The 113,377-nt window shown below is 39.3% G+C and overlaps 4 protein-coding genes across 6 annotated transcripts in view; all 4 read left to right on the forward strand.

Moving 5' to 3' along the window:
* The window catches only part of LOC308702269 (uncharacterized protein), a 10,112-nt gene extending 6,192 nt beyond the window's left edge, over positions 1 to 3,920 (forward strand). Inside the window, exons 3-4 of one of the 2 annotated variants that reach the window (XR_014031567.1) lie at positions 685 to 2,945; positions 3,263 to 3,920. Coding sequence is in view for 1 of the 2 variants with exons in the window: in XM_081384977.1 (XP_081241103.1) it covers positions 685 to 1,721 (1,037 nt within the window). In the remaining variant the exon portion in view is untranslated. Of the gene's footprint in view, positions 1 to 684 lie in introns of both variants that reach the window. The other variant, XM_081384977.1, reaches the window with a different exon arrangement.
* A 36,019-nt stretch (positions 3,921 to 39,939) lies between these two features.
* On the forward strand, positions 39,940 to 64,888 carry LOC308701886 (uncharacterized protein). The gene is made up of 3 exons (XM_081384358.1): positions 39,940 to 39,999; positions 40,783 to 41,023; positions 61,488 to 64,888. The coding sequence occupies exons 2-3, from the start codon at positions 40,975 to 40,977 to the stop codon at positions 62,357 to 62,359; spliced, it is 921 nt and encodes a 306-aa protein (XP_081240484.1). The 5' UTR covers positions 39,940 to 39,999; positions 40,783 to 40,974; the 3' UTR covers positions 62,360 to 64,888.
* Positions 64,889 to 71,180: 6,292 nt separating this feature from the next.
* On the forward strand, positions 71,181 to 80,008 carry LOC308701618 (uncharacterized protein). Its single transcript, XM_081383979.1, has 2 exons — positions 71,181 to 71,249; positions 77,614 to 80,008. Exon 2 carries the CDS (start codon positions 77,619 to 77,621, stop codon positions 78,540 to 78,542), a length of 924 nt encoding a protein of 307 aa, XP_081240105.1. The 5' UTR covers positions 71,181 to 71,249; positions 77,614 to 77,618; the 3' UTR covers positions 78,543 to 80,008.
* Positions 80,009 to 82,843: 2,835 nt separating this feature from the next.
* Positions 82,844 to 89,184, forward strand: LOC308701489 (uncharacterized protein). Of its 2 annotated transcripts, none has more exons than XM_081383809.1 (4): positions 82,844 to 82,988; positions 83,965 to 84,012; positions 84,281 to 84,525; positions 88,008 to 89,184. In XM_081383809.1, exons 3-4 carry the CDS (start codon positions 84,477 to 84,479, stop codon positions 88,904 to 88,906), a joined length of 948 nt encoding a protein of 315 aa, XP_081239935.1. In that variant the 5' UTR covers positions 82,844 to 82,988; positions 83,965 to 84,012; positions 84,281 to 84,476; the 3' UTR covers positions 88,907 to 89,184. The 2 variants fall into 2 exon arrangements, with proteins under 2 accessions (XP_081239935.1, XP_081239934.1); XM_081383808.1 differs by having other exon boundaries at positions 82,899 to 82,988; positions 84,259 to 84,525.
* The last annotated feature ends 24,193 nt before the right edge of the window (positions 89,185 to 113,377 follow it).

Genomic DNA, 113,377 nt, shown 5'->3' on the forward strand with positions numbered 1-113,377 from the left:
CTAAGAGTTCTCTAGCGCACACACATAATCGCACTTTTCTGCTCCTCTTAACATGAGTTGGCACAGTCACATATACATGCATAACCAATTACTGTACATCTATGTCAAAACAATATAAGCCATATTTTACAACCAAAATAAATAACAACATTGAATGGCTAAACACGTGTATCAAAAAGGAATCTACAATAAACAAGGAGGCAGGTAATTGCATTTTCTTGATATTATACAACTATATATATATATGCATTCATATAGCCCGCGCACAAATGACTTTGGCTAGAGTTTAAACTTTCAAATTCCCTATGAATGTCAAGGCCAAAGTTAGTCTAGTTGTATTTCATAATAAAAATGTATTTATCTTGTAACTTTGGTAACAGGGTTGATGAATGTAGTCAACACTACAAATGATTGAGATTATTTTCCCATCATACTCGAGAAAGAGTTCAAATGATGTCACTTCCTGGTTGTCGCCATTTGTTTGCCAAAAATGTACAATGGCTAATTACTTGTTCATAACATTTTTATTAAAATAAATGTAATATTTCTCTGAGAGACTGTCAGAACTGTATTACTGTTGTATAGTTTTAAAATGTTAATATTATGTTAGATAATTGTGCAGTTGGTCTAATATATGTAATAGTCCTTGCTACAGAAACATGATGCTTTTAACTATCATTTCAGACGTGATGCTGGAGAATGAGGAGAGTGAAGAGGAGGAGAAACATCATGTCAAAACTGGAGCTAAAACTCGCTCACAGACTGAAAGTATTTCTTTACTGAAAAGAAGAGACAAGAAATGTTTCACTTGCCGTCAGTGTGGAAAGAGTTTCACACACAAACAGAGTCTCGAGATTCACATGAGGATCCACACTGGAGAGAAACCGTTCACATGTGATCAGTGTGGAAAAGATTTTAACCAAAATGGTCACCTTAAGATTCACATGAGGATCCACACTGGAGAGAAACCGTTCTCATGTGATCAGTGTGGGAAGAGTTTTAGACGTCAAGGAACCCTTGAGACTCACATGAGAATCCACACTGGAGAGAAACCGTTCACATGTGATCAGTGTGGAAAGAGTTTTAGACAACATGGAAACCTTCAGGAACACATGAGGATTCACACTGGAGAGAAACCGTTCACATGTGACCAGTGTGGGAAGAGTTTTTCACAACAAGGAACCCTTAAGTCTCACATGATCATCCACACTGGAGAGAAACTGCATGAATGTGATCAATGTGGTAAAACATTCTTGAGGGCTTCAAACCTGAAGAAACACCTGACAGTTCATTCACAGGAGAAACCACATTCATGTTCTTTGTGTGGAAAGAGATTTTCACATCTGCAGAGTTTAAAATTTCATCAGAAAATACACACTGGTGTAAGAAATTATATGTGCTTTGAATGTGAGAAGACTTTTATTAGAGCTGAAGAGTTGAAAAAGCACCAGAGAATTCACACTGGAGAGAAACCTTACAAGTGTTCACACTGCGACAAGAGATTCAGTCATTCAGGATCCCTGAAAACACACGAAAGGATCCACACTGGAGAGAAACCTTACAAGTGTTCACACTGCGAAAAGAGATTCAGTCATTCAGGACATCTGAAAAAACATGAGAGGATCCACACTGGAGAGAAACCGTATCACTGCACTGCATGTGGAAAGAGCTTCACTCAATCATCTGCTCTACACAGACATACAAAAACTCACATTAAGTAGCTTATCTTCAGTTCCAGCACTTACAAGTGCGATGCCACCTCTCTTTCCTATTAGTTTGTCTAAACCAGCCACAACCACGGCTGTAGCCAGTTATGAAGTCACTGAGGTCCAGACTTAAAGGGGGGGTACAATGGTGTTTCATGTATTCAGAGTTGTTTACAGTGTTAAAGAGATGGATTATCATGCTAAACATGGCCAAAGTTTAAAAAATATATTTTTGACGAATAACGGAGAATTTCTGTGCCGAAAATCTTACTTCCAGGTTGGTACAAGTTTTGGGCTGTTTTTTTTTTGATCGTGGATCTAATGACGTAGACGAGAGTGGAACTCCTTATATGAGCATTTCTCTCGGGAAAGCACGCCCGCGCACACGTCGACCGCACACATCAACGCGCTTCAACAGGAAATCATCGGCAGCCAGCGCTGCATAGGATTTGTTCAAGAATGTCTCCAAAAAAGTGTGCTTTTGGATGTGAGGGAAAGCTTACCGTGTTCAGCTTTCCAAAGAACCCAGCGTTACAGGAACAGTGGATGCTGTTTGTTTTTCCGGGGCAGCAACGGAGTGTAGCAAGTGCGGTTGTGTTCTGGTCATTTCAGTGACGAACGTTTTATTAACAAGGCACAGGTCGACGCTGGATTTGCAAATCGTTTGCTATTAAAACGTGGAGTGGTCCCAGTGATAAAAGACCCCATTCATTAAGTACAACTGGATCAGATTTCTGTCTTTTGCTGGAAAAAGACATGCTCTATAGCTCCGCCCACGGCACGCCTCCAGGAGCTCGGCTTTTTTCGGAGAGAATCGGGAAGCTGTATTTTTCTTTTAGAAATATGATAAAACTAAAGACTTTTTGGAGATATGAAGGACGCACTACTACTCTATAGGTACTCAAGATTAACATGAGATTAGGTGAAACTGTGTATGTTATGTACCCTTTAAGTATATTTCCGAGGTGTATATAACAAAGGTTGTGAAATAATTCGCTAATATAGTATTAACTCTACTTTAGTGCTGCAAGGATATTGCACAGCTCCAAGATCTTCTCGGCTGAGCTCTGCGGTCTGTCGCCGTTCATCAACATCAGAATATTGAGATGACCAATCAAATTAAAGTAGACAGGCTTTATGTTCACAGAAGCTGCTGAGCGCATGATCTAGCGCTTCAGTTAACGGTCATGAAGTGTGAGATAAAATATAGCTAAACTAAACATTTCATATTTGACAGCTGTTTTAGGATAGAAATGTTAAAGGTTGTACCAGAGATCCTCTAATCTTTTCTAACGATCCGCTAGCTGCCCGCCCCATAAGCATGCCGTCAAAAAAACGCGTCTCTGTAGGCAGCCTAGGCTCTGAGATCTGCACACAAAAACAATGGGTTTCACCAACCACTCAAAACCAAAATAAATAGTGTTCCAACCAATCACCGACAGGGGTGGGTGTTGTGAGGTTTTGCGCTCGTGCACGGCTGCCTATGACGACTGCACGCGAAAACCTCACAACAGAGACGCGTTTTTTGACGACATGCTTATGGGGCGGGCAGCTAGCGGATCGCTAGGAAAGATTAGATGAATGTGATCATTTATGTTTGGGCCTGAAATCACTGATACAACCTTCAAACAACAGACAAAAATAATCAGGAAAACTGATGTATATAAATATCAGTTGAGCCTATGTTTACTTTCTTCACTGACACAGACAAAAATCAAAAGAATATCAGAGAAAGCTCCGCTTCAGGAGGGGAAGAGACAGACCATAGTAGAGAGACTGAGAGAAAAAGAAAGAGTGATGGAGATTTTAGCCTTCAAATGACTTGAAATGCACATATGTAAATCAGAGAAATCTAAATTTTCTCGGGGGAGCGACTCTAGAACTCTACAGCCCTGGCCACAACGATCGAAAGTATAAAATAAACATTGTCAAAATTTGTCACACTAAATAGTTTATCTTTAAGAACAGCAGTTTTAACTGTGAGATTCACATCAACTCAAAGATGAAGTTCCTTCCCAAAGAGCAATATCGCATATATAATGTTGCTTAATATAATCTATATGTTTAAAAGTACAAGTGTTTTTTTTAAACATTTTTTACTAACTGTTCTTGCTCAGGAAGCTGATTGATAGTCAATAAAGAGAAAAATCTGTCCAGTTTTACTTTCTTTTTGTATTCTCTGCACCAAGTATTAAACTTTTATTGTCCATTTTTATTGTCTGCTTCTTCTTCTTGCATCAAGAATAAATAATTTGATAATTTTACTTTAGTTACATCTAAAAGTCACGCTGAGTAGAAATACATAATCATGTTTCTCTTGGTCCCTTCAAAGTTGCATTGGATTTTCTCCTCAGCGTAAAGGTTAAGAGATTCCTCTGGTGCGAAATCCTCTAATGTCACACCTAAAGTATGATGTGGGAAGCTGTAATCTGCTGATTGGTCAGTTTAAATGTCTCACATTTGGTTTCAGACACATGGTCAGGAAGGGATGAAATAAGATTGTAAAGATTTGTTAAGCAGGTGTTAAGATGCATTTTGGTCAATTGGATCACAAGTATAAAAGGGCCCATTCACGTTTACTCCCGGTGTTTTAATCGGTCACCCACTTCACACCCACCCAATTCAACCACTTCTGTCCAGATTTGTTTGAGGGGAGAAAATGAATTATTTTATACAGCCATTTGTCTATAAATGCATTCAGCTATAACAGGAATGTCTAACAGTAATGCACAAAGCTTGAACGTTCGTGCCATGAGGCACACAGACAAGGTCCTCTCAGCACCGGCCCCTTATGGTCCCTCCTGTAGGTGGTGAGCCCACGGGAAGGTGGCCCCATGTCGCTCCTTCGGGCTGAGCCTGGACCCCATGGGGGGCGCTCGCATACGAGCCAAAACCCCGGGCCTGGCTCCAGGGTGCGCCATACCGGGCGACGTCATGGTCCTCGATTTAGTGTTACTCATAAAGGTTTTTTTTTAACCACTCTTGGTCAGATAAATCCTATCACATAGAGCTTCTTTCACCTAGATATCATCATATAGAGACTGTGTCTGTTCCCCGAATTTGGAAATCCAAAAAACGTTTAAACCCATCTAAGGTTAAAAATTTAATTGATGTTCAACAAATAAAAAACAGCTATAATACAGATGAGCAAATGCTAAAGCTTGGGTTGCTGAATATTCGATCGCTTACTTCAAAAGCACTCGTTGTTAACGATATGATTTCAGATAATAACCTAGATGTGCTGTGTTTGACAGAAACCTGGCTAAAACCAAACGATTACATTACTTTAAATGAATCAACCCCGCAAGATTACAGTTATAAACATGAGCCTCGTCTGAAACGCAAAGGGGGTGGTGTTGCTGTAATCTATAGTAATAGTTTCAAAACCACTAAGAAATCAAGTTTTAAATATAATTCTTTTGAAGCATTGGTGCTTAATGTAAAAATATATAGTGTAAACGATGAATCACGTTTGAGATTTGTGCTGGCTACTGTATACAGGCCACCAGGGCACCATACAGACTTTATCAAAGAATTTGCGGACTTTCTATCAGAATTAATATTGACTGCAGATAAAGTACTAATTGTTGGTGATTTTAATATACACATCGATAATGAAAAAGATGCATTGGGATTGGCATTTAAAGACATTGTAAATTCAATTGGAGTTAGACAACACGTGTCAGGACCTACTCATCGTCGTAATCATACTCTAGATCTAATATTATCACATGGAATAGATGTTGATGCCGTTGAAATTCTGCAGCAGAGCGATGACATCTCAGATCATTATCTAGTCTCGTGTAATTTGCATTTAGCCAAGGCTGCAAAGCCGACTCCATGTTACAAATATGTGAGACCTATCACTTCTGCTACTAAAGATTGCTTTATTAATAATCTTCCTAATCAATTTCATCATCTCAGCATCTCAGATAGCTTAGAAGAACTAGACATTACAACAGAAACGTTTAACTCTCTCTTTTCCAGCACTTTAGACACAGTTGCTCCGTTGCGCTTAAAGAAGATTAAAGAAAATAGTCCAACGCCGTGGTACAACGAGCACACTCGGGCCCTTAAGAGAGCAGCCAGAAAAATGGAGCGCAACTGGAAGAAAACAAAACTAGAGGTATTTCGCATTTCATGGAAGGAGAGCTCGATTACTTACAGAGAGGCTTTAAAAGCTGCTAGATCTGCTTATTTTTCAACCCTATTAGAAGAAAATAAACATAATCCTAGGTATTTATTTGAAACGGTGGCTAAACTAACGAAAAATAAAGCTTCAAGCACCGAAGTTTCCAAGCAACACAGCAGTAATGACTTTATGAACTTCTTCACTTATAAGATTGATAATATCAGGGACAAAATTATAACTATGCAACCGTCTACTACAGTATCACATCAGGCAGTGCATTGTAGTCTCCCTGAGGAAAAATTTGATTCATTCGTTGCTATAGGAGAGGAAGAATTTACTAAACTCATTAAATCATCTAAATCTACAACATGTATGTTAGACCCTATACCGACTAAGCTACTGAAAGAAATACTTCCAGAGGTCATAGATCCTCTTCTTAATATCATTAATTCGTCTTTGTCATTAGGATACGTACCAAAAAACTTTAAGCTGGCTATGATTAAACCGCTTGTTAAAAAAACGCAACTTGATCCTTCAGAATTAGTCAATTACAGGCCGATCTCGAATCTGCCCTTTCTGTCAAAGATATTAGAAAAGGCAGTATCCTCACAACTGTGTTCCTTTCTTGAAAGAACTGATATCTGCGAGGATTTCCAGTCAGGATTTAGACTGTACCATAGTACCGAAACAGCTCTCGTTAGAGTCACAAATGATTTGCTCTTATCATCCGATCGTGGTTGTATCTCGCTATTAGTGTTACTCGATCTTAGTGCTGCATTTGACACCATCGACCACAACGTTCTTTTAAATAGATTAGAACATTATGTTGGCATTACGGGAAATGCACTAGCATGGTTTAAATCATACTTATCTGACGGTTATCAATTTGTAGCAGTAAATGATGAGATGTCTCATCGATCACAAGTTCAGTATGGCGTACCACAAGGCTCAGTACTAGGACCGCTGCTGTTCACTCTGTACATGCTACCCTTAGGAGATATCATTAGGAAACATGGCATTAGCTTTCACTGTTATGCCGATGATACTCAGCTCTATATTTCTTCAAAACCTAACGAAACTTATCAATTCACAAAATTAACGGAATGCATAGCGGATATAAAAAATTGGATGACTTGTAATTTCCTACTTCTAAATTCTGAAAAAACAGAGTTTCTAATTATTGGACAAAAAACTTCCTCACGTAATAATCTAGAATACTGTCTAACACTTGATGGCTGCTCTGTTAAGTCTTCGTCGTCGGTTAGGAACCTGGGTGTGCTCTTTGATACCAATCTTTCATTTGAAAGTCACGTGTCTAGTATCTGTAAAACCGCATTTTTTCATCTTAAAAATATATCTAAATTACGCCATATGCTCTCAGTGACAAATGCGGAACAATTAGTTCATGCGTTCATGACCTCAAGGCTAGATTAATGTAATGCTCTACTGCAGGGGTCGGCAAGTAACTTTGGCCGCGGGCCAATATTTTTTTTAGCCAGTAGATGGCGGGCCAGCTACACAGAGTAGGCCTATGGATACAAATTAAATACTCTTATATAGGCCTATAATTGCGGAATATGATGGGTCCGTCACCGTCCGTGGATCATTCATTCAATCGTTTTTTTTTTTTTTCAAATTAAAACCAAAAATAAAAAGATGAAAAACGACTTGTTTTTCCATTATTTATTTCCTAAACTGAAATGAAAAAAAAAAAAAAAATAAGGACGGGTTTTCTGATTTTCTGATTGTGCTCAGATCAAAAATAGAAAAAATGAATTACTGGATTAGACAAATTTAAATTTTGATTTTTAAGTTTTAATTTAACACCTTATGCATATATCAAGGAAACCATTTTAAACAGATCAAGTAGGCTACTATTGTGGTAACATATTACAGCCATTTTAATAAAGGTGTGAATAGCAATCATGCCTCATTCCGTACAGTCCGACTTTTGAACTTTATTCCTTTTTTATTATTATTATTTATTCGGGGACACACACATACACACCTAAGGTTTAAGGAGGTCTGCGTGGGACTGTTTTTTTTCGTCCCGCTCCCACAAGGTTCTATTCAGCAACCGCTTAAAATACACTCGGTGTTCACCCGCTTTATTTCCCGACCTGACGGGTCCACAAAATTTAGATCTCGTTTCCATAATCTCACATTCAAATGTCTCTAATGGAAAGAAGGAGATTGCACTCAAAAAAATAAGCTGTTGAACGAACTTAATTAAATTAAGGAAAGGTTTTCCACGAAATTGAATTACATTTTTCCAACAAAATCGAAATAGTTTGAAATAATTTGTTGTAATCTTGTTGTATGAATTTAAATTAATTTAGTCATTCCTGCTAGATAAAGTTTTGTCAGGTTAACTACATTTAGTTTTTGTCCCGCCTTAAATAACCAACATTATAATTTTAGTTAATTTGACTCTATGTCACTTCTAATGATAGACACTACTAGTGCTCAATTTAATTATTACTTGTGCAGGTCTGTGAGCGGGGTTTACACAGTGTATACTGAGTGCCCACAGCCTGGACACGAGGTTTAATGCACATATAGTGTATTACTGAGCCCACAGCCTAAACACAGTCGCCACTCTTCTGCAAAATGGTAACCACAAAATTCAAAAACATTACAGAAAGTCCTCTAAGTTTATAACATAACTGAACATTAAACACTAACATTAACTAACAACATCTTTCCATTTACTGAAAAACACATAAAATAACACTTTTTCCCTAAATTGACCCTCTTAATGCAGTCCCTTGCAAAGCATGCTGGGAACTACAGATCCACTGCTCAGTTAGATGTCAACAACAATGATTCATGTAGTTTTCACACAAATGAATTAGGTTGATTGAACACAATTAAATTAAGTTGTGACAATATTAAACAATCGTGTTACTTTTGCTTATTGTAATTAATTATTTTAACAAGAGGCCAAAATTCTTTTTTTGAGTGACATCCGGTTAAGACGAACGAAAAATATTCATGTTGACTCAAGTAAAAAAAATTTGGTAAACCAAATTTTTTACAAATTACATTGATTGCATTTAATGAAATTAAGCTGGACTCATTTCTATGAAGGGTTGTGTTGTATATGCTCATTTTAATTAATGAAATTGAACAAAGAGCTAAAATCATTTTTTTGAGTGTGGAGTAGCCTATAATAATTATAAATGCTATACAAAAATTGTGTTCGTGTCAGTATAAATATTAGGCTATTTTAACATTGTACTGTCAGCAGAGAAAAAAAATGTCACAGAAAAAAAATATGAAATATAAATAACATGAATTAAATAGGACAAAGCCTATCACTCAAGTTTCTAAGCAACATAAACGAAAATCATATTGCCCTACTGACGAAATGAAGTAGGCTATTTTCTGTCGAACTATTTCAAACATCCTTGCAAAAAAAGAATGTTGTTGACTGACAATGGTTTCAGTACCAAACAGCTCCTCAGAGATAGGTGTACAGGCGGTCAGAATTAAGTGCGGATACGCTGTCAAAAGATGTTGGGAGTGGGCTATTGTCAGTCAGACCGCACGCTCCGTCCAAAGTACACCAGAGTTCTGACCGCTACCGTCTTTTGACGCGCGAATGGACACAAAGTGGTCAAGCGTATAACTAGACGCGGCAGGCGCGAATTTGACGCGCTATTCACGTCCGTTGTGAACGCACAGTTATACTTTAAAATGTAATCCTGCACCGCATGATTCCCTATGGGCGTTTCACACAGTATGCGGCGGTGAAATCGCCGCGCGACTACGGCTTTCTCAAGTAGTGGAAGAGTTTTGTACAGCATTTAGGACTGCCAAAATAATCCGGCGGGCCAGAAAATATTGCTGACGGGCCAGTTTTGGCCCGCGGGCCGCCAGTTGCCGTTCCCTGCTCTACTGGGTGGTTGCCCTGCACGCTTAATAAACAAACTACAGCTGGTTCAAAACGCAGCAGCTCGAGTTCTTACCAGAACCAGGAAGTATGACCATATTAGCCCAGTTCTGTCAAAACTGCATTGGCTCCCTATTAAACATCGCATCAATTTTAAAATATTGCTGATTACTTACAAAGCACTGAATGGTTTAGCTCCGCAGTACTTGAGCGAGCTCTTAACGCATTATAGTCCTTCGCGTCTATTACGATCTCAAAATTCCGGCCAGTTGATAATACCTAGAATATCAAAATCGACTGCTGGCGGTAGATCCTTTTCCTATTTAGCACCAAAACTCTGGAACAGTCTTCCTACCATTGTCCGGGAAGCAGACACACTCTGTCAGTTCAAAGCCAGATTAAAGACACATCTCTTTGACCTAGCTTTCACATAATACATTATAGACTTCTATAATTTAATGTTAGGGTGCATATAGTAGGTCAGCCGGAACCGGGAACACTTCCCAAAAATCCTGATGTACTCGTTACATCATGAGAAGAATGGCATCTACGCTAATTTTAGTGTCTGTGTTTATCCCGAGGTTTTCCTGCAGCCTGCCGGATCCAGGCCGTATCCAGATCTGACGAAGGGCCTTCGCCTGGACCGATGACAACGCAGTGCTGAAGTGCCAACTAGTCTCTCCCTATGGAGGATCCCACTACCACTCTACAGATAAGGCGTTGTCGGGGAAATTTCGTCTCGCGGTCCTACCCCAAAGCAACAAATAAAATAAAATTCCTTATCAAAATTTATAAGGAAAGACAAGTATTTTGTTTAGGCTTGGCTTGTAGGGAATTCCAAACCTGCGTATATTCAAACACACATAACTATAGAACCCATTCTAAATGCGCATGTGAACGCCATCAGCGTTTCTCACAGGTTCGCGTTTAAAGTCTGTGTAGAGAGAATGGTGTCGTCTTAGCGGCCCCTAATTTAATAACAAATGATCATTGCGACGGAACCAAATCAATTAAAACTAACTTTAGATGGAAATAACTTAACTCTGCTGTACAGCCGAAACAATCTCTGTTACCTTAAATTATACGCTTATCTCTGTGAAGCTGCTTTGAGACAATCTACATTGTTAAAAGCGCTATATAAATGAAGATGACTTGACTTGACTTGACCTGTCTGATCCATCACCTAGGACCTGTTTGCCTTGGAAGACCCTACCAGGGGCATATAGCCCCGGACAACACAGCTCCTAGGGTCATTCGGGTACTCAAACCCCTCCACCACGTTAAGGTGGCAGTTCAAGGAGGAGTAAGCAAACATCTCACTCGTTATTTGAGTAAAGTGTAGGACTAAATCTTCAGTGTCAGTCTTAGAGATGATTCACGACACTTTGCTGTGCCACAAACGGGACCAATTCACATTGAATGGTGAAATTCCTAAGAGGAGTTTACACACATTTGACAATAGATCATTTTCAAGAGAATACATTATGATATAGCAACCCAATCTCATGAAATGCTTCTCTATAGCACGCATTGTTTATCATGCAATTTATACGCATTATATTCATATGATACGTACTGTAAACCCCTTGGGTAGGATTAGTGGTGTGGGGTATGTGCGTATTACACGCCATAAAGTACGTGTCACATTTTCGCGTATAAATTGCATGATATATAAACGATATAGTTTGATTAACTGCTCGTCGTCAAACATTTAAAACATTCTTCCTCGCCTGAAAGATTGGCGCACGTCTCTGTCTCTGTCGCATCACAAGGCCGACCGGCAACTCTTAACCACTTGAGAGACTTCTCAAACTGTCTTAACTGGGAGAGTAAGAGTTATTCTTAGCTTTAAGAAATTTGATAACTTCCTTTTATACTTAAATTTGAAAGTAGGAGTAAATTTAATGAATTCTCAGCACTTAAGACTAAAATGTCACTTTGAGAAGCTTGATAAATACGGGCCCTGTTGGCCAAGATGTGTGTGTGTGTACATCTGAGGTTTGCTAAATGTCACACCTTTAGTATGATTCGGGAAGCTGTAATCTGCTGATTGGTCAGTTTAAATGTCTCACATTTGGATTCAGTCACATGGTCGAGGAAGGGATTAAAGAAGATTGTAAGGCTCTGTTTACACCTGGTATTAAGGTGTGTTCTGGTCGATTGGATATACAAGTATACAAGGTTATCATTCACGATATTTCATTTGTTTAAGCAACATTTTTAGTTTCTGAATAGTTTCCATCATGTTCGGCGCGATTCGTGTGTCTGCTAACTAAAATACAGTCTTCATGATTTGGTTTCTCTTCACATACAGAACAGTAAGATGTTAGCGAACTACTATGTTGTTATTAGGAAATCAAACTATATTTAGATTCATATAGACAAATTACAATGGTTGATAAAGATGGGCGTCATAGTGTCTGTCTTTATATTATGACTATGTTTTCTGTGTCATTTGAGAAATAATAGTAATTTTAAAGCATTTTAATAGTCTTTCATCAGATATTCTGACTCAAACAATCTGTTTCTAGCAGCAAATACTTATAATAAAGTGAGATGATCTGCTGATCCTGAATGGCTTGTGGAATGAGTATTGATAGTCTATGGCTCATCACTATTATCAGAGCAGCTGAAAAGCCTCTTTATTTCATGTCAATAGATCCTGTTTCTCATTCATTATGCTGATGTCTTCAGATCTGTAAATTCACACATTAAGCTCATTTTATTGTCCACAGATTTGAGCAAACGACACGATCAGCTATTGTGACATCTGCAGGATATAGGTAAGTTTCATAACACTGTTTATTTCAATAATCTGGATTTAAACACGTTTCATATAAAATATGATAAACAAAAAATCAACAAAAAACTCACTTGGTGCTTTATTTGTTTCTTGCAAATCTGTAAATGTATTTTTCTAAGTTTGATTCTTTCATCTTTATTCTTACATATATTTGGTGTCTGTTGTACTTCTTTTTTTAATTCTTTATAAAATTCTTTGCCAATATGTTAATGAGAGGTGAGATAAATCTAGGAATAAAGTATGTGGTTGGCACTTTTCCATTAATTTACTTAAAAGTTACTTCTCTAGATAGATAGATATCGTCCTCCCTGCCAATCCGTCTCTACAGCACGACTTCACTATCCAGCTAGATTCAGGAGGTCACCCCATCAAGGTCGGTCAGAAATCTGAGTAACATTTGATGACCAGCTGACCTTCACAGACCACATTACAAGGACAGCTCGATCATGCAGGTTTGCACTGCACAACATCAGGAAGATCAGGCCTTTCCTAACTGAGCATGCAACACAACTTCTCGTCCAGGCCCTGGTCATCTCTAGGCTTGACTACTGCAATGCTCTTCTGGCCGGACTTCCATCATGTGCAACTAAACCCCTACAGATGATCCAGAACGCTGCAGCTCGTCTTGTCTTCAACGAGCCCTAGAGGGCCCACGTCACTCCTCTGTTCAAGGGTTAGTTCACCTAAAAATGAAAATTATGTCATTAATGACTCACCCTCATGTCGTTCCAAGCCCGTAACCTCCGTTCATCTTCGGAACACAGTTTAAGATATTTTAGATTTAGTCCGAGAGCTTTCTGTTCCTCCATTGAAAGTCAATGGACGGCATACTGTCCATGTCCAGAAAGGCAATACAGACATCATCAAAGTAGTCCATGTGACATCAGTGGCTCAATCTTAAGTTTATCAAGCGACGAGAATACTTTGTGTGCGCAAAAAGTAAACAAAAATAACGACTTTATTCCACTATTCATGTCCTTCTCTCTGGGCCTCGAGTGAGTTCACGTAGTGTTTCAGCGTAGCGTGTCTGTGTTGCACGTCACCACGTAGGCTCACTATTGGCCGACGCTGGTCATGTGTGATGCGTGACGTACAACACAGACGCGCTACGCAAAAACACTATTATCCTTACAATTACAATAGGGTTTCAGCATTTCATGCGTGAACCCCTAAAAAACAGCTTTACAAACTCATACATTTCTTACAAATAAACAAAAAATGAGATAAAAAAAAAACAGTTAGCCAAAAACCAAACTAAAACTGACCTCCTCAAATGAACAAAGCAACAGCTTATAAAGGAAAGGATGGACCCATTACAAATTAAGAGGGAAAACAATTCACCCTTCTTCTTCTTTTCGTTTTATGGCAGATTGCAACCATGACTATAAAGGTGCATACCGCCACCTACTGTATAGGAGTATGTAACATGAGAAAATATTATCATGACTATATCATCAAATAAAAAATAAATAAAAAAAGAATTATATACTACGTAAATCCTATTATATATTCCTATATTTTTCAAATATTGTACAACTGCTTTCTGTGCATCCTTTACCCCATCTCCTGTTGTGCCTAACAAACCTTCAATATTCCACTTTCTTCCTACATGACTTATCTTTTGATTTAGTCTCATCCTCTCATCCCTATATTTCTTAAAATGCAATAATACGTGTTCAACATCTTCCTTGGATCTACATTCTATACATTCATCAGATTGACTTTTGCCCATTAAAAACAATGTTTTATTTAATCCTGTGTGATCAAACCTTAGCCTGGTTAAAACACTCTCATCTCTTCTGTTACTTCTATTCACCCCCTGTGCATTAATAGATTTTTGCAATCTGTAATATTTCCTTCCACTTTTATCCACATCCCACCTGTCCTGCCATTTTTTCATCATTTCTTTTTTGATTATTGCCTTAGCCTCTCCTTTTCCAATGGGTATATTTATTGTATCATTTGACAATTCAGCCTTACATTCAAAATCGTATCAACCCGATATATATATTAAATAAAGATAAGAGAAATCAAAATGTAATTAAATACCATAAATGCACAACTAAAGGAATCAATTAATAAAGACATCAACTTTTTTTCCTCCCCCGGGCAACTCGCAGCGAACGGTATGCATACTGTCTATGATGGTCCAGCCAGGCGGAACCAATAATGCTTCAGTTCTCTGTTTCTGCCCGGCCGCTAATCCTCGTCACGCCAGGTTGCGGCTGCAGCGGACCATCGCCGAACATCACCGGTAAACTTTAAACTCAAAATAGAAACAACTATAAGTAACAGATACAAACTAACTAATTTGTGTGCACTTCAAATCAGTAAAAATGTATATAAAAATGCGTTGTAAATGTAAACATATGCAAATCTAACAATAAAGAATTGATGAATATTGTTTGTTTCGTGTGGCTATTATGATTTATCATTATACTGAAACAAATGAATGTGAATGACAAAAGAGAAAAGTTTAAATAAAGATTATTCTTAAATGAATGCATGTCCTTCGTATATTTGTATAGTGTGCGTGTGGAAGCATGTGTGAGATGATGCACGTTACCACTCGGGCCACTGCGTGTGTATGTGTGCGTGCGTGCGTGTGTGTGTGTGTGTGTGTGAATTGTTCAAAAGTTTGCGGTCAGTATTTTCTCTTGAAGGGAAGTGAATAGTGATATTAAAATGGTTTCTTAAAGTCCCTGTAAAGGCAATTAAAAAAAAAAGTTCAGGGACTTTAATGATTTCTGAAGGATCATGTGACACTGAAGACTGGAGTAATGATGCTGATAATTCAGCTTTGATCACAGGAATAAATTACATTTTGCAATGTAAAACAGAAGACTGTAATAACTTTTTTCAGTATTATTGTTTTTGATTGAATCCTTGAACAAAATAATATTCTTTCACTACAATAAAAACTCTGATCCCAATAGTGCAGATTCATTTTTTTTATAACCATTTATCTATAATCATGCAGCTATAATATACACACAACAGTAATGCTTGAATTAGTATTGAAATATATAAATTCATTAACTAATCTTTTAAATGTGTTTTTATCAGATCTGCTCCTCCTCCTTCAGTGAAGCTCCTCCTCCTTCAGTGAAGCTCCTCCTCCTCCAGTGAAGCTCCTCCTCCTTCAGTTAAGCTCCTCCCACTGCAATTCACCAATAAATGCTGGAATATTCCCATCAGCTACAAGTGAAGACGAGCATCAAACCATCAGGAAGAGCTGAAATCTGCAAAGACAGAGTTTATTGAAGGACGGTGAGAACAAGCGAGATCCAGAACACTGCAGAATGAAACACACTGAAGAACAAAGAGGTTGGTGTTTATTCCTGATTCTTCATTAGTGAGGCTGAAGAACATTAAGGTTATGAAGCAGTTCATCAGATTTAGTGTTTGTAGTAGAGAAAAAGTAATTAGTATTAATTAGTAATAAATATTAAACATACAAAAATCAAACAATTTTCATAATGGTGTAAATGAAACAAAACCTGTTTATAATTTCTGATAAAGTTGTATGTAGGCATGTGACGGTATAAAATTTTCATGTTGCGACAATTGCTGAAACTTTTATCACGATATACAGTAATTTCTCGATACTGAAATAAGTAAAAATATATAATATTTTCTGTTATTTGTGAAGCGGTTTTCTGAATCTTATCCATGGCATAATTGGCTTATTTTGACTGTTGGGGTAATGTAAGTTGCAAGATAATGAGGTCGCATGATACGCATCTTTAATGGTTGTAAGAATTGATAAATTAGTAAATTCTGGACAGTCTGTTTCGGGGGTGACCAGACCCTGAGAGGACAAGAGGACCTCTCTGGAGATTACCACTTGAACTGGCTCTCGTGCACCATCGAGACGAAAGTCTCACCTCCGAATCAACTTCATCTACATCTCTTTCCCTCTCCCCTCACCCCCTCTCTCTCATGCTCAGATGATCACCTGAAGATCACCCAAGAAAATGTATAGTTTAATGTGAATGATTATCACAGAGTATTTTCATGTTTGGTATCGTTTAAAATGTCACAGTGCGACTGGAACAAATGTCTCATTTCAGAATAAGTAAAACAAAAGGTAAAAAGGGTTTAAGACTTTATGGATAACTGACTTACAAAGGAAGGTGGTCTCTCAAGACAAATGGTCACTCACCCCCAAGGGGTGCTACCTCTGAATGCAAATTTCTTTTGTTAGCACATGTTTCCATGTGAAAGAGGTCTGGCTATTTAATGAAATGCAGCAGGGAGACCCAGGGTCCCCGCGGATCCTTAAAAAGTCTTAAAAGGCCTTAAATTAGATTTTTCAAATTTAAGGCCATAAAAAGTCTTAAAAATCAAGAAAATAAATAAAATGTCTTATTTTTACTTATGATAGGTCTTAAATTTTAGATGACACTTTGACTTAGACTTATCTGAATGCTTCCGAAATTAAAACGATCTAATTAGCGTAGGCCTACGTATTATTTTTTTTAAATATATCTTTGTGGATTTGCTTGTTTACGTGACAATTCGCGTCACTTACGGCAGCATATTCGCCTACGTCTGTCTCCTGCACGCGAGAGGAGAGAAGAAAACGAGTAAATGTCAGTTCAGTTGTAAGTTTATTCTTTATGTGCTTAGGAGTGTTCGATGTTGTCTATGAACTATGATGCTATTGTAATCATTGTTTTAACTCTGTACGAGGCACTGCGAGTGCGAGCTGACATCGCGTTTCTCTCATGCTCGCTTTCACTGCGTGATGTGTCAGTTTATAGATGTCCCCAAATGGGTTTTTGTCTTATATTTATATTATATGTTGTTATATTAGAATATCACATGAGCAAGAGTGCCGTTTTCCTGTGCACAATTGCAAATGTGCTATTTATTTTATACAACAGTTAAATTAACAATAAAGTTAACATTGTGAGTTACTTTTTGGACACAATATTGTCAATTTTCACTTTATATCGCCAACGAGAATTTTATAATGAAGCCGCGTAGTCCAACAGACAGCGAGGATTTATTTATTTATTTTTATTTTTTTACTGAAATCCGCGTTTTGAACGAATCATTTTAACGATTCAATGAACAATCACTTGTTTTTCTGAATGAATCAGCCGTTTGAACAACTCGCTTATTAAGACAGTGACTTGCCGCCACCTACTGGTGGTTTCAGTTTCATATTTAAAGTATCCTTTAATTAAAATGTTAAAATTATAAATCATTTCATATTTAAATATTGAATAGCTTTATTTATGCAATTGTAAAAGAAGTGTAAATATAGTAGCTAACGCCAGTTTTGATGCCGCTTCTGTGTCACCTCTGCACTGCAAAGATGGATTTTAATTTAATGATTTATTTTGACATTGGTACTGTGTTATTCTAATATAATTTAATTTGAATGTTAGAATATGACATAAAAGCCTTACGGTTTGTGTAGCGGTGTGATTTAGCGCTTAAAAAACATTTGCCGATATCTTCGGAACCGCTAGTACGATCGAGACGAAACCACCGTCAGAAGTTTGGAAACATAGGTCGCTAGCTATAAGCCAATGCCCAAATGCTTAAAGGAGAACTCCGGTCAATTTTAACATTGAGCTCATTTTTTTGTACATTTCGAGTACTGTAAATAACGAGAACAACGACAAAAATCAGTGTTGCCTACACAGAGTTATTCTATTTTTAAAATTTGCACCCTGTTGACTTCAATGGGGCAAGTACTAAACCTGCTTTTAGCCTCTTAACATCCTTGATGTGTCATTACAAGTGCACAGAAAATGTGAGTGATTCCTTCAGAGTGAACACGAGTGAATCTGACTGCAGTAGATGTGAAAGAAATGTATAAAAATTATGTTATTTAAGCCAGCGCAAATACCTGTTTACATCCTGTTTTTCGGTTGAAGTCCAAAGTAGTCGATTGCCGAGTTCACGCGCATAGGTTTAGTTACCTATGATAACGCGCGTGAACTCTGCAATGCTCTGGCATTGTATATATTTAAAGTTGGCCATCTTTAAGCATGACTGTTTGGATTTATATGAAATGATAATACTTACAATAAAATTCCATATCTAACATTAACTACGGTAAATACCTGCTGTATAAGGATTGTTCATTGTTTGTTTGTTAATTAACGTATGTCACAGTGTCTGGTTTGTGTTCCCTGGTTACCACTAGATGTCCTTATTTCCCCACTATCCTTGTCTGTACTAATCACTGTCATTGCACTCAGCTGTTCCCAGTCATCATTGTTCCCTCCCTGTTTCATTGTTAGTTCTGTGTGTATATATATCCTGGTTGTTTCAGTGTTTGTCACGGAGTCCTTGTTTGTTTCACACCACTTCCAAGTTCTGTTCTTGCCGGTTGTCTTGTTCCTGTTTATGTTGGATTGCTCTATTGGATATTGACCTATGCCTGGACTTGACCACTGATTTTGGATTTACCCTTAATAAATAATATACTTACTGCATATTGGATCTCTCTGTTTCCCTGTGTGGATCGTGACAATGTACTAATACATTTTTAAATTAAGGTTTTTATTTGTTAACCATAGTTAACCATCAAACTAACATGTTTGTTTACCATTTGTTAACCATCAAACTAACATGAATGATCAAGGTGCAATTTGTTTTTATCCAGTATCAATTTTAAAAACTATCGGTTGATTAATCGGTTATCGGCAAGTATGGCCCAACCTAGCTATCGTTATCGGTAAAATCCACTATCGGTCGACCTCTAAAGGAGTCATTAGTTCGCGAATCGGATGTATCATTAGCAGACTTGTACGCGTTGTGTGCTTATCCCGGCAGTTTTAGGACATCGCACAAGATTTGTCAACACAGAAAACATTTAATCACTGGATAGGTTTTGTTTAGTTTATTGTAAGTGTTTTTTATGTCTGCTGAATGGGCGTTCCGTTCTTTTCAGAGAAGAAGGAAAGGTAAAAAAAGGTTTTTTTTTTGCACACCCAGCGGTAGCCTAATTCAGGAAAAAAAATATCCGAATGCTCCACGTGAAACCTCGTTCTTCTGATCTTTTACCATTGTGTCAATTCTCAATTGATTTAGATTAATAAGCGCGAGGGAGTGAGAGAGAGCAAGACAGTTTGAAGACGCGCGCGCGACCGGGCCTCTCTCTCTGCTCGTTCTTTCAGTAATATGCGATTTTCCTCAGACATACGTTTTTCTCCCACACAAAAACTGAATTTTATTCCAAATATGTAAAATTCCGCGTTGACACTAGGTTCCGCATTAATTTGCCAATTCCGCGATTCCGTCCACGATTCCGTGATTGCGGAAATTATAGGGCCCTATAAATACCTCTCACGCAGAGCAGTCTCTTCACTCACGGCCTGATACCCTCCCCCCTGTATACCGGTCCCTGTTCAGTCGGATGGAAGCTGTAACTAGTGGAAATAAGGTGTGTCCCCTTTAAGAGCTGCGCGCGCCCTGTTTAACTTTCGCCAATCTGTATTGTATGTGCGCCTCGAACATTCCGTAAGCGGATTGTTTCTGTTTGATGCTCATTATTGTCCTGTTTTTGTCTATCAAGTAATGCTGTGGACGGTAAAACGTGTGACAGACAGTTACACGAGTTCGATTAAGTAATAAACACAACGCGCTTCAAATCGTCAGACATCGAGCTAGCCTCCAAAGATGTCTAAGTTACTAATCCATCAACAAGAACGCCAGGTGCTTTTTTAGCTCACACCAACAAGTGAAAGCTTGTCCGAGTGATATACAATATAAGCAATATATTTACAAGTCCAACAGCATGTGAGGACGTGTTGGGGGAAGTGAGGTAGCCTATGCCGTAAAGCAGTCGAATTTTGTAGTTCTTTTTGTGCGCGGGGGTTACTACCCGAACCCCGGAGTTTAAAAGTATGATTAAAAACGATACAGACCCCGTCAGGCTATGGCAGACGTGTCATTCAACCTATTGTAAGTCGATTTACCATCAAAAGAGTCTTGGAAATATATTATGAAGGTTGAAAAGTTACCTAGTGCTGCTTTAATATTATGTTAGATAATTGTGCAGTTGATCTAATATATGTAATAGTCCTTGCTACAGAAACATGATACTTTTAACTATCATTTCAGACGTGATGCTGGAGAATGAGGAGAGTGAAGAGGAGGAGAAACATCATCATGTCCAAACTGGAGCTAAAACTCGCTCACAGACTGAAAGTATTTCTTTACTGAAAAGAAGAAACAAGAAATGTTTCACTTGCCGTCAGTGTGGAAAGAGTTTCACAGGCAAACAGAGTCTCAGGATTCACATGAGGATCCACACTGGAGAGAAACCGTTCTCATGTGATCAGTGCGGAAAAGATTTTAAACGACAAGGACACCTTCAGAAACACATGAGGATCCACACTGGAGAGAAACCGTTCACATGTGATCAGTGTGGGAAGAGTTTTAGACAACAAGGACACCTTCAGAAACACATGAGGATCCACACTGGAGAGAAACCGTTCACATGTGATCAGTGTGGAAAGAGTTTTAGACAACAAGGACACCTTCAGAAACACATGAGGATCCACACTGGAGAGAAACCGTTCACATGTGATCAGTGTGGAAAGAGTTTTAGACAACAAGGACACCTTCAGAAACACATGATCATCCACACTGGAGAGAAACTGCACGAATGTGATCAATGTGGTAAAACATTTTTGTGGGCTTCAGTCCTGAGGAGACACATGACAGTTCATTCTCAGGAGAAACCACATTCATGTTCTTTGTGTGGAAAGAGTTTTTCACGTCTGCAGGATTTAAAAGAACATCAGAAAATACACACTGGTGTAAGAAATCATATGTGCTTTGAGTGTGAGAAGACTTTTATCACAGCTGCAGATTTGAAACGGCACCAGAGAATTCACACTGGAGAGAAACCTTACAAGTGTTCACACTGCGACAAGAGATTCAGTCTGTCAGGAACCCTGAAAAAACATGAGAGGATCCACACTGGAGAGAAACCTTACAAGTGTTCACACTGTGACAAGGGATTCAGTGAGTCAGGACATCTGAAAAGACACATGAGGATCCACACTGGAGAGAAACCGTTCACATGTGATCAGTGTGGAAAGAGTTTTAGACAACAAGGACACCTTCAGAAACACATGATCATCCACACTGGAGAGAAACTGCACGAATGTGATCAATGTGGTAAAACATTTTTGTGGGCTTCAGGCCTGAAGAGCCACATGACAGTTCATTCACAGGAGAAACCACATTCATGTTCTTTGTGTGGAAAGAGTTTTTCACGTCTGCAGGATTTAAAAGAACATCAGAAAATACACACTGGTGTAAGAAATCATATGTGCTTTGAGTGTGAGAAGACTTTTATCACAGCTGTAGATTTGAAACGGCACCAGAGAATTCACACTGGAGAGAAACCTTACATGTGTTCACACTGCGACAAGAGATTCAGTCTGTCAGGAACCCTGAAAAGACACGAGAGGATCCACACTGGAGAGAAACTGTATCACTGCACTGCATGTGGGAAGAGCTTCACTCATTCATCTAATCTACACAGTCACACAAAAACTCACATTAAGTCTTCAGTTCAGTAGTCGATTGCCAAGTTCACGCGTGTGAACCAATGCGCGTGAACTCGGCAATCGACTACTTTGGACTTCAACCGAAAAACAGGATGTAAACAGGTATTTGCGCTGGCTTAACATAATTTTTATACATTTCTTTCACATCTACTGCAGTCAGATTCACTCGTGTTCACTCTGAAGGAATCACTCACATGACCTGTGCACTTGTAATGACACATCAAGGATGTTAAGAGGCTAAAAGCAGGTTTAGTACTTGCCCCATTGAAGTCAACAGGGTGCAAATTTTAAAAATAGAATAACTCTGTGTAGGCAACACCGATTTTTGTCGTTGTTCTCTGTATTGATAGCACTCCAAATGTACAAAAAATGAGCTCAATGTTAAAATTGACCGGAGTTCTCCTTTAATGACTCACCCTCATGTTGTTCCTAGCCCGTAAGACCTCCGTTCATCTTCGGAACACAGTTTAAGATATTTTAGATTTAGTCCGAGAGCTTTCTGTTCCTCCATTGAAAGTCAATGGACGGCATACTGTCCATGTCCAGAAAGGCAATTAAGACATCATCAAAGTAGTCCATGTGACATCAGTGGCTCAATCTTAAGTTTATCAAGCGACGAGAATACTTTGTGTGCGCAAAAAGTAAACAAAAATAACGACTTTATTCCACTATTCATTTCCTTCTCTCTGGGCCTCGAGTGAGTTCACGTAGTGTAATAGCGTAGCGCGTCTGTGTTGCAAGTCACCACGTAGGCTCACTATTGGCCGACGCTGGTCATGTGTGATGCGTGACGTACAACACAGACGCGCTACGCAAAAACACTACTATCCTTACAATTACGATAGGTTTTCAACATTTCATGCTTGAATCCCTAAAAAACAGCTTTACAAACTAATACATTTCTTACAAACAAAAAACAGTTAGCCAAAAACCAAACAAACTAAAACTGACCTCCTCAAATGAGAAAAGCAACGGCTTATAAAGGAAAGGATGGACCCATTACAAATTAAGAGGGAAAACAATTCAGCCTTACATTCAAAATCGAATCAACCAGATATATATATTAAATGCCTAAAATCTATATTGTGATATACAGTGCAGCCTCTTGCGATAACGATTATAATAAAACCATTTCAGACAAGGTTACACAGACCCTGTTAAACAACTGCTAAATGTATTTCTTTTTTTTTTTTAAGGGTGTATGTAGTTTTGAGATTGAGAACATATATTGTGCAAAACTGTAAGTATACAACATAATTTTGCAGATAAATAAAATGTAAGTATGAATGAATGAAGGTTTATTCGGTTACTAAAACATAGGACAAAATATATGTACCGAAAATTCATTACAAAAAAGGATGGTAACCGAAAAGGTGTAGGCTGAAGCCATGGCTTATTACGCCAACCCTATTTACAAAACAACATCTACCCATCAAAATTTAAGCATAAACAATATACATGTATAATACATACATACACACATAAACATATATACATATATACATACATATATACATATTTATTGCTTGTGTCATTGTTTGAATTTATGCACAACAATTATACATAAACTTTTATACATAAAATATATTTATCAAGAATTAAGGTTTTAAACTGTTTTTTAAAATAATGAATGGAATTGCTCCTCTTAAGATCATCGGTGAGACCATTCCACAAGTCGACCCCTTTTAACGAAATGGTGTTCATTTTAAAGTTTGTTCTGATCATTTGTTTTTTAAACATGTTCTCTCCTCTTAAGTTATATTTCTGTTCCCTATTTTCAAACAAACATAATATATTTTCAGGCAATATTTTCCTATTAACTTTGAACATAAAGACAAGAGTATTCAGACTGACTAGATCAGGAAATTTTATTGCTTTAAATTTGGAGAATATTGAGTTTGTCGGTTCATTATACGGTGAATGAATGACTATCCTTATGGCTTTTTTTTTGTAAAATAAAAATAGGTTTTGTGTTTGTGGTGTAAGCATGCCCCCATATTTCAACACAGTAAGAAAAGTATGGAACAATAAGAGAACAATACAGAATATACAGAGAGGGCGTATTTAGAAAATACTTGGTTTTATGTAATATAGCTATTGTTTTGGACAGTTTTGATTGAACATGAGCGATGTGTGGTTTCCAGGATAATTTATGGTCTAATATTATTCCAAGAAATGTGTTTTCATTCACCCTTTCTAGTACCACATCATCAATCTTTAAGCTCATGCTGGTTTTAATTTGTTGATTACTGAATATAATATATTTGGTTTTACTTAAATTAAAGGATAATTTATTTAGGTCAAACCATTGCTTAATTCTGGATAGTTCTCCAGTCACATCAGTAATTAGTTGGTGAAGATTATCCCCAGATACATACAGTGTTGTGGCATCTGCAAATAGAACACATTTTAACAAATCGGAAACCTTACAGATGTCATTAATATATAAAATAAACAACTTAGGACCAATTAAAGAACCCTGGGGCACCCCACAAGTTACTTTATGCATTTCTGATTGATGATCATTAAAATGTACATACTGGTATCTATTGTCAAGATAGCTTTCTAACCATGAGTAAGCACAGCCTCTAAAACCATACTGCTCTAATTTATTCATTAACAATTTATGATCTATGGTATCGAAGGCTTTTTTGAGGTCGACAAAAACACCCAAAGTAAAATACTTTTTGTCTAATGCAGATGCTATATAATCAACTAATTTAATAACTGCCATTGAAGTCGATCGACCGCTCCTGAATTCATATTGATCGTCACTTAATATCATGCATTTTTCTATAAAACTATCAAGCCTCTTCAGAAAAAGTTTTTCCAGTATTTTTGAAAATTGGGATAATAATGAAATTGGTCTATAATTTGAGTAAACATGACTATCACCACTCTTATAAATTGGAATAATTTTCATCTGATCTGGAAACACGCCAGAATTAAAGGACAAATTGAAGATATAAGTCAAGGGTTCTAATATTAAATGGATTATACTTTTAACTAGTTTCATATCAATATCTGTCCAATCGGTTGACCTTTAATTTTTAAAACCATTCACAATCTCCAGTATTTCATTTTTGGTAATGTCAGACACATACATGGAGGAAGAGTTCCTACTGATATATTCACAACTCTTTATGTTTTTACTTTTTGAATCAGTAATTCCTTTTGCCTGATTGAAACCAACATTAACAAAATAATCATTGAATTCGTTTACTATCTCCTTTGGATTTCTAATAGGGACTTCATTGTCATTTATGAAATAACTTGGACACTCTCGTTTGTTATTTGTTTTTTTAATAATTTTGTTTAGTACTTTCCAAGTTCCTTGCATATTTTGCTTTTGTTGTTCTAAGAGGGTGTAAAAATATTGTTTTTTACTATTTCGGATAATACTTACCAATTTATTTTTATATTTTTTGTATTTTTCTTCTGACTCAATAGTCCTGTTTTTTACAAATTTCGCATATAGTGTATTCTTCTTTTTGCATGCATTTTCAATGCCTTTAGTTATCCATGGCTTTTTTGCTGATTTATTTTCTTGGTTTTGAATCATCTTCATGGGGCAATTGATATTATACAGCTCAATACAGGAAAGTATCATATGCCACATTTGCATCACTTTCTGCGTAAACATCACACCAGTTTTGATTACTAAGTTCCTTTTGGAATTCTTCAATATTTTTTGCCGTACAGCTTCTTATGAATTTATTAATGGTCTGGGCTTTGTTTTTTTGTGTAAATTTTTTTTGGAAATATTGCAAACACTGGCAAATGATCACTAACATCCCTAATAAATAAGCCCCCAACAACTTTTTCCTCAAATCTGTTAGTAAAAATATGGTCTATTAGTGTTGCTGTTTCTGTTGTAATTCTGCTTGGCTTGTCTATGAGTGGACATAAATGATTGCTGTACATTATATTTACTCAGAAGTACCTTTGAAGACACGTTGATTAAGTATATCAATGTTAAAGTCACCACACAAAATTTGTACTTTGTCAGTGGTCATGTTGTTAAGCAAATCTGCAATTTTTTCATTAAATGTTGACAAACTTGTTCCTGGCGGTCTATACACACAGCTAATAATTATGTTTCTGAAGTATTCTACTTCAATTTCCACTGTTACACAGTCCAGTATGAAACATTTTGTACAATTTTACTTCTTAATGATTGATCTATATACAAAGCAACTCCTCCGCCCTTTTTGTTGTTCCTATTGGTGGTATACAACTCATATCCCTCAAGACCCACGTCACCCACTTTGCCATCATCAAGCCAAGTCTCTGATATAGCTATTATAGTAAATTTTTTAAAGGACTTAAGAAATTCTTTGATAGCGGAGTAATTTTTGCATAGGCTTCTGCTATTGAAATGTATGACGGACAGAGAGCACCATACATTTCCACACTCGTGAGTCGTGATAAATTCTTGTTCTGTGTAATAATTACAATTTATGTCAAGATTGCTTTAATAATACATATCCGAATCAATTTCATTATCAAAATCATACCTCTTAAGTTCATCCCGGTCCGACATATCATCTATGGTTAAATTCCCCAATTTCTTCACATGTTCATCCATAACAATACAAGGTCCTTTTTCCTTTGTATAAGGAGTAACAGTGTTCACATCAGATCCTTGTGCCGCCATGTACACATCTTTTGTTGCAATTTCCAATGACATAGCACACATTTATCTGTCTCTCTCCAATTTAGCCCAAGCATTTCAGCTTTGGTTTCCACATACCTGCTGAAGTGGACCATCACTTGTAGCTGTCCAATTCTTGCAGTTTTCTTATTATAGTTGGCCTGTTTTGATCTTCTCCATTTGGTCGGATGTACACCTTCCCATTCCTTGTCCATGTTGCTTGTATTTTGTCTTGCTTCCTGGGTATACGGCTCCATTTTGCTATTTCAGCGTTTTTCTTTGTTAAATGCTCGTTTATGTAGACTCCAGTGCCTTTTAATTTTCTGGTCTGTCGCAGTAGCGCAATCTTGTGCTTTTGTGAAACGAACTGTACAACTATGGATGGCTTCTCTTTACGATTCTTGTTTGGGATTGCATAGCAGCTAGAGATATTACTATCATCCAGAGAGATATGTTTGGTGCTTAGGTACAGCAAATCCTGTTGTTCCAATGTCTGCAATTCTTCTGGGGGAGCATCCTCACCTTCATTTGCTCCAGCTGCCGCTCTAGCATAGCTGCGATGCTTTGTCTCTAGTCCAGTAATGATGACATCTTTACTCCAAGTTTGTTGTTCCAATACATCAATCCTTTGTTCAAGTTCGTCAATCTTTTTGTCTCTCAGATTTACTATTTCTCTTAGGTTACGTATCTCCTCCATGAGGGCCAGGATACTTTGTTGTTGAGTAGCTACTTTGCTGATCTCATCTGCCATAAACTTTAAGGATGCCTTTATTTCTTCCATCTCGGCTGCTTTTCTTGTTGCCATTGACTTTTTGTGCACATATGTTCTCAAAGATACAAATGTCTGGGTAGATTAGTTATACTGCTGACATCACAGTCACAGTGTGCTTAATAGGCCTGTGGGCCTATATGGGCCTTTGCTTCACTTACAATATAGGTCCCAATATCCAACTGTTTTTCAAAAATAATCCACAATACCGATCACCATGTGTTGCTTCATTTACTCTGATGCATTATTTCCAGTGGATTATGTCAAATCCTGGTGATTTAGGGTGGATTTAGGTTGGATTGTGGAGAGCCTCAAAGCAGTCACCACTCTCACGAGTGTGTTTCAGGAGTCTGTATCAGGAGTGTGTTAAGTACACTAGCTGCAGAGACTTAAGTAGGTCTAATGTTTATTATGGCTTGGAGCTTATGAAACCCCAAATTTAAAATTAGAATATTGTCTAACTGATGTATTTTCAGTTAAAAAGAAACACAACAACGATTCTTAAAATCGGGCGCAGACAGGGATTATGTGCTACACCACTACATTCAGTGATATGTTTCGTTTTGAATTTGAGGTGGTAGAACGGATTAGTCAGGTTTTAACTTACCGAACTGTTACCTCACACACTCTGTCTATATAGTTTGCTGCTGCTCGTTGCACCGATCTTTTTCACCAGCTTTCACTTTCAGCCGTGTTTACTTAAGATGACGACGAATATGATGCGTTGCAGGCGGGTGTTCCTCGCGGCCTCGGGTAGATTGCATCATCATAGCTTGTGTAGTATTAGCCAGCTCCCAACCCAACTTGGAGAATAGATTAACGGCGATATTTTTTTTATCGCGCGATAAGAGTGTCACGTTAACGCCGATAACGGCCCACCACTAATATATATATATATATATATATATATATATATATACATATTGTTTTATGGTGTGTACTTTACTCTTACCACCTTTTACCTATTTATTTATTTATTAGTCTCAGGTAAGGTAAAGAAAGTCAAATCTGACCTAAACCATAAGCATTCAAAAGGTACTTACAATTTGGTCAGAAGACTCCCTTGTGGTATGTTCTCATAAGTATTCCAGCATCATGAATCTAAGTCTCAGTAGGCAGATTTTGTAATCTTGTAAATTTCTTTTAATTGGTTACTTTTCTTTTTATAATAAACAAAAATATAAAGGCAAATACAACATCATCGTGTAAGTATACAATACAATAATCACGTTTTGAATCAAAGGTAAGCTCTGGGCTTCTTATCTTCTGCTTGGGGTTTCTTGTCCTCAGCTCTGGGCTTCTAGGCGTCGGGGGCGCTGGCGTATCAGTATCCCAAGAGGCAGTCAGTTCATCAGTCTTTTATACTTCTGTTGTTTACAACAGGCGTTAGGTTGATACTCCTCCAAAGTTTCCCAGATCCTTCTCCAGGCAGATGCAAGCGGTCCACCTCTTCATGTCCTTGAACTACAGTAAACTCAACTAAGATGGCTGAGTTCATTTAAAGTTCTAGGAGTCCTCTAGCGCACACACATAATCGCACTTTTCTGCTCCTCTTAACATGAGTTGGCACAGTCACATATACATGCATAACCAATTACTGTACATCTATGTCAAAACAATATAAGCCATCTTTTACAACCAAAATAAATAACAACATTGAATGCAATGCATTATATCCAATACATTGGCTAAACTTGTGTATCAAAAAGGAATCTATAATAAACAAGGAGGCAGGTAATTGCATTTTCTTGATATTATACAACTATATATATATATACAGGGTGCGATTTGCCGGGGGGGATCCGTGGGATTTCCCCCTTTCTGGTCAATGTATCCCTGCCTCTGCTTAATTATTTTTATCCCCGGTGGGGATAAATTTATCCCCCCCTCAAAGTGATCAGTGCTACTACACTAGTGGCGAGGCGGATCACAAAACTTATCACGGATCCGTGGTTTGATTAAAATCCTTTTTATTTTAAAATGCGCTACTTTGACTGGCTCCGCAGCCTCTCTGTAACCACCACTCTGCAGACTTGCTCAATGTCCCGCCCACGGCGCTATATGATTGGTTACACCTCAAAAGTAATAGCCTATCAACACTTGCGAGACGGTTGCAGGTCTTTTTTTACGCCGCATATGCAGCACATTACTGAAGCGGGAATAAACATCACAATCTGATTATCTGTTTCTATGATGACAATAGTTAGTGCTGAAGTTGCACATACGTTTTACTCAATTGAGGCTAAACGCAAAGGTTTTTTGATTACTCACTCACTCTTGAGTGTCTGACGCGAGTGATTTCAATGTTAAGTCAATGTAAAGACGCGTTTACGCGCGTCTAGAGGTCCTGTGGCGCGATGCGTTTCACGCGGCGCGGTAGACGCGAAGCCCGAATGAGGCGAATTGACTTTGTCGGCCCGGCCCGACACATTAACTGTATGTTATGAGCCCGAGCCCGATTTAAACCCAGGGGTGGCGCCAGGGAAGTTGAGATGAAGCAAAGATGAAGTTGACGATCGCCATCTCCATAGTGAATGTGCATATATGGAGAAATGCATAGATTATATCAGAGTGTTGCCTATTTCTTTTCGTTTTGAATTGTTTCGTTTAAAGACATTTCAAGCGTTCTTTAGATATATTTCTTAATATTCTCTTTGAGGCATACACTTAGTTTCGGTTAATTTATGATGAGATCCGCTCCAGTTTTCGTGCAGTGCAAGTGACCGCGGCGGCGCCTCTGATTATAGCCTATATGTCTGCTATATTTGCTTCTTATTTATTTGCTTATTCTTATTCGTTGATGAAAAATGTATTAAAATTAAGATACAATTTATACAAAACGAAATTCACTTTAAAGAAAGGCTTTCTACAAAACAAAACTTAATGAAATGGTCAAAATCATGTCTAACCCACTCCAAGTCTCCCGATATACTGCACATCCTATCTTACTTGTGCTGTTCACTTTTCATAAATCAACATTGATGGAAAAAAATAACAATAATATTTTAACAAATATAAAACTAAATGAGCTTATTTAATGGCTACAACACATATAGTAGGCCTACAGACACTCTATTTGTACAGATTTCTGCACATTCATTTACTGCTTCTGAATTTTGCACACATAAGTTGAAAGGCATGTGTTTGTGCATAGTAAAACATATCTGCAACATTTATCAAGTTTATTAATTATTATCATAATGAATAATGCAACAAGGACAAATCATGTAAACTGCCTTGTTTGTTTATTCAGAATGAAATGGATCGCAAATGGATCTGAAAGAAGAAACGTAAAAAAATAAATAAAATAAAATAAAAATAAAACGTGAAAAATGATGAACACAGAAAATGAACAAGAATGAACTTTGGATGGCCTAAAAGGAGTAGGCCTAGTAGGCTACAACTCTAATTTAATTCAACAAGGTTTTAGAATATAGAATATTTTTTAAACAAAATAAATATTTTTAAAGATTATTATCCCGGGTCGGTGTGATGCGTGCGAGTGGAGGAGACGCTGAGCATGACACGTGACGTGTTGCATTTTGTAACACAAGTGCTGGATCAAGGGCCCGGCCCGGGTCGGGTCAAGTTCGGCTCGGGCAGAGAATCTAAGCTCTGATTTATCTGATCCTGTCCATTAGCTTTGATCCATGTACGGCTTTTCAGAATGTCACCAAGTACAAATATTTGTAATAATTTTTCAGCACGAAAACTCTTGCTAGCTAGCTGGGAATAATGAAAAGGGTCCAGAGCAGCAAATGCAGTGAATGAAGTTCATGTTCTCATGATTTATTTTTATGAATAAAATTGTTTCCAAACATCCCCCCCCCCCTCTGTTTTTTTTTTCACAAATCGCACCCTGTATATATATATATATATATATATATATATATATATATATATATATATATATATATATATATATATATATGCATGCATATAGCCCACACACAAATGACTATGGCTAGAGTTTAAACTTTCAAATTCCCTATGAATGTCAAGGCCAAAGTTAGTCTAGTTGTATTTCATAATAAAAATGTATTTATCTTGTAACTTTGGTAACAGGGTTGATGAATGTAGTCAACACTACAAATGATTGAGATTATTTTCCCATCATACTCAAGAAAGAGTTCAAATGATGTCACTTCCTGGTTGTCGCCATGTGTTTGCCAAAAATGTACAATGGCTAATTACTTGTTCATAACATTTTTATTAAAATAAATGTAATATTTCTCTGAGAGACTGTCAGAACTGTATTACTGTTGTATAGTTTTAAAATGTTAATATTATGTTAGATAATTGTGCAGTTGATCTAATAGATGTAATAGTCCTTGCTACAGAAACATGACGTGACATATCATTTCAGACGTGATGCTGGAGAATGAGGAGAGTGAAGAGGAGGAGAAACATCATGTCAAAACTGGAGCTAAAACTCACTCACAGACTGAAAGTATTTCTTTACTGAAAAGAAGAGACAAGAAATGTTTCACTTGCACTCAGTGTGGAAAGAGTTTCACATGCAAACAGAGTCTCAAGGTTCACATGAGGATCCACACTGGAGAGAAACCGTTCACATGTGATCAGTGCGGAAAAGATTTTAACCAAAATGGTCACCTTAAGATACACATGAGGATCCACACTGGAGAGAAACCGTTCACATGTGATCAGTGCGGAAAAGATTTAACCAAAATGGTCACCTTAAGATACACATGAGGATCCACACTGGAGAGAAACCGTTCTCATGTGATCAGTGTGGGAAGAGTTTTAGACGTCAAGGAACCCTTGAGACTCACATGAGAATCCACACTGGAGAGAAACCGTTCACATGTGAGCAGTGTGGAAAGAGTTTTAGACAACATGGAAACCTTCAGGAACACATGAGGATCCACACTGGAGAGAAACCGTTCACATGTGATCAGTGTGAGAAGAGTTTTACACATAAAGGAACCCTTAAGTCTCACATGATCATCCACACTGGAGAGAAACTGCATGAATGTGATCAATGTGGCCAAACGTTTTTGAGGGCTTCAGACCTGAAGAGCCACATGACAGTTCATTCACAGGAGAAACCACATTCATGTTCTTTGTGTGGAAAGAGTTTTTCACATCTGCAGAGTTTAAAATTTCATGAGAAAATACACACTGGTGTAAGAAATCATATGTGCTTTGAGTGTGAGAAGACTTTTATTAGAGCTGAGGATTTGAAACGGCACCAGAGAATGCACACTGGAGAGAAACCTTACAAGTGTTCACACTGCGACAAGAGATTCAACCGGCCAGAATCCCTGAAAAAACACGAGAGGATCCACACTGGAGAGAAACCGTATCACTGCACTGCATGTGGGAAGAGCTTCACTCAATCATCTTCTCTACACAGTCACACAAAAACTCACATTAAGTAGCTTATCTTCAGTTCCAGCACTTTCAAGTGCGATGCCACCTCTCTTTCCTATTAGTTTGTCTAAACCAGTCTAAACCAGCCTCAACCACGGCTGTAGCCAGTTATGAACTCACCGAGGTCCAGACTTAAAGGGGGGGTACAATGGTGTTTCATGTATTCAGAGTTGTTTATAGTGTTAAAGAGATGGATTATCATGCTAAACATGGCCAAAGTTTAAAAAAAATATTTTGGACGAATAACGGAGCATTTCTGTGCAGAAAATCTTACATAAAACTGACGTATATAAATATCAGTTGAACCTATGTTTACTTTCTTCATTGACACAGACAAAAATCAAAAGAATATCAGAGAAAGCTCAGCTTTAGGAGGGGAAGAGACAGACCTTAGTAGAGAGACTGAGAGAAAAAGAAAGAGTGATGGAGATTTTAGCATTCATATGTCTTGAAATGCACAAATGTAAATCAGAGAAATCTAAATTTTCTCGGGGGAGCGACTCTAGAACTCTACAGCCCTGGCCACAACGATCGAAAGTATAAAATAAACATTGTCAAAATTTGTCACATTAAATAGTTTATCTTTAAGAACAGCAGTTTCTACTGTTAGATTCACATCAACTCAAAGATAAAGTTCCTTCCCAAAGAGCAAGTGAAAGTGTTTTTTGAGAAAGTGTTTTTTTTTTTTTTTTTTTTTTTTTTACTAGCTGTTCTTGCTCAGGAAGCTGAAGAAGAGGCTGATTGATATCTTTTAAAAAAAGAGAGATCTGTCTTATTTGTTTACAGTTTTACTTTCTTTTTGTATTCTCTGCACCAAGTATTAAACTTTTATTGTCCATTTTTATTGTCTGCTTCTTCTTGCATCAAGAATATATAATTTTATAATTTTACTTTAGTTACATCTAAAAGTCATGCTGAGTAGAAATACATACTCATGTTTCTCTTGGTCCCTTCAAAGTTGCATTGGATTTTCTCCCTTGAATTCTCTTCTTTTAAATTAAGTAATTTTTATAAAAAACAAATATTCTCTGTTTATGTAATCTGTATGAAAAGAGAGAGATGTCAGTCGTTCTCATCTCAGCTCATTATTTTTAATGTGACCCCGCCCACGGAGAGCGCGCACTATTCAAACGCAAATGACTGAGGCAATCCATGCAAACTGTGAACGCCCCCATATCAGCTCGAGAAAACACATCAAGTTTATTCAGATCATTGTACTTGTTTACACCGTCTCACAGCGCTGTGAGGAATAATACTGTCGTAATAATAATAATGGAAAATGTACCTCAGAAGTGCTGGTATTTCGAGAAGCAACGGATGGAATACTGTAGTACGTTTTTTTCATTCTCAAGTGAATCGTTTCTGTGTGTGAATGAATGAACGGCAGAGATGCGCTGTTTACCACAGCTCGCAAAAAGACGGTTTAAATTCGAATCGCGTTTCTGTGCGTGAATGAATGATCCGCTTTTAGCAAACTGTATTGCTGTACTGAGATGAGTAAAAATCAACTGAAATATGTCGAAATAAAATGTATTTGTATAAGCAACGTATTAAACTGCAAATTAACATTTATATTCCTTATAATAAAAACGAAAGACCTATGTTACAGACATGAAAGACAACATTTCGATGACTAGTTTTTGATCGATTATACATTTTTACTGTAAAATATCTGCCATCTCAAATAAGCTTTTGTTTGCCAATTTTTGCTCATATGTTAAATATAGGATGTTTTATCAAAAATAAAGTATAAAGATATTGAGTCCGAATGGACCATGTTCTCCACCTCCATTGTCGTACATCACTATAATCAGAGCAGCTGAAAAGCCTCTTTATTTCATGTCAATAGATCCTGTTTTCTCCTCATTCATTATGCTGATGTCTTCAGATCTGTAAATTGACACATTAAGCTCATTTTATTGTCAACAGATTTGAGCAAACGACACAATCAAAACAAACAAATAGGCAAGTTTCATAACATTGTTTATTTCAATAATCTAGATTTAAACACGTTTCATATCAAATATGATAAACAAAAAATCAAGAAAAAACTCACTTGTTGCTTTTTCTTGCAAATCTGTAAATGTATTTTTCTAAGTTTTTGATTCTTTCATCTTTATTCTTACATATATTTGGTGTCTGTTAATTGTTGTACTTCTTTTTAAAAAAAAATCTATACAATTCTTTGCCAATATGTTAATGAGATGTGAGATAAATGTAGGAATAAAGTATGTGGTTGACACTTTTCCATTTTTTTACTTAAGTTAATTCTCTAGATAGATAGATATCGTCCTGCCTGCCAATCCGTCTCTACAGCACGACTTCACTATCCAGCTAGATTCATCAATCACCCCATCAAGGTCGGTCAGAAATCTTGGAGTAGGGATGGGACGGTGTGAAAATTTAAAGGAGCTGTATGTAAGAAATCTATTTCAATTAATCATAAAATGGCCCTGATGTGTCACTAGACATTAAGAAAGCATGTTCATTTCAAATACTTATATCACAATTGTACATCTCAGAACGGAGGCTCACTATTGGCTAGCATCACACGCATCATCACACACATGACCAGCATCAGCCAATAGTGAGCCTCCGTTCTGACGTACGACCCAGAAGCGCTGCGCTGTTCCTCTACAAGAACTCACTCAGAAACACACAGAAGAACATAAAGAGTTGAACAAAGTTGTTATTTTTGTTTTTTTCTGCACACAAAAAGTATTCTCGTCACTTGATAAACTTAAGGTTGAGCCACTGTAGATACTTGGACTATTTTAACAATGTCTTTACTCACTTTCTGGGCCGGTGTGGTGAACAAATGAGTCCCACTGAAGAGATGAGTCCGAGCTTAGGACCCAAGCAATCCGATTGGTTCAAAGCACGTTTTATGGGTAATCGCTTTAGTGCCTGGTTACAAATCATACAAAATCACTTTATTATAGAAGACGTTTGACCTACGTTATAACAAGTCATTAATGTATTTTAACTTACACGTTTCATAAACTAGTATTTAACCAAAGCTATAGATTGTGACATTAAACATTTCTCGTTGTTAGTGTGTTTTTTAGTTAGCTAAGATAGTAGCATAGCATACAGCTAACATTATCTGATGATCGTGCTAGCTGAGCTTATACTGCCTTACCGTATTCACAGCAATTCGTAATGCAATTATAATTATGCCATGTGAGTGATTCCTTCAGAGTTAACACGGGTGAATCTGACTGCAGTAGATGTGAAAGATATGAATAAAAATGATGTTTATTCAGCCAGCGCTCATACCTGTATTTACATCCTGTTTTCGAATGAAGTCCATAGTAATCAGGCGGGAAGGAAGTCGACCGGAAGTTGAAGCCGACCGCGTGCCACCATCTTGTAGCAGAACTTCACCTGCAGTTAGCATCCCATTGACTCCCATTCATTTTGGCGTCACTTTGACAGCGAATAACTTTACATCTGAGGCGTTTGAAGACTCCATTTGTCCATTATTTATTTCTAAAGAAACACGACAATGTATAAAATGCTCCATTACCTTGTAGCTTATATTATGGCCCCGTAGAAGCAGTTTTTGTAAAAATAGGCTAACGATTGCGTCATAACCACGCGACTCTCTGTCGCACAGTAGAGAGATTACCGTATGGACGGGAGGAGAAGCTCGCGGGCAATCGGGGGGACGTGGAGGCAAAATGCCAATATAATTAATCAGAATACCTAGCAAAAGTTGCTCCTGCTCCAAGCTCATGGACACCTCCTACTCACACTCTCCGTCTCTGCAAGATTCGGAAGGGAATGATTCAGATTTCTCTTGGCACAGCTACTAGAAGACAGACGGGTTGCTCACGTGGTCCGTGTAACACTTTGTTCGGTTTGAGTCTGCGCGTCAGGAAAGGAAGTGCTAAGAAATCGCTAAAAATGGGCTTCACTTGTCTCAATTGAGTTCCAATGGGGTCGCTGTGTCCATTTCTTTTACTGTCTATGATAGTAATCGAGTTCATGCGCATGATCAAAGGTAACTAAACCTATGCGCGTGAACTCAACAATCGACTACTGTGGACTTCGACCGAAAACAGGAAGTAAATACAGGTATGAGCGCTGGCTGAAATAACATCATTTTTATTCATATCTTTCACATCTACTGCAGTCAGATTCACTCGTGTTCACTCTGAAGGAATCACTCACATTGGCTGTGCACTTGTAATGACACATCAAGGATGTTAAGAGGCTAAAAGCAGCTTTAAAACTTGCCCCATTGAAGTCAACGGTGTAAATTTGAAAAAGAGGATAACTCGGTGTAGGCAACATAGAGCTTAGATTCTCTGCCCGAGCCCGAGCCCGGACTCGACCCGACCCGCGGGCCGGGCCGGGCCGAGCCGATATTTCCCGCCACTGTCCTCGGGCCGGGTCGGGTCGGGTCGGGCCCTTGATAAAGCACGTCACGTGTCATGCGCAGCGTCTCGTCCACTCGCACTCGCAGTCTTGCATGCGTGACGCATCACACCTGCTGTGCGTGCTGTAGCCTACTATTCTGTAGCTTAAAGGTCCCGTTATATGCCCCTTTTCACAAGATGTAAAATAAGTCTCTGATGTCCCCAGAGTGTGTATGTGAAGTTTGAGCTCAAAATACCCAACAGATCATTTTTTACAGCATGTTTAAATTGACATTTTTTGGTGCTCAGAAAAACGAGCTGTTTCAGTGTGTGCCCTTTAAATGCAAATGAGCTGCTGCTGGACGACACAGGGGGCGGAGCTTCATGAGTTCGCGCTCAGTCTGTCAGGAAAAATTCATCTCACGGAATGATGATAATATCAGAAACTCTCAGTAACGGTGTTCATTTCGAGTCGGACAATAATGTCTACAGAGTCAGAGTGCTGTATAGAGATGAAACAGGTATGGTTTAGTAGTTTAATTACGGTTATTATAACGTATTTGTCATCTGCTTGTAGGCTATGTATCCATTATTTATTAATAGCCTACAAGTCTGCTGTCTGAATGATGATCAAACATATACTGATGAGTTTAATAAAGTTCATCATTGTACATCACACAAAAGATGAAGCGTCAGTTTTACTTCAGAAAATCACCGTAAGAGCTGAGTAAACACAGTAGCCTAAGTTATAAGAAGTGCGCAAGTAGCCAGTAGAGTTGAGGGAGCATTCCTGTGGGCGGAGGTTAGTCAAGAAACGGTTCTGGTGATGTCACTAAAGAAGGAAGTAGAGGGGTGTAGTCCAATCGAGCCGTTTTTTGTAGTCAACTTCTGTTAAATAAAATATCTCGCTTGGCATTGAACTTTGAGCTTGATAATTTCACAGATATTATTTATGCTCTAACAGCAACATTACACACTAACTAAAGTTTGAAACATGGAATCGCATGCAACGGGACCTTTAAGTGCTTGAAGAAGCAAAGAAAAAAAATGAAAACAGGAGAATTAACTTTGAGCAAGTTTGGAGGAAAATCGGAGGTATGGAAACATTAGTCGTGAGGAGTGACAACATATGTGTTGGCTTTGTCTCGTGCAGTAAATGCGGCACGCTGCTCGCCCATGACAGAAAAAAAAAACAAAAAAAAACAAAAAAAACGGGGACTTCGACGATGAACAGACACATGAAGTGTGTCTTGCCTTGACAGAAATGATGATAGTCAGCCTCAGCCCTCGATGTCCTCTTTTGTTACTTTTCCGATCCATTCAATTATTTCTGAATAAACAAACAACGCAATTTACATGCTTCTTCCTTGTCGCATTATTCATTAAGATAATAATTAATAAATGCACGCACAGTTATGAATGTGATAAATGTTACAGATATGTTTTACTATGCACAAACAAATGCCTTTCAATATGTGCAAAATTCAGAATTAAAGGGTACATAACATGCACAGTTTCACCTAATCTCATGTTAATCTTGAGTACCTATAGAGTAGTAGAGCATCCTTATATTAATATCTCCAAAAAGTGTTTAGTTTTATTATATTTATAATAGAAAAATACAGCTTTCCGATTCTCTCCGGAAAAAGCCGAGCTCCTGGAGGCGGAGCTATAGAGTCAAGCGGTAGTGCTTGATTTCCAGCAAAAGACAGAAATCTGATCCAGTTGTACTTACATGAATGGGGTCTTTTATCACTGGGACCGCTCCACGTTTTAATAGCAAACGATTTGCAAATCCAGCGTCGACCTGTGCCTTGTTAATAAAACATTCGTCACTGAAATGACCAGAACACAACCGCACTTGCTACACTCCGTTGCTGCCCCGGAAAAACAAACGGCATCCACTGTTCCTGTAACACTGGGTTCTTTAGAAAACTGAACACGGTAAGCTTTCCCTCACATCCAAAAGCACACTTTGTTGGAGACATTCTTGAACAAATCCTATGCAGCGCTGCCGATGATTTCCTGTTGAAGCGCGTTGATGTGCGCGGTCTCGCTCTCCTCTGGTCGACGTGTGCGCGGGCAAGCTTTTCCGGGAGAAATGCTCATATAAGGAGTTCCACTCTTATCTACGTCATTAGATCCACGATAAAAAAAAAAACAGCCGAAACTTGTACCAACCCGGAAGTAAGATTTTCGGCACAGAAATTCTCCGTTATTCGTCCAAAATATATATTTTTAACTTTGCCCATGTTTAGCATGAGAATCCATCTCTTTAACAGTTGAAAACAACGCTGAATACATGAAACACCATTGTACCCCCCCTTTAAATTAATGTGCTGCAATTTGTTCAAAAAGAGAGTCTGTAGTAGCCTACGTGTTTTAGCCATTGAATAAGCATATTTAGTTTTAAGTTTAAGTTTTGTTTTGAGGAAAGCTAATATATATATATATATATATATATATATATATATATATATATATATATATATATATATATATATATATATATTAAATACAGATAAGGGAAATCAAATTGTAATTAAAAAACATAAATGTACAACTAAAGGAATCAATTAATAAAGACATAAACTTTTCTTCCTCCCCCGGGCAACTCCCAGCGAATGGTATGTCCGGGCGGAACCAATAATGCTTCAGTTCTCTGTTCCTGCCCGGACTCTAATCCTCGTCACGCCAGGATGCGGCTGCAGCGGACCATCGCCGAAAATCACCGGTAAACTTTTTAAACTCAAAATAGAAACAAATATAAGAAACAGATACAAACTAACTAATTTGTGTGCACTTCAAATCAGTAAAGATGTATATAAAAATATGTTGTAAATGTAAACATATGCGAATGTAACAATAATGATTTAATGAATATTGTTTCGTGTGGCTATTATGATCTATCATTATACTGAAACAAATGAATGTGAATGACAAAAGAGAAAAGTTGAAATAAACGTTATTCTTAAATGAATACATGTCCTTCGTATAAATGTATAGTGTTCGTGTGGAAGCATGTGTGAGATGATGCATACACATTACCACTCGGGCCACTGTGTGTGTGTGTGTGTGTGTGTGTGTGTGTGTGTGTGTGTGTGTAAGTGTGTGTGCATTGTTCAAAAGTTTGAGGTCAGTATTTTTTTCTTGAAGGGAAGTGATATTAAAATGGTTTCTTAATGATTTCTGAAGGATCATGTGACACTGAAGACTGGAGTAATGATGCTGAAAATTCAGCTTTGATCACAGGAATAAATTACACTTTACAATGTAAAACAGAAGACTGTAATCACTTTTTTCAGTATTACTGTTTTTGATTGAATCCTTGAACTAAAGTAAAGTCACTACAATAAAAACTCTTACTCCTCCCAATAGTGCAGATTCATTTACATGTTTTTTTTTTTAAATAACCATTTATCTAGAATCATGCAGCTCTAATATACACACAACAGTAATGCTTGAATTAGTATTGAAATAAAGTCATTAACTAATCTTTTAAATGTATTTTTGTCAGATCTGTTCCTCCTCCTTCAATGAAGCTCCTCCTCCTTCAGTAAAGCCCCTCCTCCTTCAGTGAAGCTCCTCCCTCTGCAATTCACCAATAAATGCTGGAATATTCCCATCAGCTACAAGTGCAGACGAGCATCAAACCATCAGGAAGAGCTGAAATCTGCAAAGACAGAGTTTATTGAAGGACAGTGAGAACATGAGAGATCCAGAACACTGCAGAATGAAACACACTGAAGAACAAAGAGGTTGGTGTTTATTCCTGATTCTTCATTAGTGAGGCTGAAGAACATTAAGGTTATAAAGCAGTTCATCAGATTTAGTGTTTGTAGTAGAGAAAAAGAATTAGTATTAATTAGTAATAAATATTAAACATACAAAAATCAAACAATTTTCATAATGGTGTAAATTAAACAAAACCTGTTTATAATTTCTGATAAAGTTGTATGTAGGCATGTGACGGTATAAAATTTTCATGTTGCGACAATTGCTGAAACTTTTATCACGATATACAGTATTTTCTCGATACTGAAATGTTACAATTTTTTTATACTATAACAGGTTTAATAACTTTTTTTCTTATAACAAAAAGAACCCTGAACATATAAATATAATAAAGCAGTACACCAAAAATATAAAGTAAACAAATGCTTCAAACAGATTAAAGTACAAAAGAAATAGAAAGAACAATAGGTATCACTTTACAATAAGATCTTATTAATGTTAGTTAGTGCCTTAACATGAACAATGATCAATAGCTACATTTGTTACAGAAGTTATTATTCTTTATTAATGTTAGTTATAAAAATACAACTGATCGTAGTTAAATAGTAAGTTCATGTTAGTATTATTAAATGTTGAAATTAACATTAACTAAGGTTATTAAATGCTTTAGAAGTATTTAATTGCCAGTTTGTTAACTAATGAATTATTGTAAAGTGTTACTGAACAATAATAAAAAAATCATTTTTTTTGCAACATTTTCAATCAATATCTAGGACATGTTGTAGTCCAGATTAAAATATAAAAATATTTAAGTTTGATTAAGTCTTTAAGTATTAAAAGGGTTAGTTCATCCAAAAATTGTAATCCTGTAACGCGAGAATGAACCTCATTGGTTCTTGCAGAAGCTCAAACGTGCTGCGTAACACAGGAATGAACCTCATTGGTTCTTGCCGAAGCTCAAACGTGCTGCGTAACACGAGAATGAATCTCATTGGTTCTTGCTGAAGCTCAAACGTGCTGAGTAACACGAGAATGAACCTCATTGGTTCTTGCTGAAGCTCAAACGTGCTGCGTAACACGAGAATGAACCTCATTGGTTCTTGCTGAAACTCAAACGTGCTGCGTAACACGAGAATGAACCTCATTGGTTCTTGCTGAAGCTCAAACGTGATGCGTAACACGAGAATGAACCTCATTGGTTCTTGCAGAAGCTCAAACGTGCTGCGTAACACGAGAATGAACCTCATTGGTTCTTGCTGAAACTCAAACGTGCTGCGTAACACGAGAATGAACCTCATTGGTTCTTGCTGAAACTCAAACGTGCTGCGTAACACGAGAATGAACCTCATTGGTTCTTGCTGAAACTCAAACGTGCTGCGTAACACGAGAATGAACCTCATTGGTTCTTGCAGAAGCTCAAACGTGCTGCGTAACACGAGAATGAACCTCATTGGTTCTTGCTGAAGCTCAAACGTGCTGCGTAACACGAGAATGAACCTCATTGGTTCTTGCAGAAGCTCAAACGTGATGCGTAACACGAGAATGAACCTCATTGGTTCTTGCTGAAGCTCAAACGTGCTGCGTAACACGAGAATGAACCTCATTGGTTCTTGCTGAAACTCAAACGTGCTGCGTAACACGAGAATGAACCTCATTGGTTCTTGCTGAAACTCAAACGTGCTGCGTAACACGAGAATGAACCTCATTGGTTCTTGCTGAAACTCAAACGTGCTGCGTAACACGAGAATGAACCTCATTGGTTCTTGCAGAAGCTCAAACGTGCTGCGTAACACGAGAATGAACCTCATTGGTTCTTGCTGAAGCTCAAACGTGCTGCGTAACACGAGAATGAACCTCATTGGTTCTTGCAGAAGCTCAAACGTGATGCGTAACACGAGAATGAACCTCATTGGTTCTTGCAGAAGCTCAAACGTGCTGCGTAACACGAGAATGAATCTCATTGGTTCTTGCTGAAGCTCAAACGTGCTGAGTAACACGAGAATGAACCTCATTGGTTCTTGCTGAAGCTCAAACGTGCTGCGTAACACGAGAATGAATCTCATTGGTTCTTGCTGAAGCTCAAACGTGCTGCGTAACACGAGAATGAACCTCATTGGTTCTTGCTGAAGCTCAAACGTGCTGCGTAACACGAGAATGAATCTCATTGGTTCTTGCTGAAGCTCAAACGTGCTGCGTAACACGAGAATGAATCTCATTGGTTCTTGCTGAAGCTCAAACGTGCTGCGTAACACGAGAATGAATCTCATTGGTTCTTGCTGAAGCTCAAACGTGCTGCGTAACACGAGAATGAATCTCATTGGTTCTTGCTGAAGCTCAAACGTGCTGAGTAACACGAGAATGAACCTCATTGGTTCTTGCTGAAGCTCAAACGTGCTGCGTAACACGAGAATGAATCTCATTGGTTCTTGCTGAAGCTCAAACGTGCTGCGTAACACGAGAATGAACCTCATTGGTTCTTGCTGAAGCTCAAACGTGCTGCGTAACACGAGAATGAATCTCATTGGTTCTTGCTGAAGCTCAAACGTGCTGCGTAACACGAGAATGAACCTCACTGGTTCTTGCTGAAACTCAAACGTGCTGCGTAACACGAGAATGAACCTCATTGGTTCTTGCTGAAGCTCAAACGTGCTGCGTAACACGAGAATGAACCTCATTGGTTCTTGCTGAAGCTCAAACGTGCTGCGTAACACGAGAATGAACCTCATTGGTTCTTGCAGAAGCTCAAACGTGATGCGTAACACGAGAATGAACCTCATTGGTTCTTGCAGAAGCTCAAACGTGATGCGTAACACGAGAATGAACCTCATTGGTTCTTGCCGAAGCTCAAACGTGCTGCGTAACACGAGAATGAACCTCATTGGTTCTTGCAGAAGCTCAAACGTGATGCGTAACACGAGAATGAACCTCATTGGTTCTTGCAGAAGCTCAAACGTGATGCGTAACACGAGAATGAACCTCATTGGTTCTTGCAGAAGCTCAAACGTGATGCGTAACACAGGAATGAACCTCATTGGTTCTTGCTGAAGCTCAAACGTGCTGTGAAACACGAGAATGAACCTCATTGGTTCTTGCAGAAGCTCAAACGTGATGCGTAACACGAGAATGAACCTCATTGGTTCTTGCAGAAGCTCAAACGTGCTGCGAAACACAGGAATGAACCTCATTGGTTCTTGCAGAAGCTCAAACGTGCTGCGTAACACAGGAATGAACCTCATTGGTTCTTGCAGAAGCTCAAACGTGATGCGTAACACGAGAATGAACCTCATTGGTTCTTGCAGAAGCTCAAACGTGATGCGTAACACGAGAATGAACCTCATTGGTTCTTGCAGAAGCTCAAACGTGCTGCGTAACACGAGAATGAACCTCATTGGTTCTTGCAGAAGCTCAAACGTGCTGCGTAACACAGGAATGAACCTCATTGGTTCTTGCAGAAGCTCAAACGTGCTGCGTAACATGAGAATGAACCTCATTGGTTCTTGCAGAAGCTCAAACGTGATGCGTAACACGAGAATGAACCTCATTGGTTCTTGCAGAAGCTCAAACGTGATGCGTAACACGAGAATGAACCTCATTGGTTCTTGCAGAAGCTCAAACGTGATGCGTAACACAGGAATGAACCTCATTGGTTCTTGCTGAAGCTCAAACGTGCTGTGAAACACGAGAATGAACCTCATTGGTTCTTGCAGAAGCTCAAACGTGATGCGTAACACGAGAATGAACCTCATTGGTTCTTGCAGAAGCTCAAACGTGCTGCGAAACACAGGAATGAACCTCATTGGTTCTTGCAGAAGCTCAAACGTGATGCGTAACACGAGAATGAACCTCATTGGTTCTTGCTGAAGCTCAAACGTGATGCGTAACACGAGAATGAACCTCATTGGTTCTTGCAGAAGCTCAAACGTGATGCGTAACACGAGAATGAACCTCATTGGTTCTTGCAGAAGCTCAAACGTGATGCGTAACACGAGAATGAACCTCATTGGTTCTTGCAGAAGCTCAAACGTGCTGTGAAACACGAGAATGAACCTCATTGGTTCTTGCAGAAGCTCAAACGTGATGCGTAACACGAGAATGAACCTCATTGGTTCTTGCTGAAGCTCAAACGTGATGCGTAACACGAGAATGAACCTCATTGGTTCTTGCAGAAGCTCAAACGTGATGCGTAACACGAGAATGAACCTCATTGGTTCTTGCAGAAGCTCAAACGTGCTGCGTAACACGAGAATGAACCTCATTGGTTCTTGCTGAAGCTCAAACGTGCTGCGAAACACGAGAATGAACCTCATTGGTTCTTGCAGAAGCTCAAACGTGATGCGTAACACGAGAATGAACCTCATTGGTTCTTGCAGAAGCTCAAACGTGATGCGTAACACGAGAATGAACCTCATTGGTTCTTGCCGAAGCTCAAACGTGCTGCGTAACACGAGAATGAACCTCATTGGTTCTTGCAGAAGCTCAAACGTGATGCGTAACACGAGAATGAACCTCATTGGTTCTTGCAGAAGCTCAAACGTGATGCGTAACACGAGAATGAACCTCATTGGTTCTTGCAGAAGCTCAAACGTGATGCGTAACACAGGAATGAACCTCATTGGTTCTTGCTGAAGCTCAAACGTGCTGTGAAACACGAGAATGAACCTCATTGGTTCTTGCAGAAGCTCAAACGTGATGCGTAACACGAGAATGAACCTCATTGGTTCTTGCAGAAGCTCAAACGTGCTGCGAAACACAGGAATGAACCTCATTGGTTCTTGCAGAAGCTCAAACGTGCTGCGTAACACAGGAATGAACCTCATTGGTTCTTGCAGAAGCTCAAACGTGATGCGTAACACGAGAATGAACCTCATTGGTTCTTGCAGAAGCTCAAACGTGATGCGTAACACGAGAATGAACCTCATTGGTTCTTGCAGAAGCTCAAACGTGCTGCGTAACACGAGAATGAACCTCATTGGTTCTTGCAGAAGCTCAAACGTGCTGCGTAACACAGGAATGAACCTCATTGGTTCTTGCAGAAGCTCAAACGTGCTGCGTAACATGAGAATGAACCTCATTGGTTCTTGCAGAAGCTCAAACGTGATGCGTAACACGAGAATGAACCTCATTGGTTCTTGCAGAAGCTCAAACGTGATGCGTAACACGAGAATGAACCTCATTGGTTCTTGCAGAAGCTCAAACGTGATGCGTAACACAGGAATGAACCTCATTGGTTCTTGCTGAAGCTCAAACGTGCTGTGAAACACGAGAATGAACCTCATTGGTTCTTGCAGAAGCTCAAACGTGATGCGTAACACGAGAATGAACCTCATTGGTTCTTGCAGAAGCTCAAACGTGCTGCGAAACACAGGAATGAACCTCATTGGTTCTTGCAGAAGCTCAAACGTGATGCGTAACACGAGAATGAACCTCATTGGTTCTTGCAGAAGCTCAAACGTGATGCGTAACACGAGAATGAACCTCATTGGTTCTTGCAGAAGCTCAAACGTGCTGCGTAACACGAGAATGAACCTCATTGGTTCTTGCAGAAGCTCAAACGTGCTGCGTAACACAGGAATGAACCTCATTGGTTCTTGCAGAAGCTCAAACGTGCTGCGTAACATGAGAATGAACCTCATTGGTTCTTGCAGAAGCTCAAACGTGATGCGTAACACGAGAATGAACCTCATTGGTTCTTGCAGAAGCTCAAACGTGATGCGTAACACGAGAATGAACCTCATTGGTTCTTGCAGAAGCTCAAACGTGATGCGTAACACAGGAATGAACCTCATTGGTTCTTGCTGAAGCTCAAACGTGCTGTGAAACACGAGAATGAACCTCATTGGTTCTTGCAGAAGCTCAAACGTGATGCGTAACACGAGAATGAACCTCATTGGTTCTTGCAGAAGCTCAAACGTGCTGCGAAACACAGGAATGAACCTCATTGGTTCTTGCAGAAGCTCAAACGTGCTGCGTAACACAGGAATGAACCTCATTGGTTCTTGCAGAAGCTCAAACGTGATGCGTAACACGAGAATGAACCTCATTGGTTCTTGCAGAAGCTCAAACGTGATGCGTAACACGAGAATGAACCTCATTGGTTCTTGCAGAAGCTCAAACGTGCTGCGTAACACGAGAATGAACCTCATTGGTTCTTGCAGAAGCTCAAACGTGCTGCGTAACACAGGAATGAACCTCATTGGTTCTTGCAGAAGCTCAAACGTGCTGCGTAACATGAGAATGAACCTCATTGGTTCTTGCAGAAGCTCAAACGTGATGCGTAACACGAGAATGAACCTCATTGGTTCTTGCAGAAGCTCAAACGTGATGCGTAACACGAGAATGAACCTCATTGGTTCTTGCAGAAGCTCAAACGTGATGCGTAACACAGGAATGAACCTCATTGGTTCTTGCTGAAGCTCAAACGTGCTGTGAAACACGAGAATGAACCTCATTGGTTCTTGCAGAAGCTCAAACGTGATGCGTAACACGAGAATGAACCTCATTGGTTCTTGCAGAAGCTCAAACGTGCTGCGAAACACAGGAATGAACCTCATTGGTTCTTGCAGAAGCTCAAACGTGATGCGTAACACGAGAATGAACCTCATTGGTTCTTGCAGAAGCTCAAACGTGATGCGTAACACGAGAATGAACCTCATTGGTTCTTGCAGAAGCTCAAACGTGCTGCGTAACACGAGAATGAACCTCATTGGTTCTTGCAGAAGCTCAAACGTGATGCGTAACACGAGAATGAACCTCATTGGTTCTTGCAGAAGCTCAAACGTGCTGTGAAACACGAGAATGAACCTCATTGGTTCTTGCAGAAGCTCAAACGTGATGCGTAACACGAGAATGAACCTCATTGGTTCTTGCTGAAGCTCAAACGTGATGCGTAACACGAGAATGAACCTCATTGGTTCTTGCAGAAGCTCAAACGTGATGCGTAACACGAGAATGAACCTCATTGGTTCTTGCAGAAGCTCAAACGTGCTGCGTAACACGAGAATGAACCTCATTGGTTCTTGCTGAAGCTCAAACGTGCTGCGAAACACGAGAATGAACCTCATTGGTTCTTGCAGAAGCTCAAACGTGATGCGTAACACGAGAATGAACCTCATTGGTTCTTGCTGAAGCTCAAACGTGCTGCGTAACACGAGAATGAACCTCATTGGTTCTTGCTGAAACTCAAACGTGCTGCATAACACGAGAATGAACCTCATTGGTTCTTGCAGAAGCTCAAACGTGCTGCGAAACACAGGAATGAACCTCATTGGTTCTTGCAGAAGCTCAAACGTGCTGCGTAACACGAGAATGAACCTCATTGGTTCTTGCTGAAGCTCAAACGTGCTGCGTAACACGAGAATGAACCTCATTGGTTCTTGCTGAAACTCAAACGTGCTGCATAACACGAGAATGAACCTCATTGGTTCTTGCAGAAGCTCAAACGTGCTGCGTAACACGAGAATGAACCTCATTGGTTCTTGCTGAAGCTCAAACGTGCTGCGTAACACGAGAATGAACCTCATTGGTTCTTGCAGAAGCTCAAACGTGATGCGTAACACAGGAATGAACCTCATTGGTTCTTGCTGAAGCTCAAACGTGCTGTGAAACACGAGAATGAACCTCATTGGTTCTTGCAGAAGCTCAAACGTGATGCGTAACACGAGAATGAACCTCATTGGTTCTTGCAGAAGCTCAAACGTGCTGCGAAACACAGGAATGAACCTCATTGGTTCTTGCAGAAGCTCAAACGTGCTGCGTAACACGAGAATGAACCTCATTGGTTCTTGCTGAAGCTCAAACGTGCTGCGTAACACGAGAATGAACCTCATTGGTTCTTGCAGAAGCTCAAACGTGCTGCGAAACACAGGAATGAACCTCATTGGTTCTTGCAGAAGCTCAAACGTGCTGCGTAACACGAGAATGAACCTCATTGGTTCTTGCTGAAGCTCAAACGTGCTGCGTAACACGAGAATGAACCTCATTGGTTCTTGCTGAAACTCAAAACGTGCTGCATAACACGAGAATGAACCTCATTGGTTCTTGCAGAAGCTCAAACGTGCTGCGAAACACAGGAATGAACCTCATTGGTTCTTGCAGAAGCTCAAACGTGCTGCGTAACACGAGAATGAACCTCATTGGTTCTTGCTGAAGCTCAAACGTGATGCGTAACACGAGAATGAACCTCATTGGTTCTTGCAGAAGCTCAAACGTGCTGCGAAACACAGGAATGAACCTCATTGGTTCTTGCAGAAGCTCAAACGTGCTGCGTAACACGAGAATGAACCTCATTGGTTCTTGCTGAAGCTCAAACGTGCTGCGTAACACGAGAATGAACCTCATTGGTTCTTGCTGAAACTCAAACGTGCTGCATAACACGAGAATGAACCTCATTGGTTCTTGCAGAAGCTCAAACGTGCTGCGTAACACGAGAATGAACCTCATTGGTTCTTGCTGAAGCTCAAACGTGCTGCGTAACACGAGAATGAACCTCATTGGTTCTTGCAGAAGCTCAAACGTGATGCGTAACACAGGAATGAACCTCATTGGTTCTTGCTGAAGCTCAAACGTGCTGTGAAACACGAGAATGAACCTCATTGGTTCTTGCAGAAGCTCAAACGTGATGCGTAACACGAGAATGAACCTCATTGGTTCTTGCAGAAGCTCAAACGTGCTGCGTAACACGAGAATGAACCTCATTGGTTCTTGCCGAAGCTCAAACGTGCTGCGTAACACGAGAATGAACCTCATTGGTTCTTGCTGAAGCTCAAACGTGCTGCGTAACACGAGAATGAACCTCATTGGTTCTTGCAGAAGCTCAAACGTGATGCGTAACACAGGAATGAACCTCATTGGTTCTTGCTGAAGCTCAAACGTGCTGTGAAACACGAGAATGAACCTCATTGGTTCTTGCAGAAGCTCAAACGTGATGCGTAACACGAGAATGAACCTCATTGGTTCTTGCAGAAGCTCAAACGTGCTGCGTAACACGAGAATGAACCTCATTGGTTCTTGCTGAAGCTCAAACGTGCTGCGTAACACGAGAATGAACCTCATTGGTTCTTGCTGAAACTCAAACGTGCTGCATAACACGAGAATGAACCTCATTGGTTCTTGCAGAAGCTCAAACGTGCTGCGAAACACGAGAATGAACCTCATTGGTTCTTGCTGAATCTCAAACGTGCTGCGTAACACGAGAATGAACCTCATTGGTTCTTGCAGAAGCTCAAACGTGATGCGTAACACGAGAATGAACCTCATTGGTTCTTGCAGAAGCTCAGACGTGCTGCGTAACACGAGAATGAACCTCATTGGTTCTTGCTGAAACTCAAACGTGCTGCATAACACGAGAATGAACCTCATTGGTTCTTGCAGAAGCTCAAACGTGCTGCGTAACACAAGAATGAACCTCATTGGTTCTTGCAGAAGCTCAAACGTGATGCGTAACACAGGAATGAACCTCATTGGTTCTTGCAGAAGCTCAAACGTGCTGCGTAACACGAGAATGAACCTCATTGGTTCTTGCTGAATCTCAAACGTGCTGCGTAACACGAGAATGAACCTCATTGGTTCTTGCAGAAGCTCAAACGTGCTGCGTAACACGAGAATGAACCTCATTGGTTCTTGCAGAAGCTCAAACGTGATGCGTAACACGAGAATGAACCTCATTGGTTCTTGCAGAAGCTCAAACGTGATGCGTAACACGAGAATGAACCTCATTGGTTCTTGCAGAAGCTCAAACGTGATGCGTAACACAGGAATGAACCTCATTGGTTCTTGCTGAAGCTCAAACGTGCTGTGAAACACGAGAATGAACCTCATTGGTTCTTGCAGAAGCTCAAACGTGATGCGTAACACGAGAATGAACCTCATTGGTTCTTGCAGAAGCTCAAACGTGCTGCGAAACACAGGAATGAACCTCATTGGTTCTTGCAGAAGCTCAAACGTGATGTGTAACACGAGAATGAACCTCATTGGTTCTTGCAGAAGCTCAAACGTGATGCGTAACACGAGAATGAACCTCATTGGTTCTTGCAGAAGCTCAAACGTGATGCGTAACACGAGAATGAACCTCATTGGTTCTTGCAGAATCTCAAACGTGATGCGTAACACAGGAATGAACCTCATTGGTTCTTGCTGAAGCTCAAACGTGCTGTGAAACACGAGAATGAACCTCATTGGTTCTTGCAGAAGCTCAAACGTGATGCGTAACACGAGAATGAACCTCATTGGTTCTTGCAGAAGCTCAAACGTGATGCAAAACACGAGAATGAACCTCATTGGTTCTTGCAGAAGCTCAAACGTGATGCGTAACACGAGAATGAACCTCATTGGTTCTTGCTGAAGCTCAAACGTGCTGTGAAACACGAGAATGAACCTCATTGGTTCTTGCAGAAGCTCAAACGTGATGCGTAACACGAGAATGAACCTCATTGGTTCTTGCTGAAGCTCAAACGTGCTGCGTAACACGAGACTGAACCTCATTGGTTCTTGCAGAAGCTCAAACGTGATGCAAAACACAAGAATGAACCTCATTGGTTCTTGCAGAAGCTCAAACGTGATGCAAAACACGAGAATGAACCTCATTGGTTCTTGCTGAAGCTCAAACGTGCTGCGTAACACGAGAATGAACCTCATTGGTTCTTGCTGAAGCTCAAACGTGCTGAGTAACACGAGAATGAACCTCATTGGTTCTTGCAGAAGCTCAAACGTGATGCGTAACACGAGAATGAACCTCATTGGTTCTTGCTGAAGCTCAAACGTGCTGAGTAACACGAGAATGAACCTCATTGGTTCTTGCAGAAGCTCAAACGTGATGCGTAACACGAGAATGAACCTCATTGGTTCTTGCGGAAGCTCAAACGTGCTGCGTAACACGAGAATGAACCTCATTGGTTCTTGCTGAAGCTCAAACGTGCTGCGAAACACGAGAATGCACCTCATTGGTTCTTGCAGAAGCTCAAACGTGCTGCGTAACACGAGAATGAACCTCATTGGTTCTTGCTGAAGCTCAAACGTGCTGCGTAACACGAGAATGAACCTCATTGGTTCTTGCGGAAGCTCAAACGTGCTGCGTAACACGAGAATGAACCTCATTGGTTCTTGCTGAAGCTCAAACGTGCTGCGTAACACGAGAATGAACCTCATTGGTTCTTGCAGAAGCTCAAACGTGATGCGTAACACGAGAATGAACCTCATTGGTTCTTGCGGAAGCTCAAACGTGCTGCGTAACACGAGAATGAACCTCATTGGTTCTTGCGGAAGCTCAAACGTGCTGCGTAACACGAGAATGAACCTCATTGGTTCTTGCAGAAGCTCAAACGTGCTGCGTAACACGAGAATGAACCTCATTGGTTCTTGCGGAAGCTCAAACGTGCTGCGTAACACGAGAATGAACCTCATTGGTTCTTGCTGAAGCTCAAACGTGCTGAGTAACACGAGAATGAACCTCATTGGTTCTTGCAGAAGCTCAAACGTGATGCGTAACACGAGAATGAACCTCATTGGTTCTTGCGGAAGCTCAAACGTGCTGCGTAACACGAGAATGAACCTCATTGGTTCTTGCTGAAGCTCAAACGTGCTGCGTAACACGAGAATGAACCTCATTGGTTCTTGCTGAAGCTCAAACGTGATGCGTAACACGAGAATGAACCTCATTGGTTCTTGCAGAAGCTCAAACGTGATGCGTAACACGAGAATGAACCTCATTGGTTCTTGCGGAAGCTCAAACGTGCTGCGTAACACGAGAATGAATCTCATTGGTTCTTGCAGAAGCTCAAACGTGCTGCGTAACACGAGAATGAACCTCATTGGTTCTTGCTGAAGCTCAAACGTGCTGCGTAACACGAGAATGAACCTCATTGGTTCTTGCTGAAGCTCAAACGTGATGCGTAACACGAGAATGAACCTCATTGGTTCTTGCAGAAGCTCAAACGTGATGCGTAACACGAGAATGAACCTCATTGGTTCTTGCGGAAGCTCAAACGTGCTGCGTAACACGAGAATGAATCTCATTGGTTCTTGCGGAAGCTCAAACGTGCTGCGTAACACGAGAATGAACCTCATTGGTTCTTGCAGAAGCTCAAACGTGCTGCGTAACACGAGAATGAACCTCATTGGTTCTTGCTGAAGCTCAAACGTGCTGCGTAACACGAGAATGAACCTCATTGGTTCTTGCGGAAGCTCAAACGTGCTGCGTAACACGAGAATGAACCTCATTGGTTCTTGCTGAAGCTCAAACGTGCTGAGTAACACGAGAATGAACCTCATTGGTTCTTGCAGAAGCTCAAACGTGATGCGTAACACGAGAATGAACCTCATTGGTTCTTGCGGAAGCTCAAACGTGCTGCGAAACACGAGAATGAACCTCATTGGTTCTTGCTGAAGCTCAAACGTGCTGCGTAACACGAGAATGAACCTCATTGGTTCTTGCTGAAGCTCAAACGTGCTGCGAAACACGAGAATGAACCTCATTGGTTCTTGCAGAAGCTCAAACGTGCTGCGTAACACGAGAATGAACCTCATTGGTTCTTGAGAATGAACCTCATTGGTTCTTGCCGAAGCTCAAACGTGCTGCGTAACACGAGAATGAACCTCATTGGTTCTTGCAGAAGCTCAAACGTGCTGCGTAACACGAGAATGAACCTCATTGGTTCCTACAGAAGCTCAAACGTGCTGCGTAACACGAGAATGAACCTCATTGGTTCTTGCTGAAGCTCAAACGTGCTGCGTAACACGAGAATGAACCTCATTGGTTCTTGCAGCTGCGTAACACGAGAATGAACCTCATTGGTTCTTGCTGAAGCTCAAACGTGCTGCGTAACACGAGAATGAACCTCATTGGTTCTTGCTGAAGCTCAAACGTGCTGCGAAACACGAGAATGAACCTCATTGGTTCTTGCAGAAGCTCAAACGTGCTGCGTAACACGAGAATGAACCTCATTGGTTCTTGCTGAAGCTCAAACGTGCTGAGTAACACGAGAATGAACCTCATTGGTTCTTGCTGAAGCTCAAACGTGCTGCGTAACACAAGAATGAACCTCATTGGTTCTTGCTGAAGCTCAAACGTGCTGAGTAACACAAGAATGAACCTCATTGGTTCTTGCTGAAGCTCAAACGTGCTGCGTAACACGAGAATGAACCTCATTGGTTCTTGCTGAAGCTCAAACGTGCTGCGTAACACGAGAATGAACCTCATTGGTTCTTGCTGAAGCTCAAACGTGCTGCGTAACACGAGAATGAACCTCATTGGTTCTTGCTGAAGCTCAAACGTGCTGCGTAACACGAGAATGAACCTCATTGGTTCTTGCAGAAGCTCAAACGTGCTGAGTAACACGAGAATGAACCTCATTGGTTCTTGCAGAAGCTCAAACGTGCTGCGTAACACGAGAATGAACCTCATTGGTTCTTGCTGAAGCTCAAACGTGCTGCGTAACACGAGAATGAACCTCATTGGTTCTTGCTGAAGCTCAAACGTGCTGCGTAACACGAGAATGAACCTCATTGGTTCTTGCTGAAGCTCAAACGTGCTGCGTAACACGAGAATGAACCTCATTGGTTCTTGCTGAAGCTCAAACGTGCTGCGTAACACGAGAATGAACCTCATTGGTTCTTGCTGAAGCTCAAACGTGCTGCGTAACACGAGAATGAACCTCATTGGTTCTTGCTGAAGCTCAAACGTGCTGAGTAACACGAGAATGAACCGCATTGGTTCTTGCAGAAGCTGAAACTCAAATCCGATCCGGCACCTCATTTGGGGGATCCACCTGTCACCTGGGTGGAAGTAATAGTGAAGCGAGGATTTAAGTGCAGGAATGGAGGGTCTTTAATAATAAAAATGAAACAAAAACTCCTCGTTGGGGAAAACAGGACAGGCATCAAGATACAACCGAACTATGTCAGGAAACAGGAACACAAGGATACATAGATGACGAACCAGCACAGGACTGCAAACAGGGAGAATAAATAGGGAAGCAAATAAAAGAGGGCAACGAGGGAAGGCAGGTGGGGTAAATTAATCAGTAATCAGTAACAAGATGGGAGGGGCTAGACAATCGACAGGAGAGCACATGGCACAAAGAAACACATGACAAGCCATGTGCTCACAACATACAGGACTATACCACAAGCACATGACAAACCGGAGGGTTGTTCCATAAAACAAGATTAGAATACAAGCCAGGCTTATTTTGGTTATTCAGACTTATTGTTGGTGGATTCTGTTTCATAAAGAAAACTTAAAATAGTTCAAACTCAGTTACCCTGGCAACTTATGCTGGGAAACTTGCCTGGTCCAGGGCAGGCTAACTGTCAGGCTAAGCCTCAGCTGTTACACAGATCCTCTAACACGGACCAATAGGAACACGATGACTGACACTCTCTCATACCATTATTGGACTTTATTAACCACTATTAGTAGGGGTGCAACGGATCAAAAAACTCACGGTTCGGATCGTTTCTCGGATCAGAGTCACGGATCGGATCATTTTTCGGATCAGCAAAAAAAAAAAAAAATTTTTTATTAACACTTTTAAATTATTAAATTAAAATATATAAAATCAACTTAAAGTGCGCAAGGCATAATATCTTATTTTTAACATAATTAATGAAAAACAGCTTAAAGTGCAACATAAAAAGGCATATGGACTTCCTTTAAACATGGACCAATGCTTGATGTGTTTCCACTGTCATATAGGGCTGTCAAAATTGCTCAAAAATGACGTTCGAATATTCCCTCTAAAAAACACACATATTCGAACATCTGGTTGCGCATTTTGTCAATGACGCGCATTACGTCAATAACAGGACAAATTAATACAAAGAGACATATCTACTTGTATAGGTAGTTTATTTAAGTTTAAACATATTTGACAACGTATTACCTACACAAAAACAAATAAATCAACTAATGGCCAAGAAAGACAGCAGACCTCACTCTTGCTCGCTCACTCACTCGCACTCGTAGGCACTCTTTCTCTCTCTCGCCCTCGTGCTGCGTTCACACCAATCGCGAATAGAGCGTATGGCGCGAGTAATTTCAATGTTAAGTCAATGTAAAGATGCGTTTATGTGCATCTGGAGATCTTGGGGCGCGAATAAGACGTCACGTTCTCTGCGGTTCATAACGGTTTAAATGAACAACAAATATAAGCAAATGGAGTGCTTTTATTTTCATAAATCAATCCACGGATCACGTGTGTGCCGAACCGAAGATATTGATCCGAACGGATCACAGATCAATGATGATCCTTTGCAACACTAACTATTAGTCCAAAAATAAATACACAGTATACAGAAAATCAACTTAAACAAGGCTACAATGAGATTAGATAGACAGACAGACAGACAGACAGACAGACAGACTACAGGTTTTCTTTTTTTACTGGCTGAATGTTTTGTGCCCAAGATTGAATTAGATTGTTTTAAAGATTTATGAATACATTTCTCTCTGGTTTTGTTTGGCAGCTGTAGTACATGTTTATGATTATTAGAAGAACATTAGAACACATCTAATAAAAAGCTTTTTAAAGCAGAAGTTAAAATCACAAAATTAAAAATAAATGATTACAAAAGCACAGAGATGAATCTGAGCTTAGTAATTGGCAGTATATTAGCCTACATTTGATTTACCCCATTACAATAGTCCCTTTACAGTTATTGCTATCATAAAAATACACTTGTAGGTTTAAAATTCTAAATAAGGCACATCTAATGTCCAAATAACAAATATTTTAGCATATATATATATATATTGTACTTTATTGAGTCTTTCAATTCAAACACATTTAACACAATTATACAAATGGACAGTTCCTTTAAAGACATCATATTTTCCCCCAATAAATATTCCTTATTTTTCCTTCTACTTTTTTTCTTTTGTGATAATACCCACCAACACATAGCCTAAAAAACACATAATTAGAACAATAACCAAAAAGTACATAGTTAGACACTTTTACATATGATTTAAGGGGAAAAAGACAAAAAACAATAAATAAATATTAATAAAAATGTAACATTCACACATTTATATCAAACTCTTATAATGACACATAATTCCTAATAGTTATTCAAGTAATATTATTTAAATATTAAATATTCAATATTAAATAAGTAAATAAATAAAATAAATAACTATAAATAAAAGGGAGGGTTATATAAAAATGTAGTTAATGTAGGCTAATATAGATTTATTTATTTTATGGAATATTCTTTGATTTTAGAGTTGCACATATCTTTTCAAAATGTATACATGTGCTCTTAATTTCATGTTATCCTCTCCATAGTGTACTTTAGAAACTAAATCTACTCATTTAAAACTGGGGATTCTTGCTTTCTCCAAAAAAGTATTGCATTAAAAGCTGTAATTCTCAGCATTCTAAATAAGTATACGTCATCTTTATTAAGTAGCATAGGTCCTATACCCAAAACTATATTTTGTATCTTTATATATTTAATTTCTTTAAAAAAAATCTTCCCTGAATTAGGCTACTTCTGTTCAATTTTTTTGATTAGAAGTATAAAATATATGAGTGTAATGAGCTAGAAGTTCACTGAAACTTATCCAACATCCTAAAGATAAATTATTATAATTAGAAGATATTTCTGGTGTTATAAAATATCGCATATAAATTTTCCAAGCAAAATGTATATTTTAGTCAGAATTATTGCGCTCCTATTTGGCGCGCATGCGTGCAGCAGCGCTTGTTCAATATGAAGATTAGCAGCAAAATGGATATATTTGCATGACTTTCTAACATTTACAGATGGAGAATATAACTGTAAAATGTAAGTTTTGCACTGAGGGGGAAAAAAAACACATCACAAATGCATAAAACAGCACAAAATATACGCTGTTTGATGGTGGATCGATTTGATCCATGATCGACCTCTAGGGCTGCTTAAGAAACGCGTGCACACGCAATTATCTAGACTAGATAAACCTGGATCAAATTAGTGAGATTGCGTGAACTTCAATTACCTTTTATGGAACCACTTTAGCCCCAACTTATTTGTTAGGCTCATTCAAGTCCGGTTTTGGAGTTTAATCCCCGCTTTTCTAAGCGTCTTTTATGGAACAGCCCTCGGGAGTGTCAGAGCTCTGTCACCAAACCAAGATATAAACTAGATAGAAGTGACAGAACCCTGACACCACCATCTCAAACACTGAAAGATGTTTTTGTTATGACCTATGTTCAGGAAAATTAAGTATAATGATAATTATATAAATAACTTGCTATTTTCATGTTAAATGTATAAAAAAAAATCTATTAAGTGGAAGAAATGTCTCTACAAAGTGCACTATATGTCATGTTTTGGAGTTCATCCATTGGATATTAGACTGCTATTCGTGTTTCGTGTTTCTTATATAATAGGCTATATAAACTTAGATGCACTTCTGTTATTTGTGAAGCGGTTTTCTGCACCTTATCCGTGGCATAATTGGCTTATTTTGACTGTTGGGGTAATGTAAGTTGCAAGATAATGAGGTCGCATAATACGCATCTTTAATGGTTCTCTGAAAAACTTTACGATATGTTTTGGTTATTGCCAGAAGACGTGAACAAAATCATTTGATCATTTAGCCTATTATACAACATAAACTGTGATGTAAACATATTTACAGAAGAAACTCCTAGTGATATTTTTAGGAATGTAAGATGTGCATTTATAAAGTGTGTCTGAATAATTAATTCATAATTGGAATAATCGGACAAATTCTGAAACATTGATAAAATCATAAAATGTAAAATCATTCTGAAATTTGGTGTTCTAAAATTCCAAAGCCAGATAGTTGAGTCGAATCTGTCGAATACAAACTTAAACTGTTGAAGAGTAATCTTTTTGACACTTTATAAATCTTAGATTTGCCCTGCAAATTCATAATGATGGATGAACGCATATAGTGCTCCAGGTGACATGCTATGCTGTCATTCCCAGAAATTAGGGGTCAAGCACCGAATGTGCGTAGGCACCTATTGTATCTGTTGGCGTACCAAAAATAATTCTTCTTTTTCTTCTGACTGGGCTTCTATGGCAGCCCACAGAACCGCTTGCGGGAAAGTTGTGCAATTTGGCACAGTGATAGAGGACAGTCTGAACAGTCACCATAGCAAATTTGGAGTCTCCAAACCAATTCCTCTAGTGCCACCAACTGTCCAAAGTTGCACACGTTTATGCTAATAACTTTTGGACCATAACTTTTGTCATATTGTCATAAAGTTGGTCTTGTTAGATTCAGGGTAACATGCCGAGTCGACTGATATCCAAAAATCCAGCCATTTTGGCTGTTGGCCATTTTGAATTTTGTGCTAAAATGCTGTATTTTAAGAACGCATGAATGGATTGTTACAAAACTTGGTATGGGTCATCAGCACGATGTCCTGAAGGAGCCTGAGAAGTTTCGAAACAGCGCCACCTAGTGGTGATTTTCCCCCCCTAATGCTTATAACTTTGGGTGTGGTCGACTTGTATTCACGAGAGTCATCTCATTAGACTCCTAAATCCTTGCCGAGTTCAACGATACCAAACATGCTAGGTTTCGTCTTACGATTTATGTAGCATTGTGATTTATCGCTTAAAAAACATTTGCCGATATCTTCGAAACCGCTAGTCCGATTGAGACGAATCCACCGTCAGAAGTTTGGAAACATAGGTCGATAGTTAAATGCCAATGCCCAAATGCTTAAAGCTACACTGTGTAGGATTTACTCCCATCTAGCGGTGAAATTGTATATGACTACCAACTAAATATGTGGTCTCAAACTCAATTCCTGGAGGGCCACAGCTCTGCACAGTTTAGCTCCAACCAGCTCCAACTCACACCTTCAAGGAAGTTTCTAGTAATCCTGAAGACCTTGATTAGCTGGATCAGGTGTGTTTGATTAGGGTTGGAGCAAAACTGTGCAGAGCTGTGGCCCTCCAGGAATTTAGTTTGAGATCACTAGCCCCTCCCAGTCCGAAGGTGTCATGTGTCAGTCATTTTTTACATGTTTTTTCATATAAATGTCTATAACTCCGAAGCGAATTGAGATATTTTCACCAAAATTTACACACATATGAATGAGCTCACGCTGAGGACACATAAAAAAATGGTGGGACTGAGCCTCTTAGTGGCGCTATAATAGAACAAAACATGAAATTCCCATTGACTTCAATACAGTTTTGTGAAATAAAATGCTATACTAAACAAATGCATTGGTGTAATATTACAAAACTCAGAATGTGCCATCAACACCATCCCCTGAAGGTACTCAAAATATTAGAGACAGCACCACCTAGTGGTCAAAAGTTATAACAAAATTTCCAAAAGGGCTAATAACTTTTGAATAAATCTGGCTATTGTCTACTTTATTTGGCCGATATTCCTGTCCGCCATCTTGATTTTCCTTCAAAACCTACTTTTTCTAACTCCTCCTAGACCGTTTGTCCGATTTTCTCGATCGAATCGAATCGTATCATCTCCAGACTATGCCGACTAAAAGTTATGGATTTCGTGTCGATAAACTAAACCGTTTTCGTATAGCGCAGCAGCAAAGTTGAGGCATGATGCCGAAAGGACTATTCAGGCTTTATCCCAAACTTTGTATGTGTCATTTTCACTTCACTCTGACCACATCACATCAGTTTTGTAACTGCGCCACCTTTTGGTCGAAAGTGATAATCAATTAAATCATATTTTTAATTACTGTTTATATGATTTTTCAGCCATTTCGCCTCAAATCCTCTATAAATGTCTTTAATTGCTCATTGTTGTTGGTCTGAAACTTTCAGCCATGTCTTGTCATATTATTCTGCTTGGCCCTGATAATTGCTGCTTGCAACTATATTTGGACATGTTTTTATCATGTTTTGACTGTTAATATCTTATTAATATTAAAGTCATTGGTAGAAATCCCGGGAAGTGATGATTTTGTTCTTTTACATAGAACGAGAAGAGATGGAAATGATATATATATCGTATATATAAATACATATAGCCCGTGCACAAATGACTATGGCTAGAGTTTAAACTTTCAAATTCCCTATGAATGTCAAGGCCAAAGTTAGTCTAGTTGTATTTCATAATAAAAAGTTATTTATCTTGTAACTTTGGTAACAGGGTTGATGAATGTAGTCAACACTACAAATGATTGAGATTATTTTCCCATCATACTCTAGAAAGAGTTCAAATGATGTCACTTCCTGTTTGTCACCATTTGTTCGCCAAAAATGTACAATGGCTAATTACTTGTTCATATTACAACGTTTTTATTAACGTTGTAATATGAACAAGTAATTAGCCATTGTACATTTTTAATTAGAATTTTAATTTTTAATTAGTAATTAGCCATTGTACAAAATAAATGTAATATTTCTCTGAGAGACTGTCAGAACTGTATTACTGTTGTATAGTTTTAAAATGTTAATATTATGTTAGATAATTGTGCAGTTGATCTAATATATGTAATAGTCCTTGCTACAGAAACATGATACTTTTAACTATCATTTCAGACGTGATGCTGGAGAATGAGGAGAGTGAAGAGGAGGAGAAACATCATCATGTCAAAACTGGAGCTAAAACTCGCTCACAGACTGAAAGTATTTCTTTACTGAAAAGAAGAGACAAGAAATGTTTCACTTGCCGTCAGTGCGGAAAGAGTTTCACACACAAACAGAGTCTCAAGGTTCACATGAGGATCCACACTGGAGAGAAACCGTGCACATGTGATCAGTGTGGGAATAGTTTTAGAGATAAAGGACACCTTCAGAAACACATGAGGATTCACACTGGAGAGAAACCGTTCACATGTGATCAGTGTGAGAAGAGTTTTACACAAGAAGGAACCCTTAAGTCTCACATGATCATTCACACTGGAGAGAAACTGCATGAATGTGATCAATGTGGCCAAACGTTTTTGTGGGCTTCAAACCTGAAGAGACACATGACAGTTCATTCACAGGAGAAACCACATTCATGTTCTTTGTGTGGAAAGAGTTTTTCACGTCTGCAGAATTTACAAGTTCATCAGAAAATACACACTGGTGTAAGAAATCATATGTGCTTTGAGTGTGAGAAGACTTTTAGTAAAGCTGAACATTTAAAACTGCACCAGAGGATCCACACTGGAGAGAAACCTTACAAGTGTTCACACTGCGACAAGAGATTCAGTAACTCAGGATCCCGGAAAAAGCACCAGAGGATCCACACTGGAGAGAAACCTTACAAGTGTTCACACTGCGACAAGGGATTCAGTGAGTCAGGATCCCTGAAGACACACGAGAGGATCCACACTGGAGAGAAGCCGTATCACTGCACTGCATGTGGGAAGAGCTTCACTCATTCATCTAATCTACACAGACATACAAAAACTCACATTAAGTAGCTTATCTTCAGTTCCAGCACTTTCAAGTGCGATGCCACCTCTCTTTCCTATTAGTTTGACTTAAAGAGCATCATGCAGGTTAGAAGACCCAACAAGTCAATGTATAGAAAAATAATGTAGGAACTAGATTTTCTTTTAAAAAAACTTATAAATGCGCTACAGTGGCTTCTGGAGTCGTTTTTGTGAGAAAATTTTACTTCCGCATCTGAAAATGGGCGTGACGTAGCACGAGGGAGAGCGGTCGATTTAAACAACAGGGAAAAATGGATCGCAATGACATTTCGGACGCTGAGGAAATTGTTGACAGACCACAGCCATACATTTATGAGTCTGCTAGGCTGCCAAGAGAGCAGGGACAGGCCAGGATCAATGTTAGACAGAACATATTGGAACTTACAATAACAGAAACTAAGCTTTGATCAGGCGTTTGTCATGCTCATTAATATCCGCCCAGACTAACGTTACGTGATATAACTTAGTGGTTTCTCATCGAGAGACAGAGATATTTATTCATGATACATGTTTTGTTCCATAGGTGCTTGTGTGGGAAATGCGAGGCAATGTTTACAGCTGAGGAAAGTCAGTGTTGCAGGGAGGTGGATGCATACTGGGCCTTAGTGGAAAATGCCAAACTTCCATGGTTGCAGTTAGTGTTACTACAGTAAAGCCATGGTGAATGTTGCTGATCTGTGGACACTGGATAGTTCGTTCATTCATTGCACAATGTTTATTCCAGGTTTCCACGTCAGCGCTGTTTGATCCGTTAATAACGGAGAAATGTGGATATTTCTCACTAGATCTCGCAGCGATGTTATTACTTCAGTGGCGAATTCAAATGCTTTATTTACTGGATCTCGCAGTTACAGTGTTGCTTGATCAGGCTCGCGCTGCACTGGTCCAAACTGATAAACGGTCCACACAAACACTATAACGAGTAGCTCAGTTTCGTTCCGCTTACATTGCGTTTGCCAGTTGATGTTGGTGCACGAAAGATAGTACCGGCCTTTTTCTTGTTAGGAAACCGGTGGACTCGATGTCCTGACAGGCTGGAGTTTTTGCAAGCTCCACAAACACAAAAATGTACCATGACGATGATAAATTGAAATACAAAAACTACTGAAAACACACTGACTCACGACCGCTCTTACTGAATACCAGCCTACACTGCACTGAGCTGCGGCAGAGCACAGCACACATATCTCCCTCTTGTGACGTAAAATTACGCGATGTTGAAAAAAAGCGGTTTGTACGAGCAGTCAAAGAAACGCTCACTTTATCTACTAAATTGGTGTCATTATGTCGTTTTAAAACATTTTAAATCCTGCATTATCTTTTCATATGGTATTTTCATACACGGTTATATATTCATTCAGATTTTTTTTTTACCTGCAAGATGCTCTTTAACCAGCCACAACCACGGCTGTATCCAGTTATGAATTCACCGAGGTCCAGACTTCAGTATATTTCTGAGGTGTATATAATAAAGGTTGTGAAATAATTCTGTAATATAGTATTAACTCTACTTTAGTGCTGCAAGGATATTGCATATTCATATCAACTCGAAGATGCAGTTCCTTCCCAAAGAGCAATATCGCATATATCAGTTTGCTTAATATAATTTATGTTTAAAGTGTTTTTTCTTTATATTTTTTACTAACTGTTCTTGCTCAGGAAGCTGAAGAAGAGGCTGATTGAGATGCTTTATTATCTAGATTAAGAGGTTCCTCTGGTGCGAAAGCCTCTAATGTCACACCTAAAGTATGATGTGGGAAGCTGTAATCTGCTGATTGGTCAGTTTAAATGTCTCGCATTTGGTTTCAATCACATGTTCAAAAGGATTAAAGAAGATTGTGAGGCTTTGTCTACAGCTGGTGTTAAGATGCGTTTTGGTCAATTGGATCACAAGTATACAAGGGCCCATTCCTGTTTACTCCTGGTTTTTCTCTTTTGTCCACTTTCAACCACTTCTGTCCAGATTTGTTTGAGGGGAGAAAATGAATTATTTTATGCAGCCATTTGTCGATAAATGCATTCAGCTGGAGCAGGAATGTCTAACAGTAATGCACAAAGCTTGAATGTTCGTGTGTTTAATCTTGTCTGTGTGTTGCTCACTGCAGTGTCCAAATTATAAAACAATTTAATGGGGAGCATGGATGTCACTGGTGTTATAAGAAGGGAGAACTTGTTGCCAAGGGGAATGGTTCCACTAAGTGACTTAATTTTAACTGTTTATTGAACTGTTGTATGAAATCAATGTCACATTTTCAATCTTGATGGTATTCGGGAAACAGCACTCGGCGTGTGAGGTTGCTTAACTGTATCATATGTTAAATATATAAAAACTCCACATTTTGAATTTTTATAGGCAGTGTGTTGTTCACTGAGTTTCTTTGTGCGAGCTGCGCTCATTTGTTCAGATTTCTCCTCGAGAGGCTGCGAACCTCAACAGCACAACATTGTTACCGTCAGTAATACATTTATTATCCGACCACTATCGATCACAACTTACAATAAATGTAACAAAATCAGAACTCTCTCGTTTAGTGATTCCTTAGTTAGTTAGTTTTGGTGTTGTCATTGACGTTTTAATCAGGCTACTTGTCAGGTCGGGCAAGTAAAATTCTCTTTTACTTGTTCCTTCAAAAGATCCACTTGTCCCGGACAAGCGTTAATGTCGAGCCCTGGGTAAAGGTATAAGTGCTGATAGTGATAAAGGTCTGGGCCCATATTTATCAAGCCTCTGAGAATTACTCACAAGAACACTGCTAAGAATTAACTGAAGAGTAAAACATTGTGCAATTCGTGTGTCTGCTAACTAAAATACAGTCTTCATGAATTGGTTTCTCTTCACATACAAAACGGTAAGATGTTAGCGAACTACTTTGTTGTTATTAGGAAATCAAACTATATTTAGATTCATATAGACAAAATACCCCTCCTTGAACTGCTACCTTACCGTGGTGGAGGGGTTTAAGGACCCTAGGAGCTATGTTGTCTGGGGGTATATGGGTCGTGTCATTTGCTCAAATCTCCCAAGGCAAACAGGTCCTAGGTGACGGGTCAGACTAAGAGCGGTTCAGAAACCCCTTATGAAGAAGTTAGATCAAAGGACCGTGACGTCGCCCGGCATGGCACAGCCTGGAGCCAGGCCCGGGGTTGGGGCTTGTATGCGAACACCTGGTTGCCGGGCCTCCCCCCACGGGGTCCGGCCGGGCTCAGCCCGAAAGAGCGACGTGGGGCCGCCCTTCCGCAGGCTCACCACCTACACGAGGGACCGTAAGGGGTCGGTGCGTAGTGGATCGGGCGGTGGTCGAAGGCGGGGGCCTCGACAACCTGATCCCTGGACGCGGAATCTAGATCTAGGGACGTGGAACGTTACCTCTCTGGCAGGGAAGGAGCCTGAGATTGTGCGGGAGGATGAGAGGTACCGACTAGAGATAGTCGGGATCACCTCCATGCACGGCTTGGGCTCTGAAACTACACTCCTCGAGAGAGGATGGACTCTTCACCACTCTGGAGTTGCCCATGGTGAGAGGCAGCGGGCTGGTGTGGGTTTGCTTATAGCCCCCAGCTCAGCCGCCATGTGTTGGAGTTCACCCCGGTAAACGAGAGGGTCGTTTCCCTGCGTCTTTGGGTCGGGGATAGGTCTCTCACTGTCGTGTGTGCCTATGGGCCAAACAGCAGTGTAGAGTACCCGGCCTTCTTGGGGTCTCTGGGAGGGGTGCTGGAAAGTGCTCCGACTGGGGACTCCGTCGTTATACTGGGGGACTTCAACGCCCACATGGGCAGCGACAGTGACACCTGGAGGGGCGTGATTGGGAGGAACGGCCTCCCTGATCTGAACCCGAGTGGTGTTCTGTTTAGGGCTGTGTTGAAAAAATCGATTCACCGATTCTGAATCGATTTTCATATTAATTTCTAAAGATCGATCCGTAACTCAGAGGGTCGATTTTCCCCGTGAACTTTAACTTTCCGCGTCATTGAATTCACGCATGCGCGCGAGGTGGAAGGACATTAAAACAACGTCAGTTACGTTAAGCAAGCGGTTGCTTTGAAAACTCCAGAAACGCTCAAAGCTGCGATCTGGCACCATTTCGGGTTCAGAAGCAATGCAGAGAACGAGCTAAAGGTTTTGTAAGTTCAAATTTTATTTACATTCTGATAGAGATGCGCGGTTGGCGGTTACAGCCGCGGACTCCGCGGATAAACCGTGGATCGGGCGGATGACGTGACGAAACTGTTTTGGTTTTCGTGACGAAACTGGTGCTGTTTTGAAAATTGGTCAAAAACGTTGGTGCGGACGGATGAGTTTTGTGATGCGGTTGAAATAATAGCCTATCCGCGCATCTCGTTGTCTGTTTACTGTGAAGCCAGTAACCAACAATCTGTTTACATTTGCACTGGCTTTGAACAAATATGTGTTCTAAATGTTGATCATTAAAATAAAAAATAAAGGTGCATTTGCATCTGAACTGTAGCAGCTTTTTGGAAAATTCTTAATGTCATTTTTAATAATAGGCCTACATCAGGTCCGCGTCTAAATAATCGGTCTACTGCTGCTGATATACCTCTGCGTCCTCTGTCGTCTACACCAGTGCAAGTTTTTGAAAGCAGTTGTATCAACACTCTGGAAGGGGGATTGTTCTTTACAACCACCAATACTCCATTAATTTGCAGTTGAATGTCTATAATAATAGTATCAATATGTTGCATAACTACAGTCCTGTAATTCAGGTAACAGCTGGAAAAAAATGCTTTTTTCAAAAACCATTATCTAAATCTCGAAGATCGGATCGAATCATATCGAATAATGATAATCGATTCAAGATCTTGAGAATCGGAATCGAATCGATTCTTGAAATTTGAATCGAAACCCAGCCCCAGTTCTGTTATTGGACTTCTGTGCTAGTTACAGCTTGTCCATAACGAACACCATGTTCAGGCATAAGGGTGTCTATCAGTGCACGTGGCACCAGGACACCCTAGGCCGTAGGTTGATGATCAACTTTGTGGTCATTTCATCTGACCTCCGGCCGTATGTCTTGGACACTCGGGTGAAGACAGGGGCGGAGCTGATCACCACCTGGTGGTGAGTTGGATTCGATGGCGGGGGATGAAGCTGGACAGACTCGGCAGACCCATACGTACTGTGAGGGTCTGTTGGGAACGTTTGGCCGAGTCTCCTGTCAGAAAGATCTTTAACTACCTCCGGCAGAGGTTCGACCGGATCCCGAGGGAGACTGGAGATTTGGAGTCCGAGTGGACCATGTTCTCCACCTCCATTGTCGAAGCGGCCGCTCGGAGCTGTGGCCGTAAGGTCTCCGGTGCCTGTCGAGGTGGCAATCCCCTAACCCGGTGGTGGACACCAGAAGTAAGGGATGCCGTAAAGCTAAAGGAGGAGTCCTATCGGGCCTGGCCGGCTTGTGGGACTCCTGAGGCAGCTGACAGGTACCGACAGGCCAAGCGGACTGCAGCCTGGGTGGTTGTGGAGGCAAAAAATCGGGCCTGGGAGGAGTTCGGTGAGGCCATGGAGAAGGACTACTGGTCGGCCTTGAAGAGATTCTGGCAAACCGTCCGGCGCCTCAGGAGGGGGAAGCAGTGCCCTACCAATGCTGTTTACAGTGGAGGTGGGCAGCTGTTGACCTCGACTGGGGATGTCGTTGGACAGTGGAAGGAATACTTCGAGGATCTCCTCAATCCCGCCGTCATGTCTTCCATTGAGGAAGCAGAGTCCGAGGGCTCAGAGGTGGACTCGTCCATCACCCAAGCTGAAGTCACAGAGGTAGTCAAGAAACTCCTCTGTGGCAAGGCACCGGGGGTGGATGAGATCCGCCCTGAGTACCTCAAGTCTCTGGATGTTGTGGGGCTGTCCTGACCAAAGTATGTGAGCGGAGCTGAGCGGGAAGAATTTGCGCTCCACGCTCAAAGCATTTCATAATTACTCTGCTCAAGCTCCGCTCTGGGTGTACAATTTTCCGCTCCTCGCTCCCTCCCCCACTCCGCCCTTATACGTCTCGCTCCGTTTTCGCTCCACGGTAATTTTTTCTTTTTCTTTTTTATAACACCAATCTCTGATCAGAAGATGCATGTAGTGTAAAACGAATACGCAGTACTAAGAGAAGAACATCCATACTTTATTGGAATTTTGAACACTGAACAGCCCCAAACCAATAGCTCACTTTTAAACAAAGCAAAATAAAAAAACTGTTGAATGAGGCTAAATTAAATAAATTATCAATTGAAAAACATTATATTAAATTATCAAACGAAAAACATTTAAATAAAATAAATAAATCACAAACAAGAATATGAAGTTAAACAAATTGCCAAACGAAAAAATATAGATCTCTTTTAGCCAACTTTTAGCCTATATTAATATTGAGAAATAGGCCTACTATGAACAGAAAAAATGCTGGCTGGTTAAACATAGGCTATTTTTTAAAATAAATTATCAAATGAAAAACATTATATGAAATTATCTAAGGAAAAACATTACATTAAATAAAATAAATAAATCACAAACTAAAATATGAAGTTAAACAAATTGCCAAACAAAAAAAATAAAGATCTCTTTTAGACAACTTTTAGCCTATATTAATATTGAGAAATAGGCCTACTATGAACAGAAAAAAATGCTGGCGCGAAGCTATATCTCCAGTGCTGCGTTAACTTTTAGGAAAACGAGCTTTTGCAGAGTGGCAGGTGCCAAGCACATGTGACTATTGCTGGACATCAGACCAGCAATAGAAACACCCTTTCCACGCTGGCCGAGCTGCTGGGAATGCTAAATATGCGTCTTGCAATTTGTGAAAGTTGTGGCAGTACATTAGAATTTTCTTTCCAGAAGCAATCTTGGCATTCCAAGGTATTGCTCGACTTCTCCTTTTACGTCTAGTGTTGTAGAAGACGAACAGGTCACAGTTGCGTATGACTGGAACATTGACTTGACTTTTTTTTTGCTCTCGATGGCTCAGGGACAGGGTCAGGGACAGTCACAGGGTCAGCGACAAGGGAAAGGGATGTTACTTTTTTATTTACACTGCAGAGAAGTTCTGTTTGATGAACTAACAACTCCCGGATCTCAATCTGTTTGCCTTCAAGAACAATACAATTAGCTATGATAATTTAGAATAATAATAATGAGTTTTCATACATGTAGGCCTACTGTATTATTTTTAGCATTATTGTTAGTTAGCATACATTTTTTTTATTTTATTTTAATAAACCATGGTTAATTTCTGAATGCCATGCCTTTGTGTAATTAATTACTTGCCTTTTCATCTCTTGCAATCCACTCGTTCTTGAAGCGTGGATCTAATAATGGTTGTGCATGCAGTTGTGGGACAAACATTGCTCAGAGTAGAGCCGCTGCTCCTCCACATTGAGAGGGGTCAGCTGAGGTGGCTCGGGCATCTTTTCTGGATGCCTCTTGGTCGCCTTCCCGGGAAGGTGTTCCGGGCATGTCCCACCGGGAGGAGGCCCCGGGGAAGACCTCGGACACACTGGAGGGACTATGTATCCCGGCTGGCCTGGAAATGCCTCTGTGTCCCCCCGGAAGAGCTGGAGGAAGTGTCCAGGGAGATGGAGGTCTGGGCATCTCTGCTTAGACTGCTGCCCCCACGACCCGGCCCCGGATAAGCAGAAGAAGATAGATGGATGGATGGATGGATAGACAAATTACAATGGTTGATAAAGATGGGTGTCATAGTGTCTGTCTTTATATTATTACTATTTTTTCTGTCATTTCTGACTCAAACAATCCGTTTTTATTCACTTATAATAAAGTGAGTTAAACTGCTGATCCTGAATGGCTTGTTGAATGAGTATTGATAGTCTATGGCTCATCACTATTATCAGAGCAGCTGAAAAGCCTCTTTATTTCATGTCAATAGATCCTGTTTTCTCCTCATTCATTATGCTGATGTCTTCAGATCTGTAAATTGACACATTAAGCTCATTTTATTGTCAACAGATTTGAGCAAACGACACGATCAGCTATTGTGACATCTGCAAGATATAGGTAAGTTTCAGAACATTGTTTATTTCGATAATCTAGATTTAAACACGTTTCATTTAAAATGTAAACAAAAAATCAAGAAAAAACTCACTTGTTGCTTTATTTGTTTCTTGCAAATCTGTAAATGTATTTTTCTAAGTTTGATTCTTTCATCTTTATTCGTACATATATTTGGTGTCTGTTAATTGTTGTACTTCTTTATTATTTTTTTTATTAAATTCTTTGCCAATATGTTAATGAGAGGTGAGATAAATGTAGGAATAAAGTATGTGGTTGGCACTTTTCCATTAATTTACTTAAAAGTTACTTCTCTAGATAGATATATATCGTCCTCCCTGCCAATCCGTCTCTACAACACGACTTCACTATCCAGCTAGATTCATCAATCACCCCATCAAGGTCGGTCAGAAATCTTTGAGTAACATTTGATGACCAGCTGACCTTTAAAGACCAAATTACAAAGACAGCTCGATCATGCCGTTGACACTGCACAACATCAGGAAGATCAGGCCTTTCTTAAAAGTAGCTCTATTTTGATGTACACATTTTGCAATAACATTTTGTAAATAAATAAGCTTTTATTCACTTAATTACACCACATGCTTTCTAATTTATAAATACGTATTTGTCCTATTTAAAATACCTAAAAATATATTTTTTTACATTCATATAGACCTAAGTTTATTTACCTCTCTTACGGAACTCAGCACTATTTGATTTTAAAACTCCAGTATTGAACTACAATTTTCTCCACACTCCAGTCCAGTCGGGGGCGAAAATACACCGCGAGTTGATTTGTCACGCACCACAAAAGTAAAAGAAGAAGGAGGCTATGAACGCAAACTTGTGTCTGGGCTGTGATCGACTGAGTTGGTGAGTAAAAATCATTATTTCCCGACACGATCTTCATCTGAACGATCTCGATCCCTAAATCGCAAGATCTATCAATGTTTATCCGTGAATAGGACTTAACTGATCATTATTTGTGGAGTAATGCACAGATAAACCGATGCATTATTTTGCATTAAATGTTTGCATGTAACGTTAGCCTACGTTAGTTTTGTGTTATTGTAATAATTTTAATATTTGTCGTTTTCGCGCTCTTTAATTCTGTGTTACGAAATAAACATTAAGCAACATCCACGGTTTGAATGATTATATTGCCACAACTAGTCAGAAGAAACAACTATATAATTAGAAACCAAGTTTTATAACATGGGTTAGTGAAGAACATTGTTTATTCATGATTTTTCATTAATGAGGCTGAAGAAAATTAATAAAGCTTCGTTCATGTAGGCTAGCTGTTTTAGTTAGAAAATAACTAAATAATGACACTTTCTATGAACTGTACACACACAGCAACTGAGAAACCAATTTATCTGCCACTTTCTGGAAGCTTATGATTTTATAGAAATATTTACAATTATTCAGTTACAATTTGTGAATTATTTGAGCTTGTTTAAATCGTGCTTTAAAACGCTAGTTTTATATTCCATATGGCAGTTAGTTTTCATGGTGACAGGGTTAAAACTTGCATTTACACAACAAGGGTGAAGTTTTGTTTCGCGATAAAATTGCGTTAACGCTAGGGGTGTAACAATGTATCGTGTCACAATATATCGCAACAGTATCGTGAATAGTTGACCCAAAATAAAAATTTCTATGTGAGAAAAAATTAAAGGTTTCAGAGTTTTAGTGTCAGTACTACATTAAAATAGTATATAATGTTGACTATAATGTATAATAATGCAATAGGGGAATATCTGTGTGAAAAAGTGGCCTCCATTATTTTAAATATATCTAGTCAGTGACAGAGAAAAATATTAATCTAAAATAACTGTATTTTCAGCTTCAGAATCATGAATATTGTTATTCTGGTGTCTCTATTGTCCTGTGCTTTGGGTTTCCAGCACCAAGTCCAAGAATATTCATTTATAATACACACAATGTAATGGGTCATTCTCTAATTTAGGGTACATTTCATGTCAGCAAAAAAGCACAAAAGCACTGTCCTTTCTCAGTGGAACATTAAGTGTCTCAATATAGTATATTAATTCAGTGTTACATATCTGTTATCTGCAGAGCTTAAATATTAACTGTTTTTACATTTTTTTAAATTAAAAACATGTTTTTACTTCAGAGTTTGTCAACTATGTTACGGACAAACAGGGTGTTATAGAAACCATTCAATTCAGTCTTGCACTTGAAATTAAATGCAATTTAGAAGGCTCTTGAGTCTATTTCTGCCACACATACAATTGTTATTTAAAAGGATTTTCATAATCAACCTTTTTTTAAAGATGAACATGCAATGCGTTTATAACTGTCCTTATGGACCAGGATGTTTTTCACCATAAATCTCCATTAAAGTTATTTTTGATCATTAAAAAAGATGTTATAGTAAACTCGAACCTATGCAAATAAGTAGAATGCTTAAAAATGTCAGAAACGTCAATATTGGCTATTTTAACTTTAAAAATCTAAGTGTAACCTAGGTGACAATGAAAATCACACGGTTGACACTAGTAACCTAGTTGACTGGACATATTGTTAACCATGGACAACATTTTATTCATGAGACAGAATTTAATTAGCAAAGTTGCTTTCGATGGAAACCTCTTTTATTTTAAATGTAGAATTATTAAACAGTACAGAAATGCACATAATTCCACAGAGAATACATTGAAATGCACACTAACAACAAACAAACAAAACTTTCAATTCACAAAGACATGTGATGTAAAATCATCCTTTATGCATTCAAAAATCTGAAATGATCAAACACTACACACATAAATTCATGGGAAATTGAATATAGAGTGATCAGGAAATAGCTAGAGGTCAGAGGAGAATGGGCCGACTGATTCAAGCTGATAGAAGAGCAACTTTGACTGAAATAACCACTCGTTACAACCGAGGTATGCAGCAAAGCATTTGTGAAGCCACAACACGCACAACCTTGAGGCGGATGGGCTACAACAGCAGAAGACCCCACCGGGTACCACTCATCTCCACTACAAATAGGAAAAAGAGGCTACAATTTGCACAAGCTCACCAAAATTGGACAGTTGAAGACTGGAAAAATGTTGCCTGGTCTGATGAGTCTCGATTTCTGTTGAGACATTCAGATGGTAGAGTCAGAATTTGGCGTAAACAGAATGAGAACATGGATCCATCATGCCTTGTTACCACTGTGCAGGCTGGTGGTGGTGGTGTAATGGTGTGGGGGATGTTTTCTTGGCACACTGTAGGCCCCTTAGTGCCAATTGGGCATCGTTTAAATGCCACGGCCTACCTGAGCATTGTTTCTGACCATGTCCATCCCTTTATGACCACCATGTACCCATCCTCTGATGGCTACTTCCAGCAGGATAATGCACCATGTCACAAAGCTCGAATCATTTCAAATTGGTTTCTTGAACATGGCAATGAGTTCACTGTACTAAAATGGCCCCCACAGTCACCAGATCTCAACCCAATAGAGCATCTTTGGGATGTGGTGGAACGGGAGCTTCGTGCCCTGGATGTGCATCCCACAAATCTCCATCAACTGCAAGATGCTATCCTATCAATATGGGCCAACATTTCTAAAGAATGCTTTCAGCACCTTGTTGAATCAATGCCACGTAGAATTAAGGCAGTTCTGAAGGTGAAAGGGGGTCAAACACAGTATTAGTATGGTGTTCCTAATAATCCTTTAGGTGAGTGTGTGTATATATATATATATATATATATATATATATATATATATATATATATGTGTGTGTGTGTGTGTGTTCAGTCCATATAAATAACATAGAAACAATTAATGATCATGATATGCCATAGAGCACTGATGTAACTTAGTTGAAAGATAGTTGACCGTAACTTAGTTGACCATAACTTAGTTGACAATTTCCATATTTTTTCCCCATAACAGAAATGGTGGACCTAGCCTAGCTAACCACATGTCATTTTTTTGAGCAGGTTAATGTAAGAATTCAACACAAAATTTCATTATAATAAATAAAACAATTTAGCCATGACGATGTACATAACATAGTTGATGGTTAATAATACGGCCATTGACAATATGCTTTTCTACATCAAATATTGAAAAAACTGAGAGGAGACTCACCATGGTGTGTTTGAAATGGCCTCCACAGAGGAAAATGATATGACATGGTGCTGGTCACATGGTCTTGGGACAAAACATTTTTGAGTTGCTGGGGGAGGTTTTGTTCGTAACATAGTTGACCAACATTTTGTGGACACGAATAAATTAATATATTTTAAGTATTTAAATAAATAACTTATATTTGAAACTATTATTTTCCTTTAATAGTAAGACTTTTGTAAAAGATTGTAAAAAGAATTGATTTATTTTAATGATTTTAATGGATGTTTTTGGACCCTCAACTTTCTCACATTGAAATCGGACATGGACAAAACTGTACATTTAGGGCCATAATGACACATTTTAAGCAAAATGAGGAATATATTGCACATATTGTCTGTGTGATGTTATTTCATGAAGCAAGTTTACACATAAAATGCAATTTGTTTGAAGAAATTTGACTGTATAAGTATATTTAACATCAGTGGACATGCAGTGTACCCTAAATTATAGAATCACCCAATATCAAATTTATTAGTTTAATAAACAGTAAATTTTTTGCTAACCTTTTATCATATGTCTTGGAGTATCGCAATAATATCGTATCAAGAGTTCAGTATTGTGATATGTGTCGAATCGTGACATGAGGGTATCGTTACACCCCTAGTTAACGCAAATTGTGCTGATTAGTTCATCGAGTCTTTCGGGTCTTTTGTCACGTGACCACTGATATCTCGCTACAAATATAACATTAGATTTGTATTATTTACTGTATTTTTATATATATATATATATATATATATATATATATATATATATATATATATATATATATGGGTCATTCTATGAAAATGTCCATTTTTCTGCCCCTAGCCTTTACAGAAATATTACACTTAAAAAACACTTTAGGGTTACAATTTCTTTACATTTTAAAATAAAACAATATGTTATTTGAACAATTACATCATTGTCATGTCGTGGACAAGAAACATGTCAGACTACACGTTGTCTTCCGACCAGTCATCGCGAGCCGTCTCACACACTCATTCACTCGCACATATACACAAGCTCACTCACATAGCCTGCACACACAGACTCACTCACTCACGCTCACTCACTCGCACATACTCACTCACATACACGTACGCACGCTCTCTCTCTCTCTCTCTCTCTCTCTCTCTCTCTCACTCGCTCACACACACACTCTCACTCACTCGCGAACACACACTCTCAGTCTCACTCACTCTCGCGCCGTCGGTCGTCGTGGAGTACCGATAAAAAAACATGCTAGTCTTTTTGTCGTGAAGCATCGAGGGCTGCGCCGCAGGGAGCGTGCTACCGAAACCCTGAAGGAAGATTTGGCGAATGCAAAATGTATGTATTGTACGCTATACTGAAGAGGGGGAGAAAAAAAATAATAAAAAAATCGATTTTTTGAAAATATGAATCGATTTGACCTACCAACACCACACCAACCCATCATTTCACCAACAGATGGAAGTTTTATCAGAAAACTAATCAGAAAGAAATCACTGGAAACAGCATGATCGCAAAACTAACACGATAAAAGCGACAGTTTGCTGGCATATATTTGAATGTTTAAAACCCAAGAATCGATGTTTTACCACATATTTACAATAAAAAGTGATAGCCTCTTGACCATAATTATTAATTTGTGTCAATTGCACATTAGTCACAGAAATAAAGTGGTTTACCGTTAGGTCTATTTCACAAAAGAAAGAGGACACACTTACTTATTCAGTCATGTCTGTTTCTGTTTATTTGGAAGTTACAGGACATATTTACATGACATTTAGAAAGAATGATAATTTCTACAAATATGCCTCCAAAAACACGACCTGAGAAGCTTTAGCACTCTCTCCCAGTACAGTTATATTTTCATTCAGAGAAACAGAGGAAGCTCCCGCAAAACCAGAGTTGTTTTATTTTATGACAGTCCTAGAATGAACATCTTGCAGGTGAAAGCCAGATTTATGCCTTAGTTCAATTAGGACATTTAAGTAGCTTTTATAAACATGCCATAGAAAAGAAACATTAGCAATGACACTGACTTATTTTAATATATGCTTTCAGTTAAAACAGCTCAAACATGCATTTTAGTCTAAGACTAGCTTAAGCCTTGTTATGTGTGTGTAAGCCCAAAACAAATGTAACATTTATTTTTTTCTCAGTTTTTGCTGCTGCACTGTATGTAGGGACCAAAAAAATTATCACTATAAATTTCCATCAGTCGGTATTGATAAGGATCACGATAAATGTCAAATCTTTCGTTTAAAGGCAGATTTTGTGAGGAAATTGTGGTTTTAAACTGAGAAACACTTTCCAGCTGAACATTTTACAAATTTGAGGTACAACATTTAAACCATTTTTGAATTCTTTACACTTTTCTGGTTATTTTTTCTTAACAAAATAAATTTAATTTCTTAGTTTCTGCATGTGCTAACAGGTGATATTGTTTCAGGTCAGGACACAGGTTTGTGTCGCCTGACTTTGACGTGTATCTTCAGCACAGTTTGCACTGCAGGCTGCAATATTAATGATATTACTACATGTTTTGTCTCTTAGAAATGCATATTTGACAGTAGCTTGAGTTGACAATAGAAGTAGCTTGATTTAGGATGAAGATGTGAATTCATGTTCATTAACAAAAAAACGGTAACATCTGTAAAAATAAATTTTTATATGGTAAAATGTAAATATTCTGACTGTTTGAGTCTATTAAAATTAACCATTGGTCATCCAGATCCCGATAACCACAGTTAAAACACGTGTATAGCACCTCAATACCATGGTAAAATGTAACTATATGGTTCCTATGGGATTAGTATGAAAAACAGTAGCCTAAATACAATTAGTATAAATGCACAAATGCTATAATCACAAAAAATACTGTAATTATATTCCATTACTCTTTTAATAAATGTATTACATGTCTACATTAATATATAATAAAATTCGATATGAATATCGCACATTTCCATTCACAATACCATGGAGTGGTTAGTGTTACTACAGTAAATATAATGCATTAAAATCATCATGATCTTGTATAGCAGGTGAGCACATCTCTGGAACCGTTTTTATGATTTACTGAGAGCTTTTGTGCTTCTTTAATTTCAGACCTGATGGACGAGAACCACGAGAATGATCAACTGAAGAACCATCATCATGTCAAACCTGGGGAAAGAGCAGTTTTCAAGAAATCTTTCAGCTGCACTCAGTGTGGAAAGAGTTTAACCACCAAATATATCCTGGAGGTTCACATGAGGATCCACACTGGAGAGAAACCGTTCTCATGCAGTCAGTGTGGGAAAAGATTCACATTCAAGCAAAATCTTCGAGTTCACATGAGAGTTCATACCGGGGAGAAGCTCTTCACGTGCGATTACTGTGGAAAGACTTTCAAATATGAGGGAAATCTTAAGGACCACACGAGGATCCACACCGGAGAGAGACCTTATGCATGCGTTCACTGCGGAAAGAGTTTCGCCGATAGAAAAACCTTTAAGATCCACATGAGGATCCACACCGGAGAGCGGCCTTTCGCATGCAGTCAGTGTGAAAAGAGTTTCACGCAGGCGAAATATCTCAAATCACATCTGCGTTCTCACTCTGGAGAGAGACTGTTCAGCTGCGATCAGTGCGGCAAGTCTTTCTTTACATCGTTATCCCTGAAGAAACACCTGAAGGTGCATTTACAGGAAAAGCCACACTTGTGTTCTTTGTGTGGAAAGAGTTTCACAGAGCTCGGTTCTTTAATGGTACACCAGAAAAGACACGGCGGCGTGAAGAATCACATATGCAGCGAGTGCGGCAAGTCCTTTATCACAAATAGTGAACTAAAAGTGCACCAGAATATCCACACTGGAGAGAAACCGTTCAAGTGTTCACACTGCGACAAGAGATTCAACCAATCAGGAAACCTGAAAACCCACGAGAGGATCCACACTGGAGAGAAACCGTTCACATGTGATCAGTGTGGGAAGAGTTTCAGTCAGTTCGCTTCTCTGCTCAGGCATGGAAACACTATTATCTGTAATAAGTTGTAGGGTAGAACAGGGCTAAAAGGCTTTTTTTTTTAAGTCCGCAGCACTTTCATTAACATCCGCTTTTCAAGATGCACGTGGAAATTTGTCTGATCCTTGACGCGATCGCCGACAGCAGCACAAAGTTGATTCTGTGCTTATTTGATCTAATATTTGATGCTTTTTAAAATGTTGTAGATTTATGTAGCAACTGAAAATCAGGTAGTTAAAGCAAAGTTTTTTCAATAATGGAAGAATATAAAGCGTAGCGTCAGTTCTGGCAGGTCACGTTAGTCAAGCTCGCATCAGAGACTCTCATCTTACCCTCCTCCATCCCCAGCTCCACCTCTCGTCAGTCAGGATTTGGTATTCTGATTCCACTTAAATCAGAAAAAAATCTTAAATTATATTGTACTTCAAAATCTTGAATTAATGATATCTGCAATACATTCATGTTGGTTCTGTTCTGTTAACCCTAAGCGGGGTTCTTGCTGCTCTTATCCATGCTAGGCTGCCCAGAACAAAACCATACCGCCTATCCAAACTGTATGCTAATTGCCAATTGTATTTGACGATAGTGGTCCTGACAGAAATGTAAAAGTATGATATTTGGGGTAAAAGACGCCACTGCTGTTGGGGTGAAAGACAATAATTAATATGATAATAAACAGCTGGTAGACTTTTCCATTCGTTGATATGACATTGTTAGATTCAGATGGTAAATATATATTAAGTTGGGTGTCCACCTTAGAGATAATCACCATATTTATAATGAAACTATGGTATTTATTGTTACTACTGTAAATATATTTTAAATTATTTTGGGATCTCCTTCAATGCTTTTAGTATCTTTACTTTTTACTATAATTTTGTTTTCATATTTATATGAATATGTATTCTATATTAATATTTTAATGACTGTATATTGAACACAGATTAATTATTTTATTTATCAAAATAAACCAAAAATAGTACAAACTTTGCAAAAGTGATTGTTTTGAAATTATTAAAAAATAAACCATTATTATCAATACTGTGTCTTTTACCCCATGCTGGTTTTGCTGAGTGTCTGTGGAGTAAAATGTCTAACTTGCCACCGCATACATTTATAAGATTTTTATACATTTATAAGATTTTTATACAAAGTAAACCACTTTTATGCTTATTTTTCACACAAAATCTGTTTCTCTATATCTAAATTGTTTTGCACTCATACATGGGAGTAGTGAAGATGGGAAAGATCCCATTTTTCTTAAGGTGTGCCTTTAGTCCTGTTGTACCGAAAGTATAGTTCATCTTGAATTACAGAGGTTAATAACTTCTCACTGATTTGTTCATTTTAATTTGTCTTGAACATGAAAGACAATTTGTAGAAAATATGCATTGCTGTGGCTTTGACAAAACCTTGATGATCCTATGTTTATGAGTGCTGTGTTCCTCGAAGCTGTTTGTGTGAATATTTTCTGTCAGTGATTAAAGTGACATGAAGTAAAAACTGACTATTGTGAACAATTCATCCATGCATGTTTTTATAACAATCTCTAATCAAATCCTGTGGGGAAAAGCTGTTGTTTTTAGTTGGTATGATTTCCAGTGATGCTATTATAAGTTTGTTTCTCTTATTTTTATTATAATAGTTCTGATAACAACTATTTGCCACGTTTGATTGTGTGTAAAAGTACTATTGAATTGAAATTTGGCTTATAAAAAAAAAAAAAAAGTACTCTCGAGGACTAACCTGCAGTATTTTCCATGCTCCAGTCCAGCAAGTGGCGACAGTGCACCATGAGTTGCCACAAAGGTAAAAATGGTAAGTGAAATTTTGATTGTCAACACCAGGGGGGTAATCGAGCTCTCGAATAGCGTACCACCCCCGGGGGCCGCCATTGGCTAACAAGCCATCACCTGCTGTTAGCATAACATTGACTCCCATTCATTTTGGCATCACTTTGACAGCGAATAACTTTACATCTGAGGCGTTTAAAGACTCCATTTGTCCATTATTTATTTCTAAAGGAACATGAAAATATATAAGGCTCCATTGTATCTTACATTATGGCCCCGTAGAAGCAGTTTTTGTAAAAATAGGCTAACGATTGCGTCATAACCACACGACTCTCTGTCGCACAGTAGAGAATTACCGTATGGACAGGAGGAGAAGCTCGTGGGCAATCGGGGGACGTGGAGGCAAAATAAAGGGCCTTACACACCGGGACGAATATCGGCGCGCGTTATTCGCCAGCATTTTTCAACGCGTTTTTTGTGTTCACACCCAAATGATTTTAGCTGACGATGAGCCGAGTGAACATGCAAATTCATTCCCTGACATTAGATGGCGCTTAATGTAAAACAGAAATACCCCGGTGCACAAGGTGGCGCTGCACAACTTTATGCTTCTGACACTCACTTGTCACTCAGAAGAAGAGAGCAAGTATTTACGCGCTTGTCAATACAAAGAAAACATGGATATTTCAAGCACCAGTAGCTCCAGCGATACCACTCCATAACAGTTCTCTTTTATCAAGATTTTTGTAGTCGCTGTCGCATTTGTCATATAGTTCTTTATGTTCCGACACCAATGAGACCAGCAGCTCTACATTTATCTTGCCTTGCATCTTCCTCGTCTTATTTCTTCCCGGCAGTGCAGATACTACTTGGCGTATATCTTCTTCGCCGCTACGTATGTGTGCTCAGCAAGACCGTTTTGTGTTTGAGTGCCCCCAAGTTGTGTTTTACTGTAACTTCAGAAGTTCCAGACACGTGAGCAAAAGCGCCAATCTCATTGGTCAGATAGTTTGTGATGCAGCGTGTCAAACCAAAAAAAACGAACCCGAGGCGTTTTTTAAAAAATAAACGCTTTTTCACGTCGGTGTGCACTTTCCATCTCTGCAAGTTTTGGAAGGGAATGATTCAGATTTCTCTTGGCACAGCTACTAGAAGACAGACGGGTTGCTCACGTCACATCTACGTCGTCAAGCTCAGTTTGAGTCTGCGCAGTACGCTCAGCCATCAGGAAGTGAGAGCTTCTAATAGCTGGGTTTCAGTCACGTGATTATTATGACGCGCGAAGGCGGGGCGATATCAGATGGAGGGCAGGAAGTAAACACGGAGAATACGTCTATGGAGGAAACAGTTGCGGAGTGTCCGTATTCTACATTTATCCGATTTTTTTGACCGTCTATTTACACGTTCTTTCAACTCTGACCCATATCCGATTCATGTGTTTACACTTGCCATACTATCTGAAACATTGCGCATGCTTAAAGGGTTGAATAGTCTTGCACAGATGGACGAACGTTATGCTTGATCCTAGCTCTGCGATATATGCAAAGTTCGCCAAACATCACCATGATTATGAGGCGGAGGAGGACGAAAAGTGCCATCAGTGCACATTTGCTTCAGTTATTGTGTGTGAGAGAGATCTCAGGACTGGTGGGAGCATATTGTGTTTAAATATTGTCTTTAACCGCGGAGACGTTGCCTAATGCCTCAGAAAATCCGATCTGCCTGTTTACATGACAATCGCATTGGCATATATCCACATATTTATTTCCACATATGAATGAGGCCTGAAACCGATCTCAAAATATCCGAATGCATGCGTTTTTTTTTCCTTTTTACAGTGTCATAGAACACATCGGACCTGTGTCACATATGAGCAAAAAATCGGAATTGGGTCACATTTCACTGACAGTGTAAACGAGGCCTAAATAAATGAGCATTTAACGACAACCTAATGCTATTTAACACAGACACAAAAACACGTTGGCTAGCTAACATACCTCCGACGAAGTGGTCGCTGCAGACACGGGCATTAACAGACTCTGCTCCTCCCGACCGCAGACCTAACTTACGTTAAAAATCCACTTTTTACGGCATTGTTCTGTGAGCTTTTTACATTTCTCACATGTATGAGTGACAATCTTCGGTACTCTATAAAAACCCTTTCCCTTTTCTCGATTAGAACGAATGGAGCAGCCGTAAACTACACAATACATTGGCATTTTATCAGACGGCAGATCCTCAGCTATTTCACTTCCTGCCCTCCATCTGAATTTCGCGCTCTCGCGATGCAGCAGCGTGACGTCACGTGAAACCAACCTATTGACTTCACTTTTCTCCGTTGAAACCTATGGGGTCGCTCTGTCCATTTCTTTTACTGTCTATGAGTACAAGCTGTAAATGTTTTTACAATTTCTTCAATTCCATTATAAAATAGTAAAATGTTATTTTTCTAATACTTTTAAATCATTTTCAATTTCCTATTTGTGACATGTTAAAAAGAGTGTTATGTGCATTTATTAAATTAATTATTTTCGCTTGGTATACCAGCGTGATGACGTCATCGCACACTTCAGTGGGTGCGCGCGCCCGTGATGCGCTTCATTCTGAGTAAATACACCATCCAATAAGTCATAACTGCAGCGCTCTCTCATTTCATTTTACTATAGTTCTCATACTCCTTTTAAGGTAACTAAAACACACTTTGGTTTTGAGTCTAAAATTGTTAATGCAATACTGATGAGTTGTGTGCGTTTAAAATAGTTGTTTTTACTATATTAATAGTGTGTCATGAGTTTAGCCTGAGCACATGGTTAGCATGAGTGTTTCGCGATTAGCGCGATAGCCCGCTATTCATTATAAATTGTCATTATGTCGATGTTATTTGAGTGTATGAGAGTACATGGTGTTTAAGTCTTATTTTGTTTGTAAAAAGCATGAGATTAGAGTGTTAATACCAGCTATAAATGCCACACGTACAGAGAGAGTGTTAAATAGCTTGTTGATCATATTTTTCTTATTCCTTCTAGTGTGATGGAATGTTTAAAGTCACTTATGTCTACAACGAGTCATTACTGTGAAAAAAAGTGATATACATGTTGAGAATGTTATGTTTTATGCTTTTTTATGCATATTTTCTTATGATTCATTCTGAGTAAATACACCATCAAAGAAGCCATCAATGCAGCGCTCTCTTTTATTTCATTTTACTTTATGTAGTAACGTTACCCCTGAAAAGTTCACTCGTTGAATCACGTAACTGTACTACACAGTTTACGCAACATATTATGGGGTCTTTTCAGAAAGGTTTTCATCGTGTTTCTGTTTTTCCATACAAAACGGTAAGATGTTAGCGAACTACTTTGTTGTTATGAAGTTATTTGGGAATCGGATTCATGTGGACAAATTACAAGGGTTGATAATGTCATCAGTGGCTGTCTTTATATTTACATTTATATTACTGTTGTTATATTTTACAGTATCATTCTTGTATTCTCTATATTCTTGTTGAATGAGTATTGATAGTCTATGGCTCATCACTATTATCAGAGCAGCTGAAAAGCCTCTTTATTTCATGTCAATAGATCCTGTTTTCTCCTCATTCATTATGCTGATGTCTTCAGATCTGTAAATTCACACATTAAGCTCATTTTATTGTCAACAGATTTGAGCAAACGACACGATCAGCTATTGTGACATCTACAAGATATAGGTAAGTTTCATAATGGCTTTTATTTCAATAATCTGTGATGAACCATGTTTCATATGCAACACAATAAACAAAAACAAGTTGAGTTAACTCAGTTGCTGTGCCATTTGTTTCTTGTAAGTCTGTAAATATATTTTTGTTTTTATCTTTTTTTATGATTATTTTTTTATAATGTGACCATAAATACTTAAAGTGGATATATATATATATATATATATATATATATATATAATTTTTTTTTTTTTTCAGTCTCAGTTTTTTCTTGATTTAGTTGGATCTGCTCCTCCTCTTCCAGTGAAGCTCCTCCTCCTTCAGATCAGCTCCTCCTCCTTCAGTGAAGCTCCTCCCACTGCAATTCACCAATAAATGCAGGAATATTCCCATCAGCTACAAGTGAAGACGAGCATCAAACCATCAGGAAGAGCTGAAATCTGCAAAGACAGAGTTTATTGAAGGACGGTGAGAACATGAGAGATCCAGAACACTGCAGAATGAAACACACTGAAGAACAAAGAGGTTGGTGTTTATTCCTGATTCTTCATTAGTGAGGCTGAAGAACATTAAGGTTATGAAGCAGTTCATCAGATTTAGCTCTGTTATAGTAGGAACAATCTACTTTTTTTCTTTTTTGACAAATCTTGTAATAATTTTTTTGTTATCTGTAAGTCAATATTAGTATTATCTGAGCATTTTTTTTCCTGTTTATTTTACATCTGGTTAACAATTAATGCAACCAAATTATGGATATGTCTTAATACAGTTTTTGCATATTCCAAAATATTGTTATTATCTTGCTAAAACACCAACATAAAAAAAAAAACTAATCAAATAAATAGACTTTGCTACACGTGGTTTAGTTTGTGTAAAAACTTAAAATTATAGCATTATTGCGTATTCTTAAAATGTTAATATTTTAGGTAGTTGCATAGTTTTAATAGTTCACACTACAAAATGTGATTTTAAGTGTGATTTAGCCTTATAAATGAACAAAGACGTTTGCTTTCCTGCTCCAACCCCCTCTTTCTTACCACAAGGGCCATTAGTGACCCGTAAAGAAGTGCTGATAGTGATAAAGGTCTGTCAGCCAAGATGTGTGTGTACATCTGAGGTTTGCTAAATGTCACACCTTCAGTACGATGTGGGAAAGCTGTAATCTGCTGATTGGTCAGTTTAAATGTCTCACATTTGGTTTCAATCACATGTTCAAAAGGATTAAAGAAGATTGTGAGGCTTTGTCTACAGCTGGTGTTAAGATGCGTTTTGGTCAGTTGATCACAAGTATACAAGGGCCCATTCCCGTTTACACCTGGTGTTTCAAATCCATCTCTATTGTCCACTTTTGTTCTGTTTCTTTGAGGGGACGGTCTATGGGCTGGTAAATGTACGAGCTTTCAATATAATGGGTGAAATAAGTTCATGCAATTTGCATGTGAGCATGACCAGAGATGGACAGAAAAATAGACGAAGAGTTTTGTTTCTGCTCTTAAAGCTGAAAGTCCACATCAAACACAGAGTTTTCCTTCTTCAAACCAAACTTGGGTCTTCAGCCAACAAAGTTTAAATGCCGTCTGGCTACAGCGCTTCCCATAATGTTTACGCATTTGTGTCTGTTTGAACACACTCGACCACATGAGCGTCTACACCACCAAAGCAATCCGGTTGAATGTGTTTTCCACTACCTCTGGAAGTGGTCAAAAGTGGACAAGCTCAAATTGTTTTAGACCCTGTTTACACCAGTGTTTAGCACGTCCACTTGTGATCGGATTGTCGAAAACACTTCTTAATACCAGGTGTAAACAGGGCCTAACTGTTGCTCTGGCTCTTTTTTTTCTGCTCTGTTCTTCTTAAAGCCCTTTGGCCAGACTCAAGTGATCAATGGCATCTCTCTTTCTCTCGATTCCTTCTCTCGAACTTGCACTCTATCTAAGGTTACATTTTACATACAGTAGGTCAGGGGTCGGCAACCTTTTTGTCATAAAGTGCCATTTTTAAGTTTCTGAGTTCATCACTGTGCCACAACACACACATAGCCTATATACACACACACACACACACACTCACACAAACATTTTACATTTTCATAATGGCTTACACAGAAATAGTACAGAAATTTAAATAATTCTCTTGAAATTTGTTTTAGATTTAGATATACAATTTAATAGTATTTATAACTCATAACTAGAGATGCACCAATTACAATTATCTAGGCCGATACCGATTTTAGCCGTTTCCGATTTCGGCTGATCACGTGAAATTCGACCAATTCCGGTCACAAGCGGATTAATCCGTGCATATCTTCTCCTAACTTAATAAAATAACCTTTTTTATTACTATGAGGAATTATGACATCAAAATGTAGATCTGTGTGCAGGTGGACTACTTTATCTGAATGAAATACATACACTTCTCTCGCATTTGCTTGTGTGCCAGCAAATCCTGGCACGTGTGCCTTAGGTTGTGGACCCCTGCATTAGGTGTTGGGTAAAATTAACTGTAAATGTTTTATCTTTAACATGTAAATTTTACCCTTGTCAAGTGTAACTATAGCTAAATACTGTTATTAGACTCATTCAGTTATAAATGATATAACTAACAAGTTTGGATTCAGTATTAACATTGAATTGCAACACAATATAATACGGCCGTAATGGAACACAAACATGATGGTTCGGTACAGCAGGGGGGATAAAACTAAACTTACATTTTTTTAATAATTAAACTGTTTTTAACAAATGTTTGTTTAAATAAATTCTATTATAATTTTTTTTTTCGAAAGGATAAAAAATCTATCTTAGCTAATGCTGTAAACTATATGGGGAGCCCTTAATTACACATTGGTGTATTATTAAATATTACAATTAACAACAGAGCTCAAACTATGTGCTATTTATTTTTAGATATAATAATCAACACTCAAATAAAAAAATGTACTATAAATTGCACATGTGGCAGGTTTTGATTGCTAAATCTAATTATAAAGTACATTTTCTAGTCCAAGTCATTTTTGAAATGGAATCATTCACTCAGTGGCTGTTTTTTTTCATGACAAATTTATTTAAACATACAATAAATAATAAAATTATTAACAGGTTAAGTAAATATAATGAATAGACTAATATAGCGCATATATGAAATGCCTCTCTAAATGCAACACTAAAAGCTGGAGGTAAATGTGAGATATTATTCTCAAGCTGTTTTATTGATATCTTTCCACAGTTGAAACACTGGTTGAGAGACGTAAACATTTAGATCAATCGTTTCTTCTTCTTCTGCACTTTTTACTGTTAGCAAACAGCATTGCATTACAGCATGCGCCCCCTTCTGGATTTGAGCCTGGATCGCCTTTGACTTAATGTATTCGTCGAGCGACTGCATGCGCCGAACCATGACATCCGTATCGTACGGTTCGGTGTGAATACATGTACCGTTGCTCCCCTAAAACTTCCAATGCCCTCCCACATATTTTTTACTATACTAACTGTTCGTGGTTAGTAGCGATGGGTGGTAATGGATAAGAAATATACAGTTTTACACCAGCATGCTGATAATGTTTCTTTATTTGACAAAACCACTAAAGCCTGAACCACTGCCTGAGGACTCCCTTACATCTCCCTCGCAAAAGCGTTTGCCTTCCCATGAGAAATTTTGCTTTTGCTCACAAATATCTCTAAGGTTTTGCGAGTATCAAAAAGTTTCTTGCGGGAACACAAAAGCATTGAAATATATTTTTCCCTCCCATCATAATATCCCATTATTAGGGGCTCTATAGATTTGTGACTCTAATGAATAAATAAAAAATAATGTCTAGTACATTAATGTACCCCTTTCATGGAAAATTCCAGGGACATAATGGATCAAAATCAACAAAACCTTGTATAACAATTGTTTAAACAAAGCTCATACTTTTTGCTATAACATCTGGGTTTTATATATATATTTTTCACTACATCATTCTTCTTTTATTGATTTACTGAGCATTTTTTAAACTTTAATTTCAGGCTCGATGGATGAGAATAAAGAAGTGAATGAAGTGAAGAAACATCAAATAAGATCTCAGAAACCTTTCACTTGCACTCAGTGTGGAAAGAGTTTCACATGCAAAAAGAGTCTCAAGGTTCACATGAGGATCCACACTGGAGAGAAACCGTTCACATGTGATCAGTGTGGGAAGAGTTTTACACATAAAGGACACCTTAATAAACACATGAACATCCACACTGGAGAGAAACCGTTCACATGTGATCAGTGTGGGAAGAGTTTTGCACAGAAAGGACACCTTAATAAACACATGATCATCCACACTGGAGAGAAACTGCATGAATGTGATCAATGTGGCCAAATGTTTTTGAGGGCTACAGGCCTGAAGAGCCACATGACAGTTCATTCACAGGAGAAACCACATTCATGTTCTTTGTGTGGAAAGAGTTTTTCACGTCTGCAGGATTTAAAAGGACATCAGAAAATACACACTGGTGTAAGAAATCATATGTGCTTTGAGTGTGAGAAGACTTTTATCACAGCTAAAGATTTGAAACGGCACCAGAGAATTCACACTGGAGAGAAACCTTACAAGTGTTCACACTGCGACAGGAGATTCAGTCGGTCAGGAATCCTGAAAAGACATGAGAGGATCCACACTGGAGAGAAACCTTACAAGTGTTCACATTGCGACAAGAGATTCAGTCAGTCAGGAATCCTGAAAAAACATGAGAGGATCCACACTGGAGAGAAACCTTACAAGTGTTCACACTGCGACAAGAGATTCAGTCAGTCAGGAATCCTGAAAAAACACGAGAGGATCCACACTGGAGAGAAACCGTATCACTGCACTGCATGTGGGAAGAGCTTCACTCAATTATCTGCTCTACACAGTCATATAAAAACTCACATTAAGTAGCTTATCTTCAGTTCCAGCACTTTCAAGTGCGATGCCTCCTCTCTTTCCTATTAGCTTGTCTTAACCAGCCTCAACCACGGCTGTATCCAGTTATGAAGTCACCGAGCTCCAGACTTCAGTATATTTCTGAGGTGTATATAATAAAGGTAGTGAAATAATTCTCTAATATAGTATTAACTCTACTTTAGTGCTGCAAGGATATTGCGCAGCTCCAAGATCTTCTCGTCTGAGCTCTGCGGTCTGTCGCCGCTCATCAACATCAGAATATTGAGATGACCAATCAAATTAAAGTAGACAGGCTTTATGTTCACAGAAGCTGCTGAGCGCATGTTCTAGCCTTCAGTTAACGGTCATGAAGTGTGAGATCAAATATAGCTAAACTAAACATTTCATATTTGACAGCTGTTTTAGGATAGAAATGCTAAACAACCAACAAAAATAATCAGGAAAACTGATGTATATGAATATCAGTTGAGCCTATGTTTACTTTCTTCACACAGAAAAAAATCAAAAGAATATCAGAGAAAGCTCAGCTATAGGAGGGGAAGAGACAGACCATAGTAGAGAGAATGAGAGAAAAAGAAAGAGTGATGGAGATTTAAGCCTTCATATGTCTTGAAATGCACAAATGCACATACAGCCCTGGCCACAACCATCGACAGTATAAAAGAAACATTGTCACATTAAATACTAAAAGATAAAGTTCCTCCCCAAAGCAATATCGCATGTATAATTTTCCTTAATATAATCTATGTATATGTTTAAAAGTACAATTGTTTTTTTAATTTTTTTTACTAACTGTTCTTGCTCAGGAAGCTGAAGAAGAGGCTGATTGAGATGCTTTGCTATCTTGTTAGTCAATAAAGAGAGAGATCTGTCTTATTTGCTTCCAATTTTACTTTCTTTTTGTATTTTGTGCACCAAGTATTAAACTTTTATTGTCTTCTCCTCCTTGCATCAAGAATAAATAATTTGATCATTTTACTTTAGTTACATCTAAAAGTCATGCTGAGTAGAAATACATAATTATATCTCTTGGTCCCTTCAAAGTTGCATTGGATTTTCTCCTCAGCGTAAAGGTTAAGAGGCCCATCTATCACTGTTTTACATGTTTGTAGAGTTAGTTTCTAGAGTAAATATATAGGCTTTAATCTGTATGTTTACACAGCCATTTTTTTTAAATTAATTTTTTTTTGGTGTTCGGCCAATCAGCCGAAATTAAGTAAAAAAGTAAATTAGTTCCTCCAAAAGAAGTTCCTAGAACGAAAATCATTCCTAGTTTCCGGGTGCGAACACACCAAAATCTGGGTACTTCCACCAATAGTTCTATGAACTATGAAAAGTTTCCTTCGGTGCGAAAGCCTCTAATGTCACACCTAAAGTATGATGTGGGAAGCTGTAATCTGCTAATTGGTCAGTTTAAATGTTTGATTTCAGTCACATGGTCAAGGAAGGGATGAAATAAGATTGTAAAGCTTTGTTTAGAGCTGGCATTAAGAAGCATTTTGGTCAATTGGATCACAAGTATACCAAGGGCCCATTCACGTTTACCGTATTTTCCGCACTATAAGGCGCACCGGATTATAAGGCGCACCTTCAATGAATGGCCTATTTTAGAACTGTTTTCATATATAGGGTGCACCGGATTATAAGGCGCATAAAATAGAAGATGCTGCAGTCAAACATTTGACTGGGTTTGCGTTATGCAGTGGTCCCCAACCTTTTCAAGCCTAATATAACATCCAAAGTCCAAATGTAAACCAAGATCTACCACTTGCAAAAAAATATGAAAAAACAAGTGGCTGAGCTGTAAAACCTTATTTATACTTGACGCGTCCGCATGAGCGCGAAGGTAATAAAAAAACTAATATCCGTCTGCTCGGGCAGATTCAGCTCAAAGTCATGCATCTTCGGATGCGGAGGCGCGCGTGCGGCAAAAATGACGTCATTGTAACAGCGCGCGCGCCTCCGCATCCGAAGATGGCAAGATGCATGACTTTGAGCCGAATCTGCCACACCGGCACCCAGTTTGCGCGTCTAAATCAGTGGTATGGTCTGGTGTTCAGTCTAAAACAAAACAGTTGCGTCAAGTATAAATGCCTCGTCTGTTTGGGGAGTTGCGCGCGCAGTCAGCGGAGGCTCGCGCTCCGGTGCCAGGCGAAAGTATAAACAAGGTTTAAGTCAGCGGTTGTTTTACAGACATTAACATAAGGCGCCAGATCCATATATAAGGCGCTCCGGATTATAAGGCGCACTGTCGTTTTTTGAAAAAATTAAAGGCTTTTAAGTGCGCCTTATAGTGCGGAAAATACGGTACTCTTTTGTCTACTTTCAACCACTTCTGTCCAGATGCAATGTGAGTGAATGACGTGATGGGGGTATCGCTTAGAAGTCTATCATCTTCGAGTTCTAGAAAAACGAGCAACTGGCAAGGGAAATGCCATGGCTCTGCGAAATTTGCATAGCGCAACTCTGCCACTATGAGACAGTCGGCTCTCCAGTGTGTTGATGAAACAACACATTCCAGTAAGATCACATTGCCTGCTGCTGATCTGTGCAGTGATCTGCCAACAGTGTGTGTGCTTCTCCTTGGGCGCTTCAGTACTCAGCACTTTTTAAAGATGTCACTCTGCTGAGCTTTATCCTCTCACTCACAAAAGATCTTGCGCGTGGCATGTCTTTTTAAAGATGTCTCTCCCATGCACTTCTGGGTGCGGTCGGTTCGTTTTGGCATCTGATGGCCACAATCGCTGCCTAGCGTGTTTGGGTTTAGATCACGCTCAGGCAGCGTTTGTGGACGAGTCATGTTCTCATTGTGTGAACATGACCATCGCGGTGCTGCGGTCAAGACTCAATGACCTCCATAGAGGTAGAGTCCCCTCTACCAAACCCCAACCCATCGCTTCTGTGACAGGTGATACTTTGGCTGGTGGCCAGGGTAACCTGAAGGTGACGGTGTGGAATAAAGCCCCGACGATTCTTCCTCGGGCCACACCCCCTTCTTGTGCACCGCAACCCGCGAGTGTTTAAGCCGAGATCACGGGACAATCTTATGACACTCCCTGTGTCTCGTTTGGCACTGCAGATGATGAGGTGATTTCCATCGCCACATCGAAAGGTGGTCCTGGATGGGACGCATTAATTCCGCTAGGGCCCTGTCCACGAGACACAACTATGACTGCATGTCTGCGTTGACTGCGTAAACTGCGTTGAAGTGGAACCTCTTCGTCTCCTGGTGTTCTTCTCGCAGTGAAGACCCCAGAAAATGCACTGCCGGGTCCATGCTCTCCTTCCACCCTGAAGGTTTACGTGGCTGCAATCTCTGTGCACCATGACCTTGTGGAGTTGAAAATGGTGGGACAGCATGACCCAGTCATCAGGTTCCTGAGGGGGGCAAGAAGACTAAATCCTCCTCGCTCTCCTCTTATATCCTCCTGGGACCTCGCAGTGGTCTTATCAGCCCTGCAGAGAGCTCCCTTTGAGCCATTGCAATCAGTGGAGCTTAAGTTCCTGTCTATGAAGACAGCGCTCCTGGTCACTTTGGCCTCCATCAAGAGGGCAGGGGACCTGCAGGCATTTTCAGTTGACAAAGCGTGCCTAGAATTTAGGCCCAAGGTTCCTACCACTCCTTTCAGGGATCAGGTTGTGAACCTGCAAGCGCTGCCCTCGGAGGAGGCAGACCCAGCCTTGGCACTGCTCTGTCCAGTACGCTCTTCGTGTTAACGTACACAAAACGCAGTGTTTCAGGACCTCAGTCCAGCAATTTGTCTGTTATGGTGGGAAGCTGAAGGGAAAGGCTCTCTCCAAGCAAAGGTTGTCTCACTGGATAGTGGATGCCATTTTATTGGCTTACCAGATGCAGGATCGTCCATGCCCCCTAGGAGTGAAGGCACACTCCACTCCACCAGGAGTGTGGCTTCCTCCTGGGCCCTAGCGCATGGCGCCTTGCTAACAGACATCTGCAGAGCTGCAGGCTGGGCGAAACCCAACACTTTCGCGAGATTCTATAATCTCCGGGTAGAGCCAGTGTCCTCTCATGTACTCGCCAGTAAGTAGGACCTGCTCGGTGTCATCACTTGCTGCGCCATTCCATTCCACAGACTGGATGTGTGCGCCATTTCACTCAGATGAGTTCTTCTTAGACCCTGAGTTCCTCCTGCACTGGGGGGTCAGATTTCATCTTCATATCCAAATTTGAATCCTTATCCAACCATGGTTTACATTAGCATTGAGGGGAAAGTATTTCCCCATTGTTGTTTTGACACTTTGTTGCTGTCCATTTAGTCCACACTAGTAGCAGCTGCAGCTTTCACACTTGCAGTATATTCTCAAAAACATGAGGAGAAACGTGCTGCTTGAATGGTCTTTTTTTAATGAGGAATTATTCAAAGAAAAACAAGACATTTGTCACGCTGTAGGTGGTCGTTGAAGGTTGAAGTGAAGTGTTTATTTAAACTTACCCAGGCAGGACAGACACAACCACGTTCAACACAAACGAGAACCGACAAAGGACTGAACACAACAGGGAGTATAAACACACAGGAGGAAACTAACTAGACACAGGTGTAGAAGGTAAACTAATCAGGGACTAACGAGCACAGGTGCCAACAATACATGACATCATGGTGATATAACGCCCCCCTCGGATAGGTGCGTCCTCATGCTGTAATGACGACAAAAGAAAAAAAACATAGAAAAAAGGGCGAAGGCTTTGGAGGGCGTGGAGCTGGTGACGGATGGTGATGAGGAGTTGTCGTAGACCATGGTGGAGCTGACGGCGGGAGGAACCAGGGAGTAGTCTTGACAGAGTGGAACCCTGGGACCGATCGGCGGAGGTGGAACCATGGTGAGTGGCAGAGGAACTGAAGGAATAGAAAGGCTGACGGACCAGGGCGACATCGCAGGCTTGGAAGGCTGGCGATGAGCCGCTGACTCATGGGACTGAGGCGATGACAAAGACTTGGATGACCGGGGCGACGATGTGGTGAGCGAGGATGACAGGGAGGTCGGAGGAAGGGAGGAGTCCGATGAAGCTGTAGGGGTGCAGGGTGTAGGCGTAGCCGGATTCCTGGAAGTCCGATGTGGAAGCTGGGCGTCGACCTCCGGAGGCTGACCTGGAGAGACGAGGGAGCCCAGTGGAGCTTCCGGGCAGACTAGCTGCGGAGGCGATGGGGGAACGGTGAGCAGAGGCGATGGTGACGGGGCTGACAGGCCGAGGTAGAGATATGGACCTGGAGGCCTGAGGTGCAGCCGGGGGCTCGGCCTCACGCCAAGCTGGTGGAGGGGAAGGCCAGGGCGCAGAGGATGAGCTGCACTCCACGCCTGGCTCTGAGGTGGACTGACCTGCCTGCGTCCACTCCGGGGCCTTGATGTTCTTCGGCTCTGGTTTCTCTATGATCTCCGTGGGCGCCTCGGGCTCGCTGGCTGTGAAGGGTGATGCTTCCGTTCCAGAGCTCCCAGGCCAGGTACCCCAGCCACTTAAGGTTTTCACGGAGGAGAAGGAGGCGCAGTGCTGGTGAGTCCATTTTTCTTTTTCTCGTTTTTTCAGAGGTCGGTTCTTCTGTCACACTGTAGGTGGTCGTTGAAGGCACAAGACGACGATCAGGGTAACAACAGTGTTTATTTAAATTAACACGGGCAGGACAGACACAACCACGTTCAACACAAACAAGAACCGACAAAGGACTGAACAGAACAGGGAATATAAATACACAGGAGGAAACTAACTAGACACAGGTGTATAAGGTAAACTAATCAGGGACTAACGGGCACAGGTGCCGACAATACATGACATCATGGCGAAAACAGTAGTCCTTAGGGTGCAAATGTTTTTCAATTTTAATAATTTTCCATTTCAAATTCCATTTCAGAACATACTAAAAAGGAATACTGGAATCCTGGAAAAATATACCAGGCAGCGGTTCAACAAGTGTAGATTTTCTATTTGAAAGCCGGCGGGCAAAGTTTGCTCAGAAATGTAAGATTTTTCCCATCCTCACCGACCTCGTCATAAAACTCGTTTAAATGTTCATCACCGCCTCCTTGCTGCTTTGCCGCGATGTCGCGTACATGCTGCTTTTTGTTTTGATTACGCATGCGGTGGTGCGACACTGGTGGCTGGTGTTGCCAGATTGGGTGTTTTTTCCTCTACATATTAAGGCCTGTTTATGGTGTGTTTTAGCCAGGTTTGCGCCTGGAAGACTCTATAGAAATCTGGCATCCTATTGAACGAAGTCAAGCTGAGAGAGCGTGGCGTTCACAGACACCAGAATGAACAAGTTCACAGTAACCTTCATCAGGCAGTAATACAGTACGTTCAGTTCATGTTCGCCCAAAATATGAATGAGTTCATGTACTATCGTTCAATGAACGCGTTCAGGCACAACAGTGGGGCGGAGTTGCACTATACAAATTCCGCAGACCCATGGCATTTCCCTTGCCATTGGCTCGTTTTGTAGAACTCGAAGGTGATAGGCTTCTAAGCGAAACCTCCATTTCTTCATTCACTGATGTAATGTTGCCATTTCCCTCCTCAAGGAACGAGGGTTACATACGTATCAGAGATGTTTTTTGTCTTCAAATCAAACTTGGGTCTTCAGAAATGTTGTAGAGAGAATTAAACTGATCAAGGATGATGTAATATGCAATTAAGGCAAATGAGTACGAAATATAATTCCTAATCTACAGAAATCATAAAAAATTACATTTGTTTCCAATTTTACCTTTTGTATTTGCTGCACCAAGTATTAACCCAGCTAACAAAAAAAGGTCCCCAGAACGTCCCCTAAATGGCCTCTGTGAACGTCCCCCGAACGTCCATTTTTCGCGTCCTCTTGATGTCTAGCGGACGTTCGTGAAGATGTTCACAGGATGTCCAGCGGCCATTCGGGACTTTTAGGGGACTTACTGTACACTTTTTATTTTACTTCTAGGCTAACCAAGAAATCAGACATGTTTGTATGATTGTAAGATTAAAATATATATGTTTACAAAATCATATTATTTTATTTTCCACAATTCTTGTAGATGAATTCAGCAGCAGTTGGTGATGCACAAGATTGCAGTGGAGAGAAGATCTACCCCAGTGCTAAGATTAGTCATGAAGAATCCCTATTATCAATTTTATGTTATGGTCTTAGGCACACCACAACAACAGAATCTGCCCTTAGTGTTTTATTAGACCTAATTAATCTACATTGTCCAGAAGGATCCAATGGAGTACCCAGTAGTCAAGTCAATTTTTTTTAATATAGAGTTTTTTTTATAATACAGATTGTATCAAAGCAGCTTCACAGTTTTAACATGAAAATAATACAACAAAGATTGTTTCTAGAAGAAAAATTACGTCATCGTCCACCGTAAGTAAGGCAGATCAATAATATTGTTGAATATAAGCAAGCCAAAAGCCAACCATTACGAAAAAGAAGTATACTTAAAGTTCATTTTATGAAGTATACGTAAGTAATGTTCAAGTATATTTTTAAGTATACATTATGTAGTAAGTATATTAATGTCAACATGTACTAGTAGTAAACTTGTAAGTGTACTGTTTTAATACCGCTTGGGACTAAATTGGCCCACTTTTAGTATATAAAAGTATATGTTTAAGTGTACTATAAGTGTAACAGTAGTAAACTTTAAGTGCACAACTAGTTCATAATTATGTTTCTCATTCGTATCGCAAGTGAACTTATGGGTATACTGGTAGTTTACTATTTTAAAACTATTTTAATACTTGTAGCAACTTTGAAGTATACTCTCAGTAAACTACTAGTTTAGTAGTTTTATACTGCAAGTTTTCTTTAAGTGAACTTAACATTATACTTATAGTTTACTATTTATATATATTTTTTGCACTTGCAGTAGGCCTATACTACTATGTTCAAATGTTATTTTTTATACTTGAAAAATACCTTTAACTGCACTTTAATTTTAAAAACATTTTATTAGCTTCATGCATCCTTTTTTATCAACACTTGAATGTTGTTAAGTTTCATAAATAAAGGCAACATTTTAAACAAAAAAGATGAGAAAATCTCATTTTTGTCAAAGACTACGCCTTGATCAGATTCAGAAATGTGATCAAACACAGGTGGAGTAGATTGAGTCCAACACCCCCAAAGCTTCACAGTCGTTTTCTCTTTATGGGTTACACTTCATTTCATTTGGAAACATTAAGCAGTTTTGATGTACAAGCTGTTTAATGATCACATTATTTTACATTTGAGTGGGCAATCTTCTATCACTTGTTTCAGTTTCTTCTTCTCCTGTGTTTTGATCCGGAGATTCTGTACTAGAAGATGTGTCATAGCGCCCCCTACCGTATAACAGAGAAAACATGGATAGCTGGAAAATTCAGTCAATGGAGTGAAGAGTAAAGTAGTATTAAAGTAAATTCCTATGTGCACTACCAGTGGACTAGCCTACCCAAAAATTCAGATACGCAGAGTTAGAAACATATCTGTTTTATATGAATATTTTAATCAAAAATAGTATTTAAAAAAAAGTATATTTTATATAGACTGCTTAAATAAAAAAAGTATCTGGCTACTCGATCAAAAGAGTTAACACAACTACAAGCCAAGTATACTTTGAATAATTAAACTTTTAAGTATATCTCGATCAAAAGATTGAGTACAAGTACAGGCCAAATATACTTGGACTTTTCTCTCAGTACAAGTCAAGTACACTTAAGTTTAATTAAGTATATTTCTGAGAAGTATATAAAATGTAGACAAAGTATGCTTTCTTCTTTTTAGTTGAAAAGAAGTATAGTAATAGAACACTTGAATAAACTTATTTTTCATAAGGGAATTATTATCGCTGTGTACAAGAGCTAGTTCAGTTCCATGCTTATTTTATTTACTCTATATACTATTCCACCCGAAAGCTTGTTACTATATAGACTTGAACATGTTAGTTTATAAGACAGTGAGTAATATTATGTTAAAAAAAAGTATTTAATAAGCTACTCAATCAAAATAGTAAACACAAGTACAAGCCAAGAATACTTAGAATACTTAATTATACTTTTAAGTATATCTCGATCAACAAGTACAGGCCACATATACTTACACTTTTCTGTCAGTATAAGTCAAGTATACTTAAGTGGAATTTGAAGTATATTTCTGAGAAGTACATAAAAAGTAGACTAAAAGTATACTTTCTTATTTTTAGTTTAAAAGAAGTAAACTAATAGCACTCTTGAATAAAATTCTTTTTGTAAGGGAAGCCAGTAGCCTATGTACGTTTTTTAAAATCTGACTGCAACTCTTTTGAGATTATGTAAATCTGCCCTGAATGTCATCATTACTTCGGAAATGAAATCCCAGCTGTGCCTCATGTGGGTCTGAACCCGGGGATATGAACTCACTTGTTAAATCAGGTGACATTTTTATGAAAGTATCAATTAGAAAACAATTGGAAGAAAAGATGTTAGATTCAACATTTAGATCAGCGTTGGATTACAAATGGACCAGGGCCAAAAGCTGTTCAAGATATATTTGATGGTGCCTTGTATAAAGCTGTAGATCCCCTAAATGATCCGGACCAGTTGAAACTTTCACTTACTTGGAATGTTGTTGGTATCCCCATTTTTAAAGCGTCTCCCTTCCACATTTGGCCAATCCAAATGTGGAACGTTTTAATCAGGCTACTTGTTAGGTCGGGCAAGTAAAATTCTCTTTTACTTGTTCTTTCAAAAGATCCACTTGTCCCGTACAAGCGTTAATGTCGAGCCCTGGGTAAAGGTAGAAGTGCTGATAGTGATAAAGGTCTGGGCCCGTATTTATCAAGCCTCTGAGAATTACTCGCAAGAACACTGCTAAGAATTAACTGAAGAGTAAAACATTGCGCGATTCGTGTGTCTGCTAACTAAAATACAGTCTTCATGATTTGGTTTCTCTTCACATACAAAACGGTAAGATGTTAGCGAACTACTTTGTTGTTATTAGGAAATCAAACTATATTTAGATTCATATATAGACAAATTACAATGGTTGATAAAGATGGGTGTCATAGTGTCTGTCTTTATATTATTACTATGTTTTCTGTGTCATTTGAGAAATAATAATCATTTTAAAGCATTTTAATAGTCTTTCAGCAGATATTCTGACTCAAACAATCTGTTTCTAGCAGCAAATACTTATAATAAAGTGAGATGATCTTCTGATCCTGAATGGCTTGTTGAATGAGTATTGATAGTCTATGGCTCATCACTATTATCAGAGCAGCTGAAAAGCCTCTTTATTTCATGTCAATAGATCCTGTTTTCTCCTCATTCATTATGCTGATGTCTTCAGATCTGTAAATTCACACATTAAGGTCATTTTATTGTCCACAGATTTGAGCAAACGACACGATGGATCAGTTATTGTGACATCTGCAAGATATAAGTTTCATTACACTGTTTATCTCAATAATCTGGATTTAAACACGTTTCATATAAAATATGATAAACAAAAGCAAAATAAGTGAAACTCAATTGTTGCTTTATTTGTTTCTTGCAAATCTGTAAGTGTATTTTTCTAAGATTTATTCTTTCATCTTTATTCTTTCATATATTTGGTGTCTGTTAATTTTTATACTCCTTAATTTTTTTATATATATTTTGTCAATATGTTAATGAGAGGTAAGATAAATGTAGGAATAAAGTCTGAGGTTGAAACTTTTCCATTAATTTACTTAAAAGTTACTTCTCTAGATGGATAGATAGATAGATGGATAAATAAGATAGATATGTCATCATAAATAATTAAAATGTGTGACTTAGAATAAAAAACTCAGTAAGTGCACGATTTCTTGATTTTGACGGATCTGCTCCTCCTCCTTCAGTGAAGCTCCTCCTCCTTCAGTGAAGCTCCTCCCACTGCAATTCACCAATAAATGCTGGAATATTCCCATCAGCTACAAGTGAAGACGAGCATCAAACCATCAGGAAGAGCTGAAATCTGCAAAGACAGAGTTTATTGAAGGACAGTGAGAACATGAGAGATCCAGAACACTGCAGAATGAAACACACTGAAGAACAAAGAGGTTGGTGTTTATTCCTGATTCTTCATTAGTGAGGCTGAAGAACATTAAGGTCATAAAGCAGTTCATCAGATTTAGCTCTGTTATAGTAGGAAAAATAGTTGTGAATTATAATTAAAGCAGCAAATAATATGAACCGGGTGCAAACATTTTTTTTTAAACAAGGATGTTTGTTATCTGTAAGTCAATATTAGTATTATCTGAGTATTTATTTCTGTTTATTTTACATCTGGTTCACAATTACTGCAACCAAATTATGGATATGTCTTAAAGGGCACCTATTATGCCCCTTTTTACAAGATGTAATATTGGTCTTGGGTGTCCCCAGAATGTATTTGTGAAGTTTCAGCACAAAATACCCCACAGTTAATTTATTATAACCATTTGAAAATGTCATTTTTGGGGCCTGTTTTAAAAAGAGCTGTTTTGGTGTGTACCACCTTAAATGTAAATGAGCTGCATAATCCCTGCCCTGTTGGACCCAGATGATGAAGAGACTCCGGCACAGAATAAACACGAATGAGAATGGACTAAACGTCTCGGGAATGGTTATTTGATGCATTTATGTAGGCCTACTTACAAAGTTTTAATCGCGTCCCCTTTGCAATTATGGATGTGCAACACACACACAAATTGTGATAACTTTCGCGCAATTTTTTGAAACTAACTTACACACACGCTTATGTGGCAAGTATGAGAAGATGGCTAACGTTACAGAACCAGAAAACATATGCTGCAGGGAGATAGACGTTTATATACTGTCTAAGGAGATAGAGGTATTCATTTTACATTTGTTATTGCTGCAAAAAATAATGTACGTGACATAAAACTGTCTGACGTTGTTTGTTGAGACATCCTATGAAGACGACAATAAATAGCTTTAGATGCATTTGTTGTTAAACTGGCTGACATCGATTGAAATGACTATTTGCTCAAAAATAATAAAATACACTTACTTCTTCTGGAGGTGACGTTGGATCGCGAACTGTAGGCAACGATCCACACTTGAGGATTAACTTTGACCTTCGTTCACTAAACAGTCAGTCAGAAAATGATTCTTGTATTTAGGAAGTTTAAGTGGCGCCTTTTCTTCATAAATAAAATCCATCCGCTGCGTTTTCAGTGGCTCTGATGTCAGTGAAGACTAGTATGTCCATTCTTACATCCCACAACAGAACACCTACACTTCTTAAAAGACATTACCGGCTGTCGTTGAAACAATGGCGATGGTGTACAGAACAGATCACCGAGGGCGGGGTCTATGCCAAAACCAGATGTCAATCAAACACGTCGGTGGGGCTTAGCTCATTTCTACGTCACAATGAGGGAAATCTAGAACAGGGTGTTCTGAGACAGTGCTTATGATTTATTGAGATAGTAAAAAAACTACTGGGTGGATTTTTATCATTCTAGGGTGGTTTTGCTCACACACTGCCAACACACATTTATGTTCAAACACCATGTAAAAGTGAATTTTGCATAATAGGTGCCCTTTAATACAGTTTTTGCGCATTCCAAAATATTGTTATTATCTTGCTAAAACAAGACATTTAAAAACAATTATCAAATAAATAGACTTTGCTACACGTGGTTTAGTTTGTGTAAAAACAGGGAGTGTTAAAATTATAGCATTATTGTGTATTTAAAATGTTAATATTTTAGGTAGTTGCATAGTTTATCAAATATTTAATAGTTCTCACTACAAAAATGTGATTTACTCAGAGCTCCTAAAGGGACATGGTGATGGAAAAACTATATTTCATTGTTTTTGCGTTCTTTAGGGTTGCAAATGAACAAAGACGTTTGCTTTCCTGCTCCAACCCCCTCTTTCTTACCACAAGGGCCATTAGTGATCCGTAAAGAAGTGCTGATAGTGATAAAGGTCTGTCGGCCAAGATGTGTGTGTACATCTGAGGTTTGCTAAATGTCACACCTTCAGTACGATGTGGGAAAGCTGTAATCTGCTGATTGGTCAGTTTAAATGTCTCACATTTGGTTTCAATCACATGTTCAAAAGGATTAAAGAAGATTGTGAGGCTTTGTCTACAGCTGGTGTTAAGATGCGTTTTGGTCAGTTGATCACAAGTATACAAGGGCCCATTCCCGTTTACACCTGGTGTTTCAAATCCATCTCTTTCAACCACTTTTGTTCTGTTTCTTTGAGGGGACGGTCTATGGGCAGGTAAATGTACAGGCTTTCAATATAATGGGTGAAATAAGCTCATGCAATTTGCATGTGAGCATGACCAGAGACAGACAGAAGAATAGATGAAGAGTTTTGTTTCTGCTCTTAAAGCTGCAAGTCCACGTCAAACACAGAGTTTTCCTTCTTCAAACCAAACTTGGGTCTTCAGCCAACAAAGTTTAAATGCCGTCTGGCTACAGCGCTTCCCATAATGTTTACGCATTTGTGTCTGTTTGAACACACTCGACCACATGAGCGTCTACACTACCAAAGCAATCCGGTTGAATGTGTTTTCACTACCTCTGGAAGTGGTCAAAAGTGGACAAGCTCAAATTGTTTTAGACCCTGTTTACACCAGGGAGTCAATCCAGCGCTCAATTTCCGTACCACCCCCGGCGGCCGCCATTGGCTATCAAGCCTTCACCTGCTGTTAGCATTCCATTGACTCCCATTCATTTTGGCGTCACTTTGACAGTGAATAACTTTACATCTGAGGCGTTTAAAGACTCCATTTTTCCATTGTTTATTTCTAAAGAAACATGACAATGTATAAAAGGCTCCATTACCTTGTATCTTACGTTACGGCCCCGTAGAAACAGTTTTTGTAAAAGTAGGCTAACGATTGCGACTCTCTGGAAATTACCGTATAGACAGGAGGAGAAGCTCGCGGGCAATCGGTGGGACGTGGAGGCATGAAGTCTGATAAAGTCTAGGGAGAAGCCCATAGAGAGTCATAAAGTTGCTCCTGCTCCAAGCTCATGGACACCTCCTACTCACGCTCTCTGTTTCTGCAAGATTCGGAAGGGAATGATTCAGATTTCTCTTGGCACAGCTACTAGAAGACAGACGGGTTGCTCACGTCACATCTACGTCGTCAAGCTCAGTTTGAGTTTTGTGCAGTTCGCTCAGCCATCAGGAAGTGCGTGCTTCTAATTTGCTTCACTTCTCTCCGTTGAAACCTATGGTGTCGCTGTGTCCAGTTCATATACTGTCTATGGTTTACACCAGTGTTTATCAAGTCCACTTGTGATCTAGTTTTTTTCACTACATAATTTTTCTTTTATTGATTTACTGAGCACTTTTTTAACTTTAATTTCAGGCCCGATGGATGAGAATGAAGAAGTGAATGAAGTGGAGAAACATCAAAGATCTCATAAATCTTTCACTTGCACTCAGTGTGGAAAGAGTTTCACATGCAAACAGAGTCTAAAGGTTCACATGATGATCCACACTGGAGAGAAACCGTTCACATGTGATCAGTGTGGGAAGAGTTTTACACAACAAGGAAACCTTCAGGAACACTTGAGGATCCACACTGGAGAGAAACTGCATGAATGTGATCAATGTGGCAAAACATTTTTAAGGGGTTCAAACCTGAAGAGACACATGACAGTTCATTCACAGGAGAAACCACATTCATGTTCTTTGTGTGGAAAGAGTTTTTTACGTCTGGAGGGTTTAAAAGAACATCAGAAAATACACACTGGTGTAAGAAATCATATGTGCTTTGAGTGTGAGAAGACTTTTATCACAGCTGTAGTTTTGAAACGGCACCAGAGAATTCACACTGGAGAGAAACCTTACAAGTGTTCACACTGCAACAAGAGATTCAGTGAGTCAGGACATCTGAAAAAACATGAGAGGATCCACACTGGAGAGAAACCTTACAAGTGTTCACACTGCGACAAGAGATTCAATTTGTCAGGATCCTTGAAAAAACATGAGAGGATCCACACTGGAGAGAAACCGTATCACTGCACTGCATGTGGGAAGAGCTTCACTCAATCATCTCATCTAAACAGACATACAAAAACTCACATTAAGTAGCTTTAAGAGTTTTTTTTTTTTTTGGAGCACACTAGCTTATAGATCACCAAAGATCACTAATCACCAAAATGGCGCCTGTGTTTGGCTTGGCCGTTGCTGCATCGCATTTGTGTAATCTCTTTACGTTAGTACTCACCCTATATGTTGCCATATCAACCCTATCGTCTGACTATTGTGTCTCTGCTGCTCGGACTTATGATCGACGCACGTTGTTGGACATCAGAGTGTCTATGGAACGACAATTTGAAAGTTGGGAAAGTTTCAGACAAACCTTTCCGCCCCCGTTCGTGCGTCCTCCCTCATCACCTGAGTACCGGCTCCTGTTTACAACCAGGGGACCTGGGAATCCTAAGAAGAGACCGAAGAGAAGGGGCTGCAGAGCTGGCGTTCAAGTTAAGAGAAGACGCCAATCCTGGACGGGGGTGCTCGGGTCATATCGCGGTGAACGATTCCGGTGGCTGCGACCAGTTTTCCCCCTAAATACGGGTGAAAATGCTCCTCAGCACCAACACCCCGCGATACCTCTACCGGTTGGATGTGAACCTCGCGTGCACCAGCAATTTGTTGATGGGATCGTGGTGGACTTGCCGTTACCGATGTTTACTGTGCTGTCTGACCAGCGACTGACAATTTGCCGCAACTGGAGACCTCGTGACTGTGTCAGCTGTTTACGGTCAGTTCCGTCTCAATCAGCTGTTTTTGACGCCGGCCTGCCGAACGTTACATTACTCCACTTTGCCTTGCTTAATGCCCGTTCCATCTCTAATAAATCGTTTATTCTCAACGAGCTTTTTATGAGCAAGAATATTGATTTTATGTTTCTTACGGAAACGTGGCAAAGGGAAAATGAGTTTATTCACCTAAACGAGATCTGTCCTACTGGCTGTTCTGTTACTGGGATACCCCGATTGGCACGTCGTGGTGGTGGGCTTGCTGTTGTGCAGCGTGACAGTTTCATGTGTAGAGTGATTAACTCAGATTTTTTTTCCTCTTTTGAATCTCAAATGCTTAAAGTAGGCTCTTCTAATGCTTTTTACAGTGTGTTAATTTACCGCCCTCCTGGCCCTGCAGGTGTCTTTCTTACTGACTTTACTGATTTTTTATCATCTATCATCAAACTTGAGAAGGTTTTAATTATTGGGGACTTTAACTTGCATATTGATGATTTTACATGCAACACAGCTGCTAATCTCCTTTCTATTACAGACTCTTTTAATTTCATTCAGCATGTTTCTGGACCCACGCACAGTAAGGGTCACACCCTGGACCTTGTTTTTTCTCTTGGTCTAGACATAGTAAATACTCATGTGGAAGATGTACATGTGAGTGACCATAGCTGTGTGTTTTTTAATATTAACTTTCCTCAAGATCCTCCGCCCCAGAGAATTATGACACAAAGGCGGATTATTAATCAAGACACTGCAGAGAGGTTCTCTGCCTTGTTTGACCCATGTTCTCTGATGGAATGCACTGATGTTGATGAATTTATCCGATCTTTTAATGGTCAGTGCTTATCGATTTTAGATAAAGTAGCACCAATTAAATTGAGCACAGTCTCCCACAAAAAAGCCTGTCCATGGATTAATGAAGCTATCTTAAGTTTTAGGAGAAATTGTAGAAAAGTGGAGCGTCTTTGGAAATCTTCTAAACTCGAGGTTCACAGGCTCCATCTTAAAGATCTAATGGTCACCTTGAATGAGATGTTGAAAAAGGCGAGAATGTGCTTTTTTTCACAACTAATTTGTTCGAATAAGCATAATCCCAAAATCTTATTTGACACCATTAATACAATAGTTTCTCCAACCAGCTCTCAAACAACTGTGTTATCTAGATCAGACTGTAATGAATTCCTCAACTTTTTTGTTAATAAGATCAGAGATGTTAGGGCTAACATTGCCCCATCATTGGCTCAGAACTTTGCCTGTGACTTGTCTCCTGCCCATTGTTGGTCCACCTTTACACCTGTGACGTTACATGACATCACCTCTCTGTTACATTATATGAAATCATCATTTTGTCCTATGGATGTTGTCCCGACTGTGCTATTTTTACAAGTTTTTGACTCCATTGGCCCCTGTATTGTTGAGATGCTTAATTCTTCACTCTTAAATGGTGTCGTTCCTGTCTTTTTTAAACATGCTGTTGTTAAGCCAGTACTTAAAAAAACAAATTTGGATCCGCTACAACCGAAAAACTATAGACCAATTTCGAAGCTTCCTTTCATGTCTAAAATTCTAGAAAAAGTTGTAGCAGAAAAACTCACCCTTTTTCTAGAGAAACATGAGTTATTTGACAAATTCCAGTCTGGTTTTCGCAAAAAACATTCCACAGAAACGGCGTTACTTAAAGTTTCAAACGATATTATGATGTCAGCTGACTCTAAAAAATATACAGTGTTGGTCTTATTGGACCTTTCATCAGCTTTTGACACAATTGATCATAATATTATGATTAATAGACTTCGTGATCTGGTTGGTATGTCGGGATCAGTTTTAAAATGGTTTTCATCCTACCTGTCTGGTAGAAGTTTTAGTGTTAATGTGAATCAGATCATGTCTGAAACTGCTGAGTTGTCGTGTGGGGTACCTCAGGGTTCTGTCTTGGGTCCTATCTTGTTCCTCTTGTATATATTTCCTCTTGGTCAGGTTATTAGTCAGTTTAGCGACATATCTTACCACCTATATGCGGATGATATCCAACTGTATTGCTCCTTTAAGGAAACTGAGTTGTTTAAATTGTCTTCTCTAATTAACTGTCTGACTAGTATTAAACAGTGGTTATGTGACAACTTTTTGCTTCTGAATTCTGACAAAACAGAAACACTAATCATTGCCCCTGAAATTAAAATCCCAAAAATAATACAATATATTGGCGACTTAGGCTCGTCTGTCCAACCGAGCCTCAGGAGCTTAGGTGTTGTCTTCGAGTCAGCTATGTCCTTGGAGCTTCATTCTAAACAATTAGTTAGAAACTGCTTCTTTCAACTGAGGAACATTTCCAAATTAAGATCATTTGTGACTAAAGGTGAGTTAGAGATGATTATTCATGCTTTCATCTCCTCCCGTTTAGACTACTGTAACAGTCTTTTTACGTGTTTGAGTAAGAAGGAACTTCATCGTCTCCAGGCTGTTCAGAACTCTGCAGCAAGGCTTTTAACCCACGTTAAGAAAAGAGAACACATCACACCTGTTTTAGCATCACTCCACTGGTTACCAGTCCAGTATAGAATTCATTTTAAAATCCTGGTTCTTACCTTTAGAGTCTTGCATGGCCAAGTCCCTACCTACATCACTGACCTGATACAGCTTCACACTCCTACCCGGAGTCTCAGGTCTTCAGATCAGATGCTATTAGTTGTTCCACGCACTCATTTTAAAACTAGAGGGGACCAGTCATTCCAGGCTGTCGCTCCCAGGCTATGGAATGCTTTGCCTCTTGTTCTACGTTGCGCAAACTCAGTTGATTCTTTTAAAAAACAACTGAAGACCTTGCTCTTCAAGCAGGCTTTTGGTTAGTCGAGGGGTTTTTATGGTTGTTTGTTGTGTTTGCTGTTTGTATTTTGTGGAATGTATTTAAATTGTTCTTGTTTTACATTTTACTGTGAAGCACTTTGTGATGTCTATCTGTGAAAAGTGCTATATAAATAAATTTTACTTACTTACTTACTAGCTTATCTTCAGTTTCAGCACTTTCAAGTGCGATGCCACATCTCTTTTCATATTAGCTTGTCTTAACCAGAAAATAAAATAAAAAACAAAATTACCCAAAGAGCCATATAGACCGCTGGACCCTGGGATCCCTCGCGAAATGGTTCTCATTCGCGCTTGAATAAGGCCGGCGACACACTGGCTGCGTGGCCGTTTTTATTTTGGCTTCCATGTTAACAGGTTAGAGTTTGCACACTGCCTGCGGAAAACGCGTGAATGCTAGAAATGGAACATTCGAATATTCAACGTTCATTACCACCGAAGCTTCGAAGCTCAGAAAATGGTATTCAGACCAGCCCTATAGAATTATCACATATATAATTGATATAATCTATGTTTAAAAGTACAAGTTTTTTTTTTAAAACATTTTTTACTAACTGTTCTTGCTCAGGAAGCTGAAGAAGAGGCTGATTGAGATGCTTTATTATCTTGTTAGTCAATGAAGAGAGAGAACAGTCTTATTTGTTTCCAGTTTTACTTTCTTTTTGTATTTGCTGCATCAAATATTAAACTTTTATTGTCCATTTTTATTGTCTGCTCTTTCTTGCATCAAGAATAAATAATTTCTTAATTTTAACCCTTAGGCTGCATTAGGGACATTTTTGTCCTTTTCATTTTTATTTCTTTGACCATTTTGGCTGTTTTAAAGGTGCATTGCGCAACATTTCATGTTAAAAATGCCCGTTTTTCTAACCCATACATGCTTGAACAATTGCCTGATGGGCTGAATGAGCCCTTCTCTGATCACTGCGATTGCCTCTATAATCCTGTACAGTAAAATAAATAAGAGGGATTCGGGTCGGAATTTGAGACTGGGCCTATTAAATTGCCTATATTGCAGTTTCGCTTGTCGCCAGAGGGGGCATAGTTCTGCAAAAACTCAGAGACTTGCGCAATGCACCTTTAATGCCAATGGTATGTAATTTGCCACAGTTGTGACTTTTTGCATAAATTTACAAATTTTGAAAAAAAAAAATTAAAATATGTATAACACACACGGTGTAGAACAAATAGCACCATTCAGTACCATAAGGGACAAAAATGTCCCATTGACTCCCATTAAAACGTCGTTTAAAGCCGGGGCCGTCATTAATACATAAATCATGATTTATGTTGAAACATTCTTTCATTTTGAAGCAAAGGCATTATATTTGCATTATATAGTGTATTTTACCAGATGACATCACTACATGTGTATTCCCTATAGGGGGAAATGCACGCTATTTTCCTGGTTTCCACTATAGGGGCACTTGACTGTGCATGAAGGATTTGAATGGTTCAAAGATCTAAAAATTATGTTTCCGAGTATGTGTGGATGTCTGAGAGCAATGTGTGTCTGCGTTGACAAAAATTGTGTGTGTGTGTGTGTGTGTGGGGCCGTAATGCATGGTGTTTAGGCGAGTGACAAAAATCACAATATCCTGAAAGTCATGTTTTACTCTCTCTCTCTCTCTCTCTCTCTCTCTCTCTCTCTCTCTCTCTCTCTCTCTCTCTCTCTCTCTCTCTCTCTCTCTCTCTCTCTCTCTCTCTCTCTCTCTCTCTCTCTCTCTCTCTCTCTCTCTCTCTCTCTCTCTCTCTCTCTCTCTCTCTCTCTCTCTCTCTCTCTCTCTCTCTCTGTGTGTGTGTGTGTGTGTGTGTGTGTGGATGTCTGAGAGCGATGTGTGTCTGCGTTGACAAAAATTGTGTGTGTGTGTGTGTGTGTGTGTGTGTGTGTGTGTGTAGGGCCGTAATGCATGGTGTTTAGGCGAGTGTCAAAAATCACAATATCCTGAAAGTCATGTTTTACTCTCTCTCTCTCTCTCTCTCTCTCTCTGTGTGTGTGTGTGTGTGTGTGTGTATGTCTGAGAGCGATGTGTGTCTGCGTTGACAAAAATTGTGTGTGTGTGTGTAGGGCCGTAATGCATGGTGTTTAGGCGAGTGACAAAAATCACAATATCCTGAAAGTCATGTTTTACTCTCTCTCTCCCTCTGTGTGTGTGTGTGTGTGTGTGTGTGTGTGTGTGTGTGTGTAGGGCCGTAATGCATGGTGTTTAGGCGAGTGACAAAAATCACAATATCCTGAAAGTCATGTTTTACTCTCTCTCTCTCTCTCTCTCTCTCTCTCTCTCTCTCTCTCTCTCTCTCTCTCTCTCTCTCTCTCTCTCTCTCTCTCTCTCTCTCTCTCTCTCTCTCTCTCTCTCTCTCTCTCTCTCTCTCTCTCTCTCTGTGTGTGTGTGTGTGTGTGTGTGTGTGTGTGAGCGCGCGCGCGCGCACAAGAGAGAGAAAGCGCTTCTTACGGCATTGTTTTCTTTCGGTTTGATTTTTTTGATATTAGATTTTAGATTGAGATTTTTTCAAAATTGAGGGTACGGTCACCAAAACTGGAATTTAAAGGGTTAAAATCCTGAAATTGAATAAATATGTGGTATGTATGATGAGGACTGATGCTGGTTAAAATATTGAACTCAGTCAAAGTGGAAAAAAATTATAATATATAATAGTTTTATGGCAGTGTTTAGAGTGGACATTTTTGTCCCTTAATGCGCTGAATGGGTTTTTTTTATTTTAATCTGATGTAGCACAAAAAATAAAAATGCACCAAAATTGTTTTTGCTGCTAATCTTTTACATATTCAAGACTGTGATAATCCAAAGCCAAGGTTTTCAATTTGCATTTACTATATGGAAAATAATTACATTTTTGTGTTTTTTCCTCTTATAAAATTGAGGGTACCGTCACCAAAACTGGAATTTAAAGGGTTAAAATCCTGAAATTAAATAAATATGTGGTATGTATGATGAGGACTGATGCTGGTTAAAATATTGAATTCAGTCAAAGTGGAAAAAAATTATATTATATAATAGTTTTATGGCAGTGTTTAGAGTGGACATTTTTGTCCCCTAACGCACTCAACGGTGTCAAATATATAATGCAGCCCAAGGGTTAAAGATATCTAAAGCCTGGAACACACCAAGCCGACGGTCGGCTGTCGGGCAGTTTTTGTGCGTCGGCCGACTGTGTTTCCTCAGTGTGTTCCGCACTGTCGGCTGAAATTGGTCGTTGTCTGCTTTTTTCTGTTGTTACGTCATCTTACCTGAGTGTTCCTTGGTGAATATTTCAATAGAGAGTTCTCCCACGCCATTGCTGTTGTTGTGTACGTCTCTCCGCGTGCGTACGCAGAAACTGCCTGTGATGTAATCCACTCCACCATTGCGAGACTGTAAACACAACAGTCCACAACCAAACACTCCTTCAGGAAATGGTCTCCTGAGGTTGCGGAGACTCTGAGAGACTGTTTTGAATGTACTGACTGGAGCGTCCTGCAGGAAGCACATGGCGAGGACATCGAGGGGGGTCACTCACTGCACGTCACAGTGTCTGGTTTATGTTCCTTGGGTCACCACTATGTCCTCCTTCCCCACTGTGTCCATCACACTCATGAACTACATCCCCCATGATCCTTGTCTTTTCATTGCACTCAGCTGTCCCTTATCACTGATCATTGCACTCAGCCTGTTCCCCATTAGCATTGTCATTTCCCTGTGTATATATACCCTGTCTGTTTAGTATGTGTCACGGAGTCCTTGTTATTCATCACACCACTTTGAGGTCTGTTTTCTGCAATGTCTTACCTGTTCTTGTTTTGTCCCTTTTTTGGATTGCTTTATGGATTTTGACCCCTGCCTGGACTGTTTATGAATTACGGATTTCCCTATTAAAATTACATACTGCACTATTGGATCTTCCTGTGTTTCCTTGAGTGTGGATCGTGACACTGCACTGCTTACTGCCTGAACTTCTGCATGGACGTGGTGGTCCCCACTAGAACTGTACGCTGCTTCCCCAACAACAAGCCGTGGATCACCAGTAATGTCAAGGACATCCTGAACAGGAAGAAGAGCAGGAGCCTAGTTGAGGACTTTATGTATCTTATGTAATTTTTATGTATTTTTTATGCATTTATGATTTTACTGTACAGCACTTTGTGTCCATTTTGGATTTTAAAGTGCTTTATAAATAATTTTTGATTGATTGATTGACTTCGTGAGGTGGTGCAGGAGCAACCATCTGCAGCTGAACTTGTCTAAGACCAAGAAGGAAGAAACCATATCTCCAGCCTGTGTCCATCGAGGGGGTTAATGTGGAGGTGGTCAGGACTTAAAGATATCTGGGGCTTCTACTGGATGACAAGCTGGATTGGACAGCAAATATGGTCTCTCTCCGCAGGAAAGGGCAGAGCCGTCTGTACTTCCTGAGAAGGCTGGGGTCCTTCAACATTTGCAAAAAACTACTGCAGATGTTTTACCAGTCTGTGGTGGCCAGCGTCCTCTTTTATGCTGTAGTTTGTTGGGGAGGAAGCAACAAGAAAGACGCTGGTCGACTGGACAGACTGGTAAGGAGAGCTGGCTCAGTAGTGGGCTCTGAGCAGGACTCTCTGGTGACAGTGGCAGAAAGAAGGACCCTGGACAAACTGCTGTCCAAACTGGACAACATCCACCACCCTCTGCACAACACCTTCATCGGGCAGAGGAGTGTGTTCAGTGGCAGACTGCTGTCCTAGCCCAGCTCCACCAACAGATTTAAAAACTCGTTCGTCCCACTGACCATCAGACTGTACAACAGCTCCTAGTCATGACAGGGAGGACAATAGACAATTGGATAATTTCTACCTCCCTCTGCACTCTTTATCTCAATTTGCACTGTTTACTGTTTTGCACTGTTTATTGTGGCTATTGTGTTATGTTAAGTTAATTTTATTTTTATTTTATTTTAATAGGTTTAATGTATGTTTGATTTATGTATGTTTTCGTATGCTACTGGGTACTTGAATTTCCCTCGGGATAAATAAAGTCTCTCTCTCTCTCTCTCTCTCTCTCTCTCTCTCTCTATCTATCTCTCTCTTCTATAATTCAATGTTAGGCTGCATAGATTAGGTCAGCCAGAACCGGGAACACTCCCCATAACTCCTGATGTACTCGTTACATCATAAGAAGGATGGCGTCTACGCTAATATTAGTCTCTCTGTTTATCCGAGGTTTACCGCAGTCAGCCGGATCAAAGCCGTATCCAGATCTGATGAAGGACCTGCACCTGGACATGATGACAATGCAATCCTGAAGTGTCAACCAGTCTTTCCCGTCTCCTGAAGTCAGCCGGATCCCGATCGTATCCAGATCAAATGGTGGACTTGCACCTGGACCCATCCATGACGGATCCCTGAAGTGCCAGCTTCATCAGCCCTGTGAAGGCCTCATCGACACGACAGCCATCGGCACTGATCCTCAACAAACTCATCTCAATACCGGCGTGATGACTCTGGCAAATCTGATAAATATTCTGAATGTTCTGATCCAATCTGACTTCTGACCTGTAATGCTGCCTGGATCATAATCATTCACTGTTCGCTCGTTGGCCAGTTCTCCCGACTGAGCCTGGGTTCTCCCAAGGTTTTTTTATCCATTCTTGGATCTCCAAAAAGCTTTTGACAGTGAATCATTCAGTACTGTAAGATAAATTAAGTGTCATGTTTTTTCCAAGTATGCTGATAGCCTGGTTGAACTTTTATTAAACTGGGAGAATTCAAAGTGTAGAAATTGATGGGTTTCTCTCTGAATAAACAATTATTAATAATGGAGTTCCCCAGGGAATTAATAATAATAATTCAATACATTTATATATTGCTTTTCTCGACACTTAAAGCACTTTACATAGAGTGCATCACTAATGTGCATCATCCACCTG

Source organism: Scardinius erythrophthalmus (assembly GCF_964197995.2).
Source record: "Scardinius erythrophthalmus genome assembly, chromosome: 14".
NCBI classification, from domain to species: domain Eukaryota; kingdom Metazoa; phylum Chordata; class Actinopteri; order Cypriniformes; family Leuciscidae; genus Scardinius; species Scardinius erythrophthalmus.

What these genes read in the sequence shown, in the direction of transcription:
- LOC308701886 (XM_081384358.1), top strand. Translation starts at nt 40,975, where the DNA reads ATGAGAGATCCAGAACACTGCAGAATGAAACACACTGAAGAACAAAGA. An exon ending in ACACACTGAAGAACAAAGAG is followed by an intron (nt 41,024 to 61,487) that starts GTTGGTGTTTAT and finishes CTATCATTTCAG; the next exon opens with ACGTGATGCTGGAGAATGAG.
- LOC308701618 (XM_081383979.1), top strand. Translation starts at nt 77,619, where the DNA reads ATGGACGAGAACCACGAGAATGATCAACTGAAGAACCATCATCATGTC.
- LOC308701489 (XM_081383809.1), top strand. Translation starts at nt 84,477, where the DNA reads ATGAGAGATCCAGAACACTGCAGAATGAAACACACTGAAGAACAAAGA. An exon ending in ACACACTGAAGAACAAAGAG is followed by an intron (nt 84,526 to 88,007) that starts GTTGGTGTTTAT and finishes CTTTAATTTCAG; the next exon opens with GCTCGATGGATGAGAATAAA.